This window comes from Mytilus trossulus, chromosome 8, assembly GCF_036588685.1.
Source record: "Mytilus trossulus isolate FHL-02 chromosome 8, PNRI_Mtr1.1.1.hap1, whole genome shotgun sequence".
NCBI lineage: Eukaryota > Metazoa > Mollusca > Bivalvia > Mytilida > Mytilidae > Mytilus > Mytilus trossulus.
Window position 1 is genome coordinate 41,749,375 of NC_086380.1, and position 144,179 is coordinate 41,893,553.

At 34.2% G+C, this 144,179-nt stretch overlaps 4 protein-coding genes across 4 annotated transcripts; 1 reads left to right on the forward strand and 3 right to left on the reverse strand.

Moving 5' to 3' along the window:
- Positions 1 to 19,364: 19,364 nt before the first annotated feature.
- LOC134680964 (uncharacterized) lies at positions 19,365 to 32,116 on the reverse strand. The gene is made up of 4 exons (XM_063540285.1): positions 32,022 to 32,116; positions 24,749 to 24,859; positions 21,374 to 21,440; positions 19,365 to 20,616 (listed from the first exon to the last, which is right to left on the reverse strand). The coding sequence occupies exons 1-4, from the start codon at positions 32,101 to 32,103 to the stop codon at positions 20,547 to 20,549; spliced, it is 330 nt and encodes a 109-aa protein (XP_063396355.1). The 5' UTR covers positions 32,104 to 32,116; the 3' UTR covers positions 19,365 to 20,546.
- Positions 32,117 to 32,671: 555 nt separating this feature from the next.
- Positions 32,672 to 72,419, reverse strand: LOC134727673 (uncharacterized). Its single transcript, XM_063592053.1, has 5 exons — positions 72,261 to 72,419; positions 65,892 to 66,077; positions 38,787 to 38,933; positions 37,554 to 37,698; positions 32,672 to 32,826 (listed from the first exon to the last, which is right to left on the reverse strand). Exons 1-5 carry the CDS (start codon positions 72,417 to 72,419, stop codon positions 32,672 to 32,674), a joined length of 792 nt encoding a protein of 263 aa, XP_063448123.1.
- Positions 59,450 to 62,184, reverse strand: LOC134681475 (fibroblast growth factor receptor 2-like). Its single transcript, XM_063541111.1, has 3 exons — positions 62,171 to 62,184; positions 61,404 to 61,653; positions 59,450 to 60,055 (listed from the first exon to the last, which is right to left on the reverse strand). The coding sequence occupies exons 1-3, from the start codon at positions 62,182 to 62,184 to the stop codon at positions 60,002 to 60,004; spliced, it is 318 nt and encodes a 105-aa protein (XP_063397181.1). The 3' UTR covers positions 59,450 to 60,001.
- Positions 72,420 to 78,239: 5,820 nt separating the features above from the next.
- On the forward strand, positions 78,240 to 106,349 carry LOC134680965 (uncharacterized). Its single transcript, XM_063540286.1, has 3 exons — positions 78,240 to 78,627; positions 82,498 to 82,761; positions 99,070 to 106,349. Exons 1-3 carry the CDS (start codon positions 78,306 to 78,308, stop codon positions 99,756 to 99,758), a joined length of 1,275 nt encoding a protein of 424 aa, XP_063396356.1. The 5' UTR covers positions 78,240 to 78,305; the 3' UTR covers positions 99,759 to 106,349.
- Positions 106,350 to 144,179: the final 37,830 nt, after the last annotated feature.

The following is a 144,179-nucleotide window of genomic DNA, read 5'->3' on the forward strand; positions in this document are numbered from 1 at the left end:
ATTGACTTTGACACCACGTCTTTAGGCCACAGTGACACTATGTCTACAGGTCACAGTATCATTAATGCTATAGGATTAACCATCTGACTGTGATAGATTGTCTCTGACATCATGTCTATAGGTGACAGTATCATTATTGTTACAAGATAAATCATCTGACTGTGATAGATTAATTCTGACACCATGTTTATAAGTCACAGTATCATTATTATTACAGGATATATCATCTGACTGTGATAGATTGACTCTGACACTATGTCTATTGGCCACAGTACCACTAGTGGTACAGGATAAATCATCTGACTGTGATAGATTTACTCTGAATCCATTTCTTTTGGTCAAGGTATCATAATGGTTACAGGAAAAATCATCTGATTGTGATAGATTGACTCTGACACCATGTCTATAGTTGACAGTATCATTATTGGTACGAGATAAATCATCTGACTGTGATAGATTGACTCTGACATCATGTCTATAGGTGACAGTATCATTATTGTTACAGGATAAATCATCTGACTGTGATGGATTGACTCTGATACTATGTCTATTGGCCACAGTACAACTAGTGGTACAGGATAAATCATTTGACTGTGATAGATTTACTCTGACGCCATTTCTATTGGTCAAGGTATCATTATTGTTACAGGATAAATCATCTGACTGTGATAGATTGACTCTGACACCATGTCTATAGGTCACAGTATCATTATTGTCACGCGATAAATAATCTGACTGTGATAGATTCACTCTGACACCATGTCTATAGGTCACAGTATCATTATTGTTACGGGATAAATCACCTGACAGTGATAGATTGACTCTGACACCACGTCTATAGGCCACAGTACCATTTTTGTTACAGGATAAATCATCTGACTGTGATAGATGGACTCTGATACTATGTCTATACGTCAAAGTATCTTATTGTTACAGGATAAATCATCTTGCTGTGATAGATTGATTCTGACACTATGTCTATAGCTCACAGTATCATTATTGTTATAGGATAAACCATCTGACTGTGATAGATTGTCTCTGACATCATGTCTATAGGTGACAGTATCATTATTGTTACAAGATAAATCATCTGACTGTGATAGATTAACTCTGACACCATGTTTATAAGTCACAGTATCATTATTATTACAGGATATATCATCTGACTGTGATAGATTGACTCTGACACTATGTCTATTGGCCACAGTACCACTAGTGGTACAGCATAAATCATCTGACTGTGATAGATTTACTCTGACGCCATTTCTTTTGGTCAAGGTATCATAATGGTTACAGGAAAAATCATCTGACTGTGATAGATTGACTCTGACACCATGTCTATAGGTCACAGTATCATTATTGTTACGGGATAAATCATCTGACTGTGATAGATTGACTCTGACATCATGTCTATAGGTGACAGTATCATTATTGTTACAGGATAAATCATCTGACTGTGATAGATTGACTCTGACACTATGTCTATTGGCCACAGTACAACTAGTGGTACAGGATAAATCATCTGACTGTGATAGATTTACTCTGACGCCATTTCTATTGGTCAAGGTATCATTATTGTTACAGGATAAATCATCTAACTGTGATAGATTGACTCTAACACCATGTCTATTGGTCACAGTATCATTATTGTTACGCGATAAATAATCTGACTGTGATAGATTCACTCTGAAACCATGTCTATAGGTCACAGTATCATTATTATTACGGGATAAATCAACTGACAGTGATAGATTGACTCAGACACCACGTCTATAGGCCACAGTACCATTTTTGTTACAGGATAAATCATCTGACTGTGATAAATGGACTCTGATACTATGTCTATACGTCAAAGTATCTTATTGTTACAGGATAAATCATCTTGCTGTGATAGATTGATTCTGACACTATGTCTATAGGTCACAGTATCATTATTGTTACGGGATAAATCATCTGACTGTGATAGATTGACTCTTACACGATGTCTATAGGTCACAGTATCATTATTATTACGGGATAAATCATCTGTATGATAAATTGATTCTGACACTATTTCTATAGGCCACAGTACCAGTATTGCTAGAGAATAAATCACCTGACTGTGATAGATTGACTCTGACACCTCGTCTATATGCCACAGTGCCATTTTTGTAACAGGATAAATCATCTGACTGTGATAGATTGACTATGACACCATGTCTATAGGCCACAGTACCGTTTTTGTTACATGATAAATCATCTGACTGTGATAGATTGACTCTCACACTATGTCTATAGGTCAAAGTATCATTATTGTTACAGAATAAATCATCTGACTGTGATAGATTGATTCTGACACTATGTCTATAGTTCACAGTATCATTATTGTTACAGGATAAATCATCTGACTTGTGATAGATTGACTCTGACACCATGTCTATAGGTCATAGTATCATTATTGTTACGGGATAAATAATCTGACTGTGATAGATTGACTGTGACACCATGTCTATAGGTCACAGTATCGTTATTATTACGGGATAAATCATCTGACTGTGATAGATTGACTCTGACACCATTTCTATTGGTCACAGTATCATTATTGTTATAGGATAAATCATCTGACTGTGATAGATTAACTCTGACATCATGTCCATAGGTGACAGTATCATTATTGTTACAAGATAAATCATCTGACTGTGATAGATTGACTCTGACACCATGTTTATAGGTCACAGTATCATTATTGTTACAGGATATATCATTTGACTGTGATAGATTGACTCTGACACTATGTCTATAGGCCACAGTATCATTATTGTTACAGGATAAATCATCTGACTGTGATAGATTGTCTCTGACATTATGTCTATAGGTGACAGTATCATTATTGTTACAGGATAAATCATATGACTGTGATAGATTGACTCTGACACTATGTCTATTGGCCACAGTACCACTAGTGGTACAGGATAAATCATCTGACTGAGATAGATTTACTCTGACGCCATTTCTATTGGTCAAGGTATCATTATTGTTACAGGATAAATCATCTGACTGTGACAGATTGACTCTGACACCACGTCCATAGGTCAGAGTATCATTATTGTTACGGGATAAATAAACTGACTGTGATAGATTGACTCTGACACCATGTCTATAGGTCAGAGTATCATTATTATTACGGGATAAATCATCTGACAGTGATAGATTGACTCTGACACCATGTTTATAGGTCACAGTATCATTATTGTTACGGGATAAATCATCTGACTGTCATAGATTGACTCTTACACCATGTCTATAGGCCACAGTATCATTATTATTACGGGATAAATCATCTGACTGTGATAAATTGACAATGACACTATGTCTATAGGCCACAGTAGCATTATTGCTACAGGATAAATCACCTGATTGTGATAGATTGACTCTGACACCACGTCTGTAGGCAACAGTGCCATTTTTGTTACAGGATAAATCATCTGACTGTGATAGATTGACTATGACACCATGTTTATAGGCCACAGTATCCTGATTGTTACAGGATAAATCATCTGACTGTGATAGATTGACTCTGACACCATGTCTATAGGTCACAGTATCATTATTGTTACGGGATAAATCATCTGACTGTGATAGATTGACTCTGACATCATGTCTATAGGTGACAGTATCATTATTGTTACAGGATAAATCATCTGACTGTGATAGATTGACTCTGACACTATGTCTATTGGCCACAGTACAACTAGTGGTACAGGATAAATCATCTGACTGTGATAGATTTACTCTGACGCCATTTCTATTGGTCAAGGTATCATTATTGTTACAGGATAAATCATCTAACTGTGATAGATTGACTCTAACACCATGTCTATTGGTCACAGTATCATTATTGTTACGCGATAAATAATCTGACTGTGATAGATTCACTCTGAAACCATGTCTATAGGTCACAGTATCATTATTATTACGGGATAAATCAACTGACAGTGATAGATTGACTCAGACACCACGTCTATAGGCCACAGTACCATTTTTGTTACAGGATAAATCATCTGACTGTGATAAATGGACTCTGATACTATGTCTATACGTCAAAGTATCTTATTGTTACAGGATAAATCATCTTGCTGTGATAGATTGATTCTGACACTATGTCTATAGGTCACAGTATCATTATTGTTACGGGATAAATCATCTGACTGTGATAGATTGACTCTTACACGATGTCTATAGGTCACAGTATCATTATTATTACGGGATAAATCATCTGTATGATAAATTGATTCTGACACTATGTCTATAGGCCACAGTACCAGTATTGCTAGAGAATAAATCACCTGACTGTGATAAATTGACTCTGACACCACGTCTATATGCCACAGTGCCATTTTTGTAACAGGATAAATCATCTGACTGTGATAGATTGACTATGACACCATGTCTATAGGCCACAGTACCGTTTTTGTTACATGATAAATCATCTGACTGTGATAGATTGACTCTCACACTATGTCTATAGGTCAAAGTATCATTATTGTTACAGAATAAATCATCTGACTGTGATAGATTGATTCTGACACTATGTCTATAGGTCACAGTATCATTATTGTTACAGGATAAATCATCTGACTTGTGATAGATTGACTCTGACACCATGTCTATAGGTCATAGTATCATTATTGTTACGGGATAAATAATCTGACTGTGATAGATTGACTGTGACACCATGTCTATAGGTCACAGTATCGTTATTATTACGGGATAAATCATCTGACTGTGATAGATTGACTCTGACACCATTTCTATTGGTCACAGTATCATTATTGTTATAGGATAAATCATCTGACTGTGATAGATTAACTCTGACATCATGTCCATAGGTGACAGTATCATTATTGTTACAAGATAAATCATCTGACTGTGATAGATTGACTCTGACACCATGTTTATAGGTCACAGTATCATTATTGTTACAGGATATATCATTTGACTGTGATAGATTGACTCTGACACTATGTCTATAGGCCACAGTATCATTATTGTTACATGATAAATCATCTGACTGTGATAGATTGTCTCTGACATTATGTCTATAGGTGACAGTATCATTATTGTTACAGGATAAATCATATGACTGTGATAGATTGACTCTGACACTATGTCTATTGGCCACAGTACCACTAGTGGTACAGGATAAATCATCTGACTGAGATAGATTTACTCTGACGCCATTTCTATTGGTCAAGGTATCATTATTGTTACAGGATAAATCATCTGACTGTGACAGATTGACTCTGACACCACGTCCATAGGTCAGAGTATCATTATTGTTACGGGATAAATAAACTGACTGTGATAGATTGACTCTGACACCATGTCTATAGGTCAGAGTATCATTATTATTACGGGATAAATCATCTGACAGTGATAGATTGACTCTGACACCATGTTTATAGGTCACAGTATCATTATTGTTACGGGATAAATCATCTGACTGTCATAGATTGACTCTTACACCATGTCTATAGGCCACAGAATCATTATTATTACGGGATAAATCATCTTACTGTGATAAATTGACACTGACACTATGTCTATAGGCCACAGTAGCATTATTGCTACAGGATAAATCACCTGATTGTGATAGATTGACTCTGACACCACGTCTGTAGGCAACAGTGCCATTTTTGTTACAGGATAAATCATCTGACTGTGATAGATTGACTATGACACCATGTTTATAGGCCACAGTATCCTGATTGTTACAGGATAAATCATCTGACTGTGATAGATTGACTCTGACACTATGTCTATTGGCCACAGTACCACTAGTAGTACAGGATAAATCATCTGACTGTGATAGATTCACTCTGATGCCATTTCTTTTGGTCAAGGTATCATTATTGTTACAGGAAAAATCATCTGACTGTGATAGATTGACTCTGACACCATGTCTATAGTTCACAGTATCATTATTGTTACGGGATAAATCATCTGACTGTGATAGATTGACTCTGACATCATGTTTATAGGTGACGGTATCATTATTGTTACAGGATAAATCATCTGACTGTCATGGGATGACTCTGACACTATGTCTATTGGCCACAGTACCACTAGTGGTACAGGATAAATCATCTGACTGTGATAGATTTACTCTGACGCCATTTTCTATTGGTCAAGGTATCATTATTGTTACAGGATAAATCATCTGACTGTGATAGATTGACTCTGACACCATGTCTATAGGTCACAGTATCATTATTGTTACGCGATAAATAATCTGACTGTGATAGATTCACTCTGACACAATGTCTATAGGTCACAGTATCATTATTATTACGGGATAAATCACCTGACAGTGATAGATTGACTCTGACACCACGTCTATAGGCCACAGTGCCATTTTTGTTACAGGATAAATCATCTGACTGTGATAGATTGACTATGGCACGATGTCTATAGGCCACAGTACCATTTTTGTTACAGGATAAATCATCTGACTGTGATAGATGGACTCTGACACTATGTCTATACGTCAAAGTATCTTATTGTTACAGGATAAATCATCTGACTGTTATAGATTGACTCTGACACTGTGTCTATAGGTCACATTATCCTTATTGTTACAGGATACATCATCTGGTTGTGATAGATTGATTCTGACACTATGTCTATAGCTCACAGTATTGTGATATGTTTACTCTGACGCCATTTCTTTTGGTCAAGGTATCATTATTGTTACAGGATAATTCATCGGACTGTGATAGATTGACTCTGACACCATGTCTATAGGTCACAGTATCATTATTGTTACGGGATAAATCATCTGACTGTGATAGATTGACTCTTACACCATGTCTATAGGTCACAGTATCATTATTATTACGGGATTAATCATCTGTCTGTGATAAATTGACTCTGACACTATATCTATAGGCCACAGTACCATTATTGCTACAGAATAAATCACCTGACTGTGATAGATTGACTCTGACACCACGTGTATAGGCCACAGTGCCATTTTTGTTACAGGATAAATTTTCTGATGGTGATAGATTGACTATGACACCATGTCTATAGGCCACAGTACCATTTTTGTTACAGGATAAATCCTCTGACTGTGATAGATTGACTCTGACACTATGTCTATAGGTCAAAGTATCATTATTGTTACAGGATAAATCATCTGACTGTGATAGATTGATTCTGACACTATGTCTATAGGTCACAGTATCATTATTGTTACAGGATAAATCATCTGACTGTGATAGATTGACTCTGACACCATGTCTATAGGTCACAGTATCATTATTGTTACGGGATAAATAATCTGACTGTGATATATTGACTCTGACACCATGTCTATAGGTCACAGTATCGTTATTATTACGGGATAAATCATCTGACTGTGATAGATTGACTCTGACACCATTTCTATTGGTCACAGTATCATTATTGTTATAGGATAAATCATCTGACTGTGATAGATTGTTTCTGACATCATGTCTATAGGTGACAGTATCATTATTGTTACAAGATAAATCATATGACTGTGATAGATTGACTCTGACACTGTGTCTATTGGCCACAGTACAACTAGTGGTACAGGATAAATCATCTTACTGTGATAGATTTACTCTGACGCCATTTCTATTGGTCAAGGTATCATTATTGTTACAGGATAAATCATCTGACTGTGATAGACTGACTCTGACACCATGTCCATAGGTCAGAGTATCATTATTGTTACGGGATAAATAATCTCACTGTGATAGATTGACTCTGACACAATGTCTAAAGGTCACAGTATGATTATTATTACGGGATAAATCATATGACAGTGATAGATTGACTCTGACACCATGTTTATAGGTCACAGTATCATTATTGTTACGGGATAAATCATCTGACTGTGATATATTGACTCTCACACTATGTCTATTGGCCAAAGTACCACTAGTGGTACAGGATAGTCATCTGACTGTGACATATTTACTCTGACGCGATTTCTATTGGTCAAGGTATCATAATTGTTATAGGATAAATCATCTGACTGTGATAGATTGACTCTGACACCATGTCTATAGGTCACAGTATCATTATTGTTACGGGATAAATAATCTGACTGATAGATCGACTCTGACACCATGTCTATAGGTCACAGTGTCATTATTATTACGGGATAAATCATCTGACTGTGATAGATTGACTCTGACACTATTTCTTTTGGTCAAGGTATCACTATTGTTACAGGATAAATCATCGGACTGTGATAGATTGATGCTGACACTATGTCTACAGGTCACAGTATCATTATTGTTATAGGATAAATCATCTGACTGCGATAGATTGATTCTGACACTATGTCTATAGGTCACATTATCATTATTGTTACAGGATAAATCATCTGACTGTGATAGATTGACTCTGACACCATGTCTATAGGTGACAGTATCATTATTGTTACGGGATAAATAATCTGACTGTGATAGATTGACTCTGACACCATGTCTATAGGTCACAGTATCGTTATTATTACGGAATAAATCATCTGACTGTGATAGATTGACTCTGACACCATTTCTATTGGTCACAGTATCATTATTGTTATAGGATAAATCATCTGGCTGTGATAGATTGTTTCTGACATCGTGTCTATAGGTGACAGTATCATTATTGTTACAAGATAAATCATATGACTGTGATAGATTGACTCTGACACTGTGTCTATTGGCCACAGTACAACTAGTGGTACAGGATGAATCATCTGACTGTGATAGATTTACTCTGACGCCATTTCTATTGGTCAAGGTGTCATTATTGTTACAGGATAAATCATCTGACTGTGATAGATTGACTCTGACACAATGTCTATAGGTCACAGTATGATTATTATTACGGGATAAATCATCTGACAGTGATAGATTGACTCTGACACCATGTTTATAGGTCACAGTGTCATTATTGTTACGGGATAAATCATCTGACTGTGATAGATTGACTCTGACACTATGTCTATTGGCCAAAGTACCACTAGTGGTACAGGATAAATCATCTGACTGTGACATATTTACTCTGACGCCATTTCTATTGGTCAAGGTATCATTATTGTTATAGGATAAATCATCTGACTGTGATAGATTGACTCTGACACCATGTCTATAGGTCACAGTATCATTATTGTTACGGGATAAATAATCTGACTGATAGATCGACTCTGACACCATGTCTATAGGTCACAGTGTCATTACTATTACGGGATAAATCATCTGACTGTGATAGATTGACTCTGACACCATTTCTTTTGGTCAAGGTATCACTATTGTTACAGGATAAATCATCGGACTGTGATAGATTGATTCTGACACTATGTCTACAGGTCACAGTATCATTATTGTTATAGGATAAATCATCTGACTGTGATAGATTGATTCTGACACTATGTCTTTTGGCCACAGTATCACTAGTGGTACAGGATAAATCATCTGACTGTGATAGATTGACTCTGACGCCATTTCTATTGGTCACAGTATCATTATTGATACAGGATAAATCATCTGACTGTGATAGATTGACTCTGACACCATGTCTATAGGTCACAGTATTATTATTGTTACGGGATAAATAATGCATTTACGTTGGATAACTGTATATTGATTTGGGGTATGATCTACATATCATATAAGAATAAGAATAAGAATAATTTTATTGCATCATACACCCAAAAGAGGGTCAACGCAAAACAAACAAGTTCACAACATAAAGAACATAGACAATTATAGTCCAATGATAATCACAAGATAACAAAACAAATACAAATACATAATACTATCTAAAACATGAAATACATAGAAAAAATAAACGAAAAACAACAATCAAGTTTACAGGGTCAGAGTTTGATATATAAATATGCTATTGAGAATCTTACATTATTAATGGTCAATTATTATATTAAATTTAATCAATTCATTTGAAAGTTCACCTTTCAAATAAGTTCCCAAATGAACCCCGGAAATTTGTCTCCTGGTTTGATCTGCAATAACGTTTTGACGTCATATTTTAAATATTGTATATAAGTATAGGTCATTCTTTCTTAAATATTTATATAACTATAGGTACTGAATTTCAGTGAATGTTATATTAAAATGGGTACGTTTTTTGAGGCAAAAATGGCACACCCCTACCATTCAGATTCTTGAAAAAAAAAACTAATTTGTCCAGACAACGGCGACGACAAAGTATTTTTAAGTATCCTATATGACTGTCCATTTTCAATGGATAGTAACATGTAAAATTTAAAAGAAAATATATTTTTGAGATCTGAAAAATAAACCAGTTAAGACTTTTGTCGTGTTCTAAAAAAATGGTATTGCTAAAAGTTACTAGGAAAATGAGAAGGCTTTCTTCATATGTAATCCCCGTTTCAGAATCCTTGGAATTGACCCAAAAGGGGTAAGAGAAACAAAATTCAAAATCATGCAGTTCAAAAGAAGGCTCGCAATATATTTGTTTAAATCTAATGAAGTGTACATTACATTTATGGATTTTTAGGGTCATCGGACGCAAAAATGAAAATTGAAATGTCAAAAATTCATACGCATTTAAACAACAAGCGTGTTACATATAATGACTCCTAAAGGACACCGTAATTAACACCCCTGAAGAAATCAGTAGAGGACTTTGCTATGCACTTCACGTTACCCGTAGCAAAATACTGAACATCCATTTTAAGTGAACTAAGATGATCATATTCTGTGAACTATAGACATTTTGGTATTAAATGAGACTCTAGTAGGAATCATCCTGCTTGCCCTACATTCTCAGTTTTAGATTTTAATAGATAGTTGCCAAATTTTATGCAGTGTTTCTCCAGCCAGTGGAGGAATTTACAGAACAACAACACCCCCAGAAAGGATACGTTACAGGTCAGACATTTTAAAAGTTTTTGTTGTCTTATTTTGGTTTTCATTTTTTTTTTTTATTAAATTTGACTATATACTGCACAATTATTGTAAAAAAAAACACAGCAAAAGCGTACTTGGTATGTCCTACGTGGAGATTGTAAGTTCTCGTTGATGTTACAAGAAACAGTAAAATCATAAAAAAAACTTCAGATCATAGATTTATTATCTATGTTCAGATTTACTGATTACTCGAATTCATGTCAATTTTTTCATGCAAGTGGCTCCCCGTACGAACAATTCGTACGGCGAGTCCCAGGGCTCCTAGTACGAACTGCCATATAGATGAAACGGATACGAATTTCCAAATTTCGGTCTTGGAATAAATCCCGTGAATGGTGCATTGACTTTGACCCAAAAAAATCATTATGTCGAAATATAAAATCATTCAATTGATAGACTAGCCTGATGTTTAGTGACTATATGGACATGTATCCTACAAAATTTTAGATGAAAATGCCAAACACACTAAGAATACGCAAACATCTTAACTGACGATGGCTGGTTATTGTTAAAAGAATTGATGATTCAGAATAAGGAGCATCATGAATGGGATTGTTTTGCTTGTAAACAAAAACTTGGTGTTAAGGAAACTCTGGCATGTGATTGCTGTCTAGAGTGGCACCATCTGCATATGTGTCCATCTGAAATGTGTGCCCAAACAAACGTATTGGATCTGTAAATCTTGTAAGTAGTTTCATGCGTTTAAGGCAAAATACAGATTTGAACTTAATATATTTAAATGTAAATTATATGTCTATTGTAACATTGAAATTAAATTTCCTACTTCCATGAACCCCATAGTACGTAAGTTCAATGATGGCTGATAATTATTTTAAGTAATTTATATTTCTTATTTGATATGAGCATGTTTATATTGATTCTATATTCATTATGTTTCCTTCTATTTCTCTCATTGCATGAATTTGTTTTCATTTTAAGTCATGTTTAAAATTTATTGACTGTTTTACATTTTATTTAAAATTGTTAAAGACATTTTAATCTGTGGCTCTATGTGGATTCTGCATATTTTAAGTATTTGATTTTAACTGGGATCAATATAAAACGATTGGGATTTTAATCTCTCAGTATTTCTATGATACAACAGTAAATTTTCTACGTCGTGTCTCAAACTTTCACCTATAACTTTTGATTTACTCATCATAAATTTATTCTAAAAATTATGCAGGGAAGCTGATTTATTACTGATTTGCAAGATTAAATTTTCTTTCGCATAACAATAAAATCCTAATTTTAGAAAAATAATAAAGGCACGAGGGGTAGTTTTCTTGTGAAAAGAGGTCGTAAAAATGTCAAGAAACCTTCCAATAAACAATTGAAGTTATCGATGATTAACGAGCGGCGGAATACTAGAAATCAAGAAAATTGCGTAACTTTAACTGGTTAGTTTACCTGTTAAATTCTACACTACTATTATGAAATTTAACCTGGATAAAGCTCTTAATATTGGCTTTGTAACCATATACAATTTATGCAGGTGAGAATATTTACAGTGTGATTTTAGTTTTACTGACGTGACCCCACTAACGGAAATTTACATCAAATTTTTGGGGTTCAAAAACTGAACTTTTCATTATATATTTTTGAACTAAATATTCAACTAAATTTAAAGAAAAATATATCATAGGATGCCTCGAAGTTTCCTCTTTTCAGTCATATAATTTTAAAGTATGAAATATTTTTGGGAAAAATAGAGAGTGTTCCCAAATTCACGCCAACCAATCTCTCTCATTCACCACCAAATGTGATGCAAAGAAATTAATGAGAGAGACACCCGGTGCTGAATGAGAGAGATAAATTTTAGATCAATTAGAGGTAAGTACGTAAATTAAGACCCCTTATTCAATTTGTTTTAAAAATCAGAGAATGCTATTCTGTGGCAAATTCATTTCTCTATACGTTGGTATTCATTGCTTGCATGTAAACACAAAACTGACAACGTAAGACGTTTTCTCCTACAAACATGTCAATGGAAATACAAGAAAAAAAGTCAAACAATTGTCCAGAAATCAATGTTAATCTAATCTTATCTTACCAATTTCACTGTTGTAGAAAGTTTACCAGCAAGGTATCACTACCATGTCATATCAAGTGTCAGACTCTATCCGTTTTCTCTCAATCATTCTTTGAAGTTAGTGGTGATGCATGAGAACTAGTGGTGATGCATGAGAACTAGTGGTGATGCAGGAGAAAAGTGGTGGTGCATGAGAGGACAACAAATTTCTTTATGCTTATATCAAAGTGTTCGACAATTATCATGTGAAATGACTGTTTCAAGTTTCAGTTATTCATCAAAACCTGAAATTGTCTTTCTGGGGACCTTAATTATCATGTTTACCTGGTTCAGTCGACATTGCGAAAGCAATGCGATGTCTGCCTTTTTGATTTTCTCTATTTTCTGATAATAAAGTTACCATTTTCATGTAATTTATCAAAATAGAGGAAGATTACCAAGAGCAATTTTTGTCCGTCCCGCCTGCAACAAAAGTCATGAAGGCGAGACGTAGCGCTCCTTAATTTCGTCGTCGTCGTCGGCGTTGTGATGATCAACATCTGGTACACCCTGTGTTTAAATTCCTTTAAACATTAATAACTTAATCAAATCATTATGAAATCATTTGAAATTTAGACAGTGACTTTATGTTGAGGAGGCACTATCTATAACAATATTTTGAGAGAAAAAAAAGTTTTATTATTTTTTCTGAATTTTATTGGCAAATGGACAGTATGTTGCACATCATATTTTGTACACGCTATGGTTAAAAAAAAATTCAAACATCAATGACTTCATCAAATCTTAATCAAATCATTTGAAACTTGGATAGCAGCTTCTTCATGATCAAGAGATATAGCATGTTTCAAAACTAAATTTTGAGAAAAAAAAAAGATTTTCTTTCTGAATTTCACTGGTAATTGGAATAAGTTTTTTGCACTTTACATTTAGGTTCAGTCTGTAGTTAAAGTTCTTTAAACATCGTTTACTTTATCGGCATGTCTCTTTGGAATTCCTTCTAAATTGGATCGAGGCACCTTTATGATCAAGAAATTGTACCTAAAAATATTTATCTATTTTTCCACAATGTACTGATAAATGGACTTAGGTTTGTTTTTTTTTAATTTTTTTTTTTGCATTTCACATTAAAGGGTAGTGTATTGTTAAAGTTTTTAATTATCAATATTTATATCAAACCTTCATGAAACTAACTGAAACTAGTACCAAAGCTTTTAGTGATAAAAGTACAGTGTTTTTATCAAAATTTAACAACAATATAGATTTTTCCAAAATTGATTGATAATAAGACTTATTTTTTGTCAATTTACATTCTGGTACAGTCTGTTGTAAATCTTTCCGTCATCAGAGACTCTTATTAAGTATTATGAGGTGGGGAACATTTTTCTTCAGGACAGTTTTTGAAGATCAACAAATTAAGAGTTACATGTTATCACTGATTCCATGGAACCTTAACGAATTTTTATAGTATGGATTTATTTTTCCAAAGGCCACATCTGTCTAACCCCTCGCATGCATATGCACCAGTTCAAAGGCAGGAAAATATTGGCCATGGGTACATTTAGTAGTTCTATTTTGTATGTTTGTTGATGTTGTGACAAACTAATGTGTTATACTGTTCGATATATATTTTTTTTAAATCTTGTCGGGGTCATTCAGAGCTTGATACCCTGTTGAAAAACTTGAGGTGACCACAGTGAATTTGTGTCTTGTATTATGACCGTTTTTTATTCATGCCTATGCCGTTCTAAGCCAAGTCACCATTCATGCAAAAGTTACCTTTATCAATGAGCAAATTTGAAAATACTGATCATATACACCATTGGAAAAATAAAACCATATTATAAAAAACACTCCAGGTATTCTTCCTCTATTTTTACAAATTGAGATGCAAATGGTAAAGTTATACCGAAAATAGAGAAAAATCAAAAAGGCAGACACCGCATTGCTTTTGCAATGTCGACTGATTCAGGTAAACATGATAATTTAGGTCTCCAGAAAGACGATTTCAGGTTTTGATGTATAACTGAAACTTGAAACAGTCATTTAACGTGATAGTATAGAGAAATGAATTTGCCACAGAATAGCATTCTCTGATTTTTAAAACAATTTGAGTAAGAGGTTTTAATTTACACACTTACCTCTAATTGATCTAAAATGTATCTCTCTCATTCAGCTCCGGATGTCTCTCTCATTAATTTCTTTGCATCACATTTGGTGGTGAATGAGAGAGATTGGTAGGCGTGAAATTGCGTCATGAAGTGAAAAATTCTGCGGTAGATTTCTATAAAAACAAAAATTACCCAACTTTTAGAGCAAAATTTCTGTACTTTGGAATAAAACTCTCTGTCAAAAAACTATATCATCCCATGCAGGAATCTTTTCTCTTTAAAATTTTCGGATTAATCAGATGAAGCATTTTTGAGTTACTGTACGACATTCAAGAAATATGGCATTTTTTTAAAAATCAAAGTCCCATAACTCTGGACACATCGCAAAATTGGAAAAAAAAAGGTAACCAGACATTACCAGCCTAATTTTAAAATTTCAGTTCAATTGGATGAAGCATTTTTGAATTCATGAACGACATACAAGAATAAAGAGCTTGGCCGAGTGCACCATGATATGACCGCAATGATCGACAAGTGTTGACACACTTCTAAAGTGGACACAATAATATGTTTGACACAGTAATTTGCTGGACACAGAAATTTCATTAGTACTAAAAAGCACCACTTTGGCCCTTAATAGGTTGGAAAAACTGCAAGTCCTAGCTAAAATTCTCTGTTGGAAATTTCATAAGGACTCTAAAGAAAAAAAAAACCTTTGAAATTATACGAGAAATAAAAAAGTTTGTTTTTTGGGATTGAGCACCACTTTGGCCCCAAATAGCTCGGAAACGGTACAAGCTACGTTAAATCCTTCGAGACTCTATCAGTGCAGAAGTTCATAAGGAAAACAATGAAAAAATCAAAATGAAAATAAGATGAAAAATATAAATTTCATGAAAAAAAAAAGAGAAGTCCGTTTTAGCCCCTTTTAGCTCTGAACCCTTAAGTCCTAGCTCAGATCTGTAAAAATTCACTTATTTTCTATGATACTCTTTGATCTCACCAATCTTAGTATTTACAATTACGTGTATTTCATTTCTCAAACAAAATCTTCATATTAAGTAGTGTTGTCAAATTGAACAATTATGCCTAACCGGTTAACCGAATAATCGTTCGACCGATTAACCGGTTAACCGGTAGTTACGTTGATGTTCAAAGTCTTATACAAAGTACTTCACGAATGACTGGTTTTATGATACAATAAATTGACATTTATCCCAGGGTATTATAACACAATAATGCAAACACTAACACAATTAGGATTTCAATATGTAATAAATTACAAAAAAAACAAATTTATAAGTATGTACATTTAGAAAGAACGAAAGAAGAGTTATTCACATTTTTCCTCGGGTACATAGTTTTTATTCAGGAATATTATCTGGTCGATTACAGAGGAAGATAGTCGATTTCTCAGTTTAGTAACAATGAGACCCGCGCATGAAAAGATTCGTTCTGACGGAACAGAGGTAGCAGGAATACTTAAATATTGTCTAGCTAACACAAAGAGTCTGGGGAATTTACAATTATTTTCTTTCCACCACTCGAGTGGGTTTGAATCTTGCACAGCACGCTCCTTGATGTATAAGGACATTTCCGATTCATCTTGAAAGGACGTATCTTCGTCGGTGTCAAACAAAAGAAAGTCCAAAGATCGTTGGACTCTTTGTTTCTTGGCTGGTTGCTTGTCAACTTCAGTTCCAAGGTTTTTTTATGACGTTTTAACTGCGGGCTTTAATGGCACATCGTCTAACTTGGACTCTAACATTTCAATGGCGACTTTTTTTTGTTCTGGGGAGAAAAAGTTAAGTGTTCTATGCCTCGGATCAAGTAAGGACGCTAAAGCATGCTGTGTAGATGCAGTTTCAATGTCATACGGTTTAAAGCGGGTGATGAGTTCTTCCGAAATACTTGCTTTCATTTTATGCGCAAGAGCACTATCCTCTTCAGAGTTTTTTAGGTGTTTTTTTAAGAGTCCGTTGACAATAGGAAGCATTACAGAGGCTGATACGTCCTTTTCCAGACACATGTATGTTGTAACATGAGACATTTGCTTCAATACTGCGGAAATTTCAACCAGATAATCCCACTCATGATCTTTGAGAAGCATATGTGTGTCACATTTCTTAGTAACAGTTGTATCTAGCATTACATCCGTAATAACTCTGCGTTGTTCACATAGGCGTTCAATCATTAGCTGAGTCGAATTCCATCTCGTAACTACGTCTTGTATAAGTTCGTTCTGTCTTAGTCCGAACAACTTTTATCTTTTCCTCATTTCTGCAGTTATTGTAGTTGAATGCTTGAAATGTCCCACTAACTTACGAGCACGTGAAGTAAGTTTGGCAATAGCGGGTATTTCCAAGCATGGTTTAATGCAAAGCTGAATGGTATGACCAAAGCATCTCATATCGTCAAAGTCACATTTCTCTGATGCACAATTCATGTTCCTAGCATTGTCATGTACAGAACTCACAATTTTACCGTCCAATTCAAACTCTGAAATTGTAGATTTCAGTCGTTCAGCAAGATTTTCGCCTGTATGGCGTTCAGGCATTTCACGAGTAACAATCACATTTGACTGTAAATTCCAGTCTTTGTCAACGTGATGTTCTGGACTGTTAAAAAGCTTTTTGTAGCATTCGATGTCCATGTATCAGAAGTAAGGGATACGCTGTCAATGAGATTTAACTCTTTAATCAAACTCTCTTTTTTGTCACTATATGACTTTTCTATTCTGGATTTTATAGTATTTCTAGACGGAATTTTAAATTCTGGAGCTATTATCGACATAAGTTTTGAAAATCCTTTTCCCTCAACAATGCGAATGGGTAGGTAATCCAATATAATCATATCCACTATTGAATTTGTTATTAGTTCAGATTGAGTAGACGAAAATCTTCTAGATCTGGGTGTCTGAACAAAGTCTAAAACCGATGACTGCTTAACTTTCTCAGGCGTTTCAGAAAAGTCATTGGGATGCTTTAACTTCAGATGATTCAGCATATTACTTGTACCACCAGTATAGACTAATTCCATTTCACATAGTTTGCATTTCACTATTTTGGAGTCGGCATTACGTTTAAAAAAAGACCAAGCCTTAGATGACGGAGGTGGCATATTTACATGTACGCACACACAATATAAAGTCAAAGTGAAGAAATAAACTAAATCGTAAAATTTAATCAGCATGTTCAGCTTACAACTGTTCAAAATAAACTTAATATGCTAATTATGTTTACATTATACTTGCCCGGAGCTGACAGACAAGTTGTCTATGTGCTAATTAAGTAATAAAATTTAAATGTTTTCAAGGTTAACAAGATTAATCAATAAACTGAACAATTGATCTGTCTAATCAAGTACCAATCAATTCGTACAATCATTTCACATTATTTACTAATGATTTCAGTACACATTTACATCAATTTTATTAAAATTTTAAAAAGGTCCGGTTAACCGGTAAGCTTTTTGGTATTCGGTATTCGGTCGTTCGACCGGTTAACCGGTTAACCGTTGACAACACTAATATTAAGTGATCAATGACTTGTTTGTAGAGCTTTTATTGCTGATCATTTTTGCAATTTTTAATTTTTTTTCTATCTATTAAAACTTATTAGATAATAGCCAAAAACATTAAAATTGGCCAAAAATAGTCTTTTATATGCAATAACCCCTATGCGGGGGCCATCCGACAATTTTAACTCAAAAGTAACTAAGGTAGATCTTGTCAATCTGAACATTTGTCACCCTGTCAGATTTTCTCAATCTGTTACAGTTTCCAAGATGGCAGTTAATATTTGCATTTTACCCCTATGTTCTATTTTTAGCCTTGGCAGCCATGTTGGTTGTCCGGCAGAAATGTCGTTCACAACATTTAAACTAGTTACCCTAAGGATGATTGTGGCCAAGTTTGGTTCCATTTTGGCTTGGCAGTTTCAGAGAAGAAGATCTTTGAAAAAGTTAAAGGACTGACGATGACAGACGCCAAGTGATAGAAATAGCTCACTTGGCCCTTTAGGTCAGGTGAGCTTAAAACTAGAAATTTATATACCTATAAATTTGCTTCCATTTGGTCTCATCAGTCAGGGTAGGAATCAAATTCATGGTTTCAAGAAATATCTATATCATCTGACTTTCCCTGAGACCTTCCTGGTTCTAAAAGTTAGTACATAATTGTTAATGTACATAACTATTCCAAACTTGAGCTTTTAATTTTTTAAAAATCATCAATTTTTATTTTCATTTCAAAAATTGTATTCAGAGGATATTTAATATTTGACAACAAATAAAAATAAATAATTCTAAGTTTAATTTAAACTGAACCAGGAAAGTTTCGACCTGCCAGTTAAGCATTAGGACATGCAAGTATTTACATATATATATGAACATAAATACAATAAAAATTTGATGCCTGAAAACTGTAGAAGCAAGACAAAATACTCTACCAACTGAGGATTACCCCATACAATTTAGCTAATCTATTGGGAGTCCTCAAAACAAAATTATATACATAAAATAATATACAAAAAGGTGAGTTGACCAAAGAAATAAAAAACAATACCTTATACACAACAAACAAGCAAGTAAAATGTCATATGAAACAAGTATTAACTATTATATTAATTTTACACAGTATTTTCAGAAAATTTCCAAATCTTCAACTGTCCATGTTTTATGGGTGAACAGAACTTCAGCTGATAATGTGATTAAACTTTTGTCGTATACATCCTTTGTATAGTGTAATTCATTAGTTTGAAGTGCAGATTTTGAATATTCTATAGGAAAAGTATGATTTAAGGCGTATAATACAAGCATATCAATAACAATATAGACTAGCTACATCCCTTTTTGATATTTATCCCATGGCTTTTTTTCAAGATGCACTTTATATTTTCTTATCAAGTTAGTTATAAGAATAGAGGATGTGGTATGATTGTCAATGAGACAGTCATCTGGAAAGGTTCCAAGTACAAATAAAAATTTATCTACAGGTTACCGTACGGCTTTCAACAATGGACAAGAATCCACAACATAAAGTAAGCTGTAAAAAGCCCCTAAACAAGAAAATGTGACACAATTCAAGATAACAACAAACCTTTATAAATTTAGATTCACCTTTATAAATCAAGGCATCATGCATCCCCTGTAGGTCGATATTAACAGAGATTTTCATATACAATGCTATAAACCTCTTTATATAAGCAAAAGTAATACATGCATATAACTGCCAATAAGTGCACTCTAAATCTAAGACTACTTTTTAACTCATGTAATTTATATCAAAAGAGCAAAACCTAAGAAGATATAATTGTAACAGGATGCTGTTATAGATGTCCAAAGAAACACAAATTGAATTCTCCTTCAAATCAAAAACTATCTCCAGGGCCTGTATAATTCTAGAAATGCCCCTCAGGGCACTAACCTTGTATGATCAGTGAATGTGCCTTGCTAAAACATAGGGTAATCCATGATTACAAAGTTCGCCTCATCTGCAACATTCTTTGTACCTAAGACAAACCTATAAAACACAATAATTCATAAAAGTAAGAGCTTTAAGCTAAGGAGGGTCAACTATGCATGAAATGTAGGTCAAATTACATGATCCTAGACCATATAGTGACTGAGAAATGAACTCGACATAAACTTTAACCAAAGTCAATCAAGCATGAAATGTAGGTCAAATTGACCTATTTTGGTATGGATGCTGACAGGCTCCCAAAGTTACATCCCCACATCAAGTGACACGATCCTAGGTCATAAAGTATCCGAGAAATGAACTTGGATGTAAACTTTAACCAAAGTCAATAAAAGCATGAAATGTAGGTCAAATTGACCAATTTTGGTATGGATGCTGACAGGCTCCCAAAGTTACACTCCCACATCAAGTTATATGATCCTAGGCCACATAGTATCTAAGAAATGAACTTCGACGTAAACTTTAACCAAAGTCAATCAAGCATGAAATGTAGGTCAAATTGACCTATTTTGGTATGGATGCTGACAGGCTCGCAAAGTTACATCCCCACATCAAGTTACATGATCCTAGGCCACATAGTATCTGAGAAATGAACTCGGACGTAAACTTTAACCAAAGTCAATCAAGCATGAAATGGAGGTCAAATTGACCTATTTTGGTATTGATGCTGACAGGCTTGCAAAGTTACATCCCCACATCAAATTACATGATCCTAGGCCACATAGTATCTGAGAAATGAACTCGGACGTAAACTTTTAACCAAAGTTAATCAATGTGTACTTACATTTTTGATACTTACCAATCACTTGGTGTGAAAGTTGAAGGAGCCTTCCTTTTTCTCTTGCCAGTTTTGAGTGATACAACTTCTATTAATTCATTATTATTATAGGTTCAAGATAGGAATTAAATATTAAACAAGATGAACTGTGAGCTATTACTCACAAAAGTCTACCCCCGCTAACCATATCATTATAGGATCTGCAAGTTCGTAAACAGGAAGTAGAAGAGCAGCAGACCTGAAAACCACTTAAACAATACAGCACCCCAACCTGATACTTGATAACAAATATCTAATAGCTGTAATACATAGTAGTTGAGAAAAGTGTTACGAAAATTTTTCATTAATATCCCTGTCTAATTTATGTACTAAGTCCGTAAACAGGAAGTTGAAGAGCGACAGACCTGAAAACCGCTTACACAGTACAGCACCCCAACCTGATGCTTGATATCAAATATCAAATAGCTGTGATTCATAGTAGCAGAGAAAAGTCTTACGAAAAATTTTCATTAATACCCCTATGTCTAATATATGTACTAAGTCTGTAAACAGGAAGTAGAAGAGCGACAGACCTGAAAACCGTTTACATGGTACAGCACCCCAACCTGATGCTTGATACCAAATATCTAATAGCTGTGATACATAGTAGTTGAGAAAAGTGTTATGAAAATTTTTCATTAATACCCCTATGTCTAATATATGTACTAAGTCTGTAAACAGGAAGTAGATGAGCACCAGACCTGAAAACCACTTACACGGTACAGCACCCCAACCTGATGCTTGATACCAAATATCTAATAGCTGTAATACATAGTAGCTGAGAAAAGTGTTACAAAAAAGTGTTACGGATGGACTGACAGAGGACGGACTGACTGACGGACGGACGGACAGAGGTAAAATACTATACCCCCCCTCTCCTTCGGAGCGGGGGTATAATTATTACTGTTAATTTACTTAGCTGGCACTGATAACGGTAATTGAAGAGAAATTTAAAATATGACAGGTGTGTTTTTTCTTTTATATTGTCTTAATTACATGTACTTAGCCAAGTGGCATTTATAACCATGCTAATTTTTATTCCGATTAAGTTGATGCCCTGACCTCTTTTGATCTCTAGTTAACACTTGCCAATAATATAAACATACAGACCATGAAAAGAAAACTTGTTAAGTATGAAAATGGGAAAGAACAAGAGCAAAAACGGCTCTGGACCTGCAGCGCTGGCACTTCATGGAAACATAGGTGCTTACCAATCGCAGCATAATAGTATGTAGCATTGGATAATAAAGGGAATTGTGAAAACAAAAGGAAATTGAGTACAGGTTTTTTATATATAAAATGCAAGAAATATGACAATTTTAGCATGATATACATCTATTAAATTTTGGCCTTGGCAGCCATGTTGGTTGCCCGTCAAGGACTACGGATATAATTTTAAAAATAGATACCATAAGGATGATTGTGGCCAAGATTGGTTCCATTTGACCTGGTAGTTTCAGAGGAGAAAATTATTATTTGCGAAATTTTAACCCTCGCTAACACTCGGGATTAAAATTTTACACAAACAATGCAACCCATGTTAAAATCTCCAATAAACCATGGCTGCCATGAATTATTTCTTAAATAGTCAAAAACGTTAAAATTGGCCAAAAATCATCATTTATGGGCAATAACCCCTTTGCGAGGGCATCCGACAATTTTGGCATAAATGGAACTTAGGTAGATTTTGACATTCTGAACATTTTTGCCTATGTCAGATTTTCTCTATCTGCAATGGTTTTCAAGAAATTAGTCAATATTTGCATTTTACCCCTATGTTCTATTTTTAGCCCTGGCGGCCATCTTGGTTGACTGACATGGACATCATACCCTAAGGATGATTGTGGCTAGTTTTCGTTCCATTTGGCCTGGCAGTTGCAGAGGAGAAGATTTTTGTTAAAAGTTAACGGACGACGACGACGGACGCCAAGTGATGGGAATAGCTCAGTTGATCTTTCAGGTCAGGTGAGCTAATAAAAAGTGAAAGGGAACCAGGCATTACAAATTCCAGCCTAATTTTAAAATTTCAATTCAATCGGATGAAGCATTTTTGAATTAGTGTACAACATACAAGAAAAACGCATTTTTTTAACACCAAAGTCCCACAACTCTAGAACAACATATAGAAAAATCAGAAAAAAAACGAAAGAGAACCAGGCATTACCTATTCTAGCCTAATTATAAAATTTCGGATTAATCGGATGAAGCATTTTTGAGTTACTGTACGACATTCAAGAAAAATGGCATTTTTTGTAAAAATCAAAGTCCCATACTCTGGACACATCGCAAAATTGGAAAAAAACAAAAGGTAACCAGACATTACCAATTCCAGCCTAATTTTAAAATTTCAGTTCAATTGGATGAAGCATTTTTGAATTCATGAACGACATACAAGAATAAAGAGCTTGGCCGAGTGCACCATGATACGACCGCAATGGTCGACAAGTGTTCATTTGGGCAAGTGTTGACACACTTCTAAAGTGGACACAATAATATGCTTGACACAGTAATTTGCTGGACACAGAAATTACATTAGTACTAAAAAGCACCACTTTGGCCCCTAATAGGTTGGAAGAACTGCAAGTCCTAGCTCAAATCTGCTAAAATTCTCTATGTTGGAAATTCGATAAGGACTCTAAAGAAGAAAAAAAAACTTTGAAATCGGACGAGAAATAAAAAAGTTTGTTTTTTGGGATTGAGCACCACTTTGGCCCCTAATAGCTCGGAAACGGTACAAGCTACGTTAAATCCGTCGAGACTCTACCAGTGCAAAAGTTCATAAGGAAAACAATGAAAAATCAAAAAATCAAAATGAAAATATGAAAATTAAAAATTTCATGAACAAAAAAGAGAAGTCCGTTTTAGCCCCTTTTAGCTCTGAAACCTTAAGTCCTAGCTCAAATCTGTAAAAATTCACTTTGTTGGAAAAAATATGACTACTTTTGACATAACTGAAAATCGAAATTGTCAATTTTATTTAATATAAAAAGAAATTCAGGTTTAAAGATATTTTTTAGCCTACAACTTTTGAAAATTTACTGGATTTTTTTTCCTTAAATTGACGATTGTTGTTGGAAGGGACTTGGACAATATTCATGACATGGTCAAATTACAACTAGATGGAAAATTAGACGCCTTTTTCGTGCCACCGTGACAATAAGTGAAGGGCATATTGTTTATACTGATCCATCTGTCCGTTTGATGTTTTAGAACAAAATAAAACATAAATTATGGATGGATGGACAACAGACAGACGATAAATAATGGATGAAAATGCTTAGTGATGGCAAAAACTTGCAAGCCTTTCAGGCTAAGTGACCAAAACAGAAACCAATAATACAAATCAGCAATTCTTACTTTTCTTGTTTTCTTGCTTTTCAGCTACTTTACTGCTGCTTGGAGTATATATTTTTCTAGGAATTCTTTTCCTTTTTGGATAGGAAATTGGAGTTTCCATTGTTGGTAGATCTGCAAAAGATGAATATCATATTTGACAGATGTTTCACTATCAACTGTTTCATTACCAGGACCAAAATAAAAAAAATAATGTATGATCTGACATAAAAAAAAAAACAAGCTGTGTCAAGTCTTGTATTGCTGTTTTATATTTCAGAATATTTATGTGTCCGTGTCGTTACCAATTCCACTCTGAATGTAAATCATAATAATTTTGCGCTTGACACGAACCAGCTAGTAACTATTGCAAGAAAGGTAACTAGAGGCTCCAAGGAGCCTGTGTCGCTCACCTGTTTTCAAATTTGTCTAAATCTTCCTACTTAACATTTTTGCTGTTCAAACTTTCAATATATCTATAACAGTTTAAAAGATACTTTTTAAAGCACTAAAATCGGTGAAAATATAAAAATAGAGGATATGGTAATAAACAAGTAATAAACATTTAAGGGCAATAAATCCAATAACAAGTGGTCATTTGAACTGTGTGTAGAGCTTTTATTGCTGAACATATTTGCAATCTAAAATATTTTTTTTTCTATCTATAATCACTGTGCTTAAACAGCTGTGGGTAACTTAAGTTACCCACAGCCCAAGATGGCGCAAGACATCTTCTGTTTATATAGATTTTAGTTATTTTAAAGCAAAACAAAGTTGTTTAACGAAGATAAAGCTTTCAAGAAGATGTATATCAGTTTCGCCCGCACTAATAAAAGTAGAAATAACTCAAGTATAAAACAATAAGTCGAAAAACAACTGATTTTAAAAGTCCAAAAGAGGTACGTAACTTTTACAAGAGATATCCGTAACTTTTTTTACGTAATTTACAGAGATGTCCGTAACTTCATGATGTGTCTTTAACTTTTCTCAGAATTTATATTGTTATACACAAAAATATAAAGGTAAGCTATGAAATATCGTAAGTTGGTATACAACTACATTTAGTTACAGTAAAGAGTAAAGGTTAACGCCTTACTTATTCCCAAAAACGGCAAGGGGAATTCATAGTCAGAAGTTCCAATTTTCGAAACGATCCCTTAAAGCAAAACACTAAACCCCTTCAACATTTTTTATTCTAGATTATATGTGATATCACTCTGTCTGTTTTACTCATAAAATTACAGCAACACAGTACTGCAACATACATTTTTACAATAACAAACCACGGCTGTCCTTAATCAACTAGTTTAAGATGAATATTAAGAAGCCGAAAAATCTGAACATGTAGCTTAAATGTTTTTCTTCTATGCGGTGCCAATATTCAAATTTTCAGATGAAATTACAAAAGGGAATAAACCGTACATTAATACTGAAACAATGAAAATATCTTAGCCTTATTTTTTAAGAAACCAGGACTTGTTGGGTTAATAAACTTTCTTCATTATTTACTTGTGTTACTCATCGAAACATAGTGCAATTACATATATGTAATTTCAAATAGATTTGCCAGGATCACATTGTTGTTTTTCTTCAAACAGTTGAAAATAAAATTTCTACTGGGATAATGATTTATTGAGTTCTTTGAAACCCTGTCTCTCCTTCGGTAGCTGTTAATAGTGGAAAACACTGGTATAAAGCCGATGCCCGTAAATGCAGTTACGGTTAGCCGTAGATGGCATACGAAAATATGGGCATTATATTTTCTAGCTTTTAAGCCTACAAAATTGTTACAATTGTTGAATTTTGCAATTTAGGAAAAGGTCAGTGTCTCAAGATTTAATATAGACCAGAATCATGTTTATTATATGTCTAGCTATTTCATTTTTAAAGCTCTTAGTGAGCTGTAAGATGCGTGTACCTGCTGCTTTTTCTACAGTTTAGATGCCCTTAACTTGTAAAGCGGATGCGTGTAACTTGCAGATCTAATGATTGTAAATTGCAGTAGCTGAAATGCTGAAGTTTATTGCATGTTTAATGTACAAATTATCCTGTATTGGTACGCAATTTTATGTTATATTTTCATGAACGTAGAGAGCGTGGCACTCTTCCTATACGAGGCATCGGATTTAATGTCCCTAATCTGACCGGACCTGACTGTGTATTTGTACATCCAGCACAGCTAAACGGACCAAAGTTAAGCGCTTAAGTTGGTATTATCCCATTGTTTGTGAGTGTCATTTTCTTCGGTGTCCGTGGAAAAGGAAAACAAATGTCAGATCATTATGTATAAAGAATCCTTATATACGCAAAAATTATGCATCCAAAGGCTACAACAGAAAAATTACCCACGGCCAGAGTTTTCGGTTAAGAAAAGTTACGGACATCTTTTGCCATTTTAAAAATTGTTCTTAGGCTAAGCTAAGACAAAATGCATTACATTTTTTGTTTTCAGTTGATTATTTTGCCTTAGATACAATACATTGACAACTTGTAAAGAATTATTAATGCGTAAATCTAAAGATATTTGATAAAATTAAAATCGCATTATTTTACGCCGCCATATTGGGCTGTGGGTAACTTAAGTTACCCACAGCCGTTTAAGCACAGTGATAATAGTTTATGAGATAATAGCCAAAAGCATTCAAATTTGCCAAAAACTGTCATTTATGGCCAATAACCCCTATGCAGGAGTATCCAACAATTTTGACATAAATATAAATTAAATAGATCTTGTCATTCTGAACATTTTTGTCCTTGTCACATTTTCTCTGTTTGCAATGAATGGTTTTTGAGATATTAGTCAATACAGTCGAACATGTTTTTCATTAACAGCCATATGTTTAATATATGTACTAAGTCCGTAAACAGGATGGCTTAGTATGACGGACGAAGGGACAGACAAAGTCCATGATTTGCTATTGGAAACCGCAGAAATTGGTAGGATCAAAATCTAAATTAGGAGGTGCACAATGGGAACATGTAACAAAGATTCTCTGACAGTTTCATGGAATTCCCTTCAGTAGTTTAGGGACGGAAGGATGAACGGACGGACACAACGAATACTATATACCCCGTTTTTTTAAGCGGGGGTAAAACTAAATAATGTATCAAATTATTACAATAAAATATCAATGAAAGACTCATTTTTTTTTTTACAAAATTTTAAAAATAAAGATTGATAGTCATGTTACTGTAAAGGACAGTTGAAAGTATAATTAAAGAAATTGTTCATTGAAACTTTAGGCCAAATTGTAATATATGGACTGGCAGGCCACTCCAAAAGGCCCTCAGTGTCTTGAACTATTTCTTAAATATTGACCTTAATCACATGAAATATTTGTACAAGGTAAATAAATCCTTGTATCCACCTCATCAAAAGTCATAAATTGTATAATATACAATTATGACCTTCATGGAAAGTTAATACAGTCAAACCTGTGAAAACCGGACCCTGAGTAATCCGGTTTCCTGTCAATTCCGGCCGAAAATTAAAGTCCCACTTCCTTCCCTTAATATTCTTTGCAAAAATGTCCCTTGTAAACCGGACCCTGTCTATTCGGAATTCCGATCTAATTATCTAGTCCCAATACAGTAAATTACTTTAATTATTACCTGTCAAAACCGGTTTGGCCTTTTATCATAACGGTATTGATTGATGTCAATCAACTGATCAAGTCGACAGAGATCCGACCACTTTTGAAACGAAATAACTGCTATGGAAAATTAATCTTCAATGCCTACGGAGGAAACTTATGATGGACAGAAAAACAACTCGTGTTTATCAATTCAAACAATGTGGAGATTCCGACGCAAACAAAATCTGCGAAAGTGAAAATGAAGCGGACGAGCCAGAAACTTTAACTTCATATGAGTATTTCTTCACAAACATTAAATGTATGAATCATTTTTCAAATTCCAAAGATGATGGATTTCTTAACTTTCTCATACCAATGAGAGCAATGATTGAAGATGTTTCGTTCGTAGAAAAATGGTAAAAAGCAGGGACATGTCCAAATATATATTGTGTTCAAATCATCGGCACTCTAGGTTAAATAAAATTAGTTTCAGAATTTTCTATTATTCAATACACTAATTTATAATATGTCAGTAATCTACTGTACTATACAAGCTTATTATTTGTTAATTGCATGAAATATGCAGTTCTGTAAAATATCTGACGTCATGAACCACTGACTTCCTGTCAATCTGAAAACCTGAATAAACCGACCCACTGCCTAAACCGGCCCTTTTTGACGGTCCCAGAGGTGGCCGGTTTACACAGGTTTTACTGTATCCAAAATTGATAAATCGAGGAAGAGGTTATTTCCTGCGGGCATAGCCAAAGGGAAATTCCCCCTTTCGAGATTTAACAATTTTGGATATTAACTTTTCATGAAGGACATAATTGTTTTATTATACCACACTAAACATTGGACTTGTTTTAACCCATTTTACAAGCATCAGCGTAAAAGTTTCATTTCAAAAACTAACTAGTCTTTGAGACTTTCAGGAAATTTACCAAAGTTGGAATTGCAACTTTTGGAATCAGAGCATTTCAAAACATTTCATTAGTTTTTATGATATATATATATGGTAAGTCTTGTAGAATGATTCCAAAAATCAAGCAGTCTTTTTAAGACTTTCAGAAAATTTACAAAACTTGGAATTGCAATTTTTTGAAATCTTAGTGTTCCATGTAATTCCAATAAATAAAATGTAGCAAAAGAGATTAATTGCAAGTTAAATTTTGAAAAATTAATGAGTCTTTGAGACTTTCAGGAAATTTACCAAAAATGGAAATCTGAACATTCAAAAATATTTTGTTTGTTTTTGCAATGTAAGAATAGTAAGTTTTGAGGAACATTTTCAAAGATTTGCCAGTCTTTGAGACTTTCAGGAATTTTCTTAAAACTGGAATTGGCATTTTTTTAAAATCCAAGTGTGCATATCTTTTTATATGTTATTGTAAAACACAATTAGTTTCAAGGAACATTTCCAAAATTTAAACAGTCTTTGAGACTTTCAGGAAATTTACCAAAGTTGGAATTGCCATATTTGGAATCCAAACATACAGTATTGTTCCAACTGTTATACTAATACATAATAAAAAGCTTCGCCGAGCACAGCATGATACGACCGCAGTTGTCGACAAGTGTTCATTTGGGCAAGTATTGACACACTACTAAAGTGGACACAATAATGTGCTGGACACAGTAATTTGCTGGACACAGTAATTTGCTGGATACAGTAATTAGCTGGACACAGTAATATACTGGACACAGAAATTAAGACCCTTGTAGCAGGGAAACCGTAAGTCCCAGCTTAAATTTGGAGAGAATCAAACGGGTTGGAAATTTGTTAAGGAATCCAAACAAAAAAAATGTTGTAATTTGACGAGAAATAAAAAAGTTCTATTTTTGGAGTTAGCACCACTTTGGCCCCTAATAGCTCGGAAACGGTAAAAGCTATGTTAAATCCGTTGACATACTATCGGTGCGGAAGTTCATAAGGAACATAATGAAAAAAACAAAACCAAAATAAGATGAAAAATAAAAATTTGACAAACAAAAAAGAGAAGTTCGTTTTAGCCCTTTTAGCCCCTTGTAGCTCAGAAACCGTAAGTCCTAGCTCAAATCGGTAAAAATTTTCTGAGTTGGAAATTTCATAAGGAATCCAAAGAAAAAAAACCCGTTGAAATCGGACGAGAAATAAAAAAGTTTTTTTTTTAATTTAGCACCACTTTGGTCCCTAATAGCTCGGAAACGGTAAAAGCTACGTTAAGTCCGTTGACATACTATCGGTGCGGAATTTCATAAGGAACATAATGAAAAAAACAAAATGAAAATAAGATGAAAAATAAAAATTTGACGAACAAAAAAGAGAAGGCAGTTTTAGCCCCTTTTGGCCCCTTGTAGCTCCGAAACCGTAGGTCCTAGCTCAAATCGCTTAAAATTTCATGAGGAATCAAAAAAAAAAAAAACCATTGAAATCGGACAAGAAATAAAAAAGTTCGTTTTTTGGGATTTAGCACCACTTTGGCCGCTTATAGCTCGGAAACGGTAAAGGCTATGTTAAATCCGTTGCAATATTACAGTTGCGGGATTTCATAAGGAACATTATGAAAAAAATTTGATTAAAATTGAACAAACAAGAATGTGTCCTCAGTACACGAATGCTCCACTCGCACTATCATTTTCTATGTTCAGTGGACCGTGAAATTGGGGTAAAATCTCTAATTTGGCATTAAAATTAGAAAGATCATATCATAGGGAACATGTGTACCAAGTTTGAAGTCGATTGGACTTCAACTTCATCAAAAACTACCTCGACCAAAAACTTTAAACTGAAGCGGGACAGACGGACGAACGAACGAACGGACGGACGAACGAACGGACGCACAGACCAGAAAACATAATACCCCTCTACTATCGTAGGTGGGGCATAAAAATAAATCCTCTACATCATATTTAATATAAACACTTATTTTGCCCTTTTTGGCCCCTATTTCAGGAACCGGCGGGGGCATAACCCCCAAAAACAATCCTAAGCTGTATTTTGTGGTTATATTCCTTGTGTTAAAATTTCGTAGCATTTGCTCTATCAGAACTTAAGTTATTGTCCGGAAACCATTAATCTGGACGACGACGACGACGCCGACACCGACGACGCCAACGGACAGGGGCGATACCATTATACGAACGCAAAATTTTTGCGGTTGTATAAAAAGTTAGTTGCTTGGATCATAATCATACCAAAAGATGTCGCATATTAATCATTTGGTGGGAAATCATTTTGCCCTAAGGGCAAAGTTCAAAATTCCGAAACCTTCGACACAGACAACTTTCATAGTACTACTTATACACTTATAATTTTCATGTTTCTACCATGAAAGGTGTAAGAGGAGTTCGTGCAGAATCGATTTTGTCATTATTTTTAACCCTTAGGAAAATGCCCTCAGGGCTTGCAGGCAAAATACCATGCCACTGCTAGACTTGGTACCCATAATGGGAGGTCATACTGTTGGAACCAACTTCCTATTGTAAATAGTTTGGAAGATTTCACCATTTTCTGCCTATCTCAAAAACGAAATTTCGCTCATAAATTTGCCCATGAATTTCATACCCTGATCACATACTCTAACATGCTACCAAGTTTCAAGTTTCCATCATTTCTAGTTTCTGCGATTTTGCATGACATTACATACATACAAACAGACGGACTGCATTACATACATGACATAATCCCCCCGCTTTCGCTTAGCAGGGGGGATAAAAACAGCACTTGACAATATTTATACCCTCTTCTTCATTGATAATATTCTCTTCTGAATCGATGAACTGTTCCCTCTCAAAATCTTCTTCTGCCTCTACACCTTCCATCTGAGTATTTCTATCTTCTCTGTCTATTTCTAACTCTTTCTCTGAATAAGGAAAGATATTTCATTAACTAACATAAATTGCTTACCTGGATAGTCTTAACCAAACATATCAATGGCTAAATATAGCAATTTTAATGCCGTTTTAATTTTTTGTGTGTGATCTATGCATTCTTTTAGTAACAATTTTGAAGATGACTGAATAAAAAAAAAACTAGAGGCTCAGGTGAGCATCAAGAATTGCCCATGGCAGCCAATTTTGTTGTCCAATCAGGACGAAATGAGGCAATTTTATAACAGACCTTACATAGATGCATCCTGCCAAGTTTGATTCCATTTAGCCCAGCGGTTTCAGAGGGGAAGATTAAAGTGTGATAAGTTATGATAGATGTTTCATGGTGGCAAAAGCTCACATTACCCTAATAATAATCTATAAAGCAATCAACAATGCTCATCTTTCATACATGTTGTCTGAAATAAATTAAATATTCTGCAATCATGGACTAATGCAAAACATATTACAATTAATCATTCAATTATTAAACAGAAATCAAAAACACATGTTTCTGAATTCACAATTCCATTTGTTTCTTTGGTAAAACTCTAAATTTACCTGAATCAGAGTCCAAAATGCATTGCAGTTGTTCTATTACCCTGGGCCTACTTATGACATACTGCATCACCACAGATGGATTTGCATCTGCAAATCTGGTCCATTTTTCTTTAACTGAAAATATAAGATTTTCATCCAATGATAAACAGAGGACAGGTCTGAGCTTTTTTTTTGCAAAGGTTTATTTTGCCTCTCAAGCTTAAAATGACTTAATTGACAGTCCAAAATAACATTTGAAATTACAGATAATTTTATCAATACAAACTGAGGTGCTCAACAACCTACTTTGTTGACTACTCAATAACCTATATTGTGGTCAACACAGGAATTGTGTTACCAGTAGCTTGCTTCATACAGTAATGTGTTTGATATGCTTACTTTCTTGACAGTCTAACTTGCTTGCCACGATTATGTTGGTAGTTCACTATTATTGAAATATATTGGAAATCAGAATTAGAATAAACAGCTGCGCCACAAGTGCAATATACGCCCATTCCGATTTTTTTTTATAGTTCATTTCAAAACATATGCAGTGGAACCTGTCTTATCCGACACACCTCGGGACCAGAGAAATATGTCGGATTGGACAGGGTGTCGGAATACTCGGGTTTCACATTTGATAAAAGTGAAATAAGCATGTAAGATACAAACGTGGGCAATAACACCCAAAATAGGTTTTACTAAGGAGATCCTTTAAAGAAAAATAGTGTTTATGAAACATTACACCACGTCAAGTACGAATTCCCAAGATCTCGTAAATATTTAGTACGATAAATTTCAGTGAGATTGACAAGTTCTTAGAACATTTACAGTGTTAGTCTTCATCAATTGTTTAACTATTTTCCCAGTCATGGTTATTTGTATCATTTAGTCGGAATATTGTCTTCGACACTGGTTACATAAAGTAAACTGTCAAAATGAAATCGTTTCACAGTCCAATTAGCAATATTTCTTCGTCTGGATTTTTTTCCCCAACAATTTACTCACATTGAATTAAGAAAGACATTATGAAAAGTATGTATTAAGATTTATATATTTTCCATATGTTGTAGAAATGTTTTTATCCCGTACTGAGCCTCAAATTTCCTATCCGATCAATAAAAAATAACAAGATATTTGTGTACACAGGTAATGGATTAAATTACCTTTAATAAAAATGCATGAAATACACCTGACTGAATTATGATTACCTTGTTTATAAATTGATTAAGGAGATCAAAGGGTCGGATTAAACAAGTATAATTAGAGTACTTATGAAGGCTGGGACTTGAAAATGCTGTCGGATTACGGAGTAGACGGGTGACGGAATACAGAAGATTTTTTAACAAAGAATGTTAAAGAAAACTTTCGGGACCAGTAAATTTTGTCAGATTTCACAGGATGTCGGAATATTCAGGTGTCGGATTAAGCAGATTCGACTGTAATTATCAGATCATGTCTATTTCAAACAAAACAAAAGAAGAAACACTATGTGAATTTTAAAAGCAAACAGACAATTATTTTTATAAAAATAAAATTTAATAAAATAATGAAAAAAATAATAAATTAAATATAGAACCAAAAAAAATCTAAATGAAAATAGGAAAAAAATATTCTTTAGTTATTCACAAAAAAAAAGTAAGTTACTTAGTCCGCTCCCAACTCCAGAACTCTAAAAGGACAATAGGGAAAATAACAAAAACCAAAGGCATTTACTCTACATAGGACCTACATGTAACATCATGTTAAAATTTAGTAAGAATTGGTCAAAGTAAACTTGAGTTTTTGTGAAAAATGTCAATTTTCAATGAACAAAGTCCCATAACTCTTGAACGACAAAAGTGAAAATCAATGAACCGTAACAAGACTCAAACTCAATCTGTAACATCAATAAATATCTATATACCAAAAATCAGTTCAATATCTCAAGGTGTTTAGTAAAAAAGTCTGGAAAACTGGTTGTTGCGCAACAAGTCAGAATGACAAACAAGGGTAAAACTATATGTCCCGACCACTTTGTGGCGGGACATAAAAAAGTGCTGAAAACTTCAAATTCACTGTAATTTTCTAAGTCCGAGGGCGTAACATCCGTAAAAATTATTCAACCACAACCAAAGTAGAACTTAATCTGTAACTTCTCATGATAAGACCACATACCAAAAATAAAATCAATTGGTTGAACATTACAAAAAAAAGTGTGGAATACTTAAAATTCACTGTAATTTTGTATGTATAGAAATATTTTATATTTTGGGCCACTTTTACCTTTAACCTATGTCTTTTACTTTTTATTGTTTTGTATGTTTTATATTTGGTTTGTTTAGCCCCACTGCCAGTGGTTTTACATTTACAATTTCTTTGATATTGAATTTTTCTATGTCCAAGGGCTGTAGCTTCCGTGAAAATCATTGAACCGTCACCAAACTCTAACTTAATCTGTAACTCTTCATAATAAGGCTACATACCAAAGATATTATCATTTGGTTGAAGCATTACCAAAATAAAGAGCTACGCCAAGCGCAGCATGATACGACCGCAGTGGTCGAACAGGTGTTCATTTGGGCAAGCATTGACACACTACTAAAGTGGGCACAATAATATGCTGGACACAATAATATGCTGGACACAGTAATATGCTGGACAGAGAATTCTGATTAGTAATAAAAAAACTTTTTTTTTTTTTTTTTTTTATTTAGCACCACTTTGGCCCCTAATAGCTCGAAAACGGTAAAAGCTATGCTAAATCTGTCGTACTCTACTGTTGCGAAAGTTCATAAGGAACATAAAGAAAAACTAGAAAATGTGTCTGTAAGCCACAGATGCCCTGCCATTAAGATCAATATGAGGTTCCATGTTGTCTCATGTAAAAATTGACCAAAATGCTGCTGAAAAGAGCTGTATGGCAAATTTAAACCAAAGTCACTCAAGCATAAGATATGTCAAAGTGACCAAAAAGAGGTCAAACTGTGCTGCACTGTGCAAGAATACTACAACAGTGTAATATCATTGATACACTACCACAGATTCCGAGAAATGGCAGTAAATGCAAAACTTAACCAAAATCATTCAAGCATAAAATGTAGGTCATGGTATTCTAGAAGATGCTGAACTGTGCTGCACTATGCAAGGACACTACAATACATTAATATCATTGATATACTACATTAGGTTCTTGAGAAATAATCCTCGACACAAAACTTTACCAAAATCACTGAAGCATAAAATGTAGGTCATAGTGACCAAAAAGATGCTGAACTGTGCTGCACTAAGCAAGAACACTACCAATAGTCTAATATCATTGATACACTACCATAGGGTTCTGAGAAATGGACCTATACACAAAACATAACCAAAACCACTGAAGCATAAAATGTAGGTCATATTGACCAAAAAGATGCTGAACTGTGTTGCACTAAGCAAGAACACTACAACAGTCTAATATCATTGATGCACTACCATAGGGTTCTGAGAAATGGACCTAAACGCAAAACTTAACCAAAATCACTCAAGCATAAAATGTAGGTCATAGTGACCCAAAAGATGCTGAACTGTTGAACTGTGTTACACTACATAGGAACACCACAGTGGTGAAATATCATTCATATATTACAATAGGTTTCTTCACAATGGTCATTTATGAAAAAAGTTATTGAAGTCAATCAAGCATGAAATGTAGGTCAAATTGACCCAAATGTTGTTGATCAATGTAGTACTATTTAAGAAGAATATACTGATGAAATATCATTGGTACATCATTATCACATTCTGAGAAATGGACCTTAACGCAAAACTTAACCAAGATCGGGACAGACGGACGTACATTATGTACATACGTATGTACGGACGGACAAGGGTAAATCTATATGCCCCTTTCACTTCGTGGCGGGGCATAAAAAACAAAACCAAAATAAGATGAAAAATAAAAATTTGACGAACAAAAAAGAGAAGTCTTTTTTAACCCCTTTTAGCCCCTTATAGCTCAGAAAATGTAAGTCCTAGCTCAAATCTGTTAAAATACACTAAGTTGGAAATTCATAATTTGCTGTTATACATTTTGAAATTGTTTAAAACACTAAGGTTTTTCTACTTCAAGGCATAGGATTTCCTTGGTCTTATTTTGGTGCCCTGTTTCGGTATATTTTGGGTTTATAAGCTCTTCAACTTTATAGTGATTTTGGATTTGCATAGTTTTAGATACATGTAAGAGCGTCACTGATGAGTCTTTTATAGACGAAACACGCGTCTGGCGCAGAAAAAATCTTGCCTTGAACTTTGATGTGATTTTTTTTTTTAACACCATGATGGTTTTCACTGCTGGTGGAGGTATTCTTCCTAGAGGTTAACCCGCTCCGCTAGTCAACACTTCGGTGCTGACGTGATTCATCAAACTAAATGTGCTGTTATAAATTTTGAAATTGTTTAAAACAATAAAGTTTTTCTACTTCAAGGCATAGGATTTCCTTGGTCTTATTTTGGTTCCCTGTTTCGGTATATTTTGGGTTTATAATCTCTTCAACTTCATAGTGATTTGGATTTGCATAGTTTTAGATAAGAGTGTCACTAATGAGTCTTTTATAGACGAAACACTCGACTGGCGCAGAAAAAATATTGCCTTGAACTTTGATGTGATTTTGGGTTTTTTTTGACTGGAAAATGTAATTTTAAGAATTGAATGCAGATTTTTTGCATTTTATGGGCGTGTAAAAGCGTTGACCGTGCGCACATTTTTTGTATGAAGCGCTTCCACGCTTTATATAAAATGTGCTTCGGTCAACGCTTTTACACGCCGATTAAGTACAAAAAATATGCATTCAATTCTTAAATCAATGTGCATATAAACATGATAAACATCATAAACTCACAAGATTCCACAGGTGCACACGTCTTTCTTGTTATGAAATTTTTTATCCAGGTGTAAAGTCTATTCTTTTCTTTCCTTTTCCTTGAATTCTGTCCACAACTGTCCTTCTCATCTAGAGGGGGACTGTCATACTTGGTTCCTACTTCCTAAAGATAACACACATGAAAATCAATATTCAGCAGTTACAAAACTGTACACTAAATAATAATATATGTATGCAAGAGCAAAACAAGAAATCTGTGTGAACTGATGCTTATTAGTGATATTCCGCTCCCGAACTTTGGCGCTAAATACGGAAAATTGAATAATAGATAGAAATAAAATTGTATAATAATAACATCATGAAATAATGGGTGAGATATCACTGATGAAGATGCGTGTCAAAATTCTTTCAAATCTCCTTCCCAAGGGTATGAAGTTAAACTTGTAAATGTATCATGTGTATTGAGTCTGCAATGAAATTCTTGTTCCATATTAAATCTAACTTGAAACTATGAGCACATCTCTATACCCCACCCCTTTTTCCCTCTCACTTTCCTAACCCTATAAGTCATGAGACTTACATCTGATATCGCAAGAAGTTCATCTTCCAATGATACAACCACCTAGGCTCTACAGTACAAAAGCTATGCCAATGATACAACCACCTAGGCTCTACAGTACAAAAGCTATGACATGAAGAACATGAAGAAGAAAAGCTTTAAAAATTATAAAGAAAAAAGTGGATGACATTTTACTATCATGAAGGTCAAGGGTCACATTGACCTAAATTTGGTACGTGACACATCATCTTCGTTTTGCTATCATGAAGATCAAAGTCAAGGTCATTGTGACATAATTTCATTCGTGACACATCCACCTCCCGTATATGATTCATCCACATACCAAGTTTGATAATCCTACAATGTAGGTACTAAGGTACAAAAGTTCTAGGTACAAAAGGACGGATGGACAGACAGACAGACAGAGGTGATTCCTATATACCCACACAAACTTCATTTGATGGGGTATAAAAACGTCAAATAATGCCTTCAAGTTTTTACATGATGTTAACAGTCTACAAACAAACATTTGGGACCATCTTATATTCTTACAGGGTATAAAAAATTGTCATGCATGTCCATCAGACAAACATATATTCCTAAAATTGAACAACCCGTCAACAGTAAAAACAGCAGTCTACATGTAGTCAAAATCTTTTTACTACCTGTCTATATCCTACTATAGTACAAACCTGAACAATGTCAGTTTCTGTTTTCATTTCCAGATATATTTTTAAAATATATATCTCCAGGGGTGATGTCTTTGGTGTTTTTTTTATGACTTCCATCAATTTTTCTTCAAACAAGATAAATGGGGATGTAGGTGCCATGCTCATAAACTATAAAAAAAATAAACACAGATTTGTTACAACAATCATGACAATATCATCTTTTGAGGAGAAAAACGTCACATTTTAGCAATGCGTATTGCACACATATTTGTGTCAGGATGTTAATGCTACAGATACATGTAGTGAATGGGCTATTCCAGAAATAATCCATACCCCCCCCTATAGAGGGTACATGGGGTTCAGAAAAAAATCCATGGAAAATTTGGGATGTGGTTCAGAAAAAAATCTGGAATTCCATGTCGGTCCTATAGAAGGCAAAAAGATAAATTAAAATATTCCATTGAAAATTATGCTGTTGTTATTAGAAAATTTCTGGAAATCCAGAGCATCCTATAGAAGGCAACAATAAAAGTTTAAAAATTCCATGGAAAATCTGGATTCTAGTCGCTTTCAGTAAACTTAAGATAAATTTGTGCTTGTATGTATATCTGTAGTTCATTAGGTAATTCTAAAGCCCTATGTATCTTTACAAACAATGTACCAGAAATTTAAAGTGGTTTAATAGGTTTTTGCTCGTTGTTGAAGGCTGTACGATATTCTAAAGTGGTTAATTTTGTATCTTTTGATCTCTGGTGGGGAGTTAGTACAAATAATTATGATGTCTAGGAAAGCTATTTTAAGCTTTTGCTTTGACGCCTTCCAGTGGATCAAAAGATGTGAAAATTGAAAAATACCCACAGCAGATGGCATGATTATCTTAACTATTGGAGAGTAGTCTTATTGGCAATTTGGAAATGATACCACATTTTATTATTTTAATACTACATGTATAAAGTGTGTCCATACATGTTGTAAGCCAGAGTTGTCAGTACTGAACTTCAGTCTGAGAGTTGTAAATTTGAAATTGTTTGCAATAGGACCTAAAAAAAAATAAAAAAATGTACATTTGTTCATGTACCTCAGCTTCTAACATAACATTCAGGGGATATGATATTCATGTAGATATTGATAGTGATAATACTTCAAAATAAATGCATACTTCCAACACCACATGACATGTTTACTATTACATTTGTAATCTTATTGGGACAATTCACAACTTCTAATTGGAGATTGAGATAATAATATTTCCCCTCTTTTTTTTTACCATGGAAGTTACATGTACATGCATGTATATCAGTATATTGGTATTATAGAACTTGTTTGCTTTTTTGCATTTTCATAAAACATGTGTTATCATGTTTATGGTCATGGCATAAGGGAAAAAATTCTCAGAAAATAAATGCCTGTGATTAAAAAAAATATTTTGAAACTTGCATTTCTAGAACTAAGTGAAATTAAATTGATATGAATACTGTGTATATTATAATTTATTCATGACAAAAATGATAAAAAAAAAAACCTTTATAAACATAACAAATGGTTCTAACATCCAAATTCCACTAATTATATTTAACTTTTGATTTTGTAATCAAACTTGATTATAGACCCATAGTTATCTTTTTGTTTCAAGTTTGTTTTTTATTGTGAAGGAGTCATATTTTAATGCAGCTATAAGGTTTATGATAAAAAATGTAAAACATCCATACTACATTGTACTAAGAAATGAAGAATCAAAAGAAATGACTAAGTAAAAATACTGGATGTTGATAACAAATCAAGATTTTTACAACTATTTACAAGTCAGTGTTTTAATGGTTTTAAAATAAAAACAAAATCATAGTTCACTATCTGGATTTATAGGGTTTTATTTACAATGATTTATGTTCTCTACAAGTATGTTTGTATTGAAATTTGTGAGAAACCACACACCAGGACCTACTGCTTTTCATAGTTGTTGAGGTTGAAGATTATTTTATCTAGCCATCTAGTTGACAAACAATCAGTAATTAAAAAGCTTTAAAGAAGTCCCACTGTGAACACATGGCCATTTCTGTGGACTTTAATTATATCATAATATACTACATGCAATTACTTGAACCACATGTTATAAGACAAAGGAGATAAATACTAGGAACTATGTATCCACAATCCCTTGCTCTGCAAAAATAAATATTTAGTCTCAGTTTTAAAATTAGAAAAGTTTATTTTTTTATTATTTAAATTGTTATTTTTTCCGTTTATTTATCAATCATTATAATACATTGACTCTATTTGTCTAAGTGGATTAATATGATTACATCTATTATATGAATATGTTTTGAATATATATACATAATGTATCATCTTTCAGTTCCATAACTTATCTTAACTTTAAAAATGTTAAACATGTATACATTTAAAAAATCAAATGTCATTCATATTATACAAATTTAGAGTTTAACAATTGTTTAAAAGTTTTGTAATTTTCTTTAATTTCATGATGTTTTAGGAAATTATAACATGTAAAGAAATACAGGAATTTGAAAACAATAAGAAATTATATAAATCGTTCCCCAAAGAAGGATTGTTAGATGTCTAGATTTGGCGACTTTAGTTGCAGGCGACAAATAGAAAATTGTAAAACTGCATGTACAGGAAATTATATGAGATTAGAGACACATTTATTTTGTAATGTATTGTGAACTAATTTATAATTTTTTTAAAAACCATTTGTATTTGGAGAAAACATTTTAAAATTGTGACTGTGGTATGAGAACATTAAAGGAGTAGGTCCGGTAAGGGCCGATTTTGGCCCCAAATTTCAGTTTCATCTAACGAGATATTTAGGACACTTTTTAAACACTTAAGTGTATATTTCAATTGATTCGATTAGTTTATGTAAAAGATTTTAACTGATCAGTCATTAAAAACGCTCCGATTGAAGCTTAAATATGAAAAATCTAACAAATATGCCAAAAAACGTCACTTTTCAGATGGTTTTCGTCAAAAATGAAAGTGGCCGCATCCGTGTTCATCCTCAACCTTTATATATGTTATGTATTATCATCAAATACAACTTACATTTTAATATTATGAATGAACACGAATGCGGCCACTTTACAATACGCACATTTAAAATTCAGTTCAAGAGAAGTCCGAGTCTGATGTCAGAAGATATTACCAAAGAAAATATTTAATCTCCTGAATAAATGTCTCAGAATATTCACATGACATTCATATTTACCAAGCCAAAATATGAAGAAACTCGCCCCTTTACCCTCGTTACCCGTAATGCTGTATACATAACTTCTCTTCATTAGAGGCTGCATTATCTAAGCTTTAGACGGAAACTGTCTAAAATTTAACTAAAATGCTATAATTGTGAAGATTTCAGTAATTTAGCATGACTTTATGATGCTAGTACACGATATTTGTACATTGTATTGTCAAAAACAGCACATATTTATGTAGCAGAAGCATTCTACTTTCCAAAAAATAGCTAAAAGATTACATTTGCTCAATTTTGCAAAGCTGCTTAATTTTGGAGCCAAAAAGGGGTCTTACTGAACCTACTCCTTTGATAACTTCTCAAATTTCATTCCAGTATACAATTTTTTTTTGTAGAAAATCAGTCATTTCTTATTCAAATTTATATTGAAGATTTTATAATATAAATATAAAGATAACATACATACTAAACAAAAATTTTGTTTTACAAAAAAAAGGGGGGGATGTCTGGAGCTTATAAAATTCAAAACTCAGAAGATTTTGCCACTAGCTGATTTTGATAACCAATATAACAATCTATTTATGTTGAACCATGGAAGTATTATATTGACAGGAACTACAACGATTTGTTAGCACTTATTTATAACCCGGGGAGCTCTGTAGAAAAGATATGGAAACTGACTAATTAGTATGTTATCGTTAATAGCCCTTTGTGACCATGTGCGATGCCGCCGTCCTAAATTGACCAGAAATACTTCTTATCATCACGTGGTTTTTATTGCGAAAGGTTATCTCTAATACCTGTCGGAAAACCCCTTTGTTTATTTCAATCTCGTCTGTGGTCTTTCAGAATTATTCAATTTTTCAAAACAAATCGACTAATGTACAAAACAAGAAAATCGGACGAGAACTTTGAATACTACAACGTTTTGAAGTGGTGAGTGACAATATTTCATTAGTTTGTGGGTTAAGTTTAAATCGTAATTAAGGTGTGTTCCGGTTACCGCCGGTTAAAAATAAATATATTTGATAAAAATAATTACTGTGAAGTTTCGAGTAGTCTATATAGTTAAGGTACTGGATAACCCTGGAAAGTAGAAATTTCCAGTTTAAAATACGAAAATTAATCGAACAAGTACCAACATCAACAAAATACAGAAGAAGAAAACAGAGATCTCACTTCGTTGTGTAGCTATTTATATAATGTTGGTTAATATCTTTTTAATTGTGAATATAAAAACTTCATGTCTACCCGCAATTGAAAGACCTTTCCGATCATATAAAGCCATGGTCAGTATTTTATCATTTGAACATGTATGACTATGCCAATATATATACTAGCCAAGATTTAAAAAAAGTCTTTATGACCCGAGTATTGTTTTCTCACAAGGACAAATCTTAAAGTTATCAACTTCTACTGTAAATCTTATACTTTATATATGCACTTAAAAAACAAGGTTTAATGTCTATTTCAAAAACGTAAACTGAAACTGTTTTACAGTGCACTTAACATATACATGTCCATGAAATCAGAAATCAGTGATGTATATTTGGCAGTCAGGATATTTCATATATCAGTGGCGGATGCAGGAATTTTCGAAAGGGGGGGGTGCTAGCCCAGGGCAAAGGGGGGGTGCAAAACATATGTCCCGATTCAAATGCATTGATCTGCCAAAATAAAGGGGGTGCGCACCCCCGGAACCCCCCTCTGGATCCGCCACTGTATATAATAATATACGTAAAGCCTTATTTAACATGGTGTTAAACCAGCCCTGGATTTGGAGTAAGTCTTATAATTGCTCTATAATAAAATTGTCTTTTTTTAAATCTTGATTAAATCGGCTCAATTTTCAATATGTACAGTCCCGAAATATGAATGAAATACATGCCACTGGACGTAAGACAAACAACTTTCAATCACAACTTATGATGTGCTTTTTCTACCCTTCAACCCTTAAAAACAAATCCAAAATAGTCTTTTTTTGTCAACAGATATGGTAAAAAATGGACCCAGACTATAACTGTCGTTTATGTGGAACTACAGAAAAGAGAACTGCTCACCACCTATCATACGAAAAATCAAAATATGCTAGAGACATTAAACTCTCACTAAACATTGATATTCAAAATGATCCAAGTGATTTTCCAAAATTTATTTGTATTAGTTGTCAATCTAAGTTGTATATATGTTGAATCATTGCAAACTAGATTTCGCAAAAAGACTTGTTTTTGACATTAGTGCCCTTGAATCTTTCTCTTTTGTTCCATCGCGCTTTAGCGTGCTGTACCATCGTACTTTAGGGAACAAACAAACATCGCACTTTAGCGTGAGACACCGTCATACTTTAGCGTAGACCATTGCACTTTAGCGTGACCATCGCACTTTAGAGTACCATCGCACTTTAGAGTCCTACATGTATAAACAAGAAGATGTGGTAAGAATACCAATGAGACATCTCTCAACCCAAATCACAGCGCATAAAAAGTTAACAGGTATAGGTCAAAAACATGGAGCCTTGGCTCACACCAAGCAACAAGTTATAATGGGCCCCAAAAATAACAGAAAACCAACTGTGGAATCTATATGAAAAAAAAAGAAACCAGAAACATGAACAAGTTACTACACCAACAAATGACAACCACTGAACAATGTCAATGGCATCTGACTTAGAAAAGGTGCATAAAAAAATGTAGTGTTTTAAACATTACAACAGGAGCCAACCTTCACCCTTACCAGAGACCGTAATGTATCATAACAATATAAAAAGACCCAAGATAAATTATCCATTGAATGATTGTACATTTGAAATGGATGAACTTGATCACAAAGACATTTAAACAAAAACAAGTAAGCATACAGCTGCCATACACTGAATGAATGCCAGTTTGATCTAATCATCTACATGTATGACACAAAAAAAACAATATTAAAACTTATATGTTTCATGAAAATTGTTTATCTGGAATTTTTCTGTTGGAAATTAAATTTGTCTGGAAATATTTATTTCCACAGGATATTTTCTTGGAATTTTTAGTATTATTCTCATTTTTTTCCTGGAATATTTTTTAGAATTTTTGAAATAATCTGGAAATTATTGACAACTTACAGAATATTTTCTTGAAAATCTGAGATTTTAACAGATTTTTTTTCTAGAAATCCTTAACCTTCTATAGGGGGGGTATTAGTCCGAGATTACTCTGACGTCCGACGGCTGTTTTGCCAGACAAGCTGGGGCCGTGGGACGTCAGAGCTTGTCCCATATCAAAAAGTGGATATTTGCCCACCCAAAATAGATGCGCTACTTTGACGCTTCTGGAGCCGACTGGGGGACTTGGAATTTAATAAATCGGGCATCAGTCTCTTCATTTTTCATTTATCTCTTCATTTATGTAAGTTTCACCTACCTGCCAACCTTTATTTTTCTATATTTTAACAGTTTTCATAGTGACCCCTCCATTTCAGCATTTTCACTTTCACTTTCAAATATGGACGTCAAGTTACGAGAGAGTTCGTGGCCTCGAGACTCAAATATGCAAATATTTATATTTTTTTACCTCCTTTATAAGAGATCGATGATTAACATCTAGAAGCAACCACGTTTTTTCGGTAATCAGCATTTAGTTCCGACCACGAAAACGATCGGAAGCTCTCGAATCTTTAGGCAGGTGCATCCTAAATGAACGAGGTGTTACATTATGGTCATTTGCCCTGTTTTCTCGTGGTCACGTGATAGTATTTGAAAATGATAGTGAAAATGCTGAAATGGGGGGGTCACTATGAAAACTGTTAAAATATAGAAAAATAAAGGTTGGCAGGTAAGTGAAACTTACATAAATGAAGAGATAAATGAAAAGTGAAGAGACTGATGCCCGATTTATTAAATTCCAAGTCCCCCAGTCGGCTCCAGAAGCGACAAAGTAGCGCATCTATTTTGGGTGGGCAAATATCCACTTTTTGATATGGGACAAGCTCTGACGTCCCACGGCCCCAGCTTGTCTGGCAAAACAGCCGTCGGACGTCAGAGTAATCTCGGACTAGGGGGGTATGGATTATTTCTGGAATAGCCCAATACGGCAATAGTGAATAATCAACAATAAGGGATTCTATGTCATCTGGTAAAGGTGGAAAATACGGGGGGGGAGGGGTCCGCCACTGTCTCACCATTCCTCCATAATTATTTTTATGGTTGTGTTTCCTATTCTTATCGTTGCGTTTTGTTGTTAGCGCCTTATGACAAATCCATTAAATATGTGCATGGTGTGTACACTGGTTTTGCTGACGTATCTATTATACAATAAACTGCATATCGGAATCGGTTTTTGAGATCCGGATTGGACACGACTGGTGTGCGACTAAACCCGAGACTCGCCGAGCGTTTTACACTCCTACCTAGGAGTCTACTCCCGTATTCGGAAGAAGAAATATTTAAAATTTAACTGTCGAGAGTGGATAAATATCGTATTACACGAGATTTGGTGGTGGAATCTGTTTATCTAATGATTTTCTAACAATACGCAGGCAAACTTATTCCTTCTTTGCGACTGATCTGCAAAAAGATGTGTTCTTTCTATGTGATGTCATGGTCGCCTTTTTTTCATGCCGTCACAATAGGAAATTCGGAGGAAAACAAGAAAATTCGACGTCATAATCGGATTTTAACCAATCAAGAACTGAGATCAAACGAAGCACACGTGGATTTTTTTTATACAATGGGTGCACTAGAAAGGGATAAATTGACTAAAAATTAGAGAAAAATATTTATAAAACTTCTGAGTAGTTGCTATTGTAGAGGGGGAGGACAGGGGGTACCCTTCTCCCTTCTTCCACCCCTCTTCTCCTTTCTCCTACCCCTCTTCTCCTTATTTTTTTTTAATTTACCGGAAAAAAGAGAGATATTTTATTTTGTCATATTTTATTTTTTTGTCCAACTTTTTCTCCTTTCTCCCAGCCTTCCTCTCCTTTCTCCTACCCATTTCTCCTTTCTCCTACCCCCTTTCTCCTTGTCTCCCTTACCCCTGTCCTCCCCCTCATTGTACGTATTTTAAAAAATAACGATTTTTTAAAATAAAAAACAAATAAAATAATTGTTGAAACTTCATTTAAAAAAAACGGCTATTTTTAGGTTGTCCCGCGTAACATATTTCAGTTATTGTAACCACTAAACTATGATTTTCGTCAAAACTATTTAATATTTTGAAAAACGTGTTTTTCCATTATTAAACAGAATAGTTCCTCCATTCCTTTCTGCATTTTTATGACGTTATGATGACGTCATAGAAAAAAAAACGCGTTCAATACTAAAAGGGCAAATCTGTCCCGCGGGAAAAAAAATTGGGATTCCAGATTTGAGAATCAAAAAATATTTATCTAAAATGAAAAAAGTGTAGTATTTGTATTTACTACATCAATGTTAATTAATGTATGCCTTTTTGTGCTTCTTTGTTACATTTGTTGTTTATGTAGAGATATTAAGATGATAACACAATATTGACTGTTGTACCCCTATTTTTGACATTTTTACTCTTTGAGTATGTTTGTTTTGTTCATGCATCGTTGACAATTTAATGGAATTTGATGCGACTGTCATATAAGTGAGAGGTTTAGCTAGCTATAAAACCAGGTTCAATCCACCATTTTCTACATAAGAAAATGCCTGTACCAAGTCAGGAATATGACAGTTGTTACCCATTCGTTTGATGTGTTTGGACTTTTGATTTTGCCTTTTGATTTTTGATTTTCCTTTTTGAATTTTCCTCGGAGTTCGGTATTTTTGTGTTTTTACTTTTTGCTTAATTTTATGAATTTAAAGACAAATATCCTGAAACATGATATATGGTAATTTATGAGCGATTTTTCAAAGGCTTACAAGTTTGTCGCACCGCCATTTTTTAACTTAAAAACGAACTCAACTCAAATTTACGTCAATTGTTTGCTTATCACTGCTCTTATAATGGTAGAATTTATGATTTTTTAAAATGTTATTTTTCTTAAATTTTCAAAAAACTGAAATACATCAATTTTCGATAAGTAGTTAAAAAGCACCGTCGATTTTGCCGAGTCTTACAAGAATGTCGCACTTGCTTAAAAACAACGTTTCAGTCGAATTTTCGGTTTGAACGTTACGAAATATTCGCGACGTTGTGTTACGCTTACATGTACGAACATATCGCGCGTAACGCCTTAGACATATCCTATCATATATTTTTTTCACTATGTCTGACGGTATTTTGTACAGAATATTCTACAATCAGACAAAACTATATAAAACATAATTAAAAATTTTAACTTCGGATGTGCAAATCACAATGACATTGGTGTCCTGTATACTGACAGTGTAGTATATTCTTCAGGATGACAGTGTTCAATGATTTAATTGTTTGAATCTTTTTGTTGACGGTTTACCGTAGCGGTTGTTCAGGTGCAGAATGGTCGTTCGTTTAGATTAGTTGCCCTTGGAAAAACGCGTACACAATATTTTCCCAAAAGGTGTAAAGCAATTTTCAAAAACATTTTTTAATGTGTGGCAACATGTCAACATGTCATATTTGCTGTATTTGAAGATGTTTTTGATAATCAAATATCAAATGTGTATTTATTTGCCCTTGTGAAAAAATAAATTTACCAATATCTGTCTAATAGACCACAATAGATAAAAATATAGCTTGACTATACATTAGACAGGTCTGTGCCGATGATTTGCCATTAAATTTGTATTTAGTGTACGGAAGTCATCGGGGTCGTTTGACCTCCAAAAAAATAGAAACACAAAATTAATATGCTATTACGTTACACAAATCCCTGAGTGTAAATCTGATGTCAATTTATATTTCCCAATAGATGTACATGTATATGTATTAAACGAGTACCAAGGTCCTAGCTGTAATATATACCAAATGAATGTGGTCTATGGTCCAATATCCAAAATCTAAATACAAGGTTAGATTCAGCATATCATAGAACCCCAAGAATTCAATTTTTGATGAAATCAAATAATGTCAATTTTAGACCTTTTAGACCTCAATGTGGACCAATTTGATAACCAGGACCAAATATTAAAAATCTAAATACATGATTAGATTCAGCATATTGAAGAACCCCATATATTCAATTTTTGTTAAAATCAAATAAAGTTAAATTTTGGACCCCGATTTGGACCATCTTGAAAACTGGGCCCATAATCAAAAATCAAAATACATGTTTAGATTCAGCATATCAAAGAACCCCAAGAATGCATTTTTTGTAAAAATCAAACTAAGTTTAATGTTGGACCCTTTGGACCTTAATGTAGACCGATTTGAAAGTTCGAGGCAATTTGGACTGCAAATGGAAAATGAAGGTTAATTGGATATGGACCCTTCAAAGAGCTGTTACAATGGTTCTTATCTTGCAGTGACCGTAGCACTCTCTACACGAGGCATCGATTTACAGTATGTATGAAAATTTAATTGGTCTATACTTTAGGTTCAAATAATATGAACCTCATGAAGACAAAGCCTTCCAAACTATTTATGGCAATACATTAATTTATCATATCTGGGTATATGTAGGTAGAATAGTTTTGCACTTCCAGTCTTGAAGTAGTGTTGATGTGTATCTCAAGAAAACAAAGGCTGTCTAAAGTTGTGATGATAATACTTAGAATCCCAGTTGCTTACAAAGTATGTGTATATTTCTTTCACCACAAAGTATTTCTGTTAACAACTTAGTATCACTGTTCTCAAAGAAATTCTAATAACTTTCTAATATCTAAAAATGTTTGCACTAGCTGTTTCCTCTCTTCTTTTTTTAAGAAAATTGTATTCTTTGCTATATGTAACAACTGCTTCTTTTTTGCGTAAATATACTTTTCTAAACCAGTGAATGAATTTCGTTCAAACAAACTTCCACAAATTAATTGGGTTTTCGCTTAGCAAATATTTGACTGTTCATTGCTATATATGGGGAGTGTATATGGTGTATCCTCCATTTCTTCTAAAATTTTAGAATTTATTGAAACTTTCTTAGATTAATTCTTAACCATGTTAACTATATAATGCCGTTGTATAATTTGTTTTTTTCCTAATGTGAATAGGCGTTGCCGTCAGTTCATATTGTTTTTCAGAAGATTGGTAGAAGATTATTTCTTTACCCTTTTAAAGTATATGTGCTTTTGAGACATTTTCTGACTCCTGTCCTGTTCAAAAGTTTGAACGATAAGCTGCAGATTCTTTTTGTTATCAGGGGGTCTCATTGGGGTGTGCCGATCCCGGATCCCGCTTACTGTTTTGTCACATTCCCGTTTCCCGCTTACACTATGTACGTAAGCAATTCTCATTTTTTTGTCATTTCCTGGATCCCGCTAGACCTCATTTCCCGTTTTCACGACACAATAATTTGACTTTCACGTTTCACGCTTACAAAATAATCGGCAATCCCGCGTCACGCTTAGTCTACCCCAATGAGACCCATTTATCATAAAACTTGTCCTAGATTTTTTCTAAAGATTTTGATTGATTGGTATAGGCTTGCGAATTATGTGGACAGTTTTTTTTTTAATTACCATTGCTTACCATGCATGTACATATTGTATATGTCACATGCCTTTTTTCCTCTCACACAATGCTTTGAAGGGTACATAGAAACAACTTATATCAGGGGTTAAATCAGCAATGTCTTGGGCTCATAGGTTAAATCAGCTTTATCTTGGACGAGTTCAAAAATCAGTGTGGATTACTTACTTTAAAAAGAATAATGCCCGTTGAAACATGAACTATTTGGGAAATTGTATACTAAGCGCTCTCATGTGTACAATTCTTGCCATATTTTTTTTTATGAAATAATGATTTCACCCAACAAAGGTAGGTGTGTAAATACATCATGGTGTAGAAAATCTATTTATATTTATAACATTTTAGTGGGGAAAACAAGCGGAAATGGAAATATAAAGGAAGATCACAAATTAAAAGGGTTTCCTTGTTAATGGTTTTAAGTACAATGTTATGTTTGGATTACCTGCTTTTAAATTATAATGTATAAAGAAATGTTGTACTGTCTTAAGGTGATTAGCTGTCATTGTATTTTTAGAAGTAACTGGTGTATTATGCATGATTGTTCTACCTCTGCTGTGCACGTGCTTAATGGCAATACAGCAAAAAACAGCTGTAAATGCACAATGTTAGGATCATATAGTGAACAGTGAAAATAAGTATTAACAAGAATGTGTTCATAGTACATGGATGCCCCACTCGCACTATCATTTTCTATGTTTAGTGAACCATTAAAAAAGGGGGTAAAAAATCTAATTTGGCATTACAATTGGAAAGATCATATCAAAGGGAACATGTGTACTATGAACTATTTCATGTGGACCATGCAATTTGGGTCAAAAGTCTGAGTTAGCTTTAAAATTAGAAAGATCATATGATAAGCAACAAGTGTACCAAGCTTCAAGTTGATTGGACTTCAGCTTCATCAAAAACTATACCTTGACCAAAAACTTTAACCTGAAGCAGGACCGATTCTATTTGAATGAATTAATGTTGATGATCATTAATGACCCATCCAATAAACGGATAACCTAGAACAACAGATTGTGACACCTGATGTTACTGTTGATTAGCTTGGAGTCGTAAAGAAAGCCAGGTAAAATTTCGTTATTGGCGGATCATATCAATACGAACAAAATAATATACAATCCATCTTCAAAAAAAGGCAGGGCGCCCTGGAAACTGTACAAAGGGCACAGGGCGGCACTCGGGTAAGGGCGGGTGGACCGCCCTGTGAAAAAGGACTAGCTTGAACACTGTCCATACACCAAATATAGTTGATTTATTGCATGTAGTATGTGATATTAGAACATTGATATTGAATTGAAAGTAAAAGGTTCAATGGGCCGGGTGTTTTATATATTATATATCATATCCATTTTACAATATCTTAACATTTAGATACAAAATGAAACATATTGTGCGCCATGTGGGAGCTTACATGTGTCACTCTATGCGACATTTCTGAACAAAAAGCGCAATTTTCAGGTCTCGTAGCCCAGCTGGCTACTGATCTTTATAAGTTAATCTCTACCTCTGAGATCATCATCTTCCCAATCACTGGATGTATAACCCACATCAATGGTTTAATAGCTTTAGATTTTCAGTAAGAAATAAATTTAAAGATACCTTTGTGCCCTGTAACATAATTTTCAACTTCAAAAATAAAAAAACTAATGCTAAACAGCCTATACAAGTCCTTGTTCTATTAAAGTGTATCAATCCCAATCCCAATCAATTCTATACTCATATGTTATTGAGGTCAAAGGGCCCCGTTGAAACCTGAGGTAGATGTGTTGAAATTCATTGTAGGTAACTAACAATATTTCAACGGGAACAGACCTCACCTTTCTTGGCTTCAGTGCATAGAGTATACATTAAACTATTTAACAAACATCGGTTATTTTTTTATGTATGATATTACAACATGTATAATTAAGATTTGGTGATCAGGAAGCTTGATAAATAGCAAGTACTCTTGACCTGAAATAAGACGAATGTGTTGTTTAAAATAAATAATGACAGTTAACTTCTGATTTAAAAATACGCTGTTTGTGTAAAAGAATTTCAAGGCCGACAACCCAATGTGAAAAACTGTATTTGATGTACATGTCGTGTTTGATTGGTCATTCATTCGTCTTAGTGCAATTCGGACAAAATGAGCCCCGAATGTAATTTTGAATAAAGACTGTTGCCTAATTGATGAACCAATCATTGTATTAAATGTGTTAAAGTTCTTTAATTTCCAAAGTAGAAAGTTATTCAAAGACGAATCTGACCTCTCTCAGTATTAAATAACTAATGTTTACAATAAAAGTGACATCACCTCCTCATTCTGCAATTCATAAACAAAAATCCCTACAGTTTGCCTAGACCCAAAGACCCAGGTGGGTAAAGTTATGAAACATTTTAAATTGAGGCCCAAAGTTGGGGTAGGGTGACCCTAGCAACTAGAGTGAAATTTAGAAAGACCCAAATTCAAAGAAAATGGGGGGGGGGGGGGGAAGTATTAAAAAATTGCCACCACCTCTTCTTATACACGAAATACAATAAACAGCGTTGGTATGGCAATACTATAATATTAGTTTAGTTAATTTCATAAAGTTTGATACAAATATGTTTTCTCTAATCTACAATGAAATAATATCTGTACAAAACTTTATGTTAACATATGGTTATTTTTCTACAAGTGGGTCCGTTATACCCAACCCTGCTTTCCTGCAATTATTTAGTCTCCAAAGTTTTTTTTTTATCATTTCTTCTTCTTCTTCTTCCCACTTCGAGTCGAACTCTGTAGTAAAGTGTAATAGACTCGGGCGCATCTCAAACAGACAGGAGGCCACTCTTCTGGCCAAAAGTAAAAGTCCAGGAAATAAACTGGACGGTGTTTACAATAAAATATGATATTAATTACATCTATGTACACTGGTTATCCTGCTGTCTATTTCAGATGTGGCTGGGTCCAGGGGATGGTATTCACTCTGGCCCTGAAGTCCTCTAGAGATCCAGACTCCACTACAGATTCGGGGAGTTTATTCCATTCTCTAGTTGTTCTTGGGAAGAATGAGTGGTAGTATACATCCCTCTTCACTCTAGTTTTTCTAAATTTATGGTTGCCCCTGGTCCTACTGTCCCCTGTTGTGTAGTATTTGGCTGGATGAATGGCAATCATCTCGTGTTGAGTCTTGTAACACAGCACCAGACACTGTTTCCATCGTCTGTGTTGCAGTGATTCCCACTGAAGTTGGTCCAGTAGCTTAGTTACACATCCATGAGAGATTTTTTTTACTTAACGAGTAGCTAGTCTATCTGCTATCAATATCTATGTAGCAGCTAGGCTAGCTACACGTTCAATAGTCATAATTAAATCTATGTAACTTAAGGCTGACTGTTTTGTGGCATTTCTTGTTTGTGAGATTAACAAAGTCTCAACGTGTTTTATTTTTAACAAACTGTCCTAGGTGGTCGTCAGTAGCGTACACAACAAAACAGAAATGCATTAAATTCTGTCCTGTGAAGTTGAATAGACTATGCACGGGAAATAGTGCAGCCACGCATATTAGAAGCATTTTATGCACACAAGCGCCTTGAAATGTCATGCCGTGCATATACTCACATTGCACAAGGTATGTTCAATTTGCACCTTATGTATGTCATATTGTCCTTGGTCTTATGAAAATATTACTAGAGATAAGACCATGGTGTCTTGTATATGTAATATATGGTCCATGGTCTTATGAAAATATTACTAGAGCTAAGACCATGGCGTCTTGTGTATGTCATATGGGGTCCCTGGTCTTATGAAATTATTACTAGAGATAAGACCGTGGTGTCTTGTGTATGTTATATAGGGTCCCTGGTCTTTGAAAATATTACTAGAGATAAGACCATGGTGTCTTGTGTATGACATATAAGGTCCCTGGTCTTTGAAAATATTACTAAAGATAAGATCGTGGTGTCTTGTGTATGTTATATGGGGTCCCTGGTCTTTGAAAATATTACTAGAGATAAGACCATGGCGTCTTGTGTATGTCATATGGGGTCCCTGGTCTTATGAAAATATTACTAGAGATAAGACCATGGGGTCTTGTGTATGTCATATTGGGTCCCTGGTCTTATGAAAATATTACTAGAGATAAGACCATGGTGTCTTGTGTATGTCATATGGGGTCCTTGGTCTTTGTAAATATTACTAGAGATAAGACCATGGCGTCTTGTGTATGTCATATGGGGTGCCTGTTCTTATGAAAATATTACTTAGGATAAGACCATGGGGTCTTGTGTATGTCATATAGGGTCCCTGGTCTTTGAAAATATTACTAGAGATACACCTTGGTTTGTTGTACGTTGCACCTTTTAGAAAAGGATTTTCAATTGTGTCCATGTCTCTGGTGATAACAATGTGTTCTTAGAGATGAAATGTGTTCTTAGAGATGAAATGACCCGCTCGGTTTATATCCTGTTACTTATTCGTTCCTTAATCGCTTTTAATACGCGTGATTTACGTTGCACCTTGAAATAAATCGTTTTTTAATTGTGTTCATGTCACTGGTGGTAATTATGTGTTCTCTGAGTTGAAAAAACCCTATTAGCGCCTATGTACCCGTTTCACCGCTACACTGATATCCTGTTAATTATTCGTTCCTTATTCGCTTATAAAACGTGTGTTATGCGTTTCGCTTTAACAAAAGAAATATTTTTGTGTCTCTGGTTGTAATTGTCGGTTCTAAAAGGTGAAATAACCCTAATAGAACATATCTTCCCGTTTCAGCGCTCGACTCAGTGATACCCTGTTACTTATTCGACCCTTATTCGCTTTTAAAACGTGTGTTATGCTTTGCACTTTAAAAAAGAAATGATTTTGTGTCTCTGGTGGTAACTGTCGGTTCTTAGAGGTGAAATAACCCTAAAAGAACATATGTACCCGTTTCAGCGCTCGACTGGTACCCTGTTACTTATTCGTTCCTTATTCGCTTTTAAAATGTGTGTTATGCGTTACACTTTAAAAAAGAAATAGTTTTGTGTCTCTGGTGGTAACAGTGTTGGTTCTTAGAGGTGAAATTACCCTAATAGAATATATGTACCCGTTTCAGCGCTAAAGTGATACCCTGTTACTTATTCGTTCCTTATTCGCTTTTAATGCGCAGGGTATACGTTCTTATAATACGTTTGTTGTACGTTGCACCTTTTAGAAAAGGATTTTCAATTGTGTTCATGTCTCTGGTGGTAACAATGTGTTCTTAGAGATGAAATGACCCTATTTGCGCGCATGTACCCGTTCCAGAGCTCGGTTAATACCCTGTTACCTATTCGTTACCTATTCGCTTTTTTACGTTTGTCGTACGTTGCACCTTTTAGAAAAGGATTTTCAATTGTGTTCATATCTCTGGTGGTAATAATGTGTTCTTATAGATGAAATATCCTTATTAGCGCGTATGTTCCCGTTCCAGCGCTCGGATAATACCCGGTTACTTTTTCGTTCCTTATTCGCTTTTAATGCGCAGGGTATACGTTGCACTTTAAAATAAATCGTTTTTTAATTGTGTTCATGTCTCTGGTGGTAACAATGTGTTCTTAGAGATGAAATTACCCTATTAGAGCGCATGTACCCGTTCCAGCACTCGGTAAATACCCTGTTACCTATTTGTTACCTATTCACTTATAATACGTTTGTTGTACGTTGCACCTCTTAGAAAAGGACTTTCAATTAAGTTCATATCTCTGGTGGTAATAATGTTTCCTTATAGATGAAATACCCCTATTAGCGCTATTATTTTTATTGAATATTGCGGTGGACACGTTGCTTGTTTATGTGTTCTGTGTCATTTTGGTCTCTTGTGGAGAGTTGTCTCTTAAGCAATCATACCACATCTTCACATTTTTATATGTCTTATTATGTATATTTTATGTATATGTTCCGGACCATATGAGTATTTGGACCATACGCGTATGGTCATGACCATATGGGTATATACTGATATGGTCCGACCGTACGCGTATGGTCGGGGTAATTAACACTCTGTTACAGTTTACTTTTTTTAAATACTTCTAAACTCTGCATATGGTATGACCGTTCATTAAAAAGACGCTATCATGTAGGTAATTTTATTATTATATTATAATAAAAAGATAAGCTAAATAAAAATAAGAAGTTTCACATAGTTATTTTACTTAATTGTCAAATTTATAGTAAACACATTTTATACCGATGGTCATTACCGATGGTCATTACCGATTTGTTATTACGAGTAAATGGCAATAGGTCGACTAAAAAATTAAATACCAAAAACTTCTTAATGAACTGTTACATTTATATAAGAAGTCACTGCACTGGAAAGTAACATTCAATTAGTTTATTTAAGTTGTGTTGTGAAGATGGTGTACTGCAGTCATGTTACGATATTTGAGATGTAGAGCTTCTTAAAAACACCGTAGACATCGGAATGGCCAAAGAGCTCGGTATCACTGTATGCAGCTGCAAGAAAGGCTTGTTTTTCACTCGCAAACAAAATGTGTAAATGAAAACGATCGTGCACAAATTTCTTGCAAATGCAAAAAAGCTATGATACCATGTGGAAGTGAATGTCAACCAAGCCTACATGCACGAATGTAACTAGCGATGAAAACTAACTATGTCATCAATATTCAATTTTTACGAAGATTTTGGATTATAAAATTAAAAAATTGTCATGTTTTTAGATAAAGTTTTTGTATTATTGAAACATTATATACCCTTCCGGAGCACCTGAGATCACCCCTAGTTTTTGTTGGGGTTCGTGTTGTTTATTCTTTAGTTTTCTATGTTGTGTCATGTGTACTATTGTTTTTCTGTTTGTCTTTTTCATTTTTAGCCATGGCGTTGTCAGTTTGTTTTAGATTTATGAGTTTGATTGTCCCTTTGGTGTCTTTCGTCCCTCTTTTATAATGTAATTTGAAAAATAATATACCTCATATGGTCCGGCCCGTTAATAACCAAATGAGTATTATACTCATATGGTCATGACCATAAACGTATGGTCAAAATACTCATATGGTCCGGAATATATATAATGAACGCATTTCTAACCCTTTTGAAACCATAAAGCACATGCATATGTATAAAGAAAATTGCAAAAGATTTATATTTTTTTTATTAGATACTATAATCAATAACAGATAAGAATAACAATTATACATTAAATCATTCGAAAACTGTTCATCTCAAAATGTTTAAATGTTCAATAAATGTTCAATACTGTTCAATCACACAATTGACCACTGAGCGTTTTTCAGCTCTATTGTTGCTTATCTATTCTCTATATGAGCAATCTCATATTTGATTATTGTTTTTACATATTTTAATTCCAGTGAAATATAATTTAATTAGAGCCGGCTAAATAGCAAATTTGCTATTTTGCCGCTGCCAGTCAAATAGCCACTGCCTTTTTTTTTACTATACATTCAATTTTTACTTGAGATCAACAATGTTAATTTTAGAACTGTATTTTCTTCAATTTAAGAACCTTGCTTAACTGCAAAAAAGATATGTTTTAGGAAAACAAAGTTCTCAATCACAACTTCGAAGATATTTATAAATATCTTGATCTTGGACTACTTGGTATTTTTTGCAATTTATTTTAATCTTTATATGATAATGTACTCCAAAGGTTAGTTTTATTTATAGACGAGATTAAAAAATGCAGAAGAATATAAGCTCTCTAAATATAAAAATGCTGTATATTATATTCCCATGAAGCATTTAAAATAAGAAAAGCAAAACCTGAACCTCGTTGGCATTTTGACTGTCCCTCTGGTATCTTTCGTCCCTCTTTTTTAGATATCCATGATTTATCCTTATTCTGTACATGGGATTTGAAAACTGACATGTATTCTTTTAACTTGCGAAAACCAAGAAAATGCTTATTTGGGCCCTTTTTGGCCCCTAATTCCTAAACTGTTGGGACCAAAACTTACAAAAACAATCCAAACCTTTCTTTTATGGTCATAAACCTAGTGTTTAAATTGCATAGATTTCTATTTACTTAAACTAAAGTTATAGTGCGAAAACCAAAAGTATTCGGACGACGACGACGACAACGCCAACCTGATACCAATATACGACCAAAAAATTAAAATTTTTGCGGTCGTATAAAAAAGTTAAAGCACTTTACCCATCTTGGTCGTTGGGTCCAAACAACCTTAGGTAATTCCCTATCATTTGTACTTATTGTTGACAAAGCTGTGCCGTAGGGAATTTTTGATAAATTAAAGGTGGAAGGTGGTAACACTACCCAAACTTTAAACCTTATAAAACCTTACCCACCTTGGTCCCATCATTTGAACTAAGTGTGGACAAAACCTTTCCCGATGGGATTTTTTTTTATGCATTGCAGAATAAAGGAGGTTGTTTCACCCTACCATAACTTTGGAACTCAACTAAAATAGTCCCACCTTTTACCACCTAGGGATTCGGGTCAAAGCAACCTTATGCAATTGGCTATTATTGGTACCGTGTGTGGATAAAAGCTTAGCATAAGGTTGTCTTAAACACATTTCATTTACCTTAAACTTCTCATTTCCTCTTGCTAAACTGCATCTGCTATGCTTCTTTAATATGTACACATGTATGAATTTAAATGAAAATTTAATTCACTTATTTTCATTCTTCTAAATAATCAAAATTTGTATTCATTGAAATGTATACTAAAGTAATTCAACAGTATAACCAAAATCATATATAAAATAGTGTATAATGTTGCAAAGCATGAGCCAATAAAAAACAGTATTGTGCCTGCACAATTTCTACTTTCAGAATGATAAAACAGAAAAAAACTATATTGACAATCCTGTGTATTGTTAGCTTAATTTTGTTGTAAAATTTAATATAGAAAATGTGGAAAAATGATGCAAATTTTACAGATCATAACTATAAAAGAACATTTTTGCTGTAAAATAAGTCAGTTGGCATTTCAACAACCAGGAGTATAGTTTCGTCATTTGATCGAAATAATTTGTTTAATAGTCCCGGACAGTTCGCTGATTTGAATTTCATTATTTCTCAAAAGATCACAATTTGAAGTTCGTTCGTCGTCATTTGAACGCATTTTCGTCACAATTGATATAAATTGTCATCAAAAAACTTTGGACATTTCCATTTAAAAAATGACTTGAAATAAGTTCCTGTACTTTACATGATTAAACATATTTATCCTTGTCAACACAAATCACAAACAAAAAATCACAGACACTGGATTTCTAATAGTATTTCTTTGTCTTTGGTGTCAATGAGGTTGCACAGGTTGAACATTAGAGCAACAAAAACTTTTTTTTTGTTCACTATAGCACTTGTTGTAAAAACATGAGCTTGAATAAGATGCATGGTTGTCTTCTTTGAACAATTAAGTCAAGTATAATTCAATATGTGGAAGACGATCTAGATGATTGAGATAATGAAACAACCACTGCCTATTAGTATAAAACACAGTTGTCAGTGAATGCCTCGTACATGAGAGAGACTATGATCATGATGATATGATGGGATGTATACTGTTACAATCATCTAGATTTGGATATTCCTGAAATGAAAAAAAAATATATTTGAAGAAGTATTACAACTTTAGTTATAGCTAAAAATGGCAAAGTTTACTTAAAACTACTAATTAATAAGCAGGTTGTCTGATTCATTTGAAAATGTCAGGGCAGACAGATCTTGTCCTGATTAACAATATTACTCCATGTCAGATTTGATGTAAATGCTTTGGTTTCAGAGATATAAGCCAAATCTACATTTTACCCTTATGTTCTATTTTTAGCTATGGAGGCCATTTTGGTTATATCTTTTAAACACTTTACTCCAATGATGATTGTGGCCAAGTTTGGTTAAGTTTGGTCCAGTAGTTTCAGAGATTTTTGTAAAAGTTCAGGCTAGGTGAGCTAAAAATAGCCAAATAATTTTGATGAGAGAAACCTGTGTTCAAAACCCATAACAATAAGTTTGTTTCACTTTTTTGTCATAATTCAATAAGATGTATCACCTCAAAGATTAAATGAACCTGTCAAAACGTGGAAGTCGTCAAGTTAAAGTTAAAATAATTTGGAATTTTCTTGTTTCATAAATAATAAAAAAAACAAAAATCTTCCTTTTGGATAACAAATAGTTATCAAAGGTACCAGGATTATAATTAAGTACGCCAGACGCGCGTTTCGTCTACATAACACTCATCAGTGATGCTCATATTAAAATATTTATAAAGCCAAACAAGTACAAAGTTGAATAGCATTGAGGATCCAAAATTCCAAAAAGTTGTGCCAAATACGTCTAAGGTAATCTATGCCTGGGATAAGAAAATCCTTAGTTTTTCAAAAAATTCAAAGTTTTGTAACAGGAAATTTATTAAAATGACCACATTATTGATATTCAAACAGGAATGCATGACAACTGATGAATTCCAGGAAGACAACTATGAGGATCTGTTTGTGAAATGACAATATAATGTTGTCTTTGTCTGTAGACAAAACTTGGATGAGGATACCATACATTTTTTGTTTATAACCGTTGAGTAATTAAATTTCAAGGATAACAAATTTAAGAAATGATGACAAAATAGCATACCACTCATATTGTTAGAAATGTGAAAGATATTTTTTTTTACATATTTGTGGTCTTGAAAGATATTTTTTACTTTTTTTTCCTACCGACCAACCTGACTTTTTAATGTGAAAAATATGTAAACCAGCAAAATTGAAAAACCCTGGCCTAACAGAAAATACATACAAAATTACACTGACATTTGTATAATATAGACATATATTTGAGAACAAGATTTATAAAGTAAATTTCAAACTTTAAATGAATTTATAAAAAAAACCATTTTGACTATTTATTTTTTCTGATAATTCCATAATTATAGAATAAATACTTACTTCACTTCTGTTGTCCATAGAGGTCAACATTTTATTAAAATCAATAACAAGGTTATTGAAAGATGGTCGCCCTGATGGATTCTCAAGCCAACAGGACTGCATCGTTTTATTAATTATTTCTGAAGCATATGGAGGTCTGCCCATTCTATGACCTTCTTTTAAAAGTTCAAATAATCTTTCCACAGGTACAGATGGATAAGGATTCCCTCCGAGTGTAAATATCTCCCACAACAATACTCCATAGGACCAACTATGAAAAAAAGATTAAAATTGTAAAGAACAAGGATTAATATATTTATGAATAAATTTAAATTACTTAGTGAATCAAAATATGCTTTTATTTCAACCATCTTTGCAATTTATTTTTACTTGAAGCAAGGTCCTACAAAAATCAGTCATCATAAAGTATCTGTAAGGCCTTTTTTGGGGGAAAATATTACTGCTGTAGAACCTGTGATATAAATTCGTTAAGGTGGTACCCAACACTTTAACTCAAATTAATTTGGCTCCTTTAATTTTCTTAAAATGTTGACAAAGTATTTACTTTGACCCTTTGACAAAAATATAAAAATTTCAAAAAGTTTGAACCAACCGTTTGATCAGAAAAAATTACACTGGTTATATAGCAGTTTGACAAACACTTATTTTGATCATTGAGAAGCTTAATACTCCCTTATGAACACAACGTCATTAAAACGTTCTGCTGATTTTACAGAGTTATCTCCCTGTAGTGTTAGGTACCATCTTAAGATGATATACAGGCATACATGTCAAGTGACATGATATTCGCGTGTAATACACGCTTTTTTAACAGTTTACACACGAGGATTTTGTCACTTGCGTGCATTGTACAGTACAATATGAAACAAGTTGAATTAAACTATAGTAGCAGTCTTTTGACCTTTGTTTTCGTAAGACTTAATTTCCAGAACATCTACATCATGTTTCTTATAAATGCTAACACAAATTCTTTATAGAATATGGAATCATTTTACTGTTTGTTCAAATCTTTCAGTATTTTAAGCTATAAAATAAAATCCTCTGTTCAAAACAGTTCTCTTTTTTATGTTTTTATTAATATCCAATAATGGCACTTTTCCCTAGTTAATTAAGATTGGAGTTGAGTGCACCTACACAAGGGTGCAATCAACATTTTTTTTCTCTATGACATCATATTTTAGGGACTATGCATGAGTGACCCTTAGTGGTGGAAGGATTAATAAAGATACTTGTATAAAACTAGATATCACTGAAATCAGAATGATCCCTAGTTTATAATGAAATAAAAATAAAGCGACTTTTAATATATTAAAATAATTTCATCCAAAGAACATTGGGAGGGGGGGGGGGCTTAAAAAAAACTGAAATCAGGTCATGCACACACCTATGAAGACCTGATTGATGTCTTTTGGGGTATTGGTGGCAGAGTGCTCTATAGTAGTCAAAAAAATAACAAACCAGATGCCCCGCAGGGCGCAGCTGTATACTACCGCAGAGTCAAACCTTGAAAAGTTGGGGCAAGTATGGACACAACATAAAAGCTTGATACAGCTCTGAATTTGGATTGTGATTAAATAGTTGACACAATATAGGTTTCTGACACAGAATGAATGTGGTCTAAGAACTCAAACATAAAAACTTAAAAATTTCAAATTGGACATTTAAAAACCTATTATGGTCCAATATCCAAAATCTAAATATATGGTTAGATTCAGCATATCATAAAACCCCAAGAATTAAATCTTTGATGAAACCAAATCATGTTCAATTTAAGATCCCTTTAATTAGACCTCAATGTGGACCAATTTGATAACCAGGTCCAAATATTAACCAGATGCTCCGCAGGGCGCAGCTTTATACGACCGCATATGTTGAACCCTGAACGGTCGGGGTAAGTATGGACACAACATTTAAGCTGGATTCAGCTCTAAATTTGGATTGTGATTAAATAGTTGACACAGCATAGGTTTTGGACACAGAATGAATGTAGTCTAATGAACTTAAAATAATTTTTTTGTCTTTGAGCAATCACTATGCTGTTGAATATTAATCCTCTCAAAAAAATGGTTGAAGAAATTTTCTTTTTATTTATGAAATCCCCCTTTCCCTTTTTTCAAAACTGATCTCAATTCAAATTTCTAATGGAGTTTGAAACAATAACTACTCATTTAAATACATCATAAAATATTAAAATGTAACAAAAAGTGCTTGTTATCACTGAATAGTAAAGAGTGTTTTAATTTATCAGTTGGTAGTAAAAGTGAATATACATTGTGCATTGTATAAAACAATGATTTAAGTTGATTCAACTACTATTCTGGACAAAGAAAGATAACTCCAATCAATTGAAAATTTCTTGCTATTGCACAATATTGTGCAATTAGATATTTCTTGCTATTGCGCAATACTGTGCAATTGAAAATATTTGCTATTGCACAATACTGTGCAATTGAAGATTTCTTGCTATTGCACAATACTGTCCAATTGAACATTTTTTGCTATTGCACAATACTGTGCAATTGAAGATTTCTTGCTATTGCTGAATACTGTGCAATTGAAAATTTCTTGCTATTGCACAATACTTAATATAATAATTTTGGATCCTGATTTGAACCAACTTGTAAACTGGGCCCATAATCAAAAATCTATGTACATGATTAAATTCAGCATATCAAAAAAGCCAAAGAATTCAATTTTTATTAAAATCAAACTTAGTTTAATTTTGGACCCTTTGGTATTTAATGTAGACCAATTTGAAAACGGGACTAAAAATTAAGAATCTACATACACAGTTAGATTTGGCATATCAAAGAACCCCAATTATTCAATTTTTGATGAAATCAAACAAAGTTTAATTTTGGACCCCGATTTGAACCAACTTGAAAACTGGGCCAATAATCAAGAATCTAAATACATTTTTAGATTCAGCATATCAAAGAACCCCAAGGATTCAATTTTTGTTAAAATCAAACTAAGTTTAATTTTGGACCCTTTGGACCTTAATGTAGACCAATTGGAAAACGGGACCAAAAATTAAGAATCTACATACACAGTTAGATCAGGCATATCAAAGAACCCCAATTATTCAATTTTTGATGAAATCAAACAAAGTTCAATTTTGGACCCATTGGGCCCCTTATTCCTAAAAACCTGTTGGGACCAAAACTCCCAAAATCAAACCCAACCTTCCTTTTATGGTCATAAACCTTGTGTTTAAATTTCAAAGATTTCTATTTACTTATACTAAAGTTATGGTGCGAAAACCAAGAATAATGCTTACTTGGGCCCCTTTTTGGCCCCTTATTCCTAATCTGTTCAGACCTCAACTCCCAAAATCAATCCCAACCTTTCTTTTGTGGTCATAAACCTTGTGTTTAAATTTCATTGATTTCTATTCACTTATACTAAAGTTATTGTGCGAAAACCAAGAATAATGCTTATTTGGGCCCTTTGTTGGCCCCTAATTCCTAAAATGTTGGGACCAAAACTCCCAAAATCAATCTCAACCTTCCTTTTGTGGTCATAAACCTTGTGTCAAAATTTCATAGATTTCTATTTACTTAAACTAAAGTTATAGTGCGAAAACCAAGAAAATGCTTATTTGGGTCCTTTTTGGCCCCTAATTCCTAAAATGTTGGGACCAAAACTCCCAAAATCAATACCAACCTTCCTTTTGTGGTCATAAACTTTGTGTTAAAATTTCATAGATTTCCATTTACTTTTACTAAAGTTAGAGTGCGAAAACTAAAAGTATTCGAACGACGACGATGACGACGACGCCAACGTGATAGCAATATAAGACGAAAAAATTTTCAAATTTTGCGGTCGTATAAAAATATTAACTTTTTTTTCAAGTGGTCACTGAACCATGAAAATGAGGTCAAGGACATTGGACATGTGACTGACAGAAATTTCGTAACATGAGGCATCTATATACAAAGTAAGAAGCATCCAGGTCTTCCACCTTCTAAAATATAAAGCTTTTAAGAATTGAGCTAACACCTTAGCCGCCACCTTAGCCACCGCATCACTATCCCTATGTCGAGCTTTCTGCAACAAAAGTTGCAGGCTCGACAAAAAACTGCAAAATGTCCTTAAAATTACCAATTCAAGGGCAGCAACCCAACAACTGGTTGTTCGTTTCATCTGAAAATTTCAGGGCAGATAGATCTTCACTTGATAAACAATTTTACCCCCATTTCAGATTTGCTAATGCTTTGTTTTTTGAGTTATAAGCCAAAATCTACATTTTACCCCTATGTTCTATTTTTAGCCATGGCGGCCATCTTGGTTGGTTGGCCGGGTCACCAGACACATTTTTAAAACTAAATACTCCAATGATGATTGTGGCCAAGTTTGGTTAAATTTGGCCCAGTAGTTTCAGGAGAAGATTTTTGTAACAGTTAAAGATGACGACGACAGACGCCAAGAGATGAGAAAAGCTTAAAAAAAAATAACCATTAATACAACTTAATTGTACCATTTTACCTTGGTTCCTACAGCAATCATACCCGGAACATATTCTGTTTCCAAAGAATTCCATGCTAAGAGAAGTTCTCCTCCGTGTTGACCTAAAACTTTCTCACTAAGCCAGTGTTGAATATGAGCTTTTGATTTTTTACCGTCTTCATCTTCTTTGTTTTCTTCAGCTTCTGTTATGACAGCTTTCTTCACCTTTAGAGATATAAATGCATTGTAAAATTTTATTATGTAATTTAATAAACAGAAGATAAATCCATCATAAATAGTCTGATCATTTTCAATGGAAGTGAACATAATTTAGTTATGTTCAGTTACACCTCAGTCCTGGATCATGCAGCTTGGTCAATTGATTCCTAAACAAAGATTTGGTTGTTTTTTCGAGTTCTAGAAGAAACAAGGCTTCACTTTATATTCATGTTTTGTATTTCCTTTTAATAAGTATTTACGAATTCTACTGATGCAGTTAAAATAAAGGCTCTAAAGAGCTTGTGTCACTCACCTTGGTCAATGGGCATATCATAAACGAATAAAAATTTACAAAATTAACAAAATTTATGAAAATTGTTTAAAATTGACTATAAAGGGCAATAACTCCTTAAAGAGTCAACTGACCATTTTGATCATGTTGACTTATTTGTAGGTCTTACTTTGCTGTACATTATTGCTGTTTACAGTTTATCTGTATCTATAATAATATTCAAGATAATAACCAAAAGCTGCAAAATTATCTGAAAATTACCAATTCTGGGGCAGCAACCCAACAACGGGAAATTTTCAGGGCAGATAGACTTTGACCTAACGAACAAATTAATCACGTCAGATTTGCTATAAATGCTTTGCTTTCTGAGATTTTAGCCAAAAACTGCATTTTAGCCTATGTACTATTTTTAGCCATGTCGACTATCTTGGTTCGCAGACAGGGTCATCTGACACATTTTCAAAACTACATACCCTAATGATGATTGTGGACCAGTTTCGACGACGACGCTAACGTCATACCATGTCATACCAATATATGACCAAAAAATTTTCAATTTTTGTGGTCGTATAAAAATCTAAATACATAATTAGATTCAGCATATATCAAAGAACCCCATATATTCAATTTTTGTTGATATCAAACAAAGATTTTGGACCAACTTAAAAACTGGGTCTATAATCAAAAATTCGTAAGGGTTCCACCGAACCCAGTGTCTCGCCTACTTTTGCTGTACCTCCCAGGCTCAACAAAAATGAGGAAAACAATCAATAAAAATATTCCTCTTGATAATATCTTTTGATTGTAAGAAGCTTCTGTCCAAATTTGGTAAAAATTTCAGGATATCATAGTTTATGAATCGAATAAATGTTTTAAAAACTTTAACTGCAGACTTTATGTTATGTCCATTTATAAGTAAAATGCAGATACACAGGTACCAAATATTAACAAAATTTCCTTTCTAGATACTAGCTTTTGATCATAAACAAGCTTCTGTCCAAGTTTGGTACAAATTTAAAATAGTATAAGAGAGTTATTAAATTTATTAAATTTTTTAAAAATTTAACCACAGAGTGAATGTGTTGTTTCCTGGCAGAAAACCTAAGTCCATTTAAAAGTATAATACGGAAAAAAATGATTAATTTTTTTACAAAATTTACTTCTGGATACTATTTTATGATCATAAACAAGCTTCTGTCCAAGTTTGGTACAAACCCAGGATAGTTAAAGAAAGTTATTAAAATTTTAAAAACTTTAACCACAGAGTGAATGTAATGTTTCCCCACAGAAAAACCAAGTCCATTTATAAGTAAAAAACAGAAAAAATGAATTTTATTTTTGCAAACTTTACTTCTGGATACTATCTTATGATCATAAACAAGCTTCTGTCCAAGTTTGGTAGAAATCCAGTATAGTTTAAGAAAGATATTCAAATTTTTAAAAACTTTAACCACAGAGTGAATGTAATGTTTCCCCGCAGAAAAACTAAGTCCATTTATAAATAAAATACAGAAAAAATAGAATTTTATTTTTACAAAATTTACTTTTGGATACTAACTTATGATCATAAACAAGCTTCTGTCCAAGTTTAGTAGAAATCCAGTACAGTTTAAGAAAGTTATTAAATTTTCAAAAACTTTAACCAGAGTGAATATTTGTGGACGCCGGGACCTTTACGGTAAAAATGACACCTGGCTATCCAAATTCGGGGTAGGGGTCGATGAAATATTTTCTTGGCTTACGTTCACATACAGTATATAATGTGTCCTACATGTATGATACATCTAGCAGGATACAAACAGTATATAATGTGTCCTACATCTATGATACATCTACCAGGATACCTACAGTATATAATGTGTCCTGCACCTATAATACATCTACCAGGGTATCTACAGTATATTATAATGTGTCATACAACTAAGATACATCTACCAGGGTATATACGGTATATAATGTGTCCTATAACTATGATAAATCTACCCGGATACATACAGTATATAATGTGTCCTACATGTATGATACATCTACCAGGATACAAACAGTATATAATGTGTCCTACATCTATGAAACATCTACCAGGATACATACAGTATATAATGTGTCCTACACCTATGATACATCTGCCAGGATACCTACAGTATATTTTAATGTTTCTTACAACTATGGTGCATCTACCAGGATACGTACAGTATATAATGTGTCCTTCACCTATGATACATATACCAGGGTACATATAGTATATAATGTGTCCTACACCTATGATAAATCTACCAAGATACCTATGGTATATAATGTGTCCTACATCTATGATACATTTACCAGGATACATACAGTTTATAATGTGTTCTACACCTATGATAAATCTACCAGGATACCTATGGTATATAATGTGTCCTACAACTATGAAACGCATCTACCAGGGTACATACAGTATATAATGTATCCTACACATATGAAACATTTACCAAAGTGCCTACAATATATTATGTGTCCTACACCTATAAAACATTTACCAAGGTGCCTACAATATATAATGTGTCCTACAACTATGATAAACCTACCAGGGTACCTACAGTATATAATGTGTCCTACACCTACGATACATCTACCAGGGTATCTACAGTATATAATGTGTCTTACAACTATGATACATTTACCAGGGTATCTACAGTATTTAATGTGTCTATGTTACATTTACCAACTCCCAAAATCAATCCCAACCTTTCTTTTGGGGTCATAAACCTTGTGTCAAAATTTCATAGATTTCTATTAACTTAAACTAAAGTTATAGTGCGAAAACCAAGAAAATGCTTATTTGGGCCCTTTTTGGCCCTTAATTCCTAAAATGTTGGGACCAAAACTCCTAAAATCAATACCAACCTTCCTTTTGTGGTCATAAACCTTGTGTTAAAATTTCATAGATTTCTATTCAATTTTACTAAAGTTAGAGTGCGAAAACTAAAAGTATTCGGACGACGACGCCAACGTGATAGCAATATACGACGACATTTTTTTCAAATTTTGCGGTCGTATAAAAACCCATAATATTTTTTTTAAATATAATAACGAATTCCTGGAAACTGTCAAATCATACTGCTACCTTGGCATGACACTCAACACACAGGAAATCTAAATCGGTGCAGCTCATTGCTTGTTGAAAAGGGTAGAAAAGCACTTTTTAAAATAAAAAAAAACCAATTGGACTGAATAACCAATGCAAGCTATTTGAAAAATTATTTGACTCCCTAGTTGTGCCTATTGCTCTATATACGGTAGTGAAGTATGGGGAATAGGCAAACAACACGGGGATTCAGATCCCTTTGAACACTTGCAGTATACATTTATTAAAGAAATTCTTCGAATATATTGTAAAGCATCAAATGCTGCATGTTTAGCCGAGCTAAATAGTAAATAGATTGCCTTTATATACCAGAATAGAATTTTCAGCAGTAAAATATTGGCTTCATATACTTGAATCAACTCTTGGATAATAAATATGAAAAAAACTAATTTCAAGACTTGGATTCCATTTTATCAATTTAAGTCCTATTGATATTAAAATGTATTTAAACCCAATTCAAGAGAAAATGATATAGCCTTCCAGTTAGTACGGCAGCTTGGTGAAAAATTGTGCACATCCTGTTACAAGCATGAAATTTGGCATAGACCTTCCTCAACTATTACTCTTTAATTTCAGATAGGGAGGCATTTGAAAAAAATGTCTCACTTCCGGTAAAATCCAAAATGGCGGACGTCATACTTAAATCAGCCCAATATCGAAGACGATTGTGTAAAAATGTGTTATCATCATGCTTCTATCATAATATTTGGTACAAACCTTTGTTTTTTACTACTGTTGGATAAATTAAATAGATAAGATGTCTTCAGAAACCCTTCTTCCGGTTAAAATCCAACATTGCGGACATTGTACTTAAATAAGCTTATTGTTTAGGAAGGGTAATTGAAATGGGTTTTAACGTATTGCTACTATCATTGCATTGTGTGCAGGAACCTTTCTTCGGTGCTTCTGATGGATACAATGTATAGACATACGTCTTAAAAACCCTTACTTCCGGTAATATTCAAAATGGCGGACATAGAAATATCAATTTATTATTCAAATATTCAACTTTTTTCAAGATGTAAAGAAAATGATTTTTTTTTGTACTGGTCATTAAACTGTTGGCTGTAAGTTATCCTCAAAACCACTTATTCTATCAAGTTGCAAGTGCATAAATATAAAGTTGAAACTTCCGGTAAAAGTATGACGTAAATTTCAAAGATGAGTCCTCAATCCATTTCTTCGATAAAGAGTTTAGGATTGAGTGATTAAAACAAAACAAAATCATTATAGTACTAAAACATATTTAAAATTACTACAATTTTCGGCCAAAAATAACGATCACCACGACACGCACACATCGCAGTGCACAGGATACCCGATTTTCCACATTAAACATGACTGCGGCATCCTTTCATACTTCCACAATGTACAAGCTTCTGACAAAATGATAAGGCCTCAAAAAGAGTTTTTTTTAAAGTTTTCCTTTTTGTCCCCGCCTGGAGTGGGTAGCATAAGAGCCAATCCAAAGCTCGTCTCCCTAAACACCTACCTAAGTATATTGCATGATTTACATGCTGGAAAAGACTAGACCAAGTTGAGGAAAAAGCCTCAAAAAGCCTTCCCTTTTTGCGCAAATAGTTATTTTCTTGCTTCGTTAACCATGGCATACCCATCTGTTAAGTTTGTTCAATCTTGCAGTAAATTACCGGTGATTTATTCTGATCAATCTTCATTCTTTATGTTAAAGTCACAGCTTCAAATGCAATCGATGTCTCCCAAATAGCCTTTTTTTTTCAAGCAAAGAGAGAACCATATCACAATAGGTAAAGGCATGGATAATAATAAATGTGTCAGATCACTCATTGTCTAGTGCATTTGAAAGGCCATTGCTAGATATTAATCCAAAGTCTTTTGAACTCCCAAACACAATTCATAGTTTGTCTACCCCTATGTCACGGAATAGCGAAACAGTAGTGACAGCATCATCATTAACGACTGTTCGAATCATGACTCGTTTAGGTTAGTGTTTCACTGCATCAGACACATGCACCATGATTCTAGTGTCTGCCTTTAAATGTGAACTTGCTGCTGAACTTGAAATACATCACGTGGTGGATAAAATAGAATATCCTGACCATTTGTTGCTATAACTGCAATACACACCCAAGAGACCATCCACTTGTATTACAGTTTCATGGTATTTTATTAAGGTAAGGACATAATACCCAATCAGCAAACTCGTTAGGCCGCAATTCACAATATTTTTAGGGCTAGACTATTTGAAAGGTCATGGATTGATATATATCTTATGCTTTTTCCCCTTCCAAATGCACACCAAAGTTTGTCTGTCCCTATGTCACGGAATAGCGAAACAACAATATCATCAGTATCGACTGTTCTAGTCATGACTTAGATAAGTCTGTGTTTCACTGCATCAGACACATCAATCTTGATTCTAGTGTCAGTCTCGTCGTGTAAACATGGTGCTAAACTTGAAACATCATCAAATGGTGTATAACACTGAACATCCTGAGCTATTTTTGCTACAACTACCTTGTACTCAAAATTGTATTGAGCAAGCTGCTGTGAATTAAAACTTAAAAGTTCTTTCTTATTGTCGTCATCTCTCAGAAAACTTTGCCAATTTTGAGGATATTTTTAACCCTGGATTCGTCTGTGTATCCCCTAACCCCTAAATGTTGCTCTTGCTTCTTTTAGCAGCTTACAAACTACCAGTATTGTCTATGTTCGCATCCGACACTACATTCACTGTTTTGACAGTTTTAAGGTGTTTCCTAACGAGTATGATGATTGGGTATTATGTCCTTACCTTAATAAAATACCTTGAAACTGTAACAAGAGTAGATGAAGTCTTTGATGAGTATGGTAGTTGTAGCAACAAATGCTCACGATATTCTATTTTATCCACCACGTGTAGATTTTCCAGAGTAGCACCAAGTTCACATAAAAAGACAGGAACTAAAATCATGGTGCATATGTCTGATGCAGTGAAACACGAACTTGAACGAGTCATGATTAACAGTCACTGATGATGCTGTCAATACTATTTCGCTATTCCGTGACATAGGGACAAACGAACTATGAATTGTGTTTGGGGAGGCAAAAATCTTTTAATTAATATCTATCATGGCCTTTTAATTGCACTAGGCAATGGGTGATCACACATACGTATTACAGACCTATACCTTTAGCGGTTGTGATACGGTTCATTCTTTGCTCGAAAAGGAAAAAAAGAATGCGTAGGAGACATTAATGGTATTAATGTGACTTTAACATAAAGAATGATGACTGATCAGCCTAAATCATCGGGGTTTTACTGTAAGATCGCACAAATTTATCAGATGGAGCTTACATGATTAACGAAGCAAGAACATAATTTGTTTGCACAAAACGGAAGGCGAACTATAATTGAGGCCCACAACTTGGTCTAGTCTTTTCAAGCATGTAAAACGTGTAATATACTAATGCAGGTGTTAAGTGAGACGAGCTTGGGATTGGCTCTTTTGCTACCTAGTCTAATGAATTGCGAAGGGACAAAGGGGGTCCCTTTAAAAAAAACTTTTTCTGAGGCCTCATCATTTTTTCAGATGCTTGTACATTGTGGATGTAAGAAAGGATGCCGCGGTCATTTTTATTGTTTAAAATCGGGTCTCCTGTGAACTACCTTGTGTGCATGTGGTGGTGACTGTGAATAAATATTTATTCTTGGCCATAAAGTAGTAATTTTTAATATGTTTTAGTACTATAGTGATTTTATTTAGTTTTAATCAATCTATCCAAAACTCTACATCGAAGAAATGGATTGAGGACTAATTTTTGTAATTTGCGTCATATTTTAACCGGAAGTGTCAACTTTATATTTAAACATTTGCAACATGATAAAATAAGTGGTGTTTAGGATTACTTAAAGCCAAAAGTTTAATGACCAGCACAAAAAAAATCTTTTTCTTTACATCTTGAAAAAAGTTGAATATTTGAATAATTAATTGATATTTCTATGTCCGCCATTTTGGATATTACCGGAAGTAAGGGTTTTTAAGACGTATGTCTATACATTGAATCCATCACAAGCACCAAAGAAAGGTTCCTGTACAATGTAATGATAGTAGCAACACGTTAAAACACATTTCAATTACCCCCCTAAAAAGTAAGCTAATTTAAGTACAATGTCCGCCATGTTGGATTTTAACCGGAAGAAGGGTTTCTGAAGACATCTTATCTATTTAATTTATCCAACAGTAGTAAAAAAACAAAGGTTTGTACCAAATATTATGATAGTAGCATGGTAATAACACATTTTTGCACACTTGTCTTCGATATTGGGCTGATTTAAGTATGACGTCCGCCATTTTGGATTTTACCGGAAGTGAGATATTTTTTTCAAATGCCTCCCTATCTGAAATTAAAGACTAATAGTTGAGGAAGGTCTATGCCAAATTTCATGCTTGTAACAGGATGTGCACAATTCGTCTGAAATGTGCTTGTAGCCGCCGGACTAAGTAGCAAGAGACAGACATCAATCAAAATAAAAAAAATGAACTTTTTTAATATACTTTATAAACCAAATAAAAGACCATCGTATGTTGATCAATGCAAATTCAAAAGTGATAGATCAACATTATGTAGATTGGGGTTAATATAAGTGCTCATACTTTATCTATTGAAAGAGGGCGATTGATATCATTATAACCAGATGCTCCGCAGGGCGTAGCTTTATACGACCGCAGAGGTTGAACCCTGAACGGTTGGGGTAAGTATGGACACAACATTCAAGCTGGATTCAGCTCTAAATTTGGATTGTGATTAAATAGTTGACACAGCATAGGTTTCTGACAGAGAATGAATGTGTTCTAATGAACTTAAAATTTTTGTTTTCTCTTAGAGCAATTCACTATGCTGTTGAATATTAATCCTCTCAAAAAAATGTTTGAAGAAATTTTCATTTTATTTATGAAATTTCATTTCAAATGAGAAAATTGAACCCATTTTTTTTTAATCACACCCCCCTTTCCCTTATTCCAAATTAATCTCAATTAAATTTCTAATGGAGTTTGCAACAATAACTACTCATTTAAATACATCATTAAATATTAAGATGTAAAAAAAATGCTTGTTATCACTGAATGGTAAAGATTATTCTAATTTATCAGTTGGTAGTAAAAAGTGAATATACATTGTATATAACAAAGATTTGAGTTGATTCTGGACAAAGAAAGATAACTCCAATTAAAAAAAAATATTGCTATTTCACAATATTGTGCAATTAGATATTTCTTGCTTACTATTCTGGACAAAGAAAGATAACTCTAATTAAAAAAATATTGCTATTTCACAATATTGTGCAATTAGATATTTCTTGCCATTGTGCAATACTGTGCAATTGAAAAGACTTGCTATTGCACAATACTTAATATGATATTTTAGATCCTGATTTGGACCAACTTGAAAACTGGGCCCATAATCAAAAATCTAAGTACATGTTTGGATTCAGCATATCAAAGAACCCCAAGATTTCAATTTTTGTTAAAATCAAACTAAGTTTAATTTTGGACCCTTTGGACTTTAATGTAGACCAATTTGAAAACAGGACCAAAAATGAGGAATCTACATACACAGTTAGATTTGGCATATCAAAGAACCCCATTTATTCATTTTTTTATGAAATCAAACAAAGTTTAATTTTGGACCCCGATTTGAACCAACTTGAAAACTGGGCCAATAATCAAGAATCTAAATACATTTTTAGATTCAGCATATCAAAGCACCCAACCGATTAATTTTTTGTTAAAATCAAACCAAGTTTAATTTTGGACCCTTTGGACCTTAATGTAGACCAATTTGAAAATGGACCAAAAATTAAGAATCTACATACACAGTTAGATTCTGCATATCGAAGAACCCCAATTATTCAATTCTTGATGAAATCAAACAAAGTTTAATTTTGGACCCTTTGGGCCCCTTTTTCCTAAACTGTTAGGACCAAAACTCCCAAAATCAATACCAACCTTCCTTTTATGGTCATAAACCTTGTGTTTAAATTTCATAGATTTCTATTTACTTGTACTAAAGTTATGGTGCGAAAAACCAAGAAATATGCTTATTTGGGTCCCTTTTTGGCCCCTAATTCCTAAACTGTTGGGACCTAAACTCCCAAAATCAATACCAATCTTTCTTTTGTGGTCATAAACATTGTGTGTAAATTTCATTGATTTTTATTCACTTTACCTAAAGTTATTGTGCGAAAACCAAGAATAATGCTTATTTGGGCCCTTTTTTGGCCCCTTATTCCTAAACTGTTGAAACCAAAACTCCCAAAATCAATCCCAACCTTTCTTTTGTGGTCATAAACCTTGTGTCAAAATTTCATAGATTTCTATTAGCTTAAACTAAAGTTATAGCGCGAAAACCAAGAAAATGCTTATTTGGGCCCTTTTTGGCCCCTAATTCCTAAAATGTTGGGACCAAAATTCCCAAAATCAATACCAAGCTTCCTTTTGTGGTCATAAACCTTGTGTTAAAATTTTTACTAAAGTTAGAGTGCGAAAACTAAAAGTATTCGGACGACGACGACGACGACGACAACGACGACGACGACGACGCCAACATGATAGCGATATACGACGAAATTTTTTTCAAAATTTGCGGTCGTATAAAAAGCTGAATACACATTTGATAATATCATCAGAGACCTTAAACTCTTAAATTTTATAAGGTTTTATGTATGATAAATGTCACACCGCTAAATGATAAACACTTTCACATTAGCTTAAATTCGAAGTAAACAAATAACGTAGTTCAAAATTAAAAGTATGAAAAGTATCTGGATTCATAAAATCAACATAGTTAAAGATAAAATGTTCTTGTACAGAATAAATCATCAAGGTTTCTTTAAAATATGTCTTCTTGGAACTCTTTAAAACCATGGCGATACAGTTATCACCAAAATGCGGTAAATCTAATTACGTTTTATAACAGTTAATGTAGGTTACGGCGGAATGGACACAACAGCAATACAGTCAACATTACGCAATACACATCACGCGTGTAGTTCAACGGGTTAATCTGGGTCAACATTAGTCCAAATAATTATGACGTCTTGAAAGGCTATTATATTTTTTTTCTTTGACGCCTTACTTCGACGTCATAATGCTGAAGCCGCCAAATACCCTATCAAAGTCCATCTGAATATATGAGTTTGGCGTTATGACGTTGATGTAAGGCGTCAAAGAAAAAAAGTATAATAGCCTTTCAAGACGTCATAATTATTTGGACTAGGTCAACATCAATAAACAGTAAAATTGGCTCTTCTGGTGAAATCGGAACTTGAGTATGGATGGCGATACAGTCATCACCGATATAAATTGAATAATGTCAAATTAAAATAGCATATAATAAATGTATAAACAGGATCCAAACGAAAGTTACAGAAATAAAATGCATGATCATGATGCAATGAGATAAATCTCACGTGCTTCGGGTTTAAAACGGGATACAGGTAGTTGACATTCATCACAGATCACAAAGACAGTACGTATACAAGACGAGATATGGTCTGTTCTTCTTCTTTCCAAAAAATCAATTTAAATGTTGGTATTATATTAAAAGTTCAGGTATAAATTTAAAAAAAACAACAATGAAAAGTGTTCAGCATCATGGCGGCATGGCAGGATCCATCAGGAACATTCGGTCAACTTTATATGTAAAAATATCCAAAATCCAATGAAAAATTAAATCCAAAATATGTATAAATCATTATCCACCGATCGTTTAGGTCACTCCACCATATTACAGACTAGGGGAATAGCTCTGGTAGCATGGATGGAGGCGATTATATACGGACACATAAAAACACATCAGCTTCCATTTCTACATTTTAATCAGACAAAGATGACGTCACAAACATAAATACAAAACACTGACAAAAGGGGAACAACTCTCTCTCACAAACAGAAACATAATCTGACCATACATACTGATATATAACAAGTAATTCCCAAACAATATTTAAAAGTGTTGTCAACTATTTGAATGAATGCTAGTTATAGTGAGAAACTCATGATTAAAGAGGGACGAAAGATACCAAAGGGACAGTCAAACTCATAAATCTAAAACAAACTGACAACGCCATGGCTAAAAATGAAAAAGACAAACAGAAAAACAATAGTACACATGACACAACATAGAAAACTAAAGAATAAACAACACGAACCCCACCAAAAACTAGGGGTGATATCAGGTGCTCCGGAAGGGTAAGCAGATCCTGCTCCACATGCGGCACCCGTCGTGTTGCTTATATTAATGTGATTACAAATCCGGTAAATAGTCTAATTCGGTAGGTCAAATTCATGAAAGGGAAGGGGATTGTAGTTACGTAGGTACTTGATTTCTGTAATAATTTATATGCTTCTCATTTATTTTATTTTTTTATATATTTCTCTCATAATTATCCACTGTCACTCCTTCATTGTATAAATGTTATTGTAGTTAGTCTTTAATTTGTTGCCATAACCATTTATGGTCAATGTGTTTAGTTATCTTATCTTATTTTATCTTACCAAAATTGTTATTTATTTTTCTTTAATCTATTTATCAAATGATGAAATCTTATTATATTTTAAATTTGAGATCAATCCTTGGAAAAATAAAAAAGTTATTAGCATTTTTCATTTGGTCCTGTCATTCGGTCCAGTCATTAGTGTAACCCGGGGAAAATGGGGCGAGTAGATTGAGAGCTGGGCGTTTTAGCATTGGGGCGATTTGTCATACTTTGTTTTAAAAAGACCGACATTGTTCCCACGCATAGTTGCCTCCTAAACAATATGTCAGATAATAGTTTGAGATAATAGACCACTACATGAAAATGAATCCTTTGCTCAAACAGAAACGTCAACGAGTTCCGTATGGTGATGTTTGGGATAAGCCATTTATATATCTTGGAGTGACATATTGCAATGCTAATTTAAATAAATCATTTTCTAAAAATGTAATTTTAGCATTAGATATTTTATCAGAAAAACTCCAAGATAATCTGTATGTTGGAGACTCGTTGTGTGATATTTATCAGGGAACATCAGCAGTGCTAATGAATGCAAACGGAGATATCAAATCTATCGTAGATGTTCGACAAAGGAAAGCAGTAGAAAGTCTTGTAGAATTCGTTAAAAACTTGGATGACGGTAAGTAGTGAAACATATACATGTATATTTAGTCCAAATAATTAAGATGTCTTGGAAGGCTGATCAAGGCTAATTTTTTTTTTTTAGTTTAAACATATTTATTTATAGTGGATTGGGAAACAAGTTTTGCAACTTATATTAATCCCTTTCTACTTTGCGGGTGCCAGTGCTGCCTTGTAGCGGCATTAGCCTACTCTTTTTCAAAATCTACAAGGGTGTCTTTAATGTGCAAGAGATACGGCTCTTTCTTAATACGGGTCAGCCATTTATCATCCCCGTCCGACGAACTATCATCGTTTCCTCAAGACCATACTCGCAAATGCCGAATGATGTCAAGGGAGAGCTGAAAATTGAGTTCCTGAAATTTTCATCCCAACGGGAATCAAACCAGGAACCTTTGTGTTAGTAGTCCGATGCACTAACCACTACACCACGGCTCTTACTATCACTAGATGTTTAAATTTTTTGCTTTGACGCCTTCCTGTGACGATGTAAAGCGTCAAAGAAAAAAATATAGAGTGGGGTGCTCATTTTCGCCATATCTTTCCATGTTTTCTACAGTTTATGTTCAGGTCAATACGTTTTTGAAGTATACTGAAATTTCTATATGAAGATAACTTCAAATGCAAAATGTTCTTCAGCTTGAAAATGTGTTTGTTTGAAAATATTCATCTGAAAAGTTAGATTAAAAGGTGTTTGAAATTGCCTGATGGTTTGTCGATGGGGGACACATATTCACGGTTTTTATAGTTTATCTTTATAGTTTTAAAGGACTCCTCAGGGTGCGGGAATTTCTCGCTACATTGAAGACCTGTTGGTGACGACCTTCTGCTGTTGTGTTTTTTTATTTGGTCGGGTTGTTGTCTCTTGACACATTCCCCATTTCCATTCTCAATTTTATTAGTTTATTGAATAATTTACATCTAATGAAACCCAAATAACTGCAGCTTTAAACAATATTTTTCAAATCAATTTCATTATATAGATGGCAATAACAGACATTTTAAAGGTGTACAGAACTGAAGTTTAGGGCAATCTGTCAAAAATTTACTAAGAAATATTTCTTTGAAATCGTGTTTTAATTTTCATTCAGGAAATTGGCCGAAATCGTTGTAAGTTTTTCAGTCCTTTGCGGTAAGTGCCGCAATTTTGTTGTAGTTTAAAAAATAATCATATTTGTTATAAAAATCTAAGTTACCGGCATATTTCTTCCATTTCAGCCATCGTATGAAGTATTTACACCTCAAAATTATAAAACGTTGAAAATGTGTCCCCGGCGAATATGCGCACCCCACTCTAATAGCATTTCAAGATGTTAAATAAAATTATAGCTGAAAGATTACATTTTCACAATTTTGTAAATATGCTTTATTTTGGGTCCAAAAAAAGTCTTACTGATCATGAACCTACTCCTTTAGGGCTGTATCAAGCTTGAATGTTGTGTCCATAATGAAATAACCTTCTCGTGTTGACAATTTTGAATATTCACCTTTTTAACGGCCATATAAATTGTATATTGTTCATCTGATCATAACCTTAGATCAATGATCGATCATTTATTATTTTTAAGTTATTTGTGAAACCTGTATTAAAACCTTCATATTCAGACATTAAAATCTATACATGTAAATTTTCAAAAGTGTCTACATAATGGGCAGAAGACCACCCTATGTTGAAATATTAAAAAACAGAAGTGACAGAGCTGCAATATGTAAGATCCGTATAAGCGCTCATACACTGATGATTGAAAGAGGGAGACATCTAAATATTCCCAGAAATGAGAGATACTGCTCTGTATGTAATTCTGGTCAAATTGAAAATGAAAAACATTTTCTTTTACATTGTGAAAAATACTCTACTAATTTTTTATAAGAGGGACATATTTTACCATAAAGTTTCAAATATAATTGTTGATCCTACAAAATTTCAAAAACATGAAAATAATATAATCTTTTTATTAAATAATAATTCATAATAGACAATCCTAAAATTAACTTCCTCTTTCATCTCAGACAGTTTGAACCTGCGTAAAGCAGAACAAACAATGAACATTTGACAAACTCTATAAAATTGCTAATAATCATTGTTCATAATATTACATATTAATATTGTCGTTATTTTCAATACTTATTTTGTTTGACCAACTATGAAATTGATATATCTTTTGTTAATCATTTACAATGTACTGTTGATGATATTGATATCGTTCGATGATATTGTTCGAAATATGCCTATTGATATTCTATGCATTATTACCATTGATTACTATTTGTATATCAGTTGTATGGGCCATTGCCAATTATTGTAATTGTGTTTGTGCCAATAAAATATTTGTATTTGTATACTTAAATAAAATTAAATACTCATGATGACATGACATATGCCAAAATAAGGTGCACGGGTAAATTAAATTAAAACTTGATAGAAATTGTGGTCTTATTATTTGGACTAGATTCTAGCTAAAAAATGCAATTATAGTTATTGAATGCTTCTTTTTGTAATTTTGAAGGCTTGTGAAAGGGTTGAATGTTGTGCGCTCATTTTTAAAGGCAGTGCTTTAAGGCCTGACTTTTAAGTCATGATTAGAATGAAGTACTTCTATGCTTTATACAAAATGTACTTCGGTCAATGCTTTTACACCCAATTGATTTACAAAAAGAAGCATTCAATTCTTAAGTAAAGCAGGTCAAACATTCAGCATACATGTATATATATATATACACATGCTTTTATATCTGAAGTAGATTGTATACATGTTCATATACCTTGTGATCAATCATTCATGTACATCATGTACATTTACATTGTACATGTTAAACAAATACATGTATTTGTGAAAAGTTAATTTTCATACATGTATATTGTTAAAACATGATAAAGATGATATTGATGTATTATTTGTCCTTGGACATTAACACATTTTGTCAATCAATTACAGAACTTTGTCATGTTTATTTTTTTTTTTAAATTTAAAGCCTCGGTCACACCTAACCGGATAGCTCGAACGGACGCCTAACGGATAACTTTTTTTCAATCCGTTCATGTTTGTTAGACGTTCGTTCTTATCTGTTAGGCGTCTGTCCATATCCGTTAGGCGTCCGTTAAGCGTCCGTTTCATCCGTTGACGTCCGTTCTGTCCGTTGGAAAATTTTGAGCATGTTCAAAACTTTGAACGGACGTCCAACGGTTAAAATGTCCGTTGAACATCCTTTAGACGTCCGTTTTGTAGGGTACTCGTCAGTTTTGTATCCGTTACGTATCCGTAATGCATCCGTTGGAGATCCGGTAGACCAATTCACCAACAGACATCTACCTGACGCCTAACAGACGCCTAACTGATAAAACGGATGCCTACCGGATGTAAAACGGACAAATGCCAATTGAAATGTCTCATGGTTTATTGCCTTTAATTTTTAGATGGTTTATTGCCTATAATTTTCAGAATATTTTGTTCATCCGTTTTATCCGTTACGCTTCCGTTAGGTGTCTGTTTTATCCTGTACTAGTCCGTTGGATGTATTTTCGACGTCCGTTTTGTCTGTTACGTATCCTTTTCACGTACGTTCAATGTCTGTTGTGTGTCTGTTAGGCATTCGTGACATGTCTGTTAGTACACCAACGGACTCCTGAAGGATAAAAATTTTGTCAGCGGATAACTTTTTTTGTATCCGTTAGGCGTTGGTTTGAGCTATCCGGTAAGGTGTGACCGAGGCTTAAGATCTTTAATAACATGTTTAAAGTACATGCTGAGATTATATTTTGGTTATTAAATGAAAAAATTCTCAAAATGTTAACCATGGTTTTTTTTGAATGACAGAACAACTTAAACATGACATATAAGGACTTTATTATGCTTCTGTATTTTTAAAGGTAGAAAACATGCACAGTGTCTCCTTGAAATGGTTAATAAGAAGGATGAAGCAACTATTCAAGCAGTTTTGGCCTGTCATCTTTTCTCTCCTCTCTTATCTGAAGGAAAAGTGTTTGTGGATCGTACTAACCGGAACCCAAGGAAAAATTCCAGTGAAACATTTCCTACTGTTGGTACTAGTACAGATTCAAATGATGATCCTTTAAAAGTTGAATGTCCATTCTGTAAAAAGGCTAACATAAAAGCAGACAACACAAATTTTGGTAAATATTTGAACAAACATGATAAAATTGTGATTGGTAATGGGAAAGTATCAGTGCTCTCCCCAGGAATTTTGGATAGCATTACATGTGGCGTAAAAAAAAGATAAGTTTAAATAACTGTATATTTTTTCAATGCCATTTGTGGAGTCGAGTCGATGCATTACTAGTATTTATTTCAGAGGAGGATATACAGTAGAAGGTTTTTTCAGGGGGCCCTGTTCTCTTTTTTGGGAAAAATTTTGTTGATTATATAGGGAATCACTGAAGAATCACTAGACCTGGGCCCCCTCTTAGGCAGTCAGGGCCCCCACTTATGACAATTTCTAGATCTACCACTGTCTTTTATGTTTTATATGTTTTTGTTTATTTTATATTGTTTGTATGCTATAGGTCCTCATTTGATGAATAAAATATATAGATCAGAGATGGGTCCAATGTCAATGACTTTCAATGTAATTGATTAAATTACAATTGCTTTGTCATTTGTACAATTAAATTAAATTAACGATTACATCATTTCTGAAAGTGTCTGATTAAATTAATGATTACATTGGCAAAGTCATCATGATTACATCTGATTACAATGAATTAAAAAAAAAAAACATTTTGCATGATGTGAATGATTAAACGTTTAATATATAACTAGCTATAGCATTTTTAGGCCATGTGAGCTTTTCTCATCACTTGGCGTCCGTCGTCGTCGTCTGTCGTTGTTAACAATTTTTCAAACATCTTCTCCTCTGAAACTACTGAATGGATTAATATGAAACTTAGCATGATTGTTCCTTAGATTATCCTGCACAAAGTGTGTGCTTCGATTTTTGATCCGTCAAAAAACATGGCCGCCTTTACTTAAAATAGAAAATAGGGGTCAAATGCAGTTTTTGGATTATATCTCAAAAACGAAAGCATTTAGAGCAAATCTGAGGTGGGTTAAAAATGTTCATTAGGTCAATATCTATCAGCCCTGAAATTTTCAGATGAATTTTGTTGGGTTGCTGCCACTTAATTGGTAATTTTAAGGAAATTTTGCAGTTTTTGGTCATTATCTTGAATATTATTATAGATAAAGATAAACTGTAAACAGCAAAAATGATCAGCAAAGTAAGATCTACAAATAAGTTAATATGACCAAAATTGTCAATTGACCCCTTAAGGGGTTATTGTCCTTTAATGACAATTTGTTCATCATATTTGCTAACTTTAAAAAATCTTCTCCTCTAAAACTACTCAACCAAATTCAACCAAACTTCAACTAAATGATCAGTAGGGTGTATAAAATAAAGTTTGTGCTTTATTTTTTATTTTGTCAAAAAACATGGCCGTCATGGCTAAAAATAGAATACAGGGTAAAATGCAGTTTTTGGCTTATATCTCAAAAACTCCAGCATTTAGAGCAAAAAGACAAGAAGTTTAAGTATTTATTAGGTCAAGGTCTACCTGTCCTGAAATTTTCAGCCGAATTGGGTAACTGGTTTTTCAGGTAAAATGCCCCTGAATTGATGATTTTTAAGAAATTTTGCAGTTTTTGGTTATTATCTTGAATATTATTATAGATACAGATAAACTGTTAATAGCAAAAATGTTAAGCAAAGTAAGATCTACTAATAAGTCAATTTGACCAAAATTGTCAATTGACCCCTTAAGGAGTTATTGCCCTTTAAAGACTTTTTTTTCACAATTTGTTCATCATGTTGACTTACTTTAAAAAATCTTAGGCTAAATGAGTTTCAGAGTATCTAGTATAAATTTTATATTTCATTTCCTTGTATGTCAGAAACATAGCTCCTATGGCTAAAATAGAACATAGGAGAAAAATGATTTTTTTTTTGCTTTTGAAGAAAATAGGACGATTCAAAGAACATTTAAATAGATTGAAAAGCCAAAATAATCATTGATGAGAGATTTAACCAAAAAAATTAAGGTGATCGATTCAGGCTCTTGAGAGCCTCTTGTTAAGAAAGAATTGTGTTTGCTATATTATAAAATGATAACTTTAAACTTGATCTATTTAATAAACCTCAAATGTTCACTTCACACATACATATGTACATGAACATTGTGTCACTGGTTACGATCCATTGCACTTTATCATCATTAATCTCTGAATTATTTTGACTTCATTTGAATATAGCTTTATAAAAAGCATTTGCTGTTTGTTTTCTGACATATTCTAGACTTAAATTTATATTTGTTTCAAGATGCAGTTTATGGGAGTTAAAATATGGATGAAACTGTACCTGTTTAATCAAATTGTAAACAAAATACAATGTACAAGTGCTAAAAATCATTGCATTTTACATGTCCAGTCCAAATACATACAAAAATTTGCTTATTATAAACAAGATATTTGTCCAACTTTTAATTAGTTTTGTGCTAATTGAATAAATTATCACATGTCTGATTATCTTTTACCATATATATATATTGGCCTACAGCTATACTCAGTTCGTAATTGCAATAAAAACAAACATTAATTGGTTTCCTACCTGTCAATTCAAAGATGACAAAAATCACAACATTAACAAAAGATTATAATTAAGAGTTAAAAAAAAGTATTACTTGAGTATAACAGTTATTATCAAATATATATGTACATCTTTAAATTGTGAATATAAGTACAAGATCTTTTACTAAGGCCAGAAAAATATAATTGTATTATATGTCTCTTCTTAGGCTATTGATGACTTTTCAATACTGTAACAGTTTATTTTTACTGAAGTATACAAACCAATTGTCATGTTTTATATATAAAAAAATTAAACCAAACTATATTTTTAAACATGTTCAATATAAATTGAATAAGAGTGACAAAAAGTTTCCTTTATTGACAATAAACACAGTTTAAAATTTGTTTCATTGTAATCAGAATGGAATCGTAAAGTAATCAGGATTACAGGGTATTTTGAAAAGTAATTGATGAAATTAAATTACATGTAATCAGATTTTTGGCTGATTAATGATTACAATGATTACTTGAAAAATTGTAATCAATTACAGCTGATTAACGATTACAATTACAATTACCCCAACTCTTGATATAGATAAAAAATATGATAAAACTATAACCATGATAACAGTTGTTTCAGAATGTGAAAACCGACCCAACTAAATGAATGGATAGTTTATTATAGTGCAACCTGTTTATATACAGTACTAAATATCTAGAAAAAAAGAATTTTTTTTTAAGGGAGGTATCATAAAGCAAACATAAATAACATAAACGACCAAACCTCTTTTTGAAAGAGAAAAAAGGGTTTGTATATTTGAATTTCCAGTATACAATGGTATATAAATGTAGATTTCAAATTGTTTAATGATTTTTTAAATTCATTTTCTCCATGTTGAAATTTGCAGACTGCGGTTGCAAACCATGTGGTTTTACAATGTAACTTGAAGGGTATTCGTATCCAAACAGTTATCACCCAAGGGCAGTTAACACCTATTTAATCACTCAAAATTGCCTCTATTGTCCAATTTGAAAGGATTACAATTAACAGGTGAAAGGGCATGGATTTGCAATATAGAAACAAGAAAAATAGCATAAGGGTCGCAGAAATCATTATAGCATCACGGGAGGAAAATATATTGTCGCGGTAAAACAGCCTGGGGAGAAACACAGAAGTATATTCTTAATCGTGCATCTTTTGTTGTATTATTGGTTGTTTTCACTCCAGAATTAGAATTGCTTTGTGGACATTTGTAGGAGGTGGAGATATTAATACAAAAAAAACCCAAAAAAACTGAACTCAGAGGAAAATTCAAAACGGAATATCCCTAATCAAATGACAAAATCAAATGATAAAACACTTCCAACGTATGAAAAACTGTCATATTCCATACTTGGAACAGTCATTTTCAAATGTAATAAATGGTAGATTGAACCTGGTTTTATATAGTGCTAAACCATTCACTTGTACTGTAAGAAAGAAATAATAGACAAAATTGAATACAAGTTATTTTGTTTATGTTCTGGCATATTGATTATTGAAGTTGTAGAGGGCACCTATAATTTTTTTCAAAACCAATAATTTACCTTACTCATATAAAGAGGTTGTTTTAGTTCAAATCAAATATCAACAGTTAAATGTCAAAATTACCTGCTTCATTACATATTGTTGATCACTTCTTCTTATGTCCACACCTTAGGAAAAGGTAATTAAGTTTTACCATCCGAAAGTACATTGTACTTTTAATTAGGTCCATGATTACTGAAATTGGTTTCCATGCTCTAACTTTAGTTTGCCTTAACCAAATGTTATGAAACTTACCCACAATGGTAATTACCAGTTTACCACAACACACAGATCAAGTTCAAATTTTGGTGGTACACAATGTATCACTTTTATCATTCAGTGTTATGCCCCTTTTAAATGGAAAACTTGCTGAATTTATGTTTCCATCAGTCTTTACGCTGTGGCAGCATGGATCCTCTAACCATAGTTTGCCTCAACCAAATGATATGAAACTTATACAAAATGCTTATTACCACAAAACATGATTGAGTTTGAATTTTGGCTTTTTGCATTTGCTGTTCTACAGTTTTGACCTTTACAAATGGAAAAATGCTGACATTTTAGTTTTTTCTTGAACTTTAGTTTGCCTCAGCCATATGTTATAATTATTACCACAAAACAGGAAAGTTTGAGTTTTGGTGCTGTCAGGTTTACGGTTCTAGAGTTATGCCCCTTTACCAATGAAAAATTTGCTGATTTTTTTGTTTCCGTTCTCTAACTTGAGTTTCCCTCAATCAAATGTTGTTGTACATGTCAAGCCTGCAAATTTTGTTGCAGAAAGCTCGACATACGGATAGTGATCTGGCAGAGGCTACGGCGGCGGCATTAGCTAACGTTTTAAAAGCTCTATATTTTAGAAGGTGGAAGACTTGGATGCTTCATACTTTGTATATAGATGCCTCATGTTACGAAGTTTCCGTCAGTCACATGTCAAATGTGCTTGACCTCATTTTCATGGTTCAGTGACCACTTGAAAAAAATGTTCAGATTTTTGTTATGTTGAATTCTCTCTTATTATAAGTAACAGGATGATTATATTTGGTATGTGCATACCTTGCAAGGCCCTCATGCCTGTCAGACAGTTTTCACTTGACCTCGACCTCACATTTGTCATTTCATGGATCAGTGAACAAGGTTAAGTTTTGGTGGTCAAGTCCATATCTCAGATACTATAAGCAATAGGGCTAGTATCTTTGTTGTATGGAAGGACTGTAAGGTGTACAGGTCCAACTGCATGAACTGGTAGGTGACATCTGACCTTGACCTCATCTTCATGGTTCAGTTATTATAGCTAAGTTATATGCCAAAGGTCAACTATATTTGGTGTATGGAAATATTTTATGATCTATATGTCAGTTGCACAGATTTTATTTGACCTGGACCTCATGTTCACGGTTCATTGCTCAGTGTTAAGTTTTTTGTGTTTTAGTCTATTTTTCTTAAACTATAAGTAACAGGTCAACTATATTTGTTGTATGGAAGCATTGTTAGCTGTTTACGTCTGCCTGGCATGGTTCATTAGACCTTAACCTCACATTCATGGTTCATTGATCTTTGTTTAGTTTAATATCTTGGCTAATGTTAAGTTTATGTGACAGTTTTTAATAAAGTTTTATACTTAGGACTATCAACATAATATCAATGATTAGTAAAGAAGGCGAGACATTTCAGTGTGTGCAATAATATCAATGATTAATAAAGAAAGTGAGACATTTCAGTGTGTGCAATAATATCAATGATTCTAGAGTTATGCCCCTTTACAAATGGATAAATTGCTAAAATACTTTTTTTTTTTGATACGATTGCTGTCAAGCAATCTGTAGACTTTTACTGTTGACTCATGGTACATTCCCTCACGTCATTCGTTTTACTCTAAACATTCAGCAATATCTCAGATTCTTAGGATTGTCTTGCTTTAAAAACAATCAAAACGATTGAACATAAACAACTTTCCTGTAATGTTTTACTCATAATCTTCGTGTGTGATATTTTCCTTGACTTATATGCGTGTTTTTAACAACACGGAAAATCAGAATTAAACAGTATTTATAGTTAGTGTTTTTATAAATTAAGAAACACGTCAGAGGGAATCCCCAAATTTTGATAACTTGCGAGAGTTCTCTGAATTCCGATCGATAATTCTATTTCTGTCATAAGAACTGAAGTGGAGTATTTCTATATTTTACCGTTATGAAACTGATATTTGATACTGTACTCTCATAAAGAAATGGAGAACCATTCATAATATCATTTAATAAACGTTCTTGTTCCAAATCGCAAGTCGCTGTTTGTTTATGTATTAGTGCGCATGTGCGGTCTCACTAATTAGAGACAAGAAGAATTTTAGAGACAAATTAGAAGCGACAAGAAGAATTTACGAGACTAGAAGTGACAAGAAGAATAATATTAGCAACAAGAAACTTTTTAGCGACAAGAAAACATTTTTTTATTTAAATTACTTATTTCGAAATAAATATTAAAAGAATATGCAAAAGAAAACAATTTCAACGACAGGAAAGTTAATATTGATAGAAAAAAAATGAAACTTGTAAATCTAATTCAGTTGCTCCATTTATTTACATGATATTTTATTAGGTATCACAGGAAGTATTACGTTTACCCTGTCGTTTTATGGTATGGCTTTAATTTTTGTTTCAGAACAATAATATATTTTGTCTTATAATTTGTTTTTAAAACTATTTTTGTTCAATATATAATAAACTTGCAAAATGCATTTGTGCATAATTGTCCAGAAAATACACATACAAATTGTGAAATACAAATTCAGAACTGAAATCAAACAAGAGGAAAACATAATTAAAATGTGAATATTTTTCATCATTGTCGAGCCTTCAACTTTAGTCGAAAAAGCGAGACTAAGCGATCCTACATTCCGTCGTCGTCGTCGGCGGCGTCCACAAATATTCACTCTGTGGTTAAAGTTTTTGAAATTTTAATAAGTTTCTTGAACTGTACTGGATTTCTACCAAACTTGGACAGAAGCTTGTTTATGATCATAAGATAGTATCTAGAAGTAAATTTTGTAAAATTAAAATTCCATTTTTCCGTATTTTACTTATAAATGGACTTAGTTTTTTCTGTGGGGAAACATTACATTCACTCTGTGGTTAAAGTTTTTTAAATTTTTAATAAATTTCTTAAACTATTCTTGGTTTGTACCAAACTTGGACAGAAGCATGTTTATGATCATAAGATAGTATCCAGAAGTAAATTTAAAAAAAAAAAAAACCTTTTTTTCTGTATTTTACTTTTAAATGGACTTAGTTTTTCTGTGGGGAAACATTACATTCACTCTGTGGTTAAAGTTTTTAAATTTTTAATAACTTTCTTAAACTATCCTGGGTTTGTACCAAACTTGGACAGAAGCTTATTTATGATCATAAGATAGTATCCAGAAGTAAATTTTGTAAAAAGAGAACTCCATAATTTCTGTATTTTACTTTTAAATGGACTTAGATTTTCTTCCAGTTAACATAACATACATGCAGTCTGCAGTTAAAGTTTTCAAAACATTATTATCCTAGATTTTTACCAAACTTATACAGAAGCTTCTTACAATCAAAAGATAGAATCTAGAGGAATATTTTTATTGATTTTTATCCTCATTTTTGTTGAGTCTGCGATTTACATCAAAAGTAGGCAAGACACTGGGTTCCGCGGAACCCTTTCAATTTTTTTTGTTTAGTGTATTGTCTCATTTAACGATATTTACATGTTTATGCATATTGATTGAAGATTAAAGGAAATTAATGACAATCTTGAGTTTGCAACAGGTGTTCACTATTTACAATAATTGTATATTCTGGCCCGTGTAATTGTTGAAAGTGTTTGTTGGTTGTTAATGTAGCAATAAATCAAGGGACACGTGCTTCGCTAATCTCATTTGATGCTCTAAATTGTGTATTACCTTAGAATGAAGCCACAGCTAAGGTTAGTCCTATTAGGAAAGATTATTTGTACAGTAAGAATGGAGATAATATTTCATGTTTTTGTTTCAATAAATCCTTCAAAGGGAAGGTGACAAATCTTTGTTTTCATTTTCATTTTATAGCGTTTACATTTCCTTTTTGTCGAGCCTTCGACCTTAGTCGAAAAAGCGAAACTAAGCGATCCTACGTTCTGTCGGCGGCGGCGGCGTCAACAAATATTCACTCTGTGGTTAAAGTTTTTGAAATTTTAATAACTTTCTTAAACTATACTGGATGTCTACCAAACTTGGACAGAAGTTTGTTTATGATCATATGATAGTTTCCAGAAGTAAATTTTGTAAAAATAAAATTCACTTTTTTCCGTATTTTACTTTTAAATGGACTTAGTTTTTCTGCGGGGAAACATTACATTCACTCTGTGGTTAAAGTTTTTTAAATTTTAATAACTTTCTTAAACTATCCTGGGTGTGTACCAAACTTGGACAGAAGCTTATTTATGATCATAAAATAATATCCAGAAGTAAATTTTGTAAAAAGATAACTCCATTTTTTCTGTATTTTTTTTTTAAATGGACTTAGATTTTCTTTTAGTTAACATAACATATCCAGTTTGCAGTTAAATTTTTTAAAACATTCATTAGATTTATTAACTATCCTAGATTTTTACCAAACTTAGACAGAAGCTTCTTACAATCATAAGGTGGTATCAAGAGGAAAATTTTTATTGATTTTTTTCCTCATTTTTGTTGAGCCCGCAATTTACAGCAAAAGTAGGCGAGACACTGGGTTCCGTGGAACCCTTACAAATTTTTAATTTCTTCATCTATCAATATGATAATAAAAACTACACAATCCCTTCCTCGCAAATTTTTAATTTCTTCATCCATCAATATAATACTAAAAAAATATTTTGATGTATTTGATAAAAAAAAAAATGTTTTCTTGTTGCTAAATAGCTTCTTGTCGCTTTTTGTCACTAAATTTTTTCTTCTTGGTGCTTCTTGACGCTTCTTGTCGCTAATTAGTGAGACCCCGCTTGTGCATAGTTTTCCTGATTTCAAGGGGTATCAGATTGAGTGATTCCACGCTTCGTTGGTTAGTTTGAAACTCATGGGATTCTTTCTATGTCTGTCTGCTATTGAGGGTTATTGTTGTTGCATAACTTTAAATCATATGCATAATTTAAATAAAGATAAATGCTTCTTCGTAAAAATTACCTATAACATCCCTTCAGCCGAAATGGGGTCTTCCATATTATCGTTTTGAGTTGTCTCCCTTCTGGAAGTATTCGTCAAGAAAAATTAACTCGTTAATGCCTATAAACGTCATATTATATTAAGAACGATCTCAATTTAAACAGAGGAGTGTGTACGGAAAGGAGTCATGCCCTCTGACCCAAAGGAACTTCAATATTTAAAGAGTAAGAAATGGGGTTCCTCCTAAACTGGACCGCCGTTCTATATATAGCTTCGCACCGAAGGTCAGTGTAGCGATAAGTGAACACAGCAGGGGCCCAGTTTAGGGTTCCTCCTAGAATTACGGTGATAAGATACGGAATCAAGTTAACTCGTACCACGGCAACTCGTACCAAAATAAGTTAACTTGTACCACTGGGAAGTCGTACCATTCAAAAAAATATATTAAAAAATATGATGTTTCATTGGTTTTTGTTTGTAAACTCAATAAAAATAAAGTTGAATTACTTGAATTTGATACAGGATTTTAATGAAAACTTAGACAAAAATGAAGAATGTTTTTAAGCATTATAATTGTTTTAACTGATCTTTCAAACTAGAACATAGGCGGATCCAGGCCCCCCTTTTTTCGAGGGAAAAAATGGTTGATTATAAAGGGAATCATTGAAGCATGACTGAAGCGGGCCCCCTCTTAGGTCAGTCAGCGGGCCCCCCTTAGGAAAAGTTCTGGATCCGCCACTGTAGAATTTAATCCAGAAGAAAGTTAAAACATTGCTTTAACTGTACCTTAAATTGAATATATATATATCCAATTTAAGTTAATTAAAGCTGTAATCCATGATCACAAATTGAATGCTATGTTTACAATTGTTGAAAGCCATGTGCTTTTTTGGCGGTAAAAGGAGGACCCCTTAACAGGAATCAGTTACATTTCATTGTTATTTATAGACAGTAAAAAAAAATTTGGCAATCATTTTGACTAACTGCTAAGATTTAATTATTTATGAAAAATTTTCTTCGGGTGAAACTGTTACTACTTTAATTATCTACATCTGCCACAGTATTTTCAATCCAATAGACAAGGAACATTAGCTACAAATTGGTCATTGTACTTTCAAATTATGTACATTTTTACAGACTTAAGAGGTATTGAGTGAAAGTAACGTGTATCATGTATATTCATCATTTAACACCATTTAAATAAGTTGGTACAAGTTAGCAGTGGTACGAGTTTGCATTGGTACAAGTTTTTTTTTAGTGGTACAAGTTTACAATGGTACGGGATAACTATAATTCGACCAAACACAATGAGTACACTTGTAACCGGGATTGGCTATTCTTAAAGTTGAGTGTCTATTCAGATTATTACATTTTGCATGTGCAGTTGAATTAGTTTTGAAAAAAATACTATCCAGCTGTACCAGGGTTACCGGCCAAAAAAGCTTGAGACTCACGCATGTTCATGCTTTTTTGCGGCAGTATCCTTGGATCTATTTTTTTCCTCTTTGATCTTTTCAATTTTGGCCAAATCTAATGCATTTGCTTAATGAAAATTGGGCAGAACTGCTATACATGTGTCAATGAAAACTATGGCAATCGTATCCCTCAGAGCAATCTGCTCTTTGATTCTCCTTTTAGTTTGCCGCAACCAAATGTTACAAAACTAGTGCACAATGCCAATTACCACAAAACACAGATCAAGTTATCACTTGTACTGTTCTAGAATTATACCCCTGTATAAATGGAGAAATTAAGCAAGTTTTAGTTTCTGTTCTCTGACTTAAGTTTTACTTCAACCAAATGTTATATAACATATAAACAACAGGGATGGATCCAGCCATTTTAAAAAGGGGAAGTTCCTAACCCAGGACAAAAAAGGGGGGGGGGGCGGTTCCATTTACATGTCCTCATTCAAATGCATTGATCGTCCTAAAAAAGAGGGAGTTCCAACCCCTGGAACACCCGCTCTGGATATATGCTTGAAACTATGCTTATTACCACAAAATTCAGATCAAGTTCAAACTTTTACATTTCTTAAGTTTTGGCCCTTAATAACTTTAAAGACTATATATATAGAGGGGGCATCATCTGTGACCCATGGACAAATTCCCTATTCATTTAAGCTTAGTGTCCTGGAGCCATTTGTTAAGGATTTAGGAGTTTCTTATTAGCTCACCTGGCCCGAAGGGCCAAGTGAGCCTTTCTCATCACTTGGCGTCCGTCGTCGTCCGTCGTCGTCGTCGTCGTCCGTCGTCGTTAACTTTTACAAAAATCTTCTCCTCTGAAACTACTGGGCCAAATCAAACCAAACATGGCCACAATCATCATTGGGGTATCTAGTTTAAAAAATGTGTGGCGTGACCTGGTCAACCAACCAAGATGGCCGCAACGGCTAAAAATAGAACAAAGGGGTAAAATGCAGTTTTTGGCTTATAACTCAAAAACCAAAGCATTTTGAGGAAATCTGACATGGGATAAAAATGTTTATCAGGTCAAGATCTGTCTGCCCTAAAATTTTCAGATGAATCGGTCAATCGGTTGTTGGGTTGCTGCCCCTGAATTGGTAATTTTGAGGAAATTTTGCTGTTTTTGGTTATTATCTTGAATATTATTATAGATAGAGATAAACTGTAAACAGCAATAATGTTCAGCAAAGTAAGATCTACAAATAAGTCAACATGACCAAAATGGTCAGTTGACCCGTTTAGGAGTTATTGCCCTTTATAGTCAATTTTTAACCATTTTTCGTAAATTAAAGTAATCTTTTACAAAAATCTTCTCCTCTGAAACTACTAGGCCAAATTAATCCAAACTTGGCCACAATCATCTTTGGGGTATCTAGTTTAAAAAATGTGTGGCGTGACCCGGTCAACCAACCTAGATGGCCGCCACCGCTAAAAATAGAACATAGGGGTAAAATGCAGTTTTTGGCTTATAACTCAAAAACCAAAGCATTTTGAGGAATTCTGACATGGGATAAAAATGTTTATCAGGTCAAGAACTATCTGCCCTGAAATTTTCAGATGAATCGGTCAATCGGTTGTTGGGTTGCTGCCCCTGAATTGGTAATTTTGAGGAAATTTTGCTGTTTTTGGTTATTATCTTGAATATTATTATAGATAGAGATAAATTGTAAACAGCAATAATGTTCAGCAAAGTAAGATCTACAAATAAGTCAACATGACCAAAATGGTCAGTTGACCCCTTTAGGAGTTATTGCCCTTTATAGTCAATCTTTAACCATTTTTCATAAATCTAAGTAATCTTTTACAAAATCTCCACTGAAACTACTAGGCCACAATCATCTTTGGGGTATCTAGTTTGAAAAATGTGTCCGATGACCTGGCCATTCAACCAAGATGGCCGCCACGGCTAAAAATAGAACATAGGGGTAAAATGCAGTTTTTTGCTTATAACTATGAAACCAAAGCATCTAGAGCAAATCTGACAAGAAGTTAAATTGTTAATCAAGTCAATATCTATCTGCCCTGAATTTTTCAGATGAATTGGACAACTGGTTGTTGGGTTGCTGCCCTCCAATTGGTAATTTTTAAAGAAATTTTGCCGTTTTTGGTTATCTTGAATACTATTATAGATAGCGATAAACTGTAAACAGCAATAATGTTCAGCAAAGTAAGATCTACAAATAAGTCAACATGACCTAAATGGTCAATTGACCCCTTAAGGAGTTATTGCCCTTTATAGTCAATTTTTAACAATTTTCATTAATTTGGTAAATTTATGTAAATTTTTACCAAATATAGTTCTCTGTTACTAATGGGCAAAGTTCATGATAGATATTATTGTAAGAAGCAAAATGGTTCAGTAAAGTAAGAACTTCAAACACATCACCATCACCAAAATACAATTTTGTCATGAATCCATTTGTGTCCTTTGTTTAATATGCACATAGACCAAGGTGAGCGAGACAGGCTCTTTAGAGCCTCTAGTTTTTATACGACCGCAAATTTTGAAAAAAATTTCGTCGTATATTGCTATCACGTTGGCGTCGTCGTCGTCGTCGTCGTCGTCCGAATACTTTTAGTTTTCGCACTCTAACTTTAGTAAAAGTGAATAGAAATCTATGAAATTTTAACACAAGGTTTATGACCATAAAAGAAAGGCTGGTATTGATTTTGGGAGTTTTGGTCCCAACATTTTAGGAATTAGGGGCCAAAAAGGGCCCAAATAAGCATTTTCTTGGTTTTCGCACTATAACTTTAGTTTAAGTTAATAGAAATCTATGAAATTTTGACACCAGGTTTATGACCACAAAAGAAAGGTTGGGATTGATTTTGGGAGTTTTGGTTTCAACAGTTTAGGAATTAGGGGCCAAAAAAGGGCCCAAATAAGCAATATTCTTGGTTTTCGCACAATAACTTTAGTTAAAGTAAATAGAAATCAATGAAATTTAAACAAAATGTTTATGACCACAAAAGGAAGGTTGGTATTGATTTTGGGAGTTTCGGTCCCAACAGTTAAGGAAAAAGGGGCCCAAAGGGTCCAAAATAAAACTTTGTTTGATTTCATCAAAATTAAATAATTGGGGTTCTTTAATATGCCGAATCTAACTGTGTATGTAGATTCTTAATTTTTGGTCCCGTTTTCAAATTGGTCTACATTAAGGTCCAAAGGGTCCAAAATTAAACTAAGTTTGATTTTAACAAAAATTGAAACCTTGGGGTTCTTTGATATGCTGAATCTAAAAATGTACTTAGATTTTTGATTATTGGCCCAGTTTTCAAGTTGACCCAAATTGAGGTCCAAAATTAAACATTGTTTGATTTCATCAAAAATTGAATAATTGGGGTTCTTTGATATGCCAAATCTAACTGTGTATGTAGATTCTTAATTTTTGGTTCAGTTATAAAATTGGTCTAAATTAAAGTGCAAAGGGTCCAAAATTAAACTAAGTTTGATTTTAACAAAAATTAAATTCTTGGGCCTCTTTGATAAGCTGAATCTAAACATGTACTTAGATTTTTGATTATGGGCCCAGTTTTCAAGTTGGTCCAAATCAGGATCTAAAATTATTATATTAAGTATTGTGCAATAGCAAGTCTTTTCAATTGCACAGTATTGTGCAATGGCAAGAAATATCTAATTTCACAATATTGTGAAATAGCAATTTTTTTTTTAATTAAGAGTTATCTTTCTTTGTCCAGTATAGTAAGCAAGAAATATCTGCATGAATTTTTTTTAATTGGAGTTATCTTTCTTTGTCCAGAATCAACTTAAATCTTTGTTATATACAATATACAATGTATATTCACTTTTTACTACCAACTGATAAATTTAAATAATCTTTACCATTCAGTGATAACAAGCAGTTTTTTTACATCTTAATATTTTATGATGTATTTAAATGAGTAGTAATTGTTGCAAACTCCATTAGAATATTTTAATTGAAATTGGTTTTGGAATAAGGGAAAGGGGGATGTGAATAAAAAATTGGGTTCAATTTTTAGCTCACCTGGCCCAAAGGGCCAAGTGAGCTTTTCTCATCACTTGGCGTCCGGCGTCCGGCGTCCGTCGTCCGTCGTCCGTCGTCTGTCGTCCGTCGTCCGTCGTCGTCCGGCGTTAGCTTTTACAAAAATCTTCTCCTCTGAAACTACTGGGCCAAATCAAACCAAACTTGGCCACAATCATCATTGGGGTATCTAGTTTAAAAAATGTGTGGCGTGACCCGGTCATCCAACCAAGATGGCCGCCACGGCTAAAAATAGAACATAGGGGTAAAATGCAGTTTTTGGCTTATAACTCAAAAACCAAAGCATTTAGAGGAAATCTGACATGGGGTAAAAATGTTTATCAGGTCAAGATATATCTGCCCTGAAATTTTCAGATGAATCGGTTAACCTGTTGTTGGGTTGCTGCCCCTGAATTGGTAATTTTGAGGAAATTTTGCTGTTTTTGGTTATTATTTTGAATATTATTATAGATAGAGATAAACTGTAAACAGTAATAATGTTCAGCAAAGTTAGATTTACAAATAAGTCAACATGACCGAAATGGTCAGTTGACCCCTTTAGGAGTTATTGCCCTTTATAGTCAATTTTTAACCATTTTTCATAAATCTAAGTAATCTTTTACAAAAATCTTCTCCTCTGAAACTACTGAGCCAAATTAATCCAAACTTGGCCACAATCATCTTTGGGGTATCTAGTTTGAAAAATGTGTGGCGTGACCCGGTCAACCAACCAAGTTGGCCGCCACGGCTAAAAATAGAACATAGGGGTAAAATGCAGTTTTTGGCTTATAACTCAAAAACCAAAGCATTTTGAGGAAATTTGACATGGGATAAAAATGTTTATCAGGTCAATATCTATCTGCCCTGAAATTTTTAGATGAATTGGACAATCGGTTGTTGGCTTGCTGCCCTCCAATTGGTAATTTTTAAAGAAATTTTGCCGTTTTTGGTTATTATCTTGAATACTATTATAGATAGAGATAAACTGTAAACAGCAATAATGTTCAGCAAAGTAAGATCTACAAATAAGTCAACATGACCTAAATGGTCAATTGACCTCTTAAGGAGTTATTGCCCTTTATAGTCAATTTTTAACAATTTTCATTAATTCGGTAAATTTATGTAAATTTTTACCAAATATTTTTCTCTGTTACTAATGGGCAAGGTTCATTATAGATATAATTGTAAGAAGCAAGAACGTTCAGTAAAGTAAGAACTTCAAACACATCACCATCACCAAAATACAATTTTGTCATGAATCCATTTGTGTCCTTTGTTTAATATGCACATAGACCAAGGTGAGCGACACAGGCTCTTTAGAGCCTCTAGTTCTCATTTGAAATTTCATAAATAAAAAGAAAATTTCTTCAAACATTTTTTGAGAGGATTACTATTCAACAGCATAGTGAATTGCTCTAAGAGAAAACAAAAATTTTTAAGTTCATTTGAATACATTCATTCTGTGTCAGAAACCTATGCTGTGTCAACTATTTAATCACAATCCAAATTTAGAGCAGAATCCAGCTTGAATGTTGTGTCCATACTTGCCCCAACCGTTCAGGGTTCAACCTCTGCGGTCGTATAAAGCTACGCCCTGCGAAGCATCTGGTTTTATTTGAATCAGTATACTTAGTTGCAGTAAACATTCTCTAAATAATAGCAGTCTTTTTTTCCAGGTTGTGTAGATATGTGGCATGGGAGGGCAGATATTGTTGTTAAAGGAGATAATGGTTCTATGCAAGAAATCATTAAAATTGCTGTTGATGAAGATGATGAGGAAGGTCAAGGTGAACCTGCATCAAAAAAAGCAAAGATAGATGAAGATATAGATCTTTGGTATAGTCTGGCAGAGGTGAAAACAGAAATAGAGGGTTCAGTTACTTCAGATCTTCGTGAAACTCAAGATTATGTACAGGCAATAAGTCAGACAATTTTAAATTCATTTTTGGCAGTAAAGCTCAACAAAGGTTTAGGAAGTCATTTGATTCCATCTTTTTTTGTTTCCCCCAAGTATATTTACATCAATTTTTACAATGTTGAAAAGGATATTTTACTCGTGCAAGATCACCCAATTAAAATTTTTGACAAGGACGGTGTGAATTATTGGGCAATTCTCTCTGTTTGGATGGCATTGAATTTTGAAAAATTTCCTTGTGAGTTTCAAGGAGATGCTTCAAAAAAGTCTGGTTTTCAGAATTGGCTACAAAAGCATGGTGTTCTTGAAAAATATAAGAATGAGATCACATGTAAATATACTGCTGCCAGAAAGCCAGCACAGGAAAAAACAAACAGTACAGTGAATCCTATGAGAGTTGCTGAATTGTTCAGGAAACTGATTGAAGGTGAAAATAAGGATTCAACCTGAATGCGTAAAACATAAAAACCATTTCTCATCACTTGGCGTCCGGCGTCTGGCGTCGTCCGTCGTCGTTAACTTTTACAAAAATCTTCTCCTCTGAAACTGATGGGCCAAATTATTCCAAACTTAGCCATAATCATCATTGGGGTATCTAGTTTAAAAATTGTGTGGCGTGACCCCGCCAACCAACCAAGATGGCCGTCACGGCTAAAAATAGAACATAGGGGTAAAATGCAGTTTTTGGCTTATAACTCAAAAACCAAAGCATTTAAAGCAAATTTGACAATGGGTAAATTTATTCATCAGGTCAAGATCTATCTGCCCTTCATTTTTCAGGTGAATCGGACAACCCGTTGTTGGGTTGCTCTCCCTGAATTGGCAATTTCAAGGAAATTTTGCTGTTTTTGGTTATTATCTTGAATATTATTATAGATAGAGATAAACTGTAAACAGCAATAACGTTCAGCAAAGTAAGATCTATAAATAAGTAAAATGACCGAAATGGTCAAATGACCCCTTTAGGAGTTATTGCCCTTTATAGTCAATTTTTAACCAATTTTTGTAGATCTTAGTAATCTTTTACAAAAATCTTCTCCTCTGAAACAACTTGGACAAATTAAACCAAACTGGGCCACAACTATCATTGGGGTATCTAGTTTAAAAAATGTGTGACGTGACCCAGCCAACCACCCAAGATGGCCGCCACAGCTAAAATTAAAAACATGGGGGTAAAATGCAGTTTTTGGCTTATAACTCAAAAACCAAAGCATTTAGAGCAAATCTGACATGGGGTAAAATTATTTATCAGGTCAAAAAAAGATCTATCTGCTCTGAATTTTTCAGGTGAAGCGGAGAACCCGTTGTTGGGTTGCTCTCCCTGAATTGGCAATTTAAAGGAAATTTTGCTGTTTTTGGTTATTATCTTGAATATTATTATAGATAGAGATAAACTATAAACAGCAATAATGTTCAGCAAAGTAAGATCTACAAATAAGTTAACATGACCGTAATGGTCAGTTGACCCCTTTAGGAGTAATTGCCCTTTATAGTCAATTTTTAACAATTTTTTGTAAATCTTAGTTATCTTTTACAAAAATCTTCTCCTCTGATACTATGTGGCCAAATTAAACCAAACTTGGCCACAATCATCATTTGGGTATCTAGAATTAAAAATATGTGGCGTGACCCGGTCAACTAACCAAGATGGCCACCACGGTTAAAAATGGAACATAGGGGTAAAATGCAGTTTTTGGCTTATAACTCAAAAACCAAAGCATTTAAAGCAAATCTGACATGAAGTAAAATTGTTTATTAAGTAAAAATATATCTGTCCTGAAATTTTCAGATGAATCAGACAACCTGTTGTTTGGTTGCTGCCCCTGAACTGGTAATTTTAAGGAAATTTTGCTGTTTTCGGTTATTATCTTGAATATTATTATAGATAGAGATAAACTTTAAAATACAATATATGTTGGCAAAGTAAGATCTATAAATAAGTCAACATGACCGAAATTGTCAGTTGACCCCTTTAAGAGTTATTGCCCTTTATAGTCAAGTTTTAACCATTTTTAGCTCACCTGGCCCGAAGGGCCAAGTGAGCTTTTCTCATCACTTGGCGTCTGGCGTCCGTCGTCCGTCGTCCGTCGTCGTTAACTTTTAGAAAAATCTTCTCCTCTGAAACTACTGGGCCAAATGAAACCAAACTTGGCCACAATCATCATTAGGATATCTAGTTTAAAAAATGTGTGGCGTGACCCGCCAAACCAAACAAGATGGCCGCCATGGCTAAAAATAGAACATAGGGGTAAAATGCAGTTTTTGGCTTATAACTCAAAAACCAAAGCATTTAGAGCAAATCTGACAAAAGGGTAAAGTTGTTTATCAGGTCAAGATCTATCTGCCCTGAAATTTTCAGATGAATCAGACACCCGGTTGTTGGGTTGCTGCCCCTGAATTGGTAATTTTAGGGAAATTTTGCTGTTTTTGGTTATTATCTTGAATATTATTATAGATAGAGATAAACTGTAAACAGCAATAATGTTCAGCAAAGTAAGATTTACAAATAAGTCAACAGGATCAAAATGGTCAGTTGGCCCCTTTAGAAGTTATTGCCATTTAAAGTCAATTTTTAACCATTTTTCGTAAATTTTATATATCTTTTACATAAATCTTCTCCTCTAAAACTGCTGGGCCAAATGAATCCAAACTTGGCCACAATCATCATTGGGGTATCTAGTTTAAAAAATGTGTGGCGTGACCTGCCAAACCAACCAAGATGGCCGCAATGGCTAAAAATAGAACATAGGGGTAAAACGCAGTTTTTGGCTTATAACTCAAAAACCAAAGCATTTAGAGCAAATCTGACACGAGGTTGAATTGTTCATCAGGTCATGTTCTATCTGCCCTGAAATTTTCAGTTGAATCAGAGAACCCGTTGTTGGGTTGCTGTCCCTGAATTGGTAATTTTAAGAAAATTTTGCTGTTTTTGGTTATTATCTTGAATATTATTATAGATAGAGTTAAACTGTAAACAGCAAAAATGTTCAGCAAAGTAAGATTTACAAATTAGTCAACATGACCAAAATGGTCAATTGACCCCCTAAGGAGTTATTGTCCTTTATAGTCAATTTTAACAATTTTCATAAAATTTGTAAAATTTTACTACCGGTTACATTTTCCACAGAAACTACTAGTTTAAGTTCATTATAGATAGTGAAAATTGTAAGCAGCAAAAATGTTCAGTAAAGTAAGATGTACAAACATATCACCAAAACACAATTTTGTCATGAATCCATCTGCTTCCTTTGTTTAATATTCACATAGACCAAGGTGAGCGACACAGGCTCTTTAGAGCCTCTAGTTTCATAAATCTTAGTAATCTTTTACAAAAATCTTCTCTGAAACTACTGGGCCAAGTAAATTATAGATAGAGATAATTGTAAGCAGATAGAATGTTCAGTAAAGTAAGATGAACAAACACATCACCATCACCAAAACACAATTTTGTCATGAAGTTTGTTATTTTATTCTTTACTGAAAGTGAATCAAATTGGTTGAAAAAAATAGGGGGTCACTGACCATTTAACCTCACAATTTTACTTTTAAACAGGTATGTAAAAGGACCATTTTTCAATGAAATAATAGGGAAATAGAGGTGTTGTCATATTTTTATCGAAATATAAAAAAAAACATTCTATGACACTTGGTCCAAAACTGTAATATAAAAAGCTGAAATATAGCTTCAAAGAATGAGCAAATAAAAAACATAGGTCACCAATAAGGGAAAAAAAATTCTTTGCAGTAAAATTTTGGCGGGAAAATGGTGAAAATGGGTGAAATGTCATTTTGACCCTTTAGCAAATACGGATAATAACAAAAATATTTTATTAATCATATAACTACAATGATTTAACATATCTAATCAATAACAAAAAGTTTTAAAACTATATTGTATTTACGACAAATACTTTTGTAATTCATGCGTGAAATTATACACAGTTGAATAGTCACAAGCCACCTTAAATTAATAGGCAGCAACTTTAAAAATCAATGTAAGTGTGTTAGGCATATTAGGTGAGGTCTTATTTTAACATAAATCAATACTTCAGTCTGTGTTAATTTAAAGATGTATTTATATTTTTACATGTGGTATTGCTATCCAATGAATTTTGAGCTACTTACATTTGAGATTTATTTATTTACCACTATTGGATCACACATTTTCATGCTTCCTTTGCAGTTCATCTTATATTGAGGTTTCGTTTGATTGAACACATGACAAATCTTTATTTAATTTATTATAACTTTTCAGGTGGTTTATTTTTTGAATTTGATTGTTAACTTATAGAAATTGTGTTTCTCATAAAAGTTACATGTATACGTGTAATCTGGAGCGTTTTGACAACATCAATGTATTTAGCAGACTTTTAAAACCTGTTTTCTTTCATCAGGATTTGCGCATACCTGTAGCCAGGGAGGGTTCGGGGGGTTCCGACCCGAACCCTTGAAAACAAATAAGCACTGTTAAAGTCAATGTTCTGTTCGAATTGTGACTGTTAAAGTCAAGTTTGTGAGTCCAACGTACCCCCATTTGGAAATTCCTGGCTACGGGCCTGTTGCTTATTTTCAATTTAAACATGCAATTAATGTGTGTAGGTGAAAAAATTCAAATAAGCAGCTCTCTCTCACCCTCTTACATAACCTAACAAAGAAATGCCACCCTACATAAAGTAATTCTGCTTTTATCTGGAAAGACCTTATGACTTTTTATACCCAAAGTTTCAGTACATATTTTTGTATACTAGCTGTTGATGGACTGTCTGCCCATCTGTCGTCTGTCCATCCATATTCAATATGTCAGAAATTAGCTCAACCACACTTTAACCAATATGCATCAAACTTTGATGAGTGACCTTTTGTTTTTTATAAATACGGATTTACCTATCCAAGTTTTGGGGAATTATTCATAAAAAGGGTGGATTTCCCAGTTTTCAGACAATAACCCATAAACATTTTAATCAATTTGCAAGAAACTTTGCTGAATTATTTATTCTATCAACATACGCTCTCTTTGGATTTTAATAGATTTATGACTATAATTTTTTTTGAATTATGTTTTTTTTTTATTCATTTCAAAAGGGGAATCTTCCAGTTTTCAGATAATAGCATTTTTCAAAATTTTTAATGAAACTTTAGTAAATTGTTTATATCTATTGCTGTATGCTCCCTTTTGATTTTTATAAATTTAAGATTTAATGCTTCACAGTTATAAGAGTTTATTCTTTAAAAAGCATGAAAAGTGGTAATTAACTAATTTTAAAGTTTTTAGATCATATCCTTAAAGTACTTAAAACAGTTCTCATTAAACTTTTAAGACTGATTTATATCTATTAAGATAACTCCCTTTATTTATTTTTTTTAAATTTATGATAAAAAATTGTGAAGTTATTGTTTGTTTATAGTCTGAAAACAGATTTACTTAGTATTGCGCAACAGCACAGTGTATTGCACAAGAAATCTTAAATTTATTATAAATATATATTTAATTCATAAAACCGATTTCAAGTTCTTTGACTACATTTATACAGAAACCTTTAATATGTCAACTATTTAATTATAATTTAAATTCACACCTGTATTGAGTGCAATCATTGTGTCCTTTTTGCCCCAACTGTTCAGGGTTGGACTGATGTGGTCAAATCCAGCTGTGCTTGCTAAAGCAATTTATTGTAGTTTGAATATCTTTCTTAAACTATCCTAGATTTCTACTTTGACAGAAGCTTGTTCATGCTCATAACATACAAAATGAAGTATCTGGAAGTAAATTTAAAATATAAAATTTTTGTATTTTATTTATAAATGGACTTATTTTTTCTGCCATTTAACATTACCTTCACTGACTCTGCGTTTTAAGTTCAAAATGATTTTGATAATTTATTTGTCTTATGTTTAGTTTCACTCTACATGGTATATTTGAACAGATATTTGTTCAGTTTTATGCATGGCCAGTCTAGAATATTACATATGATTCAGTGTTAATAATTTGTATATAAAATGTATAAGCCTTTATTTTATTACATCATAATTTTTAATACTTTGTATTATGTCTGCTTTAAGGCATTATTGTTACATTGTTCAGGCCATAGTTATTATATTTTTAGTTTTACGAAATTTTTTGACAAAACCAATGGGTAGGAGGACTGCTGCTGCTGCTGATTTTTTTTTTAATACCAACCGTCAATATCAAAATTTGTTTTTTTTTATTTCACCAGGAGATTTTCTACTAGTGTAACAACTATTTTTTTTTCTTGACAAGGTTTGAATTGAAAATCAATGTGCAACAACTTACTAAATCACCAAGAGCATAAATTTATATTCTTTCATGCAGTTATGAACTAAAAATATATTTTTTTTGCATGAAAAACACTGGGTCGGAGGAGAAAAAAAAATAAAAATCAACATTTTTTTTTTTTTTTTTCCTATTTCTATTTGGCAAAAATTAGGGTAGGAGGGTTCGTAAAACTAAAAATAAAAAAACTACGGCCTCATGGAAGTTTTGTTTATTTTTTTTATTGAACTATGTACAATATTTATTTGCTACAACACTAAATGAATTAGAAACGTATTTACAAATTAAGTGACCACAATGAGAAATGAGACATACATGTAATTTTTTTTAAATTGCTCTTATTCCATAGATAAGAATCTCAAAACGTCTGCAAGATCTTGATATCTTTTATATCAGTATATATTGCTTGATCATTGCACAATGTTGCGAGAAAGTCGTGTGTATTGAAATTGAATTCAAGTAGATCATTTTAACTACAAAAAAAGGTATAATGAAATGGTTGCATTTAAATATATAAATGTAAATAAATATATATATCTTGATGAGAAATTTTGTACTGTATAAGCCATGTTACTGTTTAGAGATTATAATATACTGCTTCTAAACAGAAACTTTGATTATTTGGGAAAAAAACTCACATTCTGAATTATAAAATAGCTATTCATAATCATCATTTATCAAATTTATATAACTACTCTCACAATTTTACAAATTGTTCAACAAAAGCAATCATAAATGTGCTAAAACATTTCTGAATTTATATTATTATAAAATCATATAACTTGCATTGACTTGTAAGAATGAGAAAAACACAAAAAAACTGTAGAGTCAGTTATACAAGGTCTATCCATGAAAATATATGAAACAAATGCAATAAACCTATAATACATAAATGTTCTATAATGTTTTATATGTATCATTATCTATGATCCTGATTGCAAATTAAAATGTTAAACCTGCTAAAATTTTGAACAGATTGGTGAAAATGAAAGTTATGTTGGGAATTGGAAAACATATTGATCACATAATTAGAAAGTTCAAAATCTTGAGATGTACCCTCTGTCCTTTCATAACAAAACTGTCATAAAAAAACTTTTAAAAGCAGGTTAAGATCTAAAGGAGTATTTGGTTTCCAAACAAAAACTTGTGTTAAAGTTTATGGAACTCTCTTAAATTGTACTTTTTATATGACCGCAAACAATTTTGTAGTCGTATATTGGCAATGTCATTATCATCCGAAGACACATTGGTTTTTGCACTATAACTTTAGTTTTAGTTTTAGTAAATAGAAATCTATGAAATTTTAACACAAGGTTTATGACCACAAAAGGAAGGTTGGAATTGATTTTTGGAGATTTGGTCGAACAGTTAAGGGATAAGGGACCAAAAAAGGGCCCAAATAAGCATTTTCTTGGTTTTCGCACAATAACTTTAGTATAAGTGAATAGAATCTATGAAATTATAGCACAAGGTTTATAAACACAAAGGGAATGTGGGAATTAATTTTGGGAGTTGAGGTCCCAACAGTTTAGGAATAAGGGCCAAAAAGGCGTCAAAAAGGCGCCAAAATAAGCATTTTTCTTGACTTTGCACAATAAATTCAGTATAAGTAAATAGAAAGCTATGAAATTTAAACACAAGGTTAATGACCATAAAAGGAAGGTTGGGATTGATTTTGGGAGTTTTGATCCAACAGTTTAGGAAAAAGGGGCCCAAAGGGACCACACTTAGACTTTGTTTGATTTCATCAAAAATTATGCCTTATGTAGTTTCTGAGACAAATGCGAAAAATTTCAACTTAGCTATAAATTTATGTACAAAATATAAGTGTTTGATTAACAGAAAGTTGTACAGATCTGAATCTGAAAATATATACCCAATACATAGCTTATTCATATAAACAATATAAACAGTATAATATCAAATTTCAAAATGCCCTGATATGTAGTTCCTGAGAAAATACGACAAGTTTTTGACTATCAAATATACATGTCTAAAAATGTGTTCTGTACTAACATGATGTTGTTGCATGATGAATCTGAAATCATATAACAAGTTTGCACATTTAAATAAGTCTTGATAAAAGATTTAAAAAAAAAAAACTTGTAAATAAGACAAGAGTGCACACACTGAAATGTCTCGCCTTTTTTACTAATCATTGATGTTATGTTGATAGTCCAAAAATAAAGCTTTAATAAACGATCACATAAACTTATCATTAACGATGAAAACTAAACATTGACCAATGACCATTAAAATGAGGTTAAGGTCAGATGAACCATGCCAGGCAGTTATGTGCAGCTAACAATTTTTCCATACAACAAATATAGTACACTTATTGCTTTTAGTTTTAAGAAAAACGGACCAAAACACCAGAAGTTAACACTGAACAATGAACCCTTAAAATGAGGTCAAGGTCGAATAAATCCTGCAAGACCGACATATAGATGATAAAATGTTTCCATACACCAAACATAGTTGACCTATTGCATGTAGTATTGGAAAAAAGACCAAACTCAATACTTTAACTATAACCACTAAACCATGAAAATGAGGTTGAGATCGATTACTTAATCTTGTTTGCTGATCCACAAAATGAGGTCAAGGTCAACTGAAAACTGTCTAACAGATATATAGGAAGACCTTGCAAGGTACACACATACAAAATTTGTTATCCTATTACTTTTAATAAGAGAGAATATAACATTAAAAAATATCTTCTTTTTTTTCAAGTTGTCACTGAACCCAGTAGTTTCAGAGGAGAAGATTTTTGAAATAGTTTACAATGACAGACGACGGACGACCACAGACACCAAGTGATGGCATAAGCTCAAATGTGGCCCTTTGGTCCCGATGAGCTAAAAACCATGTTTTCATGAAGACACATGTATTATTTTAATCATTTACATATGTATAAAATTGAGAATGGAAATGGGGAATGTGTCAAAGAGACAAAAACTCGACCGTAGAAAAATACTACAGCAGAAGGTCACCAACAGGTCTTCAATGTAGCGAGAAATTCCCGCACCCGGATGCGTCCTTCAGCTGGCCCCTAAACAAATATATACTAGTTCAGTGACAATGAACGCCATACTTATTTAAGAAATAATTATATCCTGCCATGCTCTATGCTCATTTTAACATGGGTAGGCATTATATTTGTTAATATCTTAATACCGAGCGTTAGCAAGGTATTAAATGTTTACAAATATAATGCCTACCCATGTTAAAATGAGCATAGAACATGGCAGGATAAAATTATTTCGATTCTAATAGGAATATTTAAATGTTTTCACTTCGAAGCGGATCTATAGTAGACGCTGGGAATGTCGCCATTTTGATTTCATGAACCAAAAACGTTATAGAAAATCAGCAGTTTATCAATAATAAAGAACAGAAACATTTAAACTTACTTTAAGAATGTTTTCATTTAATTTCCTAGCGAGCAACACCAACAGAAATGTCCATTTTGATCTCTGGCGTTGTTCAAAATTCATCTGATGTTGCAATTTCAATTGTGACGTCAATCACATGCAGCCCATGTTCTATTTGAATTAGAACATGGCTTTATACCCAAAGCTTAAAAAAAACGTCATATTAGAAACTCAAATTGTACACAAGAAACTATATTAACATTTACCTTGTCTGAAGACCAATTTTTGAAGTAAAGTTTGGTTTTTCCATCATGGTCTTTACTAATCTTATAACAGTGTGGTTTGGAATGTCCCTCAATTTTTTAACTTATTTTGATTATGTTCTGAAATATGTTTTCGAAGTGGGATATAGGGATAGGGGACAACAAAGGTGGGATCTGGAGAGAGAAAAAAAATGGGGAAAAAAACACACCTTCACTGACCTTGTCACCCCGACCCCCTCACGTAAATAAATAAAATCCCACCTGGAATTTCTGAATAACATTTTAACAGTCTTGTAAACTTTCTTTTTTTCTTTTTTTTTGGGGGGGGGGGGGGGGATGATTATAGAAAAATATCCCACCTCTCACTCGAAATATAGATAACTTTATGTCAAGAGCTCGATCTATAGTTTTTTTTTGGACAGCTACAGACATGTTATTTTGCACCTTTTTCTGCTAGACAAAATCTTAACTTAAAATGCACAAGTCAAACACGATCCAAGTTTGATTTACAATCAATTTCTTCTCTCTTCTTACAATGAATAGAATAGAATAGACTTTTTTCTGTATTTCACAAATTACAGGCCCATCATGAAGGGCATCAAATCAAATATAATTGATTTAAAGCCATAATAGATGAAGGAATGCATATGGAGTACTAGTATATACATGGTTTTCCCTAATTATTCGTTATCCAGAAAACAACAAGTTCAATTAGCAGTAACAAGCTTTGGGCCCTATAGCTAACAATAAAGATTACAATCATTTGCTACCCCCTCGTGCTGTTGGAGATAATATTACAGGCACACACAAATAGTGCCATGTGCATTACATTGGCCAGAGAAATAGTCCTGGTACTATTGGTCCGGCTAGCCGGACGAATAGCAATTGCCATTAAAAAATGTTAACTTAAAATTTTGCGACAAAACAAGATTAAAGGTCAATATGTTAGGTCAAGAACCCAGAGGATTGAAGTAGGAGAGAGACCAACTAATTTTTTTTGTAACCTAGAAACCCAAAATTTTATAAATAAAACTATTAAAAAATTTATTATTAATGATAACACTGTAGTAGAAAATCAAAAAGATATATTGACGCAAACAAAATTATTCTATGAGAAGCTTTACAGAAGACAGGGTGTATAAAAGATGTCAATCTATCAGGGGAATTGGAATAACCATTTCAAACACCTAAATTTAAAAAAATGAGAAAGATTCTTTAGAAGGTAATATTACCTTTAGTGAGCTAACACAAGCATTAAAAAGGATGAAAAATAATAAAAGCCCTGGTTCAGATGGCTTCACAGCAGAATTTTATAAAGTTTTTTAGATAGATATTGGAAAATTTGTCTTCAGGTCAATAAATGATGCATATGAAATAGAGGAAATGTCTGTCACACAGAAGTGAGGAGTAATCACATATATCCAAAAGGAAGGTAAGTCAAGACAGTTTTAAAAAAATTGGCTTCCAATTACCCTTTTAAACTCACTTATAAATTAGCATCTAGCTGTATAGCAGAGAGAATAAAGTCAGTTCTTAATAAACTAATTAATTCTGACCAAACAGGCTTTATTTTGGGGAGATTCATTGGGGGAAACTGTAGACTAATATACGATATTTTACATTTCACGGGGGATAACTTTTTGTGTTGCTTTGAACATGTTGAATAGAATGTTAAATCTAAATTATGCTCCTCGAATTCAAGAAATAGAAAGTATTATACAAAAATGGTCAAAACAGTAGCTTACTCCGTTTGGTAAAATAACTATTATAAAATCAATAATTATATCAAAATTGCATCATCTGTTCTTATCCATTCCAAGTTCAGATGAAAATGTACTACAACAACTCAATAGTAAAATGTATGCTTTCATTTGGGATGGTAAAGCCGACAAGGTAAATCGGGAGCTCTTATGTCAAGAATACTGCAGAGGTGGTTTAAAAATGATTTATTTGAGAAATTTTATACAAGGGCTAAAATTTACTGCTACACAAAATATAAATTTTACAAAGTTGGCTTATTTTGGAACAACTTAAAAAATTAGATAACGCTTTTTGGAAAGAAGTTATTTGTGCCTGGAAAAAACATGTTGAGATTCCAACATCCTCGCTATTTCAATGAAGTCATATCTTCATCGATATGGAATTTATTATAGAAGTTGGGCACAAAACGGATAAGGTGAATGACCTTCTAGATGAGCAAGGAAATATATTGTCTCATCAAGATTTTGAACGGATATATACTTTTAAACCCACATTTTTACAATTTTATGGTATTAAAGTAGCATTAAAAAAATGGTTACAATCTATGGGAATCAACACTGAAAGGGAAAAACAACAACAAGCTTTGTTACCTTTAAATACTTAACATTTTTTTCAAGTCAAACAAAGGTTCAAAAGACATGTATAATATATTAAATCAATGTGTGATACCAGTTGTAATAGCAGCTGAGCGAAAATGGGAGGGTATAATGAATAACGTTGTAGAAGATTGGAAAAAAATCCATAACTGTGTCATTAAAATTTCAAAAAATAACAAGCTCTGTTGTTTTCAATACCGAATTATTCATCGTATTTTAGGTACTAATACTTTACTTTTAAAGATGAACCGTGTACAGTGTAATTTATGTACATTTTGCAAGGAAGAACCAGAAAGCATATAGAGCACTTATTGTGGGGCTGTCATATTGTAGCAGACTTTTGGCATCATCTGAATGCCTTGATTTTTGAAACAACACATATTGAAATTCCACTAAATGTAGATAGTCATGTTTAGACCATCTTCGCTAGCCAAGGGTTACGATCCACTCCTGTGAAGAGAGCGAGAGTGGATAGTAACCCTTGGCTAGCGAAGATGTGTTTAGACTTTATGATAACTATAAAGTAATTTTTTTTTAAAATAAAGTAATTTTACTAGTAAAGTATTTTATATACAGATCAAAGATGCAAGAGGAAAAACCTCATATATCAAAGAAAATTTAATTTTAGAAAAACATATTTCCTCAAAAAATATGAGTGTGAAAGATTATAACATGTACTGGAACCCCTGGGATAAAGTCATTAATTAATTTAATAGTGAATTATTATGTATAGATGTTCTTGAAATGTAATTTTCATTATCACTATATATTTTTTATGAAAATGTTATACTTCATCCATATTCCGTTATATCATATCGTATTATTAGTATTATTTTTGTTTACTCTTATTTGCTTGATTATGCTTATTTTTCTTGCTTGCTTTATTATGTATGTGCCACTATAGACAATTTATGTAAATGCCTGTTAATCTATGATAAATAAAAAAAAATTGTATAAAAAAAAAACTTTTGTCCAGCCAAATTTTATGAGCTAAAAAAAAACCATTTTAACGGCAAGCCATTTTTATATTTATTCAATTTTAAGATATATTATAAAGTATATAATTTACAACTACTAAATTTTACTTATACTAAGTGTATTACAAACAAACCCATCAACATATATTTATATGGACACTTTCTATATATATTTGTTAGTGAGGTCAAAGGGCCCCGTTGAAATTGAGGTAGATGTGTTGAAATTCATTGTATTTATATTACAATATTTCAACGGGCACAGACCTTACCATTTTATGCTTCATTGAATCGCGTATACATTAAACTATATTTGACAAACATCGGTGTTTTTTTATGTATGACATTACAACATGTACAATTAAGAGTGGGTGATCAGGAAGCTTGGTAAATGGCAAGTAACCTTTTCCTAAAACAAGCAGAATTTTTTGTTTTAAAATTTTAAATAATGACAGTTAACCTCTGATTTTAAAAATACGCTGTTTGTGGAATTTCACGGCCGACAACCCAATATGAAAAACTGTATTTGATGTACATGTCGGTCATTCATTTGTGCCTTTGTTGTAGTTTGGACAAAATGAACACCGTCTGTGCAAGATTTCTTATGTATAAGAAACGCCCGTCTGCGGTTACCAAATTATAATCCTGGTATCTTTAATGAGTATGTTTTAGCTTGTCAGACGAAACATGTAACTAATGTCTTTAAACTCCATAACATTATCGGACCTGTTTTTTTAATGTGACCAGATTGTCTAAGATCTGATGAATGTTATTTTAGATTTATGAGTTTGTTTGTCCCTTTGGTATCTTTCGTCCCCCTTTTGCCAATATTACCTCCTAGCCATATGTCGTTTATCCGTATAATTTCTTATTTTCGAATGGTATATGTCGAGTAATGTATACAGGCCAATTTTACAGAATATTCCTGCATGCATAGCACAAGAAATCTAAAATAAAACAAATGTGTTTCGTGATTAAATACAGCAAATATTTTGCCTTAAAAGAGAACGATTAGAACACTCCAAAATTAGTTTGGAAGGGCCCCGAGCCTCGGACTTTTTCTTTTTAAACGAGAGATATAATGGAGTGAATTTAACCATAGACTGATTAAATTTTTAATACACCCACCTAACACATGGCTAAATTATATAGATTTAATCATATAAATCATTTGAAATGATGACCCCGCCCACCAACAGAGGTTGCCAACGTGGTAACAAATTGTACTTAGGGGTAAAATGCAGTTCTGACATTAGTTAAATTGTTCATTAAGTCAAGATCTTACTGCCCCGAAATTTTTAGACAAATCAGGAAACCCGTTGTTTGGTTGCTGCCCCTGAATGGGTAATTTTAAGAAAATTTTGCAGTTTTTGGATATTATCTTCAACATGATCTTAGATAGAGACAAACTGTAAACAGCAATTATGTATAGCAAAGCAAGATCTACAAATAAGTCAACTTGACCAAAACGGTCAGTTGACTTCTTAGGTAGCACAATACAAAGATTTTTCATCCCAATCAGACATCATTTAACTGATGTAATACCACTCATCCTTCTTTAAATTTCATAAATGAGGTACCAAAAGAAAGAAGAATGATTAATCTTTCAAATTGTGATAATTTCATTATGACATAATTATTACATAATTAATTTTTATGTAATTAGTTGCTATATTGTGATGTCCATATTGGAATGAATTTAGCTTCTTTGTTATTCATAGCGTCCCAAAATATTTTATAGATTCTTGAACAACATAGTTTAGCCTTCAAAACCCTGTCTCAGATTTTTTTCCTATTGCATTTCGTTCTCTCATAAATCTTTAATATGAAATTTGCAACATCAATCCATAAGAGATCGCTAAATTCAATTGGGTATAAAATATGTTCTATTGATTTTTTTGGAAATCTGAGATTTGAGATGCTATAAAGAACAAAGACGAAATATTATTACAGATAGAGATAAACTGTTTAAACATCAATAATGTAAAAATCATTAAGGAGTGATTGCCCTTTATAGTCAATATTTAACAATTTTCCTAAAGTTTGTAAATTTTTGAAAATTTTAACAAAAAAATTTCCACTGTAACTACTGGTCCAAGTTCATTATGGATAGAGATAATTATAAGCAGAACAAAAAGGTCAGTAATATCATCAAAACACAATTGTGTCGTGAATCCATCTGTGTCCTTTGTTTAATATGCACATAGACCAAGTTGAGCGACACAGGCTCTTTAAAAGAACCTCTTGCTTGTTATAATCTTAGATATTATTATTATATCTGATATCAGGTGACTACTCTGAAAGTACTTACATATTTATATTTAAGACAAAGAGTTCTTAGAACTGTTCTATGGGCACAACTGACTCGGTTCTAGGTTAGAATTGTTTACAAAGTGTCAGGATGTCAGTTCTACAGTATGTCCTAGAACAGTTCTACTGACAGATTGTGACAGATTTGATAAGAGGTTAAAAGTGATCTGCGCTGTATATGTCAACATACAGCCTTCACCAATGATCAAATCTCTTACCGTATAGTCGACTATAAAAGGCATAAAAATGACCGATGTAAAATAATTCAAACGAGAAAATTAACGGCATAATTTATGTACACAAAATGAACCAAAAAACAAATATGTAACACATCAACAAACGACCAACACAATTACAGGCTCCTGACTTGGGACTGGCACATACATGTATACAGAATGTGACGGGTGTTAAACATGTTAGCGGGACCCCAACCCTCCCCTAACCTGGGACAAGACATAAAATATATGAATCGGTATTGAAAATTTCATCCGATCATACATCAATGTGTGGCAAAATCAAACAATGCACCGATTTTCATGTAAGCCATAAGAATCAATCGAATTTTGGACAGAGTCAATATCTGAATATGGATATTTTACAAATGCATACGGCACCCCTGTAAAAAAATAAAGGTGCCTTTGATTAAACCCGAAAATGGTTAAACTAACAATTTGGAATGACCTATATTCTTATATGATCTTATATGAATTCATAAACATCTCAAAAGTAATTAAATGATTTTAAGCTGTTTTGATTTTCGCTCTCTTTTAATAATACTGATATTAAAACCTCGATTTATTTCGAGAGCGTTTTGATTTACGCTCTCTTTTAATAATACTGATATTAAAACCTCGATTTATTTCGAGAGCGTTTTGATTTACGCTCTCTTTTAATAATACTGATATTAAAATCTCGATTTATTTCTGAATTCCAGTTAAAAAATCTATTTTTCTATTTATTTTTTGGAGAGATAAAAAGTATATCTCACAGAACAAAGAACCGATCAACTGGTATTAAATTTTCTTATTTTCTAATTTGTATTGGATGTTTTGTTTATCGTGTTTTCCGCTTAATGAGCAACCTATTTAAGTTGGAAAACACATCTTAAAGTTAGCCAAGGCCTTTACGATGAAAATGACACCTTGTATAGACCAATCATATGCTTAGTTTGGTCCCTAGGGTGAAAAGATCCGCGGTTGGTATTGTCAATATTGGCGTTTGGCTATCCAAATTGGTGGTAGGGGTCGCTTAAATATTTATTTGGCTTACATTCACATATTTTAGTATAAGTAAAGTTTCAGGCATAGAGTCAACATCCTTAGCTTTACTTTGTGAGCTATAACATAACCCAATGGCATGTCTGGGCGGTGCTGGGGGAAGATTTTCACTCTGATGGATATTTGCCTTTATGTTGGTTTTCTAGGCTTTTATGATGGTTTATCGTGTTTTCCGCTTGATTTAGGAACCTATTTATGTTGGAAAACACATCTTAAAGTTAGCTAAGGCCTTTACGGTGAAAATGACACCTTGTATAGACCAATGATATGCGCAGTTTGGTCCCTAGGGCGAAAAGATTCGGGGTAGGTAAAGTCAATATGGTCGTCTGGCTATACAAATTGGCGGTAGGGGTCGATTAAATATTTATTTGGCTTACGTTCACATATTTTGGTATAAGTAAAGATTCAGGCATATAGTTAACACCACAGGCATTATTTTAAGCTATAATATAACCCAATGGCATGCCTGGTTGGTGCTTGGGGAAGATTTTCACTTTTATGGGTAGTTGCCTTTATGTTGGTTTTCTAGGCTTTTATGATGGTTTATCGTGTTTTACGCTTAATTAAGGAACCTATTTATGTTGAAAAACACATCTAAAAGTTAGCCACGGCCTTTACGGTGAAAATGACACCTTGATAGACCATTGATATGCTCAGTTTGGTCCCTAGGGTGAAAAGATCCGGGGTAGGTATGGTCAACATAGTCGTCTGGCTATCTTAATTGGCGATAGGGGTCGATTAAATATTTTTTTGGCTTAAGTTCACATATTTTAGTATAAGAAAAGATTCAGGAATGTATTAAACACCCGTAGCATTATTTTGAGCTATAATATAACCCAATGGCATGCCTGGGCGGTGCTGGGGGAAGATTTAAACTTGGGTCGATTAAATATTTTTTTGGCTTACATTCACATATTTTAGTATAAGTAAGGATTCAGGCATGTAGTAGACACCGTTAGCTTTAGTTTGAGCTATAATATAACCCAATGGCATGCCTGGGCGGTACTGGGGGAAGATTTTCACTCTTTTGGATATTTGCCTTTTTGTTGGTTTTCTAGGCTTTTATGATGGTTTGTCGTGTTTTACGCTTAACGAGGAACCCATTTATGTTGAAAAACACATCTAAAAGTTAGCCACGGCCTTTACGGTGAAAATGACACCTTGATAGACCATTGATATGCTCAGTTTGGTCCCTAGGGTGAAAAGATCCGGGGTAGGTATGGTCAACATAGTCGTCTGGCTATCTTAATTGGCGATAGGGGTCGATTATAAATATTTGTTTGGCTTACGTTCACATATTTCAGTAGAAATAAAGATCCAGGCATGTAGTAAACACCCTTGGCATTAGTTTGAGCTATAATATACCTCAATGGCATGTCTGGGCGGTGCTGGGGGAAGATTTTTACTATAATTGATATTTGCCTTTATGTTGGTTTTCTTGTCTTTTTTTATGGTATTTCGTGTTTTCCGCCTAATGAGGCACTTATTTATGTTGGAAAACACATGTTAAAGTTAGCCAAGGCACTTAAGGTAAAAATGACACCTTGTATAGACCAATGCCATGCTCAGTTTGGTCTCTAGGATGAAAAGATTCGGGGTAGGTATGGTCAATATTGGCGTCTGGCTATCCAAATTGGGGGTATGGGTCGATTAAATATTTTCTTGGCTTACGTTCACATATTTTAGTATAACTAAAGATTCAGGCATGTAGTAGACACCATAAGCATTAGTTTGAGCTATAATATACCTTAATGGCATGTCTGGACGGTGCTGGAGGAAGATTTTCACTATAATTGATATTTGCCTTTATGTTGGTTTTCTTGCCTTTTTTATGGTATTTCGTGTTTTCCGCCTAATGAGGCACTTATTTATGTTGGAAAACACATGTTAAAGTTAGCCAAGGCCTTTCCGGTAAAAATGACACCTTGTATAGACCAATGACATGCTCAGTTTTGTCTCTAGGGTGAAAATATCCGGGGTAGGTATGGTCAATATTGGCCTCTGGCGATCCAAATTTGGAGTAGGGGTCGCTTAAATATTTTTTTGGCTTACGATCACATATTTTACTTTAAATAAAAATTCAGGCATGTAGTAGACACCCTTAGCATTAGTTTGAGCTATAATATATCTCAATGGCATGTCTGGGCGGTGCTGGAGGAAGATTTTCACTATAATTGATATTTGCCTTTATGTTGGGTTTTTTGCCTTTTTTTATGGTATTTCGTGTTTTCCGCCTAATGAGGCACTTACTTATGTTGGAAAACACATGTTAAAGTTATCCAAGGCCTTTACGGTAAAAATGACACCTTGTATAGACCAATGACATGCTCAGTTTGGTCTCTAGGGTGAAAAGATCCGGGGTAGGTATGGTCAATATTGGCGTCTGGCGATCCAAATTGGGAGTAGGGGTCGATGAAATATTTTCTTGGCTTACGTTCACATATTTCAGTATAAATAAAAGTTCAGGCATGTAGTAGACACCCTAAGCATTTGTTTGAGCTATAATATTCCTCAATGGCATGTCTGGGCGGTGCTGGGGGAAGATTTTCATTATAATTGATATTTGCCTTTATGTTGGTTGTCTTGGCTTTTATGATGGTTTTTCGTGTTTTCCGCTTAATGTGTCACCTATTTATGTTGGAAAACACATGTTAAAGTTAGCCAAGGCCTTTAAGGTAAAAATGACACCTTTTATAGACCAATGACATGCTCAGTTTGGTCTCTAGGGTGAAAAGATCCGGGGTAGGTATGCTCAATATTGGCGTCTGGCGATTCAAATTGGGAGTAGGGGTCGATTAAATATTTTTTTGGCTTACGTTCACATATTTTAGTATAAATAAAGATCCAGGCATGTAGTAAACACCCTTAGCATATGTTTGAGCTATAAAATACCTCAAAGGCATGTCTGGGCGGTGCTGGGGTAAGATTTTCACTATAATTGATATTTGCCTTTATGTTGGGTTTTTTGCCTTTTTTTATGGTATTTCGTGTTTTCCGCCTAATGAGGCACTTAGTTATGTTGGAAAACACATGTTAAAGTTATCCAAGGCCTTTACGGTAAAAATGACACCTTGTATAGACCAATGACATGCTCAGTTTGGTCTCTAGGGTGAAAAGATCCGGGGTAGGTATGGTCAATATTGGCGTCTGGCCATCCAAATTGGGGGTATGGGTCGATTAAATATTTTCTTGGCTTACGTTCACATATTTCAGTATAAATAAAGATTCAGGCATGTAGTTGACACCCTAAGCATTAATTTGAGCTATAATATACCTCAATGGCATGTCTGGGCGGTGCTGGGGGAAGATTTTCACTATAATTGATATTTGCCTTTATGTTTTTTTTCTTGCCTTTTTTTTATGATATTTCATGTTTTCCGCCTAATGAGGCACTTATTTATGTTGGAAAACACATGTTAAAGTTAGCCAAGGCCTTTACGGTAAAAATGACACCTTGTATAGAACAATGACATGCTCAGTTTGGTCTCTAGGGTGAAAAGATCCGGGGTAGGTATGGTCAATATTGGCGTCTGGCTATCCAAATTGGGGGTAGGGGTCGATGAAATATTGTTTTGCTTTACATTCACATATTTCAGTATAAATAATGATTCAGGCATGTAGTAGACACCCTAAGCATTAGTTTGAGCTATAATATACCTCAATGGCATGTCTGGGCGGTGCTTGGGGAAGATTTTCACTATGATTGATATTTGCCTTTATGTTGGTTTCTTGGCTTTTATGATGGTTTTTCGTGTTTCCCGCTTAATGAGGCACCTATTTATGTTGGAAAACACATGTTAAAGTTAGCCAAGGCCTTTACGGTAAAAATGACACCTTGTATAGACCAATGACATGCTCAGTTTGGTCTCTATGATGAAAAGATCCGGGGTAGGTATAGTCAATATTGTCGTCTGGCTATCCAAATTGGGGGTGGGGGTCAACTAAATATTGTCTTGGCTTATGTTCACATATTTCAGTATAAATAAAGGTCCAGGCATGTAGTAAACACCCTAAGCATTAGTTTGAGCTATAATATACCTCATTGGCATGTCTGGGCGGTGCGAAAGGAAGATTTTCACTATAATAATTGATATTTGCCTTTATGTTGGTTTTCTTGGCTTTTATGATGGTTTTTCGTGTTTTCCGCTTAATGAAGCACCTATTTATGATGGAAAACACATGTTAAAGTTAGCCAAGGCCATTAAGGTAAAAATGACACTTTTTATAGACCAATGACATGCTCAGTTTTGTCTCTAGGGTGAAAAGATCCGGGGTAGGTATGCTCAATATTGGCGTCTGGCGATCCAAATTGGGAGTAGGGGTCGATTAAATTTATTTAGGGCTTACGTTCACATATTTCAGTATAAATAAAGATCCAGGCATGTAGTAAACACCCTTAGCATTAGTTTGAGCTATAATATACCTCAATGGCATGTCTGGGCGGTGCTTGGGGAAGATTTTCACTATGATTGATATTTGCCTTTATGTTGGTTTCTTGGCTTTTATGATGGTTTTTCGTGTTTCCCGCTTAATGAGGCACCTATTTATGTTGGAAAACACATGTTAAAGTTAGACAAGGCCTTTACGGTAAACATGACACCTTGTATAGACCAATGACATGCTCAGTTTGGTCTCTAGGGTGAAAAGATCCGGGGTAGGTATGGTCAATATTGGCGTCTGGCTATCCAAATTGGGGGTAGGGGTCGATGAAATATTGTTTTGCTTTACATTCACATATTTCAGTATAAATAATGATTCAGGCATGTAGTAGACACCCTAAGCATTAGTTTGAGCTATAATATACCTCAATGGCATGTCTGGGCGGTGCTTGGGGAAGATTTTCACTATGATTGATATTTGCCTTTATGTTGGTTTCTTGGCTTTTATGATGGTTTTTCGTGTTTCCGCTTAATGAGGCACCTATTTATGTTGGAAAACACATGTTAAAGTTAGCCAAGGCCTTTACGGTAAAAATGACACCTTGTATAGACCAATGACATGCTCAGTTTGGTCTCTATGATGAAAAGATCCGGGGTAGGTATAGTCAATATTGTCGTCTGGCTATCCAAATTGGGGGTGGGGGTCAACTAAATATTGTCTTGGCTTATGTTCACATATTTCAGTATAAATAAAGATCCAGGCATGTAGTAAACACCCTAAGCATTAGTTTGAGCTATAATATACCTCATTAGGATGTCTGGGCGGTGCGAAAGGAAGATTTTCACTATAATAATTGATATTTGCCTTTATGTTGGTTTTCTTGGCTTTTATGATGGTTTTTCGTGTTTTCCGCTTAATGAAGCACCTATTTATGATGGAAAACACATGTTAAAGTTAGCCAAGGCCATTAAGGTAAAAATGACACCTTTTACAGACCAATGACATGCTCAGTTTTGTCTCTAGGGTGAAAAGATCCGGGGTAGGTATGCTCAATATTGGCGTCTGGCGATCCAAATTGGGAGTAGGGGTCGATTAAATTTATTTTGGGCTTACGTTCTCATATTTCAGTATAAATAAAGATCCAGGCATGTAGTAAACACCCTTAGTATTAGTTTGAGCTATAATATACCTCAATGGCATGTCTGGGCGGTGCTGGGGGAAGATTTTCACTATAATTCATATTTGCCTTTATGTTGGTTTTCTTGGCTTTTATGATGGTTTTTCGTGTTTCCCGCTTATTGAGGCACCTAATTATGTTGGACTTTACGGTAAAAATAACACCTTGTGTAGACGGGCGTCTGGCGATCCAAATTTGGAGTAGGGGTCGCTTAAATATTTTTTTGGCTTACGATCAAATATTTCACTTTAAATAAAAACTCAGGCATGTAGTAGACAACCTTAGTATTAGTTTAAGCTATAATATACCTCAATGGCATGTCTGGGCGGTGCTGGGGGAAGATTTTCACTATAATTGATATTTGCCTTTATGTTTTTTTTCTTGATTTTTTTTTATGATATTTCATGTTTTCCGCCTAATGAGGCACTTATTTATGTTTGAAAACACATGTTAAAGTTAGCCAAGGCATTTACGGTAAAAATGACACCTTGTATAGACCAATGACATGCTCAGTTTGGTCTCTAGGGTGAAAAGATCCGGGGTAGGTATGGTCAATATTGGCGTCTTGCTATCCAAATTGGGGGTAGGGGTCGATGAAATATTGTTTTGCCTTACATTCACATATTTCAGTATAAATAATGATTAAGGCATGTAGTAGACAACCTAAGCATTAGTTTGAGCTATAATATACCTCAATGGCATGTCTGGGCGGTGCTTGGGGAAGATTTTCACTATGATTGATATTTGCCTTTATGTTGGTTTCTTGGCTTTTATGATGGTTTTTCGTGTTTCCCGCTTAATGAGGCACCTATTTATGTTGGAAAACACATGTTAAAGTTAGCCAAGGCCTTTACGGTAAAAATGACACCTTGTATAGACCAATGACATGCTCAGTTTGGTCTCTATGGTGAAAAGATCCGGGGTAGGTATGGTCAATATTGGCGTCTGGCTATCCAAATTGGGGGTAGGGGTCGATTAAATTTTGTTTGGGCTTACGTTCACATATTTCAGTATAAATAAAGATCCAGGCATGTAGTAAACACCCTTAGCATTAGTTTGAGCTATAAGATACCTCAATGGCATGTCTGGGCGGTGCTGGGGGAAGATTTTCACTATAATTGATATTTGCCTTTATGATGGTTTTTCGTGTTTTCCGCTTAATGAGGCACCTAATTATGTTTGAAAAACACATGTTAAAGTTAAAGAAGGTCTTAACGGTAAAAATGACACCTTGTATAGACCAATGACATGCTCAGTTTTGTCTGTAGGGTGAAAAGATCCGGGGTAGATATGATCAATATTGGCGTCTGGCTATCCAAATTGGGGGTGGGGGTCGCCTAAATATTGTCTTGGCTTACGTTCACATATTTCAGTATAAATAAAGGTTCAGGCATGAAGTAGACACCCTAAACATTAGTTTGAGCTATAATATACCTCAATGGCATGTCTGGGCGGTGCTGGGGAAGATTTTTACTATAATTGATATTTGCCTTTATGTTGTTTTCTTGGCTTTTCTGACGGTTTTTAGTGTTTTCCGCTTAATGAGGCACCTAATTATGTTTGAAAACACATGTTAAAGTTAAACAAGGTCTTAACGGTAAAAATGACACCTTGTATAGACCAATGACATGCTCAGTTTTGTCTCTAGGGTGAAAAGATCCGGGGTAGATATGATCAATATTGGCGTCTGGCTATCCAAATTGGGGGTGGGGGTCGACTAAATATTGTCTTGGCTTACGTTCACATATTTCAGTATACATAAAGGTTCAGGCATGAAGTAGACACCCTAAACATTAGTTTGAGCTATAATATACCTCAATGGCATGTCTGGGCGGTGCTGGGGAAGATTTTTACTATAATTGATATTTGCCTTTATGTTGTTTTCTTGGCTTTTCTGACGGTTTTTAGTGTTTTCCGCTTAATGAGGCACCTATTTATGTTGGAAAACACATGTTAAAGTTAGTCAAGGCCTTCACGGTAAAAATGACACCTTGTATAGACAAAAAAATGCTCAGTTTGGTCTCTAGGGGGAAAAGATCTGGGGTAGGTATGGTCAATACAATGTATTGGCGTCTGGCGATCCAAATTGGGAGTAGGGGTCGATGAAATATTTTTTTGGCTTACTTTCACATGTTTCAGTAGAAATAAAGATTCAGGCATGTAGTAGACATCCTAAGCATTAGTTTGAGCTATAATATACTAGTACCTCAATGGCATGTCTGGGCGGTGCTGGGGGAAGATTTTCACTATAATTGATATTTGCCTTTATGTTGGTTTTCTTGCCTTTTTTTATGGTATTTCGTGTTTTCCGCCTAATGAGTCACTTATTTATGTTGGAAAACACATGTTAAAGTTATCCAAGGCCTTTACGGTAAAAATGACACCTTGTATAGACCAATGACATGCTCAGTTTGGTCTCTAGGGTGAAAAGATCCGGGGTCGGTATGGTCAATATTATCATGTGGCGATCCAAATTGGGAGTGGGGGTCGATGAAATATTTTCTTGGCTTACGTTCACAAATTTCAGTATAAATAAAGGTTCAGGCATGTAGTAATCACCCTAAGCATTTGTTTGAGCTATAATATACCTCAATGGCATGTCTGGGCGGTGCTGGGGGAAGATTTTCATTATAATTGATATTTGCATCTATGTTGGTTGTCTTGGCTTTTATGATGGTTTTTCGTGTTTTCCGCTTAATGAGGCACTTATTTATGTTGGAAAACACATGTTAAAGTTAGCCAAGGCCTTTAAGGTAAAAATGACACCTTTTATAGACCAATGACATGCTCAGTTTGGTCTCTAGGGTGAAGAGATCCGGGGTAGGTATGGTAAATATTGGAGTCTGGCGATCCAAATTTGGAGTAGGGGTCGCTTAAATATTTGTTTTGGCTTACGATCACATATTTCACTTTAAATAAAAAATTCAGGCATGTAGTAGACACCCTTAGCATTAGTTTGAGCTATAATATACCTCAATGGCATGTCTGGGCGGTGCTGGGGGAAGATTTTCACTATAATTGATATTTGCCTTTATGTTGGTTTTCTTGGCTTTTTTATGGTATTTCGTATTTTCCGCCTAATGAGGCACTTATTTATGTTGGAAAACACATGTTAAAGTTAGCCAAGGCCTTTCCGGTAAAAATGACACCTTGTATAGACCAATTACATGCTCAGTTTGGTCTCTAGGGTGAAAAGATCCGGGGTAGGTATGGTCAATATTGGCGTCTGGCTATCCAAATTGGGGGTATGGGTCGATTAAATATTTGTTTGGCTTACGTTCACATATTTCACTTTAAATAAAAATTCAGGCATGTAGTAGACACCCTTAGCATTAGTTTGAGCTATAATATATCTCAATGGCATGTCTGGGCGTTGCTGGAGGAAGATTTTCACTATAATTGATATTTGCCTTTATGTTGGTTTTCTTGCCTTTTTTTATGGTATTTCGTGTTTTCCGCCTAATGAGGCACTTATTTATGTTGGAAAACACATGTTAAAGTTATCCAAGGCCTTTACGGTAAAAATGACACCTTGTATAGACCAATGACATGCTCAGTTTGGTCTCTAGGGTGAAAAGATCCGGGGTAGGTATGGTCAATATTGGCGTGTCGCGATCCAAATTGGGAGTAGGGGTCGATGAAATATTTTCTTGGCTTACGTTCACAAATTTCAGTATAAATAAAGATTCAGGCATGTAGTAGACACCCTAAGCTTTTGTTTGAGCTATAATATACCTCAATGGCATGTCTGGGCGGTGCTGGGGGAAGATTTTCATTATAATTGATATTTGCATCTATGTTGGTTGTCTTGGCTTTTATGATGGTTTTTCGTGTTTTCCGCTTAATGAGGCACCTATTTATGTTTGAAAACACATGTTTAAGTTAGCCAAGGCCTTTAAGGTAAAAATGACACCTTTTATAGACCAATGACATGCTCAATTTGGTCTCTAGGGTGAAAAGATCCGGGGTAGGTATGGTCAATATTGGCGTCTGGCGATCCAAATTTGGAGTAGGGGTAAATATTTTTTTTGGCTTACGATCACATATTTCACTTTAAATAAAAAATTCAGGCATGTAGTAGACACCCTTAGCATTAGTTTGAGCTATAATATAACTCAATGGCATGTCTGGGTGGTGCTGGGGGCAGATTTTCACTATACTTGATATTTGCCTTTATGTTGGTTTTCTTGGCTTTTTTATGGTATTTCGTGTTTTCCGCCTAATGAGACACTTATTTATGTTGGAAAACACATGTTAAAGTTAGCCAAGGCCTTTACGGTAAAAATGACACCTTGTATAGACCAATTACATGCTCAGTTTGGTCTCTAGGGTGAAAAGATCCGGGGTAGGTATGGTCAATATTGGCGTCTGGCTATCCAAATTGGGGGTATGGGTCGATTAAATATTTTTTTGGCTTACGTTCACATATTTCACTTTAAATAAAAATTCAGGCATGTAGTAGACACCCTTAGCATTAGTTTGAGCTATAATATATCTCAATGGCATGTCTGGGCGGTGCTGGAGGAAGATTTTCACTATAATTGATATTTGCCTTTATGTTGGTTTTCTTGCCTTTTTTTTATGGTATTTCGTGTTTTCCGCCTAATGAGGCACTTATTTATGTTGGAAAACACATGTTAAAGTTATCCAAGGCCTTTCCGGTAAAAATGACACCTTGTATAGACCAATTACATGCTCAGTTTGGTCTCTAGGGTGAAAAGATCCGGGGTAGGTATGGTCAATATTGGCGTCTGGCTATCCAAATTGGGGGTATGGGTCGATTAAATATTTGTTTGGCTTACGTTCACATATTTCACTTTAAATAAAAATTCAGGCATGTAGTAGACACCCTTAGCATTAGTTTGAGCTATAATATATCTCAATGGCATGTCTGGGCGTTGCTGGAGGAAGATTTTCACTATAATTGATATTTGCCTTTATGTTGGTTTTCTTGCCTTTTTTTATGGTATTTCGTGTTTTCCGCCTAATGAGGCACTTATTTATGTTGGAAAACACATGTTAAAGTTATCCAAGGCCTTTACGGTAAAAATGACACCTTGTATAGACCAATGACATGCTCAGTTTGGTCTCTAGGGTGAAAAGATCCGGGGTAGGTATGGTCAATATTGGCGTGTCGCGATCCAAATTGGGAGTAGGGGTCGATGAAATATTTTCTTGGCTTACGTTCACAAATTTCAGTATAAATAAAGATTCAGGCATGTAGTAGACACCCTAAGCTTTTGTTTGAGCTATAATATACCTCAATGGCATGTCTGGGCGGTGCTGGGGGAAGATTTTCATTATAATTGATATTTGCATCTATGTTGGTTGTCTTGGCTTTTATGATGGTTTTTCGTGTTTTCCGCTTAATGAGGCACCTATTTATGTTTGAAAACACATGTTTAAGTTAGCCAAGGCCTTTAAGGTAAAAATGACACCTTTTATAGACCAATGACATGCTCAATTTGGTCTCTAGGGTGAAAAGATCCGGGGTAGGTATGGTCAATATTGGCGTCTGGCGATCCAAATTTGGAGTAGGGGTCGCTTAAATATTTTTTTTGGCTTACGATCACATATTTCACTTTAAATAAAAAATTCAGGCATGTAGTAGACACCCTTAGCATTAGTTTGAGCTATAATATAACTCAATGGCATGTCTGGGTGGTGCTGGGGGCAGATTTTCACTATACTTGATATTTGCCTTTATGTTGGTTTTCTTGGCTTTTTTATGGTATTTCGTGTTTTCCGCCTAATGAGACACTTATTTATGTTGGAAAACACATGTTAAAGTTAGCCAAGGCCTTTACGGTAAAAATGACACCTTGTATAGACCAATTACATGCTCAGTTTGGTCTCTAGGGTGAAAAGATCCGGGGTAGGTATGGTCAATATTGGCGTCTGGCTATCCAAATTGGGGGTATGGGTCGATTAAATATTTTTTTGGCTTACGTTCACATATTTCACTTTAAATAAAAATTCAGGCATGTAGTAGACACCCTTAGCATTAGTTTGAGCTATAATATATCTCAATGGCATGTCTGGGCGGTGCTGGAGGAAGATTTTCACTATAATTGATATTTGCCTTTATGTTGGTTTTCTTGCCTTTTTTTATGGTATTTCGTGTTTTCCGCCTAATGAGGCACTTATTTATGTTGGAAAACACATGTTAAAGTTATCCAAGGCCTTTACGGTAAAAATGACACCTTGTATAGACCAATGACATGCTCAGTTTGGTCTCTAGGGTGAAAAGATCTGGGGTAGGTATGGTCAATATTGGCGTGTGGCGATCCAAATTGGGAGTAGGGGTCGATGAAATATTTTCTTGGCTTACGTTCACAAATTTCAGTATAAATAAAGGTTCAGGCATGTAGTAGACACCCTAAGCTTTTGTTTGAGCTATAATATACCTCAATGGCATGTCTGGGCGGTGCTGGGGGAAGATTTTCATTATAATTGATATTTGCATCTATGTTGGTTGTCTTGGCTTTTATGATGGTTTTTCGTGTTTTCCGCTTAATGAGGCACCTATTTATGTTTGAAAACACATGTTAAAGTTAGCCAAGGCCTTTAAGGTAAAAATGACACCTTTTATAGACCAATGACATGCTCAATTTGGTCTCTAGGGTGAAAAGATCCGGGGTAGGTATGGTCAATATTGGCGTCTGGCGATCCAAATTTGGAGTAGGGGTCGCTTAAATATTTTTTTTGGCTTACGATCACATATTTCACTTTAAATAAAAAATTCAGGCATGTAGTAGACACCCTTAGCATTAGTTTGAGCTATAATATAACTCAATGGCATGTCTGGGTGGTGCTGGGGGAAGATTTTCACTATACTTGATATTTGCCTTTATGTTGGTTTTCTTGGCTTTTTTATGGTATTTCGTGTTTTCCGCCTAATGAGACACTTATTTATGTTGGAAAACACATGTTAAAGTTAGCCAAGGCCTTTACGGTAAAAATGACACCTTGTATAGACCAATTACATGCTCAGTTTGGTCTCTAGGGTGAAAAGATCCGGGGTAGGTATGGTCAATATTGGCGTCTGGCTATCCAAATTGGGGGTATGGGTCGATTAAATATTTTTTTGGCTTACGTTCACATATTTCACTTTAAATAAAAATTCAGGCATGTAGTAGACACCCTTAGCATTAGTTTGAGCTATAATATATTTCAATGGCATGTCTGGGCGGTGCTGGAGGAATATTTTCACTATAATTGATATTTGCCTTTATGTTGGTTTTCTTGCCTTTTTTTTATGGTATTTCGTGTTTTCCGCCTAATGATGCACTTATTTATGTTGGAAAACACATGTTAAAGTTATCCAAGGCCTTTACGGTAAAAATGACACCTTGTATAGACCAATGACATGCTCAGTTTGGTCTCTAGGGTGAAAAGATCCGGGGTAGGTATGGTCAATATTGGCGTCTGGCGATCCAAATTGGGAGTAGGGGTCGATGAAATATTTTCTATGCTTACGTTCACATATTTCAGTATAAATAAAGGTTCAGGCATGTAGTAGACACCCTAAGCATTTGTTTGAGCTATAGTATACCTCAATGGCATGTCTGGGCGGTGCTGGGGGAAGATTTTCATTATAATTGATATTTGCATCTATGTTGGTTGTCTTGGCTTTTATGATGGTTTTTCGTGTTTTCCGCTTAATGAGGAACCTATTTATGTTGGAAAACACATGTTAAAGTTAGCCAAGGCCTTTAAGGTAAAAATGACACCTTTTATAGACCAATGACATGCTCAGTTTGGTCTCTAGGGTGAAAAGATCCGGGGTAGGTATGCTCAATATTGGCGTCTGGCCATCCAAATTGGGGGTATGGGTCGATTAAATATTTTCTTTGCTTACGTTCACATATTTGAGTATAAATTAAGATTCAGGCATGTAGTAGACACCTTAGGCATTAATTTGAGCTATAATATACCTCAATTGCATGTTTGGGCGGTGGTGGGGGAAGATTTTCACTACAATTGATATTTGCCTTTATGTTGGTTTTCTTGGCTTTTATGATGGTTTTTCGTGTGTACCGCTTAATGAGGCACCTTTTTATGTTGGAAAACACATGTTAAAGTTAGCCAAGGCCTTTAAGGTAAAAATGACACCTTGTATAGACCAATGACATGCTCAGTTTTGTCTCTAGGGTGAAAAGATCTGGGTAGGTATGCTCAATATTGGCGTCTGGCGATTCAAATTGGGGGTAGGGGTCGATTAAATATTTTTTTGGCTTACGTTCACATATTTCAGTATAAATAAAGGTCCAGACATGTAGTAAACACCCTTAGCATTAGTTTGAGCTATAATATACCTCTATGCATGTCTGGGCGGTGCTGGGGGAAGATTTTCACTATAATTAATATTTGCCTTTTTGAATGTTTTCTTGGCTTTTATGATGGTTTTTCATGTTTCCCGCTTAATGAGTCACTTATTTATGTTGGAAAACACATGTTAAAGTTAGTCAAGGCCTTTACGGTAAAAATGACACCTTGTATAGACCAATGACATGCTCAATTTGGTCTCTAGGGTGAAAAGATCCGGGGTAGGAATGGTCAATATTTGAATCTGGCGATCCAAATTTGGAGAAGGGGTCGATTAAATATTTTTTTTGGCTTACGTTCACATATTTCAGTATAAATAAAGATCCAGGCATGTAGTAGACACCCTTAGCATTAGTTTGAGCTATAATATACCTCAATGGCATGTCTGGGCGGTGTTGAGGGAAGATTTTCATTATAATTGATATTTGCCTTTATGTTGGTTTTCTTGCCTTTTTTATGGTATTTCGTGTTTTCCGCCTAATGAAGCACTTATTTATGTTGAAAACACATGTTAAAGTTAGCCAAGGCCTTTACGGTAAAAATGACACCTTGTATAGACCAATGACATGCTCAGTTTTGTCTCTAGGGTGAAAAGATCCGGGGTAGGTATGGTCAATATTGGCGTCTGGCTATCCAAATTGGGTGTAGGAGTCGATGAAATATTTGTTTGCCTTATATTCACATATTTCAGTATAAATAATGGTTCAGGCATGAAGAAGACACCCTAAGCATTTGTTTGAGCTATAACATACCTCAATCGCATGTATGGGCGGTGCTGGGGGAAGATTTTCACTATAATTGATATTTGCCTTTATGTTGGTTTCTTGGCTTTTATGATGGTTTTTCGTGTTTCCCGCTTAATGAGGCACCTATTTATGTTGGAAAACACATGTTAAAGTTAGCCAAGGCCTTTACGGTAAAAATGACACCTTGTATAGACCAATGACATGCTCAATTTGGTCTGTAGGGTGAAAAGATCCGGGGTAGGTATGCTCAATATTGGCGTCTGGTGATCCAAATTTTGAGTAGGGGTCGCTTAAATATATTTTTGGCTTACGATTACATATTTCACTTTAAATAAAAATTCAGGCATGTATTAGACACCCTTAGCATTAGTTTGAGCTATAATATACCTCAATGACATGTCTGGGCGGTGCTGGGGGAAGATTTTCACTATAATTGATATTTGCCTTTATGTTGGTTTTCTTGCCTTTTTTATGGTATTTCGTGTTTTCCGCCTAATGAGGCACTTATTTATGTTGGAAAACACATGTTAAATTTAGCCAAGGCCTTTACAGTAAAAATGACACCTTGTATAGACCAATGACATGCTCAGTTTGGTCTCTAGGGTGAAAAGATCCGGGGTAGGTATGGTCAATATTGGCGTCTGGCTATCCAAATTGGGGGTATGGGTCGATTAAATATTTTCTTGGCTTACGTTCACATATTTTAGTATAAATAAAGATTCAGGCATGTAGTAGACAAACTAAGCATTAGTTTGAGCTATAATATACCTCAATGGCATGTCTGGGCGGTGTTAAGGGAAGATTTTCACTATAATAATTGATATTTGCCTTTATGTTGGTTTTCTTGGCTTTTATTATGGTTTTTCGTGTTTTCCGCACAATGAAATACCTATTTATGATGGAAAACACATGTTAAAGTTAGCCAAGGCCGTTAAGGTAAAAATGACACCTTGTATAGACCAATGACATGCTCAGTTTTGTCTCTAGGGTGAAAAGATCCGGGGTAGGTATGCTCAATATTGGCGTCTGGCGATCCAAATTGGGAGTAGGGGTCGCTTAAATATTTGTTTGGCTTACGATCACATATTTCACTTTAAATAAAAATTCAGGCAGGTAGTAGACACCCTTAGCATTAGTTTGAGCTATAATATATCTCAATGGCATGTCTGGGCGGTGCTGGGGGAAGATTTTCATTATAATTGATATTTGCCTTTATGTTGGTTTTCTTGCCTTTTTTATGGTATTTCGTGTTTTCCGCCTAATGAGGCACTTATTTATGTTGGAAAACACATGTTAAAGTTAGCCAAGGCCTTTACGGTAAAAATGACACCTTGTACAGACCAATGACATGCTCAGTTTTGTTTTTAGGGTGAAACGATCCGGGGTAGGTATGGTCAATATTGGCGTCTTGCTATCCAAATTGGGAGTAGGGGTCGATGAAATATTTTTTTGCCTTACTTTCACATATTTCAGTATAAATAATGATTCAGGCATGTAGTAGACACCCTAGGCATTAGTTTGAGCTATAATATACCTCAATGGCATGTCTGGGCGGTGCTGGGGGAAGATGTGTACTATAATTGATATTTGCCTTTATGTTGGTTTTCTTGGCTTTTATGATGGTTTTTCGTGTTTCCCGCTTAATGAGGCACCTATTTATGTTGGAAAACACATGTTGAAGTTAGCCAAGGCCGTTAAGGTAAAAATGACACCTTGTATAGACCAATGACATGCTCAGTTTTGTCTCTAGGGTGAAAAGATCCGGGGTAGGTATGCTCAATATTGGCGTCTGGCGATCCAAATTGGGAGTAGGGGTCGATTAAATTTTTTTTGGGCTTACGTTCACATATTTCACTTTAAATAAAAAATTCAGGCATGTAGTAGACACCCTTAGCATTAGTTTGAGCTATAATATACCTCAATGGGATGTCTGGGCGATGCTGGGGGAAGATTTTCATTATAATTGATATTTGCCTTTATGTTGGTTTTCTTGCCTTTTTTTATGGTATTTCGTGTTTTCCGCCTAATGAGGCACTTATTTATGTTGGAAAACACATGTTAAAGTTAGCCAAGGCCGTTAAGGTAAAAATGACACCTTGTATAGACCAATGACATGCTCATTTTTGTCTCTAGGGTGAAAAGATCCGGGGTAGGTATGCTCAATATTGGCGTCTTGCTATCCAAATTGGGGGTAGGGGTCGATGAAATATTTGTTTGCCTTACATTCACATATTTCAGAATAAATAATGATTCAGGTATGTAGTAGACACCCTAAGCATTAGTTTGAGCTATAATATACCTCAATGGCATGTCTGGGCGGTGCTGGGGGAAGATGTGTACTATAATTGATATTTGCCTTTATGTTGGTTTTCTTGGCTTTTATGATGGTTTTTCGTGTTTCCCGCTTAATGAGGCACCTATTTATGTTGGAAAACACATGTTGAAGTTAGCCAAGGCCGTTAAGGTAAAAATGACACCTTGTATAGACCAATGACATGCTCAGTTTTGTCTCTAGGGTGAAAAGATCCGGGGTAGGTATGCTCAATATTGGCGTCTGGCGATCCAAATTGGGAGTAGGGGTCGATTAAATTTTTTTTGGGCTTACGTTCACATATTTCACTTTAAATAAAAAATTCAGGCATGTAGTAGACACCCTTAGCATTAGTTTGAGCTATAATATACCTCAATGGGATGTCTGGGCGATGCTGGGGGAAGATTTTCATTATAATTGATATTTGCCTTTATGTTGGTTTTCTTGCCTTTTTTTATGGTATTTCGTGTTTTCCGCCTAATGAGGCACTTATTTATGTTGGAAAACACATGTTAAAGTTAGCCAAGGCCTTTACGGTTAAAATGATACCTTGTATAGACCAATGACATGCTCAGTTTTGTCTCGAGGGTGAAAAGATCCGGGGTAGGTATGGTCAATATTGGAGTCTGGCTATCCAAATTGGGGGTGGGGGTCGCTTAAATATTTTTTTGGCTTACGATCACATATTTCACTTTAAATAAAAAATTCAGGCATGTAGTAGACACCCTTAGCATTAGTTTGAGCTATAATATACCTCAATGGCATGTCTGAGCGGTGCTGGGGGAAGATTTTCACTATAATTGATATTTGCCTTTATGTTGGTTTTCTTGGCTTTTATGATGGTTTTTCGTGTTTCCCGCTTAATGAGGCACCTATTTACGTTGGAAAACACATGTTAAAGTTAGCCAAGGCCGTTAAGGTAAAAATGACACCTTGTATAGACTAATGACATGCTCATTTTTGTCTCTAGGGTGAAAAGATCCGGGGTAGGTATGCTCAATATTGGCGTCTTGCTATCCAAATTGGGGGTAGGGGTCGATGAAATATTTGTTTGCCTTACATTCACATATTTCAGAATAAATAATGATTCAGGCATGTAGTTGACACCCTAAGCATTAGTTTGAGCTATAATATACCTCAATGGGATGTCTGGGCGATGCTGGGGGAAGATTTTCATTATAATTGATATTTGCCTTTATGTTGGTTTTCTTGCCTTTTTTATGGTATTTCGTGTTTTCCGCCTAATGAGGCACTTATTTATGTTGGAAAACACATGTTAAAGTTAGTCAAGGCCTTTACGGTTAAAATGATAGCTTGTATAGACCAATGACATGCTCAGTTTTGTCTCGAGGGTGAAAAGATCCGGGGTAGGTATGGTCAATATTGGGGTCTGGCTATCCAAATTGGGGGTGGGGGTCGCTTAAATATTTTTTTGGCTTACGATCACATATTTCACTTTAAATAAAAAATTCAGGCATGTAGTAGACACCCTTAGCATTAGTTTGAGCTATAATATACCTCAATGGCATGTCTGAGCGGTGCTGGGGGAAGATTTTCACTATAATTGATATTTGCCTTTATGTTGGTTTTCTTGGCTTTTATGATGGTTTTTCGTGTTTCCCGCTTAATGAGGCACCTATTTATGTTGGAAAACACATGTTAAAGTTAGCCAAGGCCGTTAAGGTAAAAATGACACCTTGTATAGACCAATGACATGCTCATTTTTGTCTCTAGGGTGAAAAGATCCGGGGTAGGTATGCTCAATATTGCCGTCTTGCTATCCAAATTGGGGGTAGGGGTCGATGAAATATTTGTTTGCCTTACATTCACATATTTCAGAATAAATAATGATTCAGGCATGTAGTAGACACCCTAAGCATTAGTTTGAGCTATAATATACCTCAATGGCATGTCTGGGCGGTGCTGGGGGAAGACTTTCATTATAATTGATATTTGCCTTTATGTTGGTTTTCTTGCCTTTTTTAGGGTATTTCGTGTTTCCCGCCTAATGAGGCACTTATTTATGTTGGAAAACACATGTTAAAGTTAGCCAAGGCCTTTATGGTAAAAATGACACCTTGTATAGACCGATGACATGCTCAGTTTTGTCTCTAGGGTGAAAAGATCCGGGGTAGGTATGGTCAATATTGTCGTCTGGCTATTTAAATTGGGGGTGGGGGTCGCTTAAATATTTTTTTGGCTTACGATCACATATTTCACTTTAAATAAAAAAATCAGGCATGTAGTAGACACCCTTAGCATTAGTTTGAGCTATAATATACCTCAATGGCATGTCTGGGCGGTGCTGGGGGAAGATTTTTTTATATTTGCCTTTATTTTGGTTTTCTTGGCTTTTATGATGGTTTTTCGTGTTTCCCGCTTAATGAAGCACCTATTTATGTTGGAAAACACATGTTAAAGTTATCCAAGGCCTTTACGGTAAAAATGACACCTTGTATAGACCAATGACATGCTCAATTTGGTCTCTAGGGTGAAAAGATCCGGGGTAGGTTTTGTCAATATTGGCGTCTGGCGATCCAAATTTGGAGTAGGGGTCGCTTAAATATTTTTTTGGCTTACGATCACATATTTCACTTTAAATAAAAATTCAGGCATGTAGTAGACACCCTTAGCATTAGTTTGAGCTATAATATATCTCAATGGCATGTCTGGGCGGTGCTGGAGGAAGATTTTCACTATAATTGATATTTGCCTTTATGTTGGTTTTCTTGGCTTTTATGATGGTTTTTCGTGTTTCCCGCTTAATGAGGCACCTATTTATGTTGGAAAACACATGTTAAAGTTAGCCATGGCCTTTACGGTAAAAATGACACCTTGTATAGACCAATGACATGCTCAATTTGGTCTCTAGGGTGAAAAGATCCGGGGTAGGTATGGTCAATATTGTCGTCTGGCGATCCAAATTTGGAGTAGGGATCGCTTAAATATTTTTTTGGCTTACGATCACATATTTCACTTTAAATAAAAATGCAGGCATGTAATAAACACCCTTAGCATTAGTTTGAGCTATAATATATCTCAATGGCATGTCTAGGCGGTGCTGGAGGAAGATTTTCACTATAATTGATATTTGCCTTTATGTTGGTTTTCTTGCTTTTTTTATGGTATTTCGTGTTTTCCGCCTAATGAGGCACTTATTTATGTTGGAAAACACATATTAATGTTAGCCAAGGCCTTTACGGTAAAAATCACACCTTGTATAGACCAATGACATGCTCAGTTTGGTCTCTAGGGTGAAAAGATCCGGGGTAGGTATGGTCAATATTGTCGTCTGGCTATCCAAATTGGGGGTATGGGTCGATTAAATATTTTCTTGGCTTACGTTCACATATTTTAGTATAAATAAAGATTCAGGCATGTAGTAGACACCCTTAGCTTTAGTTTGAGCTATAATATACCTCAATGGCATGTCTGGGCGGTGCTAAGGGAAGATTTTTACTATAATAATTGATATTTGCCTTTATGTTGGTTTTCTTGGCTTTTATGATGGTTTTTCGTGTTTTCCGCTTAATGAAGCACATATTTATGTTGGAAAACACATGTTAAAGTTAGCCAAGGCCGTTAAGGTAAAAATGACACCTTGTATAGACCAATGACATGCTCAGTTGTGTCTCTAGGGTGAAAAGATCCGGGGTAGGTATGGTCAATATTGGCGTCTGGCGATCCAAATTGGGAGTAGGGGTCGATTAAATTTTTATTGAGCTTACGTTCACATATTTCAGTATAAATAAAGATCCAGTCATGTAGTAAACACCCTTAGCATTAGTTATGTTGTTTTCTTGGCTTTTATGATGCTTTTTCGTGTTTCCCGCTTAATGAGGCACCTATTTATGTTGGAAAACACATGTTAAAGTTAGCCAAGGCCTTTACGGTAAAAATGACACCTTGTATAGACCGATGACATGATCAGTTTGGTCTCTAGGGTGAAAAGATCCGGGGTAGGTATGGTCAATATTGGCGTCTGGCTATCCAAATTGGGGGTAGGGGTCGATTAAATTTTGTTTGGGCTTACGTTCACATATTTCAGTATAAATAAAGATCTAAGCATGTAGTAAACACCCTTAGCATTAGTTTGAGCTATAATATACCTCAAGGGCATGTCTGGGCGGTGCTGGGGGAAAATTTTCACTATAATTGATATTTGCCTTTATGTTGGTTTTCTTGGCTTTTATGATGGTTTTTCGTGTTTCCCGCTTAATAAGGCACCTATTTATGTTGGAAAACACATATTAATGTTAGCCAAGGCCTTTACGGTAAAAATTACACCTTGTATAGACTATAGACCAATGACATGCTTAGTTTGGTCTCTAGGGTGAAAAGATCCGGGGTAGGTATGGTCAATATTGGCGTCTGGCTATCCAAATTGGGGGTATGGGACGATTAAATATTTTCTTGGCTTACGTTCACATATTTCAGTATAAATAAAGATCCAGGCATGTAGTAGACACCCTAAGCATTAGTTTGAGCTATAATATACCTCAATGGCATGTCTGGGCGGTGCTGGGAGAAGATTTTCACTATAATAGATATTTGCCTTTATGTTGGTTTTCTTGGCTTTTATGATGGTTTTTCGTGTTTTCCGCTTAATGAGGCACCTACTTAAGTTGGAAGACACATGTTCAAGTTAGACAAGGCCTTTAAGGTAAAAATGACACCTTGTATAGACCAATGACATGCTCAGTTTTGTCTCTAGGGTGAAAAGATCCGGGGTAGGTATGCTCAATATTGGCGTCTGGCGATCCAACTTGGGAGTAGGGGTCGATTAAATTTATTTTGGGCTTACGTTCACATATGTCAGTATAAATAAAGATGCAGGCATGTAGAAAACACCCTTAACATTAGTTTGAGCTATAATATACCTCAATGGCATGTCTGGGCGGTGCTGGGGGAAGATTTTCACTATAATTGATATTTGCCTTTATGTTGGTTTTCTTGGCTTTTATGATGGTTTTTCGTGTTTCTGCTTAATGAGGCACCTATTTATGTTGGAAAACACATGTTAAAGTTAGCCAAGGCCTTTGAGGTAAAAATGACACCTTGTATAGACCAATGACATGCTTAGTTTTGTCTCTAGGGTGAAAGATCCGGGGTAGGTATGCTCAATATTGGCGTCTGACGATTCAAATTGGGAGTAGGGGTCGATTAAATATTATTTTGGCTTACGTTCTCATATTTCAGTATAAATAAAGATCCAGGCATGTAGTAAACACCCTTAGCATTAGTTTGAGCTATAACATACCTCAATGGCATGTCTGGGCCGTGCTGGGGTAAGATTTTCACTATAATTGATATTTGCCTTTATGTTGATTTTCTTTGCTTTTATGATGGTTTTTCGTGTTTCCCGCTTAATGAGGCACCTATTTTAGTTGGATAAACACATGTTAAAGTTAGCCAAGGTCTTTACGGTAAAATGACACCTATTAAAGACCAATGACATGCTCAGTTTGGTCTCTAAGGTGAAAAGATCCGGGGTAGGTATAATAGTCAATATTGTCGTCTGGCTATCAAAATTGGGGGTAGGGGTCGATTAATTATTTTCTTGGCTTACGATCACATATGTCATTATACATAAAGATTCAGGCATGAATAGACACCCTAAGCATTAGTTTGAGCTATAATATACCTCAATGGCATGTCTGGGCGGTGCTGGTGGAAGATTTTCACTATAATTGATATTTGCCTTAATGTTGGTTTTCTTGGCTTTTATGATGGTTTTTCGTGTTTCCCGCTTAATGAGGCACCTATTTATGTTGGAAAACACATGTTGAAGTTAGCCAAGGCCTTTACGGTAAAAATGACACCTTGTATAGACCAATGACATGCTCAGTTTGGTCTCTATGGTGAAAAGATCCGGGGTAGGTATAATAGTCAATATTGTCGTCTGGCTATCAAAATTGGGGGTAGGGGTCGATTAATTATTTTCTTGGCTTACGATCACATATGTCATTATACATAAAGATTCAGGCATGAATAGACACCCTAAGCATTAGTTTGAGCTATAATATACCTCAATGGCATGTCTGGGCGGTGCTGGTGGAAGATTTTCACTATAATTGATATTTGCCTTAATGTTGGTTTTCTTGGCTTTTATGATGGTTTTTCGTGTTTCCCGCTTAATGAGGCACCTATTTATGTTGGAAAACACATGTTGAAGTTAGCCAAGGCCTTTACGGTAAAAATGACACCTTGTATAGACCAATGACATGCTCATTTTGTCTCTAGGGTGAAAAGATCCGGGGTAGGTATGCTCAATATTGGCGTCTGGCGATTCAAATTGGGAGTAGGGGTCGATTAAATATTTTTTTGGCTTATGTTCACATATTTCAGTATAAATTAAGATCCAGGCATGTAGTAGACACCCTTAGCATTAGTTTGAGCTATAATATACCTCAATGGCATGTCTGGGCGGTGCTGGAGGAAGATTTTCACTATAATTGATATTTGCCTTTATGTTGGTTTTTTGGCTTTTATATGATGGTTTTTCGTGTTTTCCGCCTAATGAGGCGCCTATTTATGTTGTAAAACACATGTTAAAGTTAGCCAAGGCCTTTACGGTAAAAATGACACCTTGTATAGACCAATGACATGCTCAGTTTTGTCTCTAGGGTGAAAAGATCCGGGGTAGGTATGGTCAATATTGGCGTCTTGCTATCCAAATTGGGGGTAGGGGTCGATGAAATATTTTTTTACCTTACATTCACATATTTCAGTATAAATAATGATTCAGGCATGTAGTAGACACCCTAAGCATTAGTTTGAGCTATAATATACCTCCATGGCATGTCTGGGCGGTGCTTGGGAAGATTTTCACTATGATTGATATTTGCCTTTATGTTGGTTTTTTGGCTTTTATGGTGGTTTTTCGTGTTTCCCGCTTAATGAGGCACCTATTTATGTTGAAAAACACATGTTAAAGTTAGCCAAGGCCTTTACGGTAAAAATGACACCTTGTATAGACCAATGACATGCTCAGTTTTTTCTCTATGGTGAAAAGATCCGGGGTAGGTATAGTCAATATTGTCGTCTGGCTATCCAAATTGGGGGTGTTGGTCGACTAAATATTGTCTTGGCTTATGTTCACATATTTCAGTATAAATAAAGATCCAGGCATGTAGTAAACACCCTAAGCATTAGTTTGAGCTATAATATACCTCATTGGCATGTCTGGGCGGTGTGAATGGAAGATTTTCACTATAATAATTGATATTTGCCTTTATGTTGGTTTTCTTGGCTTTTATGATGGTTTTTCGTGTTTTCCGCTTAATGAAGCACCTATTTATGATGGAAAACACATGTTAAAGTTAGCCAAAGCCATTAAGGTAAAAATGACACCTTGTATAGACCAATGACATGCTCAGTTTTGTATCTAGGGTGAAAAGATCCGGGGTAGGTATGCTCAATATTGGCGTCTGGCGATCCAAATTGGGAGTAGGGGTCGATTAAATTTATTTTGGGCTTACGTTCACATATTTCAGTATAAATAAAGATCCAGGCATGTAGTAAGCACCTTTAGCATTAGTTTGAGCTATAATATACCTCAATGGCATGTCTGGGCGGTGCTGGGGGAAGATTTTCACTATAATTCATATTTGCCTTTATGATGGTTTTCTTGGCTTTTATGATGACTTTTCGTGTTTTCCGCTTATTGAGGCACCTAATTATGTTGGAAAACACATGTTTAAGTTAGCCAAGGCCTTTACGGTAAACATGACACCATGTATAGACCAATGACATGCTCAGTTTGGTCTCTAGGGTGAAAAGATCCGGGGTAGGTATGGTCAATATTGGCGTCTGGCTATCCAAATTGGGGGTAGGGGTCGATTAAATTTTGTTTGGGCTTACGTACACATATTTCAGTATAAATAAAGTTCCAGGCATGTAGTAAACACCCTTAGCATTAGTTTGAGCTAAGATACCTCAATGGCATGTCTGGGCGGTGCTGGGGGAGATTTTTATTATAATTGATATTTGCCTTTATGTTGGTTTTCTTGCCTTTTTTATGGTATTTCGTGTTTTCCGCCTAATGAGGCACTTATTTATGTTGGAAAACACATGTTAAAGTTAGCCAATGCCTTTACGGTAAAAATGACACCTTGTATAGACCAATGACATGCTCAGTTTTGTCTCTAGGGTGAAAAGATCCGGGGTAGGTATGGTCAATATTGGCGTCTTGCTATCCAAATTGGGGGTAGGGATCGATGAAATATTTGTTTGCCTTACATTCACATATTTCAGTATAAATAATGATTCAGGCATGTAGTAGACACCCTAAGCATTAGTTTGAGCTATAATATACCTCAATGGCATGTCTGGGCAGTGCTGGGGGAATATTTTTACTATAATTGATATTTGCCTTTATGTTGGTTTTCTTGGCTTTTATGATGGTTTTTCGTGTTTCCCGCCTAATGAGGCACCTATTTATGTTGGAAAACACATGTTAAAGTTAGCCAAGGCCTTTACGGTAAAAAATACACCTTGTATAGACCAATGACATGCTCAATTTGGTCTCTAGGGTGAAAAGATCCGGGGTAGGTATGGTCAATATTGGCGTCTGGGGATCCAAATTTGGAGTAGGGGTCGCTTAAATATTTGTTTGGCTTACGATCACATATTTCACTTAAAATAAAAATTCAGGCATGTAGTAGACACCCTCAGCATTAGTTTGAGCTATAATATATCTCAATGGCATGTCTGGGCGGTGCTGGAGGAAGATTTTCACTATAATTGATATTTGCCTTTATGTTGGTTTTCTTGCCTTTTTTTTATGGTATTTCGTGTTTTCCGATTAATGAGGCACTTATTTATGTTGGAAAACACATATGTTAAAGTTAGCCAAGGCCGTTACGGTAAAAATGACACCTTGTATAGACCAATGACATGCTCAGTTTTGTCTCTAGGGTGAAAAGATCCGGGGTAGGTATGGTCAATATTGGCGTCTGGCGATCCAAATTTGGAGTAGGGGTCGCTTAAATATTTCTTTGGCTTACGATCACATATTTCACTTAAAATAAAAATTCAGGCATGTAGTAGACACCCTTAGCATTAGTTTTAGCTATAATATATCTCAATGGCATGTCTGGGCGGTGCTGGAGGAAGATTTTCACTATAATTGATATTTGCCTTTATGTTGGTTTTCTTGCCTTTTTTTATGGTATTTCGTGTTTTCCGCCTAATGAGGCACTTATTTATGTTGGAAAACACATGTTAAAGTTAGCCAATGCCTTTACGGTAAAAATGACACCTTGTATAGACCAATGACATGCTCAGTTTGGTCTCTAGGGTGAAAAGATCTGGGGTAGGTATGGTCAATATTGGCGTCTGGCTATCCAAATTGGGGGTATGGGTCGATTAAATATTTTTTTAGCTTACGTTCACATATTTTAGTATAAATGAAAATTCAGGCATGTAGTAAACACCATAAGCATTAGTTTGAGCTATAATATACCTCAATGGCATGTCTATGCGGTGCTAAGGGAAGATTTTCACTATAATAATTGATATTTGCCTTTATGTTTGTTTTCTTTGCTTTTATGATGGTTTTTCGTGTTTTCCGCTTAATGAAGCACCTATTTATGTTGGAAAACACATGTTAAAGTTAGCCAAGGCCGTTAAGGTAAAAATGACACCTTGTATAGACCAATGACATGCTCAGTTTTGTCTCTAGGGTGAAAAGATCCGGGGTAGGTATGCTCAATATTGGCGTCTGGCGATCCAAATTGGGAGTAGGGGTCGATGAAATATTGTTTTGCCTTACATTCACATATTTCAGTATAAATAATGATTCAGGCATGTAGTAGACACCCTAAGCATTAGTTTGAGCTATAATATATCTCAATGGCATGTCTGGGCGGTGCTGGGGGAAGATTTTAACTATAATTGATATTTGCCTTTATGTTGGTTTTCTTGGCTTTTATGATGGTTTTTCGTGTTACCCGCTTAATGAGGCACCTATTTATGTTGGAAAACACATGTTAAAGTTAGCCAAGGCCTTTACGGTAAAAATGACAACTTGTATAGACCAATGACATGCTCAATTTGGTCTCTAGGGTGAAAAGATCCGGGGTAGGTATGGTCAATATTGGCGTCTGGCGATCCAAATTTGGAGTAGGGGTCGCTTAAATATTTTTTTGGCTTACGATCACATATTTCACTTAAAATAAAAATTTAAGCATGTAGTAGACACCCTTAGCATTAGTTTGAGCTATAATATATCTCAATGGCATGTCTGGGCGGTGCTGGAGGAAGATTTTCACTATAATTGATATTTGCTTTTATGTTGGTTTTCTTGCCTTTTTTTTATGGTATTTCGTGTTTTCCGCCTAATGAGGCACTTATTTATGTTGGAAAACAAATATGTTAAAGTTAGCCAAGGCCGTTACGGTAAAAATGACACCTTGTATAGACCAATGACATGCTCAGTTTTGTCTCTAGGGTGAAAAGATCCGGGGTAGGTATGGTCAATATTGGCGTCTGGCGATCCAAATTTGGAGTAGGGGTCGCTTAAATATTTGTTTGGCTTACGATCACATATTTCACTTAAAATAAAAATTCAGGCATGTAGTAGACACCCTTAGCATTAGTTTTAGCTATAATATATCTCAATGGCATGTCTGGGCGGTGCTGGAGGAAGATTTTCACTATAATTGATATTTGCCTTTATGTTGGTTTTCTTGCCTTTTTTTATGGTATTTCGTGTTTTCCGCCTAATGAGGCACTTATTTATGTTGGAAAACACATGTTTAAGTTAGCCAATGCCTTTACGGTAAAAATGACACCTTGTATAGACCAATGACATGCTCAGTTTGGTCTCTAGGGTGAAAAGATCTGGGGTAGGTATGGTCAATATTGGCGTCTGGCTATCCAAATTGGGGGTATGGGTCGATTAAATATTTTTTTAGCTTACGTTCACATATTTTTGTATAAATAAAAATTCACGCATGTAGTAAACACCATAAGCATTAGTTTGAGCTATAATATACCTCAATGGCATGTCTATGCGGTGCTAAGGGAAGATCTTCACTATAATAATTGATATTTGCCTTTATGTTGGTTTTCTTTGCT

What these genes read in the sequence shown, in the direction of transcription:
- LOC134680964 (XM_063540285.1), bottom strand. Translation starts at nt 32,103, where the DNA reads ATGGAAGGTGTAGAGGCAGAAGAAGATTTTGAGAGGGAACAGTTCATC. An exon ending in TATTATCAATGAAGAAGAGG is followed by an intron (nt 24,860 to 32,021) that starts GTATAAATATTG and finishes CATCTTTTGCAG; the next exon opens with ATCTACCAACAATGGAAACT. An exon ending in ACTTTCACACCAAGTGATTG is followed by an intron (nt 20,617 to 21,373) that starts GTAAGTATCAAA and finishes TGTGTTTTATAG; the next exon opens with GTTTGTCTTAGGTACAAAGA.
- LOC134681475 (XM_063541111.1), bottom strand. An exon ending in CTATGGACAACAGAAGTGAA is followed by an intron (nt 60,056 to 61,403) that starts GTAAGTATTTAT and finishes TTTTCATTTCAG; the next exon opens with GAATATCCAAATCTAGATGA.
- LOC134727673 (XM_063592053.1), bottom strand. Translation starts at nt 72,419, where the DNA reads ATGATTTTAGTTCCTGTCTTTTTATGTGAACTTGGTGCTACTCTGGAA. An exon ending in CAGAAACTGACATTGTTCAG is followed by an intron (nt 37,699 to 38,786) that starts GTTTGTACTATA and finishes TGTTATCTTTAG; the next exon opens with GAAGTAGGAACCAAGTATGA. An exon ending in GTGTGCACCTGTGGAATCTT is followed by an intron (nt 32,827 to 37,553) that starts GTGAGTTTATGA and finishes TTATATTTTCAG; the next exon opens with TTAAAGAAAAATGGACCAGA.
- LOC134680965 (XM_063540286.1), top strand. Translation starts at nt 78,306, where the DNA reads ATGAAAATGAATCCTTTGCTCAAACAGAAACGTCAACGAGTTCCGTAT. An exon ending in CGTTAAAAACTTGGATGACG is followed by an intron (nt 78,628 to 82,497) that starts GTAAGTAGTGAA and finishes GTATTTTTAAAG; the next exon opens with GTAGAAAACATGCACAGTGT. An exon ending in AGCAGACAACACAAATTTTG is followed by an intron (nt 82,762 to 99,069) that starts GTAAATATTTGA and finishes CTTTTTTTCCAG; the next exon opens with GTTGTGTAGATATGTGGCAT.